Source organism: Scyliorhinus canicula, chromosome 21 (assembly GCF_902713615.1).
Source record: "Scyliorhinus canicula chromosome 21, sScyCan1.1, whole genome shotgun sequence".
NCBI lineage: Eukaryota > Metazoa > Chordata > Chondrichthyes > Carcharhiniformes > Scyliorhinidae > Scyliorhinus > Scyliorhinus canicula.
Window position 1 is genome coordinate 49,564,558 of NC_052166.1, and position 144,179 is coordinate 49,708,736.

Here is a 144,179-nt window from a genome sequence, read left to right on the forward strand (position 1 = left end):
CCCTCCCTTCTGCTCCTCTTGGTTCTCGTCCCAACGATAGTTTGCTCTTGAATCCTGTGATACTGGTGGCATGAGCTGTGTGCCCACTTTCTCCCCGACCCGTTTATTGAACCAACTAAATGAATGCACAATCTTGAAAATTCACAAAACAAGCATGCATGACGTCTACATTGTAGGATTTTATGGAACTCTCTTTCCATGCTCTGTTATTTCTAATTTTGTTTCAGGCGTTAGTCAGCTTTGTGGCTTAGAACGTGACTTGCGGAATTTGTAAAATGTCCCTTGAGTATATTAACCATTCTGGCCATGTTGGATTCCATGGGCAGAGTTTCAGCCCGCATGCTCCAATTTCCTCCCAAAGTCCAAAGATGCCCAGGTTAGGTGGTTGGCCATGTTAAATTGCCCCTTAGTGTCCAGGGATGTGCAGGTTAGGTTATGGGAATACAGGGATAAAATGAAAATCATTTAGTGTCACGAGTAGGCTTCAATGAAGTTACTGTGAGAAGCCCCTAGTCGCCACATTCCGGCGCCTGTTCGGGGAGGCTGGTACGGGAATCGAACCGTGCTGCTGGCCTGCTTGGTCTGCTTTAAAAGCTAGCGATTTAGCTCAGTGAGCTAAACCAGCCCCTAGGATAGGGTGGAGTAGAAGGTGGAGTGTAAATGGGTCGCTCATTTGAAGTGTTGGTGCAGACTCAATGGGCCAAATGGCCTCATTCTGCACTGTAGTGATTGTATGGATTCTGTGTTTGGGTCAGCTGGGGGTTTAAAGTGTTAAAAGTCTGAATCCTAATCCTAACCCATTTGCAATCTGTTCATTTCCAGTTTTAATCAAGGTGGGATGAGAGTGGGCAGTAAATACTCTCCAAGGAGGCGTGTTGACACTTTAAATATTATAAAGAGGCTCCCTGCTTAATTTAAAAAAAATAAACTTAGAGTGCCCAATTCTTTCTTTCCCAATTAAGGGGCAATTTAGTGTGGCCAATCCACCTACCCTGCACATCTTTCTTAGTTGAGGGGATGAGATTCACGCAGTCAAGGACAGTGACCCGGGGCCGAGATCGATCCTGGGTCCTCGGCGCCGTGAGGCAGCAGTGCTAACCACTGCGCCACCGTGCTACCCTTGCCTCATTTCTAACCACCATTTGCAATGTAACCCAGACCAATATGTTTCCCAGACAGAACTTCACAACTAAACTGAGGTAAGGGACTTCTGAATCAGGAGATGTGATTTTCAACTTATCCAGTGTGCTTGTCTGAACTAACTCTCCATCACTGGACACCCCCAGCCCAGGTCCAGACCATTCTGATCTCCTCCTGAGGCCTCCGGTTCCTCTCCCCTCACAAGACCTTCAATCTTCCCTCCCACAAGCCCTACACTCCCCTGCCCCAAGGCCTGCATCCTCCAACTCTCCCTGGGCTCACATATCCCTTCCCCAAGCCTTTGATTTCCAGTAATCGGCCGCTGTTCCCTCAGCTCTGCTGTGAACTTAACAACCTGAGGACCCAGTAATAAGGCCCCTTCGCCCTGAGGTTTGGGCCAGCTCCTTCCGGAATTGGACCCTACCCTCTCCCCAGGTCAAGGCCGATCTTGCAGCCTCCTCGTGACTGCTCGGTACCTGACTGGAAAGGTCTTTTAATCATACTGGCTTCCTGGTTGGAGGGGGTGGAGTGGTGGCGGTGGTGAGAGGGCGTTTGGGGGGGGGGGGGGGGGGGGGGGGGCGGGGGGGGGGGGGGGGGGGGGGCATCTCTGGTGTTTCACATGTGCTGTGACTGTGAAAGCCTGACTCCGGGTTTCCTGTGTTCCCTTATCTCCCATCCCCACTCCTGGTGAGTCAAATCAGTGAGAATATCTCCACCATGTGTCAAAAGACCAGCCAGATATTTTTACCCTGTTGTGTATCTTGCTTGGGATTATCGTTGAGTTTCCAATGCTTTGTGTGCCTGCTGAAGACACTAACAGAGGCAATAGCTCAGTCAAATCAGTTCTTACTCTTCAATTCTTAAATTCCAGAACTGCTTTCTTTCTTCCCTCCCTGGAGCTCTGAATTATACCTGGAGGCTGGAACACATTTTAAAGCCTGATTAGATATGAAAGACTGAAATAAACTGTGAAGAAAATGTCCAAGGCAGTGATACACAGAATGCAAGGGAGGAAGAACCCGCCTTCCTTTCAACAGTGACCTCAGGACTGGCTTGACGGACAGGATACATCAATGGAATTGACAGGACTGGGAAAGTGCGTCTGAGTGAGATCAGTGATGAATGCTATCAGGTCCATAGACAGAGCTGCTCCATTGTTGAGCTGGACTGAACCTTGCAATTGCTCAATATCAGAATGATTCAAAGTTTAGACACGTAGTCAGCAATAAAGGTTGATCGGAGTTTCGGTTAGCTCTTATCTAGATGGCAGGGTGCATGGCATCCATTGCAGTTGAGGTGGAAAGTTAAATGGATATCATTTGAGGTTGATTCCCCCGAGTCAGCCAAATGCTGACTTTCGGCCATCCAGCATAGTGGCTAGCACAGTTGCTTCACAGCTCCAGGGTCCCAGGTTCGATTCCCAGCTTGCATCACTGTCTGTGCGGAGTCTGCACGTTCACCCCGTGTCTACGTGGGTTTCCTCCGGGTGCTTCGGTTTCCTCCCACACGTCCTGAAAGATGTGCTGTTAGGTGAATTGGACATTCTGAATTCTCACTCTGTGTACCCGAACAGGCACCGGAATGTGGCAACTAGGAGCTTTTCACAGTAACTTCATTGCAGCGTTTATGTAAGCCGACTTGTGACAATAAAGATGATTAATTAATTAAAATTAAATAGGTAGAGTACCCGCTGTTTAAAATCCAGGATAAGGAGGTACCGTCCCTTTGCAGGAGTGGAGTGAAAATCCACTTGTGACTGGATGATGTGGACCGTGTCTATTAGACAAGAGTCAGAGATCCAGTACTTAACTGAAGAGCGCTTTGACCCAAACTAGTCAGCGTGTTCCTCCCACTTCACTGACCTTTTGTGCACTGCAAATACAGTAACAATGTAGAATTCAGGGGAAATAGGTTCTGGCAAGGGTGCACGAGGGAGAAAGAGGGAAAGACTTCTGATGTCCTGGCGAAAAAGATATGTCATGAATGTGCCTGATTGCCTTGCTGCTCCACCATTTTTGGCTAGCCATAGGGGTTGATACAGCTGGGCAGCCACATCCCTCTTTGTTGATCATCCAGATCTAGTCTGGGAGTGCTGCGAACTGCCGAGTTCCACCTTGATCCACCAGTAGCTGACATTGCTTATTTTTGATAGTTATTTCCACCACTATTCACAAGATAGATGGGGTTTGTTCAGTCAGTTATCTCAATTTACCCCCCCGCCCCCCCCCCCCCCCCCCCCCCCCCCCGCCCACCAACCATTCAAGGTATTCTTTACATGCATTTTTTTTTGGGGTGTGATTATCACCATTTATTGCCCCTCGCTAAATGCCCTTGAGCAGGCGGTGATGAGAGTTGCCTAAAACCGAGGGCAGTTAAGAATCGGCCACATTGTTTGGGTCCAGAGACCCGGGAAAGCCCCTGAAGGGCATTAGTGGAACAGATGGGTTTTTATGCCAATTCCAGTAATTTCCTGATCATTATTAATGACGGCTGGCATTTTATTCCGGTTTCATTCATTAATTGAATTTAAATTACCTCAGTTGCCATGGTGGGATTTGAAACCATGACTCTGGGACATTGTTAAGAGTAAAACGCCCAGATGACCATAGGCTGTTTTCCCCTTTGAGGGAGAGAGCTGGCTGGTGGCAATTTAACCTAGGGGTCACCATGCCTCATGCAAGGGGCAAGGTTGAGAAGGCAGAGCCTTTGTGAATAATCTCAGAGCTGGTACAGAATTAAACCTGTGCTGTTGGCCTTATTCTGAATCACAAACCAGCTGTCTAGTCAACTGAGCTAAACCAGCCCCCAGTTTCCTTAAGAGTGGGACGATGATGTTTAGCTTCACATTGTGCTTTGCCTATGTTTTTACCAGTCGGAATATCTCCTTGCTCATCTTTATAATACTGCCTGTGCTATCAGTCAACTTGGTCTTGGCACTACTGTTATATTTAAATCTTCCCTTCATCATAAGAACTGCGGCTCACTTTTATGGTCTCATTTGCATCTAATTTCTATGCATCGCATATTCATTCTTGCACAGAGTATTCCTGGTGCACTTGAGCCAGGAGGAAAATTAGGAATTCACACCATGGTGAGAACCAATAATTAGTGAGGAAGTGAAAATTCGTAAAGGTGGACTCAGCACCTATTTGTGTTACCTTAGTTTTAATTAGGTTCAAAACCTTCGGAAACTTTTAAGGCAAATCCTCGTTTGCTTAATCTTTTTCGCTGTCAAATGAAAAAAATTGATCTCAAGAGGGCTCCCCAGTAATTAGTCATAATGGAATTAAATGAAGTCCCATGCTTTCACACCTTCAATTATACAGCAGCTCTCTCAAGGCAGTAGTAGATGACAATTAGGCAACAAGTGCTTTTAGTCTATTGTCGATTTTCACATTTTCATTCTTTCATGAGATATAGTGCGCTAGCAAGACTAGCAATCGTTGCCCATCCCTTTTTTTTTCTTTTAAAAAATTAGAGTACCCAATTCATTTTTTCCAATTAATGGGGCAATTTATTGAGGCCAATCCATCTACCCTGCACATCTTTGGGTTGTGGGGGCGACACAAACACGGGGAGAATGTGCAAACTCCATATGGACCGTGCTGGGGTCGAACCTGTGACCTCAGCGCCGTGAGGCGGCAGGGCTAACCCACTGTGCCACCATGCTACCCCCGATGCCCATCCCTAATTGCCCTTCAACTGAGAGGCAGTTAAGAGTCAACCACATTGCTGTGGTTCTGAAGTCACATGTAGGCCAGGCCAGGCCAGGTAAGGGTTTCCTTCCCTAAAGGACATTAGCGAACCAGATGTTTTTTTTTTGCGACAGTCAACAATGGTTTCACGGTCATCGTTAATTAGACTCTTAGTTCCAGGTTTTTATTGAATTCAAATTTCTGCCGTGGTGGGTCCCAAGACCATCACCCTGAGTCCAGTGACAATACCACCACTCCACTGCCTTCGATTTCAGCATGGGCTGGAACTGTAAAATAAATAAAACATGGCTGACCTGAATCCGAGGTTCGCATATGGCTCCGGGTCTATCATTAGGTTAACGTTTTGCGATTTATTTCTTATTTCGGCTGTGATTTTTGATCTTGCTCCTGATATAACATGTGGTTTCAGAGTCTGGAGTTTGGTTATTTAGGCTAAGTCTAATCATAGGCCTGTTTCTGTGCTTCCCTGTTGACTGAGCTGTTGCATCTCACCCTTGGGTTTGTGCTACTTTCATTGATAATATTTTGCATGATTGATCGCTATCCATCAGATAAAAACTCAAGGTCGACACTCCGGTACATCACTGAAGGTGAGACATTGAACTGAGGTCCTGTCGCCCCCTCCTAGGTGGATGTAAAAAAACCCCAGCGAACTATTTTGAAGAAGAGGAGGGATGTTCTCCCCCTCCCCTGTCAGCATCACAAAAACAGGCTATTCGGTCATTATCACATTGCCGTTTGTGGGAGCTTACTGTGCACCCATTGGCTGCCACATTGCAACAGTGACTACACTTCAAAACGTTCTTGGCTGGTTGTAAAGCAATTTGGGATATCTAGTGGTCATGAAAGGCACTATATAAATGCAAGTTCTTACTTTTTTTCAAAAAATCCTGAGGAAATATTTACCGTTTGGATTATTTGGACTGGATAATTATATGTGTGATTTATTGGTCTGAGATTTTTTTTTGAGACTATGTCACCGATTTTCGTCATCGAGAGCTACTTCCAGATCATGGTCCAAGTTACCGACAAGCTGTCCACTAAGTGGTACAATAGCGCAGCCCAGGGTTGTGCCACCCTCAGTCTCTGTCGGAGCAGCAGCTGGTCTCCGCTGACTGGTTTTCACAGTGACAGCTGCTATTGGCCCCTCTGTGGAACTGAATATTAAACCTGCATTTCATCATTCCCTGGCACTGCTACTCAAATCAGCAAGAACCCTCGATACAATCCAGCTTTAATCCAGGGGAACTCTCAGCGCCAACAAGTGGACAGCAACAGGGCACATGTGAAACAAAATGGTGTCACACGTGGCACATTGCCTTGAGGATGTTGAAGCAGACCTAATTATTGAAGATAGCTCACATTGTTCAAAATAATTTTTTGAGAGGTACATTTGTTTCCCAGTAGGCACTTGAAAGAAATGAACTTGTTGGGGCTATGGAGATATGGCTGGGAAATGGCGCTCACTGATTGACAATGGTCCACAGCAGTGGTGGGCAACCTGCGGCCCATCTGGATTCTGAGGCATTTTGTTGACTGTTGCCCGCGCGCAGGGTTGCCAGATTCCGTTGGTTTCCATCCATGTAGCTTTTTTCCTACCGGTATGACTGAAGTGATTTGCACGTAAATTGAAGGCAAGTTTATTGAGGTGCGTGATGATTGTACCCAACATTGACTGTGAGAGCCATGCCTGCCCTCTGCGTAAATATTGTTTTTTTTAACCACTTGAAATTGATGACAGTTCTATTAATATATGAATGATGCATTTTCAATAACTTGTTATGAAATATTCAGAGCGCATTAAATATATTCAATCTTATTAAAGGGTCACGGTTAGCAAAAATGCCCAATTTCAATCCTGCGGCATGCTGAGATGAAGCAGGGATGTGCATACGGCCCACTCACCTGCCTAAGTTGCCCATCACTGCTCTGCAGAGAGGTAGCATAGCCTGGATGGGCCTAATGGCCTCCGTTTATGCCTTAATAACTCTATTGACTCTATGACATGGTACCTCGCACCCCCAGCACAGAACATGCATGGCCAGCTCTTGAAAATTCTTCCTTCAGTTGACGTGCTTAGTCGTATTTGCGCCAATGTCTGTACATGCAAAAGAACTGGTTCAGCCAGCCAAGTTTCCGCACCCAGTCTTTAATGAAGAAATCTCATGTGTCTTTCCGAATTGAATGTGATTTTCCACAGAGCGCCCTCCAAACTGGATTGGAGTACATTGAGGTGGCTCAGTTCCGTTTGGATCGGAAGAAATGCAAGAGCATGAGCAAGACTGAGTTGCTCCTCTCGTCAATGCTTTGTTTCCAATCCAGAACATGGGCTTTGTTAATTGTACCTCTGACCTCGCATTCGCCTGTCAACATTTTCCCAGATGCAGTGCAGCAACTGTGGAAGGATTCCGCTTTTCCAGGCTATGCTGTCAGTGAAGGATTGGTACCAACTCTCTGTCCACAAGCACCAACATTAAGATGGTGACTAAATTCAGTATGGCTCTGGGACTGAACAAATTCTTTGTTCGCCACAAACCACACCACCTGCTCATCAACAAACCCAAGACTCCTTTGAATGAATAGAAGTAAATACAAGTTCGAAGGAGGGATGGTGAATTTCTCTATGTGGTTAGAATCAACCAATTAATTAGCGGAAACATTGGCAATTCTTGTGATGGAGGGAGAAACTATTGATTTCAAGTCACGTTTGCAACTATCTTTGGGCAGAAGTGCTGTATGAATTGGTCCACCTCTGCCTCCTCCTGAGTCATATCAAGAATGGCTGAATGTACTGGTTACGGAGAAGGCTATGGACACCAATAACAACCCCAATATAGTACTGAAGGCTTGTCCTGCAGAACTAGCTGAACCCCGAGTCAGGTTTTTCCAGTGTAGCTACAACAAGAGCATCTATCCGTCAATGGGGAGAATTGTCCAGGTATGTCCTGCCCACAAAAAGCAGGACAAATCAATCCAGCCAATTACCATCAGTCTATTCTCAATTATAAGCAAAATGATAGAAGGTATTGTCGATAGTGTGATCAAGAAACACTTCCTCGCCAATAACCTGCTTAACAGTGCTCAGTTTGTGTGTTCTGCCAGAACTGTTTCGATGCCATCCAGATCAAAGCAGCCCCCCTGACCGTCACCCCATCCACCAACCTAACTATTCAATTCCTCCCCACAATGCCAGCAGTGTGTACCATATAAAAGATGCACTGTAGCAATTCGTCCAGCCATCTTTGACCACACCTTCGTAAACCCATGACCTTTAGCACCAAGAAGGACAAGGGCAGCACACGCAAAGGAACTCCAGAACCTGCAAATCTGCAAGTCTGACTTTCAAATATTTTTTCCAATTAAGGGGCACTTTAGCGTGGTCAATCCACTTACCCTGCACATCTTTTGGTTGTAGGGGCGAGAATGTGCAAACTCCATACGGACAGTGACCCAGGGCCGAGATCGAACCTGAGGTCTCGGTGCTGTGAGGAGGCAGTGCTAACCTATCTATTCTAATCCCATTTTCCAGTACTTGGTCTGTCAAGTCTGCCACTAAAAATATCAAATTAATATGTCCCTTTACTTTAACAGTGGCAAGTGTGATTTTCCCGTTGGGGCTGGAAGATCATGGGCAGGATTTGCAGATTGCAAACCATATTGTCGAATGCAATCCATGACCAAAACTGGGATTAGGTGTTGCGGAGAAATTTACTTCCACATGTTGTCACCCACTTAGAAGGCACGTCACCCTCGGCTACTCTTATGCACCTCCCAGTGACAAGTTACAGATGAGCACGGGCAGTTTCCTGGGAGCTGGAGGCCCTGCTCATAATGGGATATGTGGGAAAGAGGAAGGGCTACGAAACAGGGGAAGGAAGCTAATAGAACAATGTAAGAACAAACGATGGTCGGAGCTGTCTGACAATTCATTCTTCCTGATTTCACAACTCCCAAGGCTGGCATTACACAAAATCAGACATTGGAACAACTGGAACAAAAGATGCTCAAATTGAGCTCTATTGTTCACCCAATCTTCAGCTTTAGTCTCTGTACACTCCTTCTTTTAGATTTTGCTCTAATAGAATATTGCAATTGCTACATTTTAAGGCTTGTTAGCTTTTCTATTATCGAGTCTATTGTGCTGCAAGCAATGTAAAATATAACAGTACAACAATGCAGACACCAGCAATTCACATCTTCAGCCCTTGCCACAGATGCTTCAGAATTTAAATTATTTTTTTTAAATATGTCTCTCTATATATATATATATGTATATGTATATATAAACTTTCAATGCCCAAACCCAGGTTTCTAATGGGTTAGCAACTTCCAATTATTTGTCTGATAAGATGAGCCCTTGGATGCCACACAAAATGTGCATTCCTCGCCTCACCGGGAGCTGCAGAAAATAAATTCAGGGACCCGAATGGTTAAACAAGCCATAGGTTTTTAATAACATTGATCAGATGGAATGAAAAAAGCCACAATACGAGGAGACAACAGCAGCTCACAGATGCTGACATTCTATCACTGCAGACACATATTGACTTGAGGTCTGAACAAGTCACTCGCTCATCAGCGGCTGGCCTTGATTGAGTTGCCTGCAGCCAGTAAATGAGCCGTCTGCTGCAGGTGGAAATGAACTGCAATCTTTTCAGACCTCGTTGTTGGCCAAAAAAACAGAGATTTAAAACCCTGGAGGACCACGAATGAATTTACTCAGCAAGCCACAGTAACTAGCTAACCCGTCATACATCAGAGTCTGTTGGTGCAGTATGTTTAAATTGCTGTTCCTTTCTCTAGCTCGGATTTTTTGTCATTGAATAAGGGAGGCAGTATTAGAGATGTTTCAACATTCGGGAATATTGTGACGTGGTGCGGCGGGGGGTGGGGGGAGGTGGAGTGGGATTGTAACCATTTGACCTTTTGTCCTCAAAACGAGGAAAACAGTGTAAAACCATCTTGTTAGTTGGATGTGAAACAATCAGTTGGTATGTCAGCAATGCTCAAGTTCTGATCAGGGCTCGCTCAGGAAAATTTAAATCTGATCTAATTTTTTACTGTCTTGGCTGAAAATCAATACTGCTTTGCATCTACGTGCCTTTGTGTGAAGCCCCCCCCCCCCTCAAACAGATGCAACATTTCACTGACATAATAGAAAAGATCGATAAGTTGAAAGCACCCCCCCCCCCCCCCCCCCCCCCCAATCCTACCCCACTAACACTACCCCCGTCCTCTGTGCCTCAACAGCTGCAGCAAGGAACCAGGGTGCAAGCTCAACCACAAGTGGTTGATGGTAAAAGCTGCTCTCTCCCTTCTCTCACTCACTGGGCCTTAAACAGAAGATGAACTACAGATTCACACAGTTGCTTTATTCAACCCGTTCAATCCTTAACCCTGCAAAGCCACGGACCAGGTGCTGGCAAATGGGATAAAAATGAGCGACTTGTGTCTTTTTTGGTTAGCACCGGCAGCATGGGCTGAATGGCCTCTTTCTCCCTCGTAATGTTTCTATGGTTCTAGGTACGCATTTGTGATGCAAATTGACTGAGCTGAAGTGCGCGGTGATGCATTTTAGTAAGAACACGGGGCGACAACATGAAATAAGGGGTAAAATTCTAAAAGGGGTGCAGGGGCAGAGGGATATGGGTGGGCAAAGATCATTGAATGTAGCAGGACAGGTGGAGGGAGCAGTTAATAAAGTATATAGTATGCTTTATTAATAGGAGCACAGATTACAAGAGTAAGGACGTTACGCTCAACTTACACAACACAATAGTTAGACCTCAACTGGAATATTGTGTACAGTTCTGACAACCACACTATAGGAAGGATATGTACATATTAGAAAGAGTGCAGAAGAGTGAAGAATAATTCCAGGGATGGGAAATTTCAGTTCAGAGGATAGATTGGAGAGGGTTAGGGTTAGGATGGGGCTGCTCTCCTTGGAGAGAAGAGGGCTGAGAGGAGATTTGATAGAGATGTTCAAAATCATGAAGGGGCTGGGATACGTAGATAGGGGGAAGCTGTTCACCCTGGTAAAAGGACCAAGAACAAGAGGGCACAAATTTAAAGCGATTTGCAAAAGACGCAAATGTGATGTGAGTAAAAACGTGTTCACACAATGAGTCGTTCAGGTCTGGAAGTGTGGTGGAGGCAGGTTCAATCGAGGCATTTTAGAGTGCATTAGATGATGATTTGAATAGAAACAATGTGCAGGGGTAAGGGAAATGGCATTAAGCTATAGTGCTCACTTGGAGAGCCGGTGTAGATACGATGGGCCAAATGGCCTCATTCTGCACAGTAACAATTCTGTGATTCTGACTCAACACAGCTGGACAGAAATCAGTACATTTTGTATTTAGGTACCTGCACAAGGGCATGTTTTGATGTTATCAGAAGTAAAACTTCCCGTAACAGCCTCCCGAACAGGCACCGGAATGTGGCGACTAGGGGCTTTTCACAGTAACTTAATTGAAGCCAACTCGTGACAATAAGTGATTTTCATTTCATTTTCATTTCATTTCAACTTGGTTTGTAACAAGATCTCTCTCTCTCTCATGCCACACACTAAGATGTGGAGGTGAGGAGAAATTTCTTCCCTCAGAAGGCCGTTAACCTTTGGAATTATTACCTCAGGGTGCAATGGAGGCCGGGACACTGAATATATTCAAGACTGAGTTCGACAGATTTCTGATCTTCAGGGAAGTTTAGGGTTATGGGGAAGTGGGGACCAAGGTTGGGGGTGAGGGGGGCGTGAGAGTCATGGGGGAGTGGGAGCCAAAGTGGGGTTGGGGGTGGGAGTTATGGGGAGCAAAGGTGGTGTCCAAGGGGTGAGCGATGTAGGGAAGTGAGAGCCAAGGTGGCATTCGGGGAATGAGGGTTATGGAAAAGTGGGAGCCAAGGTGGGTTTCGGGGGGGGAGTGGGGGGGGGAGTTGAGAGATATGGGGAAGTAGGGGCAATGATTTGGGCGGTGGAGGTGCAGGCAGGAAAGAAGTGTTAAGAGCACGATCAGATCAGTCCTGACCGTATTAAATGGCAGAGCAGTGTCAAGGGGCTGAATGGCCTCCACCTGCTTATATTACTTCCGTGATGGACATGTTTCTTTGCTGCTTGAAGAGGCAAACTTTACTGAAAATTCAGCACAATCAAAATTTGTTGGAAAAACAAAAACTAGATGAAGAATAACCAGACCTGAATGGAATGTGAGCTATGCTCGGTTCCAGTTCTGATTCAGCCCGCTTCTGAGTGTGTGTGTGTATGCTGTGCGTGTGCGTGCTGTGTGTGTGTGTATTTGCGTGCAGTATGTGCATTTGTACTGTGTGTGTGCACCCGTGTGTGTTTGTGTGTGTGTGCTGTGTGTGCACATACTGTGTGCGTCTGTGCTTGTTTCTTCACGTGTGCTGTGTGTGTGCACATGTGCTGTGTGTGTGTCTGTGTTTTCTATGTGTATGTGGCTGTGTGAATGCATGTGTGTGATGTGTGCATGCGTGTTATCTGTGTGTGTTCAATTCACCCTATTTTCTTCTTCATTGATCCTTTATTTCTTTCTCTTTTCTTCTTTAAATAACTTTAAGCCTGTGTGGAAAAGCTAAGCACCGTGCTCTCCAGTGTGACCGCCTTCACACCTATAGTTTGAGTACGCGTAACTTTTACACAGTTAAGACTGAAACTGAGTGCACAAAAGTACACTCAGGAGTACTCATTGACTTACAAAGTGCATTTTACAATCACCAATGTAAGCTTGAAAAGAATCCACACATTACCAGCTTTAAAATAATCAATTTTACTCATTTTTTTGTCAATGTGCTGTTTCAAATTTATGAATAAATACGGTGTTACCTCTACTACTTGTCACCAACATCCATTTAATTGTTGCTGATTGCTGGAAATTGGTTGCATTGCAACTTCAAAGTTGGAGAAAGAATAGATGTTGCAAATTATATTATCACATTCCCTAGGAAACATCTCAGGGTAGCACGGTAGCATGGTGGTTAGCATAAATGCTTCACAGCTCCAGGGTCCCAGGTTCGATTCCCAGCTGGGTCACTGTCTGTGTGGAGTCTGCACGTCCTCCCCGTGTGTGCGTGGGTTTCCTCCGGGTGCTCCGGTTTCCTCCCACAGTCCAAAGATGTGCGGGTTAGGTGGATTGGCCATGCTAAATTGCCCGTAGTGTCCTAAAAAGTAAGGTTAAGGGGGGGGGGGGGGGGTTGTTGGGTTACGGGTATAGGGTGGGTTTGAGTAGGGTGATCATTGCTCGGCACAACATCGAGGGCCGAAGGGCCTGTTCTGTGCTGTACTGTTCTATGTTCTATGGTACTTCACACACATTGAACAATGTTGAAACTCAGTCGTGACTGCTGCTATGTTGACACATGTTGCAGCCATTTTGTACACAGCACGATTCCAGAAACAGCAAGCCCCCACCATTCATAGCACGATTTGCTGTTTATATAAGGACATTTGGTTGGTATAAAGAAGAAATATGGACATCTCATTCTATTACCTGAGCTCCTACACGGCTGCTTGGAGTCAGTGGACTAGTCTATATTCAAGAACTCAGTGGCCAACCTAAATGAGTACGCCACCACCATCACAGACTATCTGTAAGTGTGCAGAAGATTGCGTGACAAAGAAGGTAGCATTCCTCAGCTGGAAATCATGGTTTAACCGGGTAATTCACACCCTACTGAAGGCCAAGACTTCAAGACAGGCGACTCTGACCGATACAAGAAATTTAGATACGGCCTCCACAAAGCCATCAGGGATACCAAGAGACAATTCCAGACTAAGCTAGAGTCACAGACTAATGGCACGTACTCTCGCCGGTTGTGGCAAGGCTTAAACAACACAATGGTCTACAAAGAAAGCCAAGTAGAATATCCAGCAATAACGCACCCCTCCCCGATGAACTCAATGCATTCTATGCTCGGTTCGAGCAGGAAACCATCAAACCGTTAACAACTGCCCCAGCAGCGTCGGACGCACCCACACCTATCGTCACAGCTTCCAAAGTCAGATCGGCCTTCTTGAAAATAAACCCTTGAAAAGCAACAGATCCTAGCAGAGTCCGGGTCATACACTCAGATCCTGCGTGGACCAACTGGCAGGTGTGTTCGCGGGCATCATCAACCTTTCTCTACTTAGTTCCGAGGTTCACACCTGCTTCAAGAAGACCACCATCATACTGGAGCCAAAAAAGAACCAGGCAACGTGCCTCAACAACTACCGTCTGGTGGCCTTGACATCGATCATTATGAAGTGCTTCGAGAGGTTGGTCATGAGACACATCAACTCCATACTCCCAGAATGTCTTGATCCACTGCAATTTGCATACCGCCATACGGTCTGTCCATAACAGACGCTATCTCTCTGGCCCTGCACTTATACCTGGAGCATCCCGACAACAAGGACTGCTACATCAGACTCCTATTCATTGACTCCACCTTCAACGGCATAATCCCAGCCGAGCTCATACAAAATCTCCAAAACCAAAACATGACTCCTCCCTCTGCAACTGGATTCCTGACCCATAGACCACAATCAGTAAGGATAAACAACAACACCTCCTCCACAATAATTCTCAATACCGGGGCCCCACAAGGCTGCGTACTTAGCCCGTTCTATACTCCCTGTACACACATCGCTGTGTGGAAAATGTGGCTCCAATGCCATCTACAAGTTTGCTGATGAGATGACTGTAGTGGGTCTGATCTCAAACAACGATTAGTCAGAGTACAGGAGGGAAACAGAGAACCTAGTGGTGTGATGTAACGACAACAATCTCTCCCTCAATGTCAGAAAAGCTAAGGAGTTTGTTATTAACTTCAGGAAGCAAAGTATTGTACACATCCCTATCAGCATCAATGGTGTCGAGATGGAGATGGTTGACAGCTTCAAATTCCTAGGGGTGCACATCACCAACAATCTGTTCTGGTCCATCCACGTCGACACTACAACCAAGAAAGCACAACAGCGCCTATACTTCCTCAGGGAACTAAGGAAATTCGGCATGTCCACATTGACTCTTACCATCTTTTACAGATGCATCATAGAAAGCATCCTATCAGGCTGCATCACAGCCTGGGATGGCAAGTGCTCGGCCCAAGACCGGAAGATACTACAGAGAATCAGGGGCTGGTTTAGCTCACCAGGCTAAATCGCTGGCTTACCAAGCAGGCCAGCAGCACGGTTCGATTCCTGTACCAGCCTCCCCGGACAGGCGCCGGAATGTGGCGACTAGGGGCTTTTCACAGTAACTTCATTGAAGCCTACTCGTGACAATAAGTGATTTTCATTTTCATTTTTCATTTCAGAATCATGAACACAGCCTAATCCATCACACAAACCCATCTCCCATCCATTCTCTCTGCCTACACCTCCCGCTGCCTTGGGAAAGTGGGCAAAGACCTCTCCCATCTGGGTTATTCTCTCTTCCAACCTCTTCCATTGGGCAGGAGATGCAAAAGTCTGTGAACATGTACTATCAGGTTCAAGAACAGCTTCTTTCCCGCTGTTACCAGACTCCTGAATGACCCTCTTATGGACTGAACTGATCTCTCCACACAGTTTCTTCTCTACTGAGTAGCACTACACTCCGTATGCTTCATCCGATATCTATGTAATTACTTTGTGTATTTATCGTATGTCCTATGTTTTTCATGTATGGAACAATCTGTCTGGACTGTACGCAGAACAATTTTCACTGTACCTTGGTACACTTGACAATAAATCCTGAAAATATTCCTGAATTTAAATAAATCTGAAAAATCAAAAAACATGCAACAGAAGGAAAGTGAGACAAATCGGTGATTGTTGAGGAAGTATCTGAATTGAGGGGGGATCCAGAACACAAAAGGGTGGGATTTCAGTTGGAATCTATGTAGGACAAGTTAGAATTGGGGTCACTTGTTCAGAAAGGAGGTATGGCTGTGAAAGTCCGATTTGGTGGTTGCCTGATTAAACACACGGAGGAAAATAGAAAGCACTGAAAGTGAACAAGATAGAGGAGGCAGATGGGAATCCCATTAGAGGAATCATAGAATCGTAGAATTTACAGTCCAGGAGGCCATTCAGCCCATCACATCTGCACTGGATCTTGGAAAGAGCACCCTACTTAAGCCCATGCTTCCACCCTATCCCTGTAACCCCATCTAACCTTTTGGACACTAAGGGGCAATTTAGCATGGCCAGTCCACCTAACCTGCCCATTTTTGGACTGTGGGAGGAAACCGGAGCACCCGGAGGAAACCCACACAGACAGACAGACAGTCACCTGAGGCTGGAATTGAACCCGGGACCCTGGAGCTGTGAGTCAGCAGTGCTAGCCACTGTGCAACCGTGCTGCCCTTCGTCAACGTGGACGAGAAGTGACAAGAAATGGAACACAAACTCACTCGCAAAATTACCGCGGATGTTGGATCTCACATAAATACAGAAAAAGCTGGAAATGCTCAGCAGAGCCTGGCGGTGTTGGAGGAGAGAGAAACAAGAGTTAACAAGTCAGGATGGGTCGGCTGAAAGATCACAGACTTAAAACATTAACCTTGCCTCTGCCTCTCTCTGCCCCTCCCCTCCCCCACAGATGCGACCAGACCTGCTGAATATTCCCAGCATTTTCTGCTTTCAATCCGGATATGCAGCATCTGCAGTATTTTGCATTTGCAAATATCAGTGAAACTGGCTTTTAAAAACCATTAGCCTCTTGTGGGCTCTTTTTGAAGCTGGCTTTGTAAGTTATAAAATACATTTAAATGGTGTACTTTATGCTGACAGAAAGATGGCAGCGAGGATGAGCACTCCGATTTGGAATTCCCCCCCAATATTCCAATTATCTAAATCTAAAGCCAGAGAAAAAAAATTACTGGTGAGCTTTCAACTCATTTACAGGTAATTATTTCATACAATAGGCACTCTCATCATAGACTGTGAAGCTGATGGATTATGGCATGATGTAGAACAAAGGATTTAAGATTTATTTGTGACGATAGATCTGAAAGTTAAAAGGAATTCTAAATTTAGCACTTTACAGCCTCCTATATGACTTAATGTAGATGGCGCTGTGATCAGATATAATGTTTCTTTATGAATATACATGCCTGTATAAATGATTTGAGTGAACAAATGCTCAATGACTTATCCTCAGATCGATCTGTGTTAATTTCTCTGTGTCTTTGCTGCAGCTATAAATATATTAATATCTCACGATTCAAAAAATATATTGGCTCAGAATTTACTGGAGCAGGGCATCACCCTCCAGCTCCAAATACTTTTATGTCACAAATTACTGGAAGTGCTAGCTGCCAACAGTGAGGTGAGGGCAACGGGGTAACTGGGACCTTGGTGAACAAGGGAATCAACAGACTATTTAATTAATGAAAAATGAAATGAAAATCGCTTATTGTCACGAGTAGGCTTCAATGAAGTTACTGTGAAAAGCCCCTAGTCGCCACATTCCGGCGCCTGTCCGGAGAGGCTGGTACGGGAATCGAACCGTGCTGCTGGCCTGCTTGGTCTGCTTTGAAAGCCAGCAATTTAGCCCAGTGAGCTAAACCAGCCCCTAATTAATTAACCAATGGAATTGAAGAACAGAGAAAGACATTGAGCGACAGGGACCCTGGAGCTGTGAGGCAGGAGACAGGGTGAAATACAGACTGGTCAGATATAGGAAAAAGAGGAAAATCAAGATTGGATTGGGAAAAAATAGAGGGAGACAGACAAGATTTTTTTTTAAGTTTAAAGAAATTCCAGGAATAATTTACACCTTGTGGAAATCGGACTCTCAACTGTTCCTTTCTGGGTCTCTAAGGTGTTAGGATCGTTAACCAATCAATTAACAGACTTGTGAGAAAGGTTATAACGCATGGAATAAAATAGACACTAGAAATGTGGATACATAATTGGATAAATAATAGAAAGCAGAGAGTAATGGTAAATGGATATTTTTCGAGCTGGAGGAAGGTTTGTACACGTGTTCTCAGGGGTCAGTATTGGGACCCTTGCTTTTCCTGATATATATTAATGATCTAGATCTTGGTGTGCAGGGGACAGTTTCAAAGTTTGCGGATGATACAAAACTTGGAATATTGTAAACTGTGAAGAGGACAGGGTAGAACTTCAGAAGGACATAGACAAGTTGGTGGAGTTGGCAGACAGGTGGCGGAAGAAGTTCAATGTGGAGAAGTGTGAAGTGATGCATTTTGGTTGGGGTCAAATAAGGGGTGATATTCTAAAAGGGGTGCAGGATCAGAGTGACCTGTGCTTAGATCATTGAAGGTGGCAGGACAGGTGGAGAGAGTAATTAACAAAGCATATAGTGTTGTGGGCTTTATTACTAGGGTCATGGAGTACAAGAGCAAGAAGGTTATGCTGTATTTATACAAGACACTAGTTAAACCACAGTTGAATATTGTGTACAGTTCTGGGCGCCACACTTTAGGATGTATATGGGCTGGAGAGAGTATGGAAAAGGTTTACAGGAACGATTCCAGGGGTGAGCAACTTCAGTTATGAGGATAGATTGGAGAAATTGGGACCGTTCTCCTTGGAGAGAAGAAGGCTACGATGACATTTGATAGAGATGTTCAAAATCATGAGAGGGCAGGATAAAGTAATATGAAGAAATTGTTTCCCCTTATAAAAAGATCAAGAAGGAGAGAGCACAGATATATGGCGATTTGGAAAAGAAACAAGCGTGACGTGAGAAAATACTTTTTCACACAATGAGTGCTTGGGGTCTGGAATGCATTGCCTCCAAGTGTGGTGGAAACCGGTTCAATCAAGGCATTCAATTAGATGATTACTTGAATAGAAACAATGTGCAGTGGAACGGGGAAAAGGCAGGGGAATGGTACTTAACCACAATTTGAAGAGCTGGTGCAGACACAATGGGCCAAATGGCCCTCTGCCGTGCCACAACAATTCTGTGATTCCTTATGTCATCAAATAGCAGACATAACTTTAAGTTGAAACTCATTTCCATTTACAGGACAATTAAGAAATATCTTGATGTTTAAGATGACAACTCTAGTTTGGGTTATTTAAAAAAGGCAGCTGAAGCTCCTTCTCTGCAAGCTCCACATTAACGGAACAGGGTAAGCGCCAGAATCAGACAAGGGATGGATCTTAAAAGGAAAATCATTTGCCTATCAGTAGTGAGCTACCCAATGTAGTCAGGTGTCAGTGAGGAGGTGGAAAGACGTTGTTCACAACAAGACGCGAGGAACGTTTGAGAAGCAGACAATAAATGCTTTGTTCTATCTGATTTAACATTGTGCATCTCTGGCATTTCATAATGAAGCATGCAGGAGATAGAATGTTCAACTGAATTAGGGGTCATGACCATACAGTCAATTTCAATTTCCCCAAGTTGATGGTTTCTTGGGGAATGTGCACATGCAAAAACAAGGACTGTGTGACAATGTTGCATTATAAATTAAACTGTAACACGTGATGTTGTTCTGCGTTTTCCAATGAAGATCTCACCCCTAATCATGGGTTGCTGGTGCCTTGCTCCAGGAGCATCAGTTGATGTCTCATGGTACCAGACCACACCATTCGGCACTAAACTCCCCTCATCCGACCAGCACTGATGGATGAATACTGTAAGTTCAGACATACGATTGCATAGCTTGCTGCTGACAGAAATCATCAAAGGAAATAAGGGAACGCAAGAGAGGAGAAAGGTCAGGATTTGACAGTTATTCAACAAGTGGGCTGAATAGTGCAAATACTGCACAAGATTTGATGACAACCAGTCTGCCTGTTGGATAAATGTCATAGGCAATGAAAGCTCAGTGTGGGTCTCATTAGGGCAGATGAATAACTAGTGTGCCACACTGTAAGAATTGTACAGACTTTTTTTTAAAGTATAAATTAACCATTAGTATGCTGATTTCTCTAAGGAATCAGATTATTTTAAGTCCGCTATGTTTTTTTAAAAAAATGTTTCACTTCACAATCTGTAAGAATCAAGAATGGTACCAGCTATCAGTGATTTAGTTTTTTATTTGTTCAGGGGACGTGGGCGTTTCTGGCTGTGCCAGCAATTATTGCCCATCCCTAATTGCCCTTGAGGGGGGAGTTAAGAGTCAACCATATTGTTGTGGGTCTGGAGTCACATGTAGGCCAGACCAGGTAAGGATGACCGATTTCCTTAAAGTACATTAGTGAATAGATTTTTAAAAATGTCATTCGACATGGTCTTTAGACTTTTAATTACAGATTTTTATTGAATTCATCTGCAGTAGCGGGATTTGTACCTGGGTCCCCATAGCATTACTCTGGGTTTCTGGTTTACTAGTCCAGTGATAATACCACAATACCACCACCTTCCCACTAGCTTACTAGTGTTTTTGTAAAAGCTTTACTAGAGTAATGATTCAAAATTTCTAAACTAAAAAAATGTTTAAAACATTGCTATAATTCTGCCTCTTTCAGTATTTATTTTTCCCATTTTAATTACATTTTCTCTACCTTTTATTTTAATTTATTAGAACTTATTATTTTGTGTTTAAAACATGCCATTACCTCTCTGCCTCCACTGACTCGACTTTCTTATCTGAATTAGAACCTACAAAATCTCAGCTCTTGATTGGCTGAGAAATTGATGCACAAGCCAATTCCTTTCAGCCAAGGTGCCTTTTTCAAGTTTGATTTAATCGGAATGTACAATTTACCTAACATCACGTCTTTCGGGACTTGTGGGGGGGGGGGGGGGGGGGGGGGGGGGGGAAACCGAAACACTCAGAGGAAACCCACGCAGACAAGGGGAGAACGTGGAGACTCCGCACGGACAGTGACCCAAGCCAGGAATCGAACCTGGGACCCTGGCGCTGTAAAACAACAAAGCTAACCACTGTGCTATATCTGTGCCACCCAGTGTGGCTATTGCTGCCCACCCTTTAAAAATCCGGGACAAGGAACTTCAAACGTCCACACAAATGAGATCATCAGAGCCAACAATCCATCAGTGATCACAGGGAGATGTATGATCACAGCAACACTGTTGTAATTTCACATTTCTGAATAACTCCCATATTTCTTCAGCCTGCGACGTGCACCATTCCCTGAACCTATGCAGTCTATTCCCTGACCACAATGATTGCGCCAGTCTTTCCAAATGGTGGAATATTCTGGAGAAGCATGTGACGGCTCCTATTGCCAATTATTCTCTCCATGGCTTGGTAGGTTGCATCAGAAACCCAAAAGATCGAAAAGATTATTTTAAACAGCGCAGGGAGAGAAAGAATTGGAAAATTTTAAGGGGAACACAGATGCGCACTGATGGTAACAATGTCTTGTAGAAGGATCCCATCGGTGGTTCTCAGGCAAACTTAGCCAATCCTCCTGACAACACTGTCACATGTCCACCAAGACAACCCGTCCAAGGTTGGTTTGTGTCAAAAGCAACCTTTTAAACATTTACCAAAACTTAGCTATGAAGCTGAACATCTGGAGTTTTCCCCCATTCCATGAATATTGCAGAACACAGGCTGCCATTTTTCCTTCTGCTCAGCTGCACACACATTCCAGTGAAGTTTACTGACTGCAGCTCATCTTTTACTTCATGTTTCTGCACAGTAATCCTTTGCTGTCTGATAATAGTGCTGCCTCTGAAAGGACGTGTTTTGTTTGTGACTCACTCACTCTCAGACCAGCTGCAGAAAAGGAACATCCACTGCTTGGCGCAGTCCTTACTGCAAGGATGCTTTCTTCCCACTCCCCAAAACACAGCTGTATAGGAGTTACTCTGTGGTAAAGCCAATTCACAATATTTTTTAAAAAAAATTAATTCATTGGATGTCATTTTTTTACTAGATTATTCAGACTTTGTTATGCTGGAAGTCATCAGAAGATTCATAGAATCCCTACAGTGAAGAAGGAGGCCATTCGGCCCATCGAGTCTGCACCCACCCTCTGAAAGAGCACCCTGGCTGGGCCCACTTCCCCGCCCCATTCTGCACCCCCACCTAGCCTGCACACTAAGGGGCAATTTGGCATGGTCAATTAGACCAGTCCACTTTTAATCAAACCTCTCTCATCGTCTCCTGCAGAAGTGTAATTAAGACACCAGCCCCTGTTGTGGAGACTCTTTCTGATCTCCAGCCTCACCGCTGCTCATTCCAAGCCAAGAGCTGGTCAACACGTGGGGCAGTTTGCGAGCGCTGTTAGCCATGGCATCCACGTCCTGCAGAATGCGTGTGAGAGAGTCTTCAGGACTGTATGACATCCAGTGACAATGCCAATTAAAACTGTGAAATAAACTGAGTAGTTTCCCGCGAATTAGCCTTGTAACTCACAGCATTACATCTCGCAGCCTCTTCGTCCGCGAACTTAGGCGGTACTTTGAAACCGTTAAAAAAAAAACTTTTCCTCCCAACACTACACATCACTGTAATCCCCTCAGCGTTGAAATTTCGCTTTCATCAAGCTGTACGCGCGCGTGTGTGTGTGTGTTTTTTAGTATTTGTTTTAGTATTTTCTTTTGTCCCACCAATACAATTCTGCCCTGGAGTTAACGCGGATTTGCAGATTTCTTCCAGAAAGGAAACATTTGATTTCTTCACACGCATTGCTGCAGTTTTGTTCTGTGAGATTTTCAGGCCGGACATCCGCAGCTTTTTACTGTTTCGTGATTAAAAAAACAGCATTCTTTTTTTGTACGGAATTGGAAATTTGGTGAGAGGCGGTGTGTTAGGAGCCTGGCTGGAGTGTGTAATCACCCCTCGATCCACAAGCTCTCAGTCCCACAGTCACTGCAGCTCTCCTTCAATGAATAGAGAAATCACACACACACACACTGACCAGGAAATGGACTGTGGCTGGTGTCAGGTTTATTTCATTGCAGGCAGCTAATGTACACACACACTTGTGATGTTCGTTGGGTGTGTCGGAAAGAGCAGACCCCGACAGGCCATCACTTGGATTGAGGGGAGGGGAGGTGTTTTTGCTTTGCTGCTGGGAGGGAGGGTGGGTGGTGCCGGAGGGGCTCCGCTCAAGGCGGCATTGCACCGCCCTCGGCTGGCTGGACATTGGCAGTGATTCCAAGGGAGAGGGATGCTGACTGGTTTAGCTTGAGCGGACCTCATCTTCTCACTCGGCTGCACTCCAGGAGTCAACAAAGGGAAGAAAACGGCAAAAGGGAATCCGTGTTGACGTTTTCCCTTATTTTGAAAAATTACACCTTTCACTGCTGCGATCAGCACCCCCCCCTCCCTCCCTTTGATTGAGTTAAGAAAGGATCTAGTGAAATAAAGCAACCCTGCCTCTGAAGCTAAAAGAACAGGAATAATAAAACAAAATCAACGTTGGAGCGCATCTGCCATGGACATTTGGCACAGCATTCGCCACTGGGTTCTGTGGCACTCTCAATGGAGGTAGATTTCAGCAGAAAGTCTTGGGGTTCTTTCTCAACAAAAATAAATAAATGTGGACATCTTATAATTCATCTTGTCATCTTCATCTGTTGGCATCTCGATTACACTGGCCATCAGCAATTACTTTCTCAGGAATCCTGTCTCTGTCACTAAACAGATCATATATTTCTTGAAAGCCGTGGATTTTTAGCTGAGAAAGTCCAAAGGTTAAATTGAATGGAAATATCTGTCAACTGGTTTATGGAAGAACAAATTTAAAAAAATATATATATATATACACACTTTATATATATATATGTGTATACATACATACTTTATATATGTACATATACAAACATATGTATGTACACATGCACAAACATATATTTATATATACATACATATATATACACACAAATATATGTGCACACTATGTGCTCTCCACAAACTGTGAACAAGTGTCCACATTCTGACCATGCCAGCTGCAATGACGCGTGGCAGGACATGATAATATAGAAGGAAAAACTTGATGGAAAAGACAAATTTATCTTGCAAGTGAGAGTTGGCCAACTCGTCCAGAACAGAATTACCTGCCCATAACGTGTCAACGATGTGTTTTTTTTTTAAAAACACCCACCCACCGCCGTCCTGATCCCTGGGTGCTGATGGGGGTTTTACTTTCCAGGCTGTGGTACCCCCCAACCCACCCACACGCCACTCGTGATCTTGCCAATTTTAAACGTGCTATCAAAGGGGTTGCTATGGAATTCCTTAGCCCGGATAAATATTTTATGCAAATTAAAATTTAATTCTTTGCTTAGTTTAAGCAATTTTCCCGTAAGTGGTGTGTATGAGAGAGATTACAACATTTGCCTGTTTGTTTATAATTTAATTTTTTATGTTGTGGCTGGCACTAGAAAGACTGAACACCTGTGAGTATTTATAATGTCCCGTCTCCCTCACAGCTGCTCCTTTTCAAAACACCTCACTGGCGTAATAATTTCATAAAATTTCATGATTTACCATCTGCTAGACTGTGCTATAAGTACATGCAATAAGCGGCTATGTGGCGCCAGTCCCAGAAAGGTACAATAACTGTATATTTTAACTTAATGACTTTTTTGGGGGAGGGGGGGGGGGGGGGGGGGTATTGGTTGCAAATTTCAGTGCTCCGCGTGGCGATGTTGTTGAAGACAAGTCGATTTGGATTTCATATCAGGTACTTCCTATCCACCCCCCCCCCCTCCTCTTCACCCCTCAGCTTTCAAAAGGTTGACAGTGTCAGAATCTAGATACCAACATTGAGCAGGAAAGACAAGGTAGGAGGCACAAAAGGATTATTTTCCTTTTAGCATTTTGATGTCTGTGCATTTGGGTAATTAAAATGATTACTACAACAATTAAAGCAAGTAATTAGAAACTAATTACACCAGAATTTTTTGTGATTACAGGAGCAGATGAAAATAGTGTTCAAAATTAAATTCATTGCATATTCATGGAAATGAAATTAAATACTGCTGTGTGAATGAGATACTAGGAGCGGGGAAGGGGAAAAAATGGCAATTGGGGGATTCAGAGTACAGGCTGTTCCTAATGCACAAACCAGACATTTGGTTAAATCAGTGATAATCTTTTAATGGCTTTAAAAGGAGTAATATTTGGAAAGGAGTCAAGAACTACCAGGGTATGTGGTTTTTACACTCTGTGTGATAATGCATAGCAGCTGTAGCACAATAGAAAACAGTTAATCATTATCCACTCAAATGGATGCACAGAAGAGAGATATTTTATGCCTTTTTTGTTGCTCTTCATGCAAGAGGATAAATTAAATTAAGAATATTCTAAAGCCCTCTTTTTACTATTGAGTTCCTTCAAGCCTCTCTTATGCCATAATCATTTAATGAGATTCGGTAGATTAAATAGATTTTCTGTTAAGCCGAGCACCAGAGAGATAGCCATGTCTGGAGTGAATGGTTATTAACATTTAAATATTTCACAGAACAAAAGTCAGAATATGAATTTTTCATTGTTGCAGGGCCGGGATGGATTTCGCTCGACCTTAATGAAACCAGAAGTAATTAGAATGAGACAGGAGGAGCACTTTCACGAGAGCGCAATTAAATTGAGCGCGCAGAGTAGTTATTTATATAGGTTGGTCAATCTTCAGCTCTGGCGCTATTTTCTCAGTCTGCTTGAGCTGTAGATTATTACAAGAGATTAATAATGTAAATTTCACTGACTCTGCTGCTCCTGAAGGTTCGGCCTTCAGAAATTGATGTGACCGTAATCCATCAACTTGTTCCATACAGCCCTGTCCCTTCCCATTTCTCATCAACTCCCCCCCCCCCCCCCCCCCTTCTTAAAGCTGTCTGTTGTCAAACGCGATCCCATTTGGTGGAAATGTCCAATGTGAGCTGATTGGCGTGAAGAGACACTCGGCTTTGTATTTCCAGTCACTTGTCAATTTCAGTGTGAGCGCTGATCAGTGATGTCTGCAAATCAATTCACAGCCATTCGACATTGAGAAGAAAGTGCCTCACCTGCACAGCAGCCGCAGCCGAATGAAATCAGACTAAATAAACAAGTCTGCTGAAGCTACAAGAGGGGGGGGGGGGGGCTGTGTGCAAAACAATTAGCGCAAACATCTGCCCGAGTGCCCATGGTGTTTTTAAATATAATTAAAAAGTATTCTCCTCAATCCCACTGGATACCGTGTAATCCACCGGTAATCTGGCCACGGCAGCCAGGGTGACAAGGTTTAGAGCAGCCCAATGCTTCCAAGTAGGAAATGTGTTTCTGGAGCATGTTTCTCAAATTGTGTTCAGTCGACTCGGATTCAGGTTGAAGCACTTTACTGTACCACGAGGTGATGGTTGCAGAGCGTGTTCACTGTGCGGGGAAGTCCTGACTGAGCCCAGATGTGATGCAGGCCAGATGTTGCCATAATATCAGAACGCAGCATGAGCTCAGAAACCACCCTGTCACATCTTCGGGTCAGCTCCTGATCGGATTGCTCAGAGCTTGGGTGATTCTTTTTGGCTTTGGCGTTCAAGTGTGATTTTTCTTTTTACACCCTCTTTTTGCCTACCAGCATTTAAAAAAAATATCTGTTTCACAGCATGCAAGTTGCCAATTCCTTGGCGAGGTGCATATGGTTCAGACCCGGTACACGGGACACCGCCTGTGTCAAAATACCAGGCACTGACCGGCCAATAAACAGGCCTGACCTTCGTTAAACTCATGCTCTTGTAATAATCGCTTGCAATTAGCTTGGCCTTCTCGACCTGGTTTTCTCTGTTCATCAAACGGGGAATCAATTCCATTCAATGTGGGCACCTCTGTTTTGGGGGAACGGTTATTACATTAAATATGGTGGCTCAGAAGTAATGCATGCATTGAAAGACGCATTGTGCATTGTGCATCCAGGGATCTGTAACTGTTTGTATGAGGTCTTGAAGTTTCAATTGAAAGCAAAATGCTGCGGACGCTGGAAGTGCGAAATAAAAACAGAAAAGGCCGGATAATCTCAGCAGGTCTGGCAGCAGCTGTGGAGAGAGACACACAGTTAGCTGTCGAGTCCTTGTGAGCCCACTACAGTGCTGAAGAGGGCTAGAAATATGAGAATTTACTGGCCTTGTGCTAGTTAATGCCAAATAATGGAGGCTATAAAGGTGGGCGTGAAACTTGCAGGTATAGGCGGCGCCGCTTTTCTGATTTTTATTCATTTTTATTTTGATAGCTTCATGTTGAAACTCAGCCACATCAGCCTACAAAACCAAAGCTCACACTCCAATGCAGCACTGAGCAGAGGCACAGACTTTCAGATGAAACATTCAACTGAGGCCCCCCTCAATGTACCTGAACAGGCGCCGGTATGTGGCGACTAGGGGATTTTCACAGTAACTGCTGCAGTGTTAATGTAAGCCTACTTGTAACAATAAATATTATTATGATTATTATTACCTGCTCTGGTGGATGTAAATGATCCCATGGCAGAGAAGTCCTCCCTCATGTCCTGGTCAATACTTATTTCTCAATTAACATCACAGAAACAGATCACCTGGTTATTATCACATTGCTGTTTATGGGAGCTTACTGTGCACATATTTGGCTGCCGCCTTTTAACTGGCTGCCCTCCAACAGTTTGTTAGCATCTCATCAGCTGTAAAGCACTGAGACATCTGGTGGTCATGAAAAGTGCCATATAAATGCATGTGTTTCTTTTTTACAGGACCAGCAGAAAACAAGTGAAATTGCTTTCCAAATGGTAACATTTGTTTTCCATATAAATAATTTGCATGGTTATTTCTGTAGTAATTTCAAAGGTTACCGTGAAATACAATGTTAAAATACTGAGTAGAGGGGCAAGATATGATGCATTCATATTAATTTATCAAAAAAAGGACACATCAAGTGTATGGAGGCGTTGCTACAGATGTTAAAAGCAATTTCAAAATGTCGCCAGCAGACTCAAACCGACCGGCACATTTCAAACTTGAAAGTTTCCTGACCAAACAACAATTAAATTCTGAGTGCCTCGGCCCAATATTCATCTCAGAGCAATTAGAATTTGTGCCTTAAAAGGAACACATCCCAACCTTCACACAATGCATGGCACAAAATCTATCATCTGACTTGAGCAGCAATGTGGGAGGTCTATAAATTACAAAATTACAGAAAGCTGCCGTCTCAACAGCAATGATTACATTTCCTCACATCTTCCACAGAGAATGTTCTGAAGGCCTGTGGTTTGTTCGAAGAGTTATGGAGTCACCTCAAGAGGATGCTAAGAAGATTTATTTTGAGAGGCGTTTGGAATGACACCTGCTGGAGACTGCTGTACGACCATAGGCTGGGTTCTCATTTTGGCTGACTCCACTCACTTTAGCTGAGGCTTTTCATCAACAACATGTTTTCAAGAATAGATCTTCCCACCCGCATTTCCTGCTTAAAAGAGATGCAAGTGATCAAGAATTAAAAAGTTTAGAGAACTATTAAAATTTCAGTCAATGGCTCACATGTAGGCTTAAAAAAAAAACTGACTCCATGAATAATCTGTATTTTGGGGGTGAATACTTAATTAAGGTGCAGGTGATGGCGGGCAGGGTTTAAAATAAATGACGGCTGCCTAAATCTGATTTCAAGCATCAAGGAAATTCCAGCATTTCCAATCATTTTCTTTCACGCCCATCAACGAAAGCAATGAAGCAGCCAAGCCCTGTTAAGGACTTATATTAATGCATCTGGAAAGAAAATGCCAGTTTATCATTGCCGTGCTGAGCAGTAAAACTCACTGTTCCACGTTCCTACATAGTGAAGCATTGCTTCAGTTCATATTCTCCCCCCCCCCCCCCCCCCCCCCCTTTCCGTCACAAGGTGAAGTATGGAATTTGATTAACAGGGATTTGATTTTACAGGTTTTGAGATACAATCAGTTGGAAACATGTTGAATGGCAGCTGTGGAAATCCTGAGCCGGTGGGTTGATGTTCAGACACCGGATCGATGTTACTGAGTGTCTGGAGTGGTAATTGAGGTGCAGGGCAGCAATCTGAAAGGTTAGTTCCATGACAAAACAGGACACATACCATTTTTGGATGCACTTTGATGCATCCCTTCTCTTCAGCATTGCTATTAGGAAAGCCCCCTGGTGGTAGAGGGTCATATGACTTGGATGATATAATTTGGGAACCATAGAATGGCGGATTGAGGCCTTTCGAAACATCTTGTTCGACTAACAGGACGGTTGCTCCTTGAGCCTAGAAACATTTTTGAGATTGCTTTCGTTTTCATCAGTGTTGATAATGATGGTAATTGCTGATCATCTAGTGTAATACAGTGAGTAAATTTAAGGAGAGCATAGAACATTAAAGTTAGACAGATTTTTAATTAGTAATGGGTTGAAGGGTTATGGAGAACGGGCAGGAAGGTGGCACTGAGGCCATGATGAGATCAGCCTCTTATTGAACGTATTGATCGTATTGAACGGTGGAGCAGACTCGAGAGGCTAGATTGCTCATTCCTGCTCCTAGTTCTTATGTTCTAAGAAGGAACTATTCTGTCCATTTCCCCCTTCCAGCTCTTGGTCTGTAGCCCTGTAGGTAACAGCACCTCAAGCACAAATCTTGATTAATAAAGGGATCTGAGGGGTAGCACGGTGGTGCAGTGGTTAGCACTGCTGCCTCACGCCGCCGAAGACCCAGGTTCGATCCTGGCCCCGGGGCACTGTCCATGTGGAGTTTGCCCATATTCCTGTAACTGCGTGGGTCTCACCCCCACAACCCAAAACGATGTGCAGGGTAGGCCAATTGGCCATGCTAAATTGCCCCTTAATTGGAAAATAATAATTGGGTACTCTAAATTTATATATATAAAAATAAGATTAATAATGGGGTCAGGGGTTATGCAGAGGAGGCAGGAGATTCTGTTTGTGGGAGCTTGCTGTGTACAAATTGAGTGCAGTGGTTTCTACATTACCACAGAGCCTATACTTCAGTAGTACCGAATTGGTTATAAAGCACCACGGGACGTCCTGGAAAGCTCCATATAAGAGCAAGCCATCTTTTTTAACATTGGTTCCCGATGCCATTGTTGTTTCGGAAACTGCTTACGCTTTTCAACCTAATTCACACAAGCAGTGAACTGGATTGATCACTCAAGAGTGGATAACAAGTGGACTCTTAAGTTGTGATTGCAGAAGTGTTTTGTAACTAAAACATTCTGAAAACCAAAACACCTAATTAAAAAATCTTGCATATACCGTGTGTTTATAGGGAATCATGCCCAGAGCTTGTCCATCATACTTGAATATATTAGATTTGAAATGTCTCCGTAGATTCATTCAGATTGGCATAAATAACTTCTGTCTGTTCAGTTAGCCATGCTGATTTGCTCAGATATTTGATTGTCAACTGACAAGTTGGAAAACTATGACCAGAATTCAGTAACAGCAGCCCTGACAAAATTAACCAAAAATCTGCTTAAATATTCAAAACTCTTAATCAGGCACCAGCAATTCTTTAAAATATCAATTTATCAAAACAAAACTTTACTATGTCCTTTAAATCTTAATGTCGGTTCTCGTCCAAGTACACAACGTGAAAAGGAACATTTATTATAACTGGTGTAATTCAGAAAAAAGCACTGAACATACTCTTGATGTTAACAATTGTATGTTAGAAATGTATCTAATTGGTTTCCCTCATACAGGTTGTTGCTGAGTGCAATTGGGCTTGCGTTTTGCTGTATTCTATCATTTACATTGTGCAGCTGTGGCTTATTTGAATGTATGGTTCAATCAGTAACCGATGCCCAAAGTATAATTAATGTCACTCCATGTAGGCCCCTCTGATGTTCCAAACCTTTCTTGTAGCCTATACCTTGCATGACCAGCCTTGCTCTCAAGCATGGACAGGGATCTGAAGCTTTTTCTCCTAAGTATAATTTGATGATTGGAAATCAAGCCCAGGCAAACCATTTCCTCAAAATAACTATTATCGTAGATTTCCAGCATATAATAGTACCAATTGCGGCACCGGGGACCCGGGTTCGATCCATGTGGGTTCTCCCCGTGTCTGCCCACAACCCAAAGATGTGCAGGGTAGGTGAATTGGCCATGCTAAATTGCCCCTTAATTGGAAAAAACAAGAATTGGGTACTCTAAATTTATTTTTAAAAAGTGAATGGTATAATTTCCAAGGTGCAGTAATTTCAAATTTTATTTTCTACGTTCTCTTTCTTCCCTTCCTCAATGTGACCCACTCCCTATAATCACTCCTCCATTGTGTCTCCCTTTCGTACTCTATTCTTCTCCTGAAAAGTTGGTCTCCAGGCAATGCGCACACAATGGTACAGGAGATGAGCTAGTTATATAATAGGTGCACTAAGCAAATCTTCAACCAGGACCTTTTTATATAAAAACAGAAAATGTTGGAAATACTCAACAGGCTATGACAGCATCTGTGGAGAGAAAGAGAGTTAGGTCTGTGGTCCTTCATCAGAATTGAGAAAAGCTAGCGATGGGTGAGTGGGACAAGGACAAAAGAAGGCTTATGACAGAAGAGATGAATGACACAAGAGTTGGTCTTCCAGGGTCAGTAGTAAGAAAAGAACAAACAATATTCCTGGAGCAGGTGCTGTTGTTGACCGAAAAAAATCGAAACTAAGCAAAGAAAAGGAAAAACGGAGCAGAGGTTATGGTCTGAAATTGTTGAATTCAATGTCCAAAAGGCTGTAAAGTGCCTAATCGGAAGGTGGGGTGCTGTTTGTCAAACTTGCGCCAAGCTTCATTGGAACAGTGCAGCAGGCCAAGGACAGAGATGTCAGTGTGAGAGCAAGATGCAGATTTAAAATGGCAGGCCTACGGAAGCTTGGGGTCATGCTTATGGACGGACCTTTGATTTCTCTTTCCAAGGATTCCCTTTTTGGTAATAGATAACCAAGCCAGAGTAGAACAGCTATATTACTGTTGACAAGCTTATCCTGGAACTGGAGTGCCTGTTTATTCACAGTGACATGCACGCTCTGCTCCTTCCCTAAAAAGCTTTGTCTTTCTATTGCATGGAGGTTACACTGTGCTTGCGACAGGTGCTTTCTTTCCTCCCTTTCTAACCGGAAACTGATAGTTGGGAACAATTCATGGTTAATACAAACGACTGGTGAGAGACAGCTTCAAGGTACGCAATTTCTATCCAAGCTTTTGTTTGTCTCAATAAAATACGTGTCCTTCTTTTGGCTATGATATATTCAGAAAAATGCATTTTGTTTTAAAGCGGTAAAGATTTTCTACAGAAATAGATGTGCACACCAACTTTAATTGCACGGAGCAAGGCCCTTTGGTGCACAGGGCAGTGATAATATGGTCAACTCTACTGCTGCTGATCATTTGCCAAGAACACGAATGGACAGGGAAGATTTACCACAAACAAATTTGGCTGGTGCTTATGAATAATGTGTGCAGTTTTATAATGTGCTTGCTTCTAATGAACTGAATATATTTATTTAGACAGAAATAAAAGTCTCAGTATAATAAAATTAAATTTGATGCCGCGTCGCCCAGCCCAGTTGGCACATTAGTCCCTCTGATATCGACACTTCAAAGGTGCTCAAAGGCTCTCGACACAATAGCCTTAATTGTAATTCAAGTACTTGTGATATTTTGGTAACAATTACTATTGATTTTACAATTTGTTTACAGAGATGTTGTTTTATTACTAATATATTTAATGTACAAATCAATAGGAACACTTGTTTGGCTCACTCCCTAGAAGGTAATAAAATCAAATATCTCAAGAGTAAAATGTTATCTGATCCATAAATGGCAGCAGCAGATGCTTAATGTAATAGTTAAAGACTATGAAGCATTCTTGGCAGGGGACTATATTCACACCAGTAATGACAAAACTTACAGAATACACAGGCAGGAAAAATTTAAACTGCAATTTACAGCCTAAATTACTAAAGATTTATTTATTTGAAATGACTGCGAGCTATGAACACTGCACTCCATTTAAAAGCTCTTTATTTTGCTTAGCCCCGGGGCATTCGGCGCATCTAATCTCACCCGCAACTATAATTCTCCGTCAAATAACCCTCACTTTCCACTGATTTTTTTTTTTCTGCACAGGGTAATTTCACTTTTTTTATATTTCCCCTGGATAAACCTACAGCTTTGATTGGTAGAAAAAGTTGCAAACCAGCAAACTTTAACTGGCTGGAAATGTGCTTTCATTTGCTGTACCCTTGGCACTGGTTCCTGTGGTGAAGGCTCCCAATGATTGTTTGCTTTGTTTTTCGCCTCCATCTGTTTCCCGACGTTGTTCGAAGAACAATCAGACACTGAACCTTTCAAGAGGTGGCATTTGCCAGTTTCGCAGGGGGCGAGGGGGGGGTGGAATCAGATGAGACACATTTCGTACCTGCACATGCACCAGCCAAGACTTTAACCCTTCTCAGATTGAAGATTACCTGACCCCACCCCCAATATTAAAACTTCCTTAATTGCCCCTTCACTGCTTACCCAGTGAACTCAGTCACTTTACTTGTTTAACATATCTGTGGACCTGCTTCCTAACTGGGCACAATTGGTTCTGATAGGATTGTCATGAACCCAACATATTGGGCGGGATTCTCTGTTGCCCGACGCTGAAATTGGGAACGACGATTGGATGGAGAATAGCTCCCGACGCTGAAATCATGCCAGGTGCCAGTTTGGCACTGAATCGTGAGGCACCGCCTCCTCCAAATCAGCATCATTGTGGCGCGCGCAGTTGTGACCGCATTAGCACCTCATTATCGGGCCCAATCACGACGCTCCGACTCCGATGGGCCGAGTTCCCGATGGCACGGGCCACGTGTGGTCTCGACCGACGTGAGCCTGGCATGGCGGCCACGGGGAGACAGAGAGGGCATACAGACAGTGTCCAGCACCACCATATGTCGGGGTATTCCGCCACGCAGTCCAGCACACCCAGCGCCATCTTTCCTGGTGCGATCAGTGCGTGTGCGGGGGGTGTAGGTATATGCGCGGCTGCAGCTTGTCGGCTCTGCGCATGTCCAGCACGGATCTGGTGATTGTCCCACCCTTTGTCGGGTGGTCTGCAGGCGTTTCACACTCCACTGGTGCTGGCCCCTCACTGGTACCTTAATCGGTGCGGGTGTTGCGCCGATTTGTCCGATGTGGAACTTCACGGATCCTCCGTTGGCGTTCGCACTTGGAGCCTCAGGAATGGAGGAAACTTACACCTTGGCTCTGGAGGTTTTAAGGTATTCTTGCCGCTGACTTAAGATCCCACCACAACAGCTTAACAGTAATTGGGCGAATAGTCCAGAGAAATGTCACATTTGCTTGTAAAATTTAAAGTTGCATTTTTAAAAATTGCATTAACGTGACTGGGGCCTCGTGGTTCACAGAAGGACTGACTGAGCCACATGCATTCTCAAACCTCTGTTCAGGCAACAGGCTCAAATCATTGAACCATTATTAGCTGGTCTGATGTTACTTCTCAAATAGAGTGGAATCCATCTGATGTGAATTTTGTCCCTCTTGGGCAAAATGCTTTTGGCTCATTGAAATACAAAATACCTCACAGATGAGTTCCACAGAATGATATCCCAATTAAACCATTTTGTTGTCACAGGCCATGGCAATTTAAGGCACCGTTTGCCATCTCATTATCCTACCCCAAATTACTGTGTCAATAGGGGCCCTGTGGAAAATCAAAGGTTATTCTTCCCCATTGATGAACAGCAATATATTTTCTGTCTGTGCCCCAGGCATAGACTACACCATTGGTAATTTCTCCTATTTTCACTCACTCCTGCGTCTGAGCCACTTCAATTAAATGATATTTATGTTAATCGGAACAGTGAGAAGAACAGGACTGGAAATGGTTCTGCAGACCACATGGCCAGTCTTAGGAACTAACATCCAGCAATCGGAGGCATCCTCCAGGGGCTTTTCACGGTAACTTCACTGCAGTGTTAATGTAAGCCTACCTGTGACAATAAAGATAATTATTATTACATCTATTCGGTTCTCACTGATTCTCACTAACTCCCTCCAATCATCTCCCTGGGTAGTCACGCCTTCATCAACCATGGTGCAGGAGGGTTATTTTCACAGTAACGTCATCGCAGTCTTGATGTGAGCCTACTTTCGACCATAATAAAGATTATTATTATATAAATAGAGCGACACAGCACAGAAACTGGACTGTGCCAGTGTTTATACTACATGAGACTTCACCCATTCCATCTACCTCATCTCCAAGTGCATCAATACGACTTACCCAAATCACATCAACGTTTAACATTCTCACCTCTATCTGGGTAAAGAAATTTCTTCTGAATTCCCTATTCGATTTCTTGGTGACTATTATTGTGGCTTTATAATGATACCTTCCCCCTCCCCCCTCCATACACTTGCACATACACACACACACAAGAGGAAACATTCTCTGTCCGCTCCAACAAAAGCTTTCTGAACTTAAAAAATGTAAAGTAACTATAGAGTCGCCAGAGTCCCGGATGACCAAAAGCTGCTTCACCCTTTGAGGGGGAGAGCTGACTGGTGGTGATTTAACCTGAGGATTGCCTCACCTCATGCGAGGGGCAAGGGTGAGAAGGCGGGGCCTTCATGAATAAACTCAGCGGGTATGGGGTTTGAATCCGCGTCGCTGGCCTCGCTCTGCATCCTGAACCAGAATTTGAAATATCTCTACTGTATTAGGTTAGTCCCTGTCACTTGTTCATCCTTTTTATTCCCAAATATATACTTTCTTCATAAACTTTGTAAAATTACGTTCCATATTAGTTCAAGTTTGACATTGCACATAGTGCAATAGAGTTCAATCTCTTTTACTACAGTATGTAGCACTCCGATAGTGCAGTCAGTCAACCCAGTTAGGATTTATATTTACAATATATATTTTGTATCAAACGTGTAGCTCAAAGGGCTTTTAAAGGGGTTAAACTCTGTTAAGCTTACTACGAATGGGGGGTGGGGGGGGGGGGTGGGGGTCTTTAACGCAATGGCTTTTCTCTATTGAGCCTCTGTAAGTGGTTGCCACAAAGCTTTATTACATCCCTCAGCATGTAGCCCTGGATCTTGGAGTGTGCCAGTCTGTAAAGTGCGATTGTGGGCAGCCCCTCGCACTAGAAGACCAATAAGTTTCCAGTAAGCCCAAGAGCTTCTTTCATCGAGTTGATGATCCTCCAGCAGTTGAGCTCTTTTTCCTCCTTTCCTGATAGATGTAACCTTGTGTTTCTGCTAATCCTTTGAAACCTTTCTTGCACTCTCTCCAGTGCCTCAAGCCCTTTTATAATGTGGTAACCAAATTTGCACACAGGATTCCGGGTGTGGTCCCACCAAGCTTTGATACAGCTTATTTTATAAATTTAGAGTACCCAATTATTTTTTTTCCAATTAAGGGGCAAAATAGCGTGGTCAATCCACCTACCCTGCACATATTTCGGGTTGTGAGGGTGAAACCCACGCAGACACGGGGAGAATGTGCAAACTCCACACGGACAGTGACCCAGGGCCGGGGACGAACCTGGGACCTCGCTGCAGTGAGGCAGTAGTACTAACCACTTCGCCGCCTTGCCGCCCTTCGCTTTGATACAACTTGAGCATAGCCCTCTGACATTTCGATTCAATCTCCATGGAAATAAACCCAATGCTTGGTTTGTTTTTCTTACAGCTTGATTCACCTGCATCAGAATTTTTAATGATTTGTATTCCCAGATTTCAATGTTCAGCTACACTTAGATTCTTACCATACACCTTCTCTCTTTTTTAATAAATTTAAAGTACCCAATTATTTTTTCCAATTAAGGGGCAATTTAGCGTGGTCAATCCACCTATCCTGCACATCTTTCAGGTTGTCGGCGTGAAGCCAACGGAGACACGGGGAGAATGTGCAAACGCTTCACGCCTCACCCAGAGCCGGGATTCGAACCCGGGTCCTCAGCGCCGTAGGCAGCAATGCTAACCACTGTGCCACTGTGCTGCCCACACCATACACCTTCTCAAAGGTCATTAGGGATGGGCAATAAAGTTTGGCCAAGCCAGCACAGCTCACATCCCAAGACAAATAAATTCCCGGGTGGGATTGGAGAGGGATTGTGCAGGGCGGGAGCTGGGCATAGGGTCTCGCTGTACGCGAACGACCTGCTGTTGTACATTTCAGACCCATCGGGCAGTATTGGGGACATTATGGGTATTGTGGAGGAATTTGATCGATTCTCTGGATAGAAGTTGAACATGGGAAAGAGCGAGGTGTTCCCGATTGAGACTAGAGGGCAGGAGAAATGATTAAGGGAGCTGCCATTCATGTAGAGGGGGTGAGTTTTAGATACCTGGGCATCCTGTGGATGTTGGGCTGAGTTTACCTGCACAAGCTGAACTTGAAGCGGTTAGTGGAGCAGATGAATAGGGACTTTAAGAGGTGGGATGTGCCACCAATGTCACTGGCAGGAAGAGTGTAGGCAGTAAAAATGACGGAACTGCCAAGGTTTCTGTTTGTTTTTCAGAACCTCCCAATCTTCGTCCTGAAGGCGTTCTTTAAAAAGGTCAATGCTGGGCAGCACATTGGCGCAGTGGGTTAGCATTACGGCCTCATGGCGCGGAGGTCCCAGGTTCGATCCCGGCTCTGGGTCACTGTCCATGTGGAGTTCGCACATTCTCTCCGTGTTTGCATTGGTCTCACCCCAAAACCCGAAAATGTGCAAGCTAGGGGGATTGTCCACGCTAAATTGCTCCTTAATTGGAAAAAATGAATTGGGTCGTCTAAATTTAAAACAAGAAAGGTCAATAGGCTGGTTTGTGGATTTGTGTGGACGGGGAAGACCTCGCGAGTCGGGAGGACTTTTTTGGAGCGGGGATGGGGGGGGGGTTCTGGCATTGCCGAACATGGTGAACTACTACTGGGCAGCGAACATTGTTATGGTCAGGAAATGGGTAGTGGGGGAGGGGCGGCATGGGGGGCGGATGGAGGCGGCTTCTTGTAGGGGAACAAGCTGAAGGGCATTGTTAACAGCGCCTCTGCCATTCTTTCCGGCCAGGCGCTCTGTGAGACCAGTGGTGGTGACGGCCTTAATGGTGTGGGGCAGTGGAGGTAGCATTTGGGACTGGAGGGTGCCTCGGTGTGGATGCCGATCTGTGACAGCCATAGGTTTGCACCGGGGCACTGGATGCGAGGTTTCGGGGATTGAGCCATTCGGTGACCTGTTCACAGAGGGCAGATTCACGAAGTTGGAGGACCTAGAGGAAGAATGTGAGCTGCTCTGGTGGAACAGTTTTAGGTACTTGTAGGTCCGGGGGTTTGTGAGGTGCCGTCTTTTCCTGGGCTATTGTCCCTGGGGTTGCAGGATAAGATACCGTCGAAGGAGGAGATAGGGAGGGGAAGGTGACCGAGATCTACAAGGAGCTGATGGATTGGGAGGGGCCCCGATGGGGGATATAAAACAAAAGTGGAAGGAGGATCTGGGAGGGGCGGTGGATGTCGGGACATGGGCTCAGGCCCTGCGAAGGGTGAATGTGTCCTTGTCGTGTGTGAGGCTAAGCCTCATTCAGTTTAAGGTAATTTACAGAACAAATAGGACGGTGACATGAATGAGCAAGTTTTTTGAGGGGGCAGAGGATAGATGTGGGTGGTGTGTGGCGAGGCCCGTGAATCACGTCCACATGTTTTGGACATGTCCGAAACTAAAATGACGTTGGCAGGATTTTGCGGACGCAATGTCCGAGGTACTGGGGGGGGGGGGGGGGTAAAAGATGGCCCCAAATCCAGAGGTGGGGGATTCCAAAATGGGGAAGGCAGAATGGGCGAAGGGGGCATTAGTTGGGAGGGGATGGGTGGTGGGCGGTGGTTATTTATAATATTACATAATCTTTCTTCTGCTTTTGTTTGTTTCTGAAAATGCCAAAATAAAATATATATTTTTTAAATTCCCAAGTAATACATGAGCTTAATTTTTTAAAATCAAAATTTAACATCTCACGCTTACCTACGCTGATATTCTTTTGCCAATCGTATGTTCATTCTGCAAGTTTATTAATATTCTCTTGTAATTTGCCGAGAGGATATTTTATTTCTGGAGTAAAGAACGAATGAGTTTCCTTTCTATTTCTGATGTGTGCAGCAATTGTAATTTACATTCCAGTCAGGGTGATATATTTAGATTGAGTGGAGACCGAGAGAATGGGCAGAATGTTACCGCATTTAAATATGATGGGTGACTAAGCCACCACCCGCTCGCCCACCCCCGCGGTAACCCACAGATTTCGGTAGGTGGGGGGGCTCTGAAATAAGCATCCTACTCACTATTTTTTTAAAAAAATATTTAACGGCCAATTGAACTTGTCAACAAACCAATTGTGATGTTGTACGAAGTAAATAATGGCATGATGGGAAAACTGGTCAACTACTGGGTACAATGTAAGAAAAGCTGACTTCGCATGACCTAAAGCCTGAATAAGATCAGGGAAGGTCAAGCTGATCCGAAATGCCTGGACTCCGTAAATTCTGATAAGACTAACTCGTCATAACCCAAAGCAGTCTAAACACGACAAGATAAGGTCAGGAAGAAACAAATCTCCTAAACATTTCATCAAAGGACAAAATAATGATCTGAGTGATGGGACAGAGTCCTGAAAGGTCAGCAAGGTGACGCCTGTTTTATGATATTGCTTATGTTTGTACTTCTGATCGAATTCCTGGTCAAGCTGTAGTCACGTAATCCTGATTCTGATAATGTATAAATACTGAGCTGATTCTCTGTGAAAGCGCGGATGTAAGTAGGAATCAGCAGTGACACTCCCTGCTCTCCGACCTCAACTTTCAGCCATAAACTACAGTCTGTTTGTAAATAAAGTCTTGTTATGTTTTCTTAACGAGCATTGTTGAATCTTTCTACCACGGTCCAGAAGCAGGAAAAATATTGACTTCTACACAATTAACCTCAATATTATGCTGATGCGCCATAATACATTGGCGTGGGCGGGCGTGGGTAGGAATTTCTTTAACAGCTGGTTAAAAGGCAACAAGGATTGGGGGGTGGGTATGCCCTTTGGGGAGGAGTACCCTTTGTACCTTCCTGCCTTCCTGTATCTCTCGCCACACTCCCTAGATTGCCCAATCCATTCCTGCCCAAAACCTACCTCACTCAAGACGTCATCACTCTTCCTTGTAGGCATGCTTGCCATCCTAGCAGCACCCACTACTGGATTCTGGCACCGGTGGGACTCCTGAAGCTGGCCCAAGGGTGGAACCTCTTCCCACTGAGGGGTGTGATGTGTTGGGTATGCTGGGTCTGTGCTGACTGCGTTTACCATAGCAGTGACCGAGACAGGCTACCAACACTTGTAGAAGTACAACTCTATTTTATTGAACTATGAGCTGTTAAACATACTTGCACTGTGGGTTGACACTATGCTAAGTTGACTGGAGACCTGAGGCTAACCTGACCAGACTATACTGGTAGCACATGGTAGATGTCCGTGTTGCTGATCACGGGCTCTGGCTGTCTCAGAGGCTGCATCCCAAGAGAGCAGGAAAACTAGTGCCCTCTGGCTTTATAGTGGCCGTGTCCTGATTGGCTGCTGTGTCCTGTGTGTTGATTGGTCATTCAGTGTGTCAGTCAGTGTCTGTCTATGCACAATGAGATACTTGTGTGTATATTATGACAGGGTGGGCATTCATTAACCCTTATTTGCATTCATTTCAATCTCATTAAGAAGATTGAAGTTGAATGCAGTGGCCTCACGGAAATTACCTGATTCCCCAGCGGGAAATCACGGTGCCGTTTAGTGTTCCATTTCAAAAACGGGAACCTGGACAATGGCTATTGAGGGGACGTGGGTAGCCATCTCCATCTCCTGGCAAGCAGCTCAAGGACACGAGTGCATGGGGAGAAGGGGGAGGGGGTTGTTGGGGGATCCCTCACGGGGGGGTGGGCTTGGATGAGGGGGGCTGAAGAGTTCCAGGTCGGGGGTCACCCCTGGGCCATGGGGGTGAGAGGCTTTGTAATTGTGGGAAGCCATCTTTATTTATTGTGGAGATCCAGAACAGGAGCAACAACAGCTGTTGTCTGTCTGTCTTTCCAACACTTCAGGACAGAGCCCTGCTATGGCTTCTATCCTGAAAGTCAATTTCACTCCCTTTGACTGTGAGCAACCTCTCGCTTCACAGCTGAAGGATATTTAATAATAATAATAATAATAGCTTATTGTCACAAGTAGGCTTCAATGAAGTTACTGTGAAAAGCCCCAAGTCGCCACGTTCCAGCGCCTGTTCGGGGAGGCCAGTATGGGAATTGAACCTGGCCTTCTTCTGCATTACAAGCCAGCTGTTTAACCCACTGTGGTAAACCAGCCCCTTTCAAATGAGGAATTAGCCTTGTTGGTTGTGTTAGCACTTCACGCTCCTGAACTCTCAAGTGCCATGCCTTGAGGGTAATTAGTGCGCTGCATGCCCAAACAGTGATGCCTGAACAGTGCCTGAACTCTAGGAGCATCAGCACCGTAGACGCAGCTGCCAACAATCAAACACTCAAGATCAGGGCTTCAGCACTGAGGGTCCTTTCATGATCAAAACGTAAGTGTGTGGATGAGCAGAGGACAGCTGACCACAGTCTGCATGATGTCTGGGGTCATGGGGCTCATGATGTGATCAGGGGGTGAAGAGTAAGGTTTGCCAGCGCAACTGGCTCGCTGGATGGCAACTCTGAGAGAAGGCGGGACAGTTATGGTAAGGGTGGGAGAGGCCGAGAAGATTTGAGGGTCCCGTTGTGGACGCCCTAACTGATTATTGGCCTCCCTCCTTCTCCAGTACCTTCCAGAAAAAATTGTTTGCTGGAGTTGATCCCGTGGAGGCTGTCGTCGTATTGCTTGTGGTAGATGCCATAGAAGGCAGTAGCGATAACGCAGGCTGAAGGTGGCTTCCAGTGGCTGTGAAGGTCACTACAGCCCTAAACCTTTATGCCATTGGGTCATTCCAGGGCTCGAGCGGGTACCTGTGTGGCATATCACAGTCATCTCCCACAGGTGCTTCCGGGAGGTGACGGATGCTCTGTAAGACCGGGCATCAAACTATATCACCTTCAAGCTGGACCAGGCCCAGGCTACAGGATTTGCTGCCATCGCCGGGATGCCCCAGGTTCAAGGGGCAATCAATAGCACGCATGTCGTTCTGCAAGCACCATAAGACCGTAAGACATAGGAGCAGAATTAGGCCACTCGAGCCATCGAGTCTGCTCCGCCTTTCAATCATAGCTGATATTTTTCTCATCCCCATTCTCCTGCCTTCTCCCCATATCCCCTGACCTCCTTAATGATCAAAAATCTATCTATCTCTGTCTTGAAAACTCTCAGTGATTTGGCCTCCTTCTGCGGGAAAGAGTTCCACAGATTCACCACCGTCTGGCTGAAGGAATTCGTCCTCATCTCCACCGGGGCATCAAGAAGTGCCTGATATTAACTGGAAGGCGTTCCACTCCCTGGATGCTCAAATCGTGTGTGACCACTTCCTCAGAATCGTGCCCGCTGACCTGGGAGCGTGTGAACCACATGCTTGATGGGTCAGGGGGATCTATAGTAGATGGCATGTGTGGGCACCGCACCTGGACATGAAGGGGTTATGCTGGTGGGTGCCAGTGGGTTCTAAGTAACACACACAAAGATCAGGGCCGGGATTCTCCCCTACCCGGGGGGGCGGGGGGTCCCGGCGTAGCGGAGTGGCGCCAACCACTCTGGCGTCGGGCCTCCCCAAAGGTGCGGAATTCTTCGCATCTTTAGGGGATAGGCCCACGCCGGAGTGGTTGGCGCCACGCCGACTGGCGCCAAAGCCGGCGCCAACGGCCTTTGGCGCTATGTCGCCCGGCGTCGGGTCTGGCCGAAAGGCCTTCGCCGGTTCACGCATCCGCCGGTGCATCAGCGGCCGCTGACATCACCACCGGCGCATGTGCAGTAGGGGGGTCCCTTCCGCCTCCGCCATGGTGGAGGCCGTGGCGGCGGCGGAAGAAAAAGAGTGCCCCCACGGCACTGGCCCGCCCGCCGATCGGTGGGCCCCGATCGCGGGCCAGGCCACCGTGGGGGCACCCCCCCGGGGTCCGATCGTCCCGTGCCCCCCCCCAGTACCTCGGGGGCCCGCTCGCGCAGCCAATCCCGCCGCCACCAGAGGTGGTTGAAACCACGTTGGCGGGAGAGGCCTGTCAGCGGCGGGACTTTGGCCCATCGCGGGCCGGAGAATCGCCGCGGGGGCACGCTGATCGGCGCGGGGGGCACGCCGATCGGCGTGGCGCGATTCCCGCCCCCTCCGATTCCCGGGTGGCGGAGACTCCCGGCCATGGCGGGGGGGGGGGGGATTTACGCCAGCCCAACGGGGGGTCGGAGAATTCCTCCCCAGATGTGGGGAGTGTGCGAGGTGCCACTCATGGAGGGCTGGGGGGGGGGGGGGGGGGGAGTGTGCGAGGCGCCACTCGTGGAGGGCCGGTGGGGGGGAGGGGGGAGTGTGCAAGGTGCCACTCGTGGATTGCCGGGGGGGGGGGTGCGAGGTGCCAATCGTGGAGCGCCGGGGGAGGGGGGGGGGTGCGAGGTGCCAATCGTGGAGCGCCGGGGGAGGGGGGGGGGTGCGAGGTGCCACTCGTGGAGTGCTGGGGTGGGGGGGGGGGGGTAGCTAGGCAGTTGAGGGTTCCCCAGACTTTGACTTTTCCAATGGCATGAAACACGTGGCCTTGTTTATAATCTTCACTGTGTTGTGGTGTCTGCATCAGAAAATTGCAGCACCTCAACAACTCAGCCTGACTATCAAGGGGTTGGAGTGTGTGATTGAAAGAAATTCCACCTGGAAAAACCCTGAACTGCGGCCAATCAGGGTTCTGAGTGAGGCCCACGAAACATTTTGTTGACCGTTGTCCCATGCGCAGAGGTGCCCCATTCTGCTGGTGTCCATCCGCGTAGCCTTCTTCCTACCAGTATGACTGAAGTAATCCACACCTACAGAGAGGGCAGATGAAGTGAGGTGTGTGCTAATTTCTCACAACATTGACCGTGAGAGCCATGCGCTCCCGCTGCATCAAATCTAAATATTTCTTTAGCTTTTACCTGAGGTTGATGAGAGTTCGATTAATATATGAATGATTAAGCATTTTCTATAACTTGTTATGAAATATTTGGCGTGTATTAAAAGCAATCATTTTATTCAAGGGTCATGGTAAGTGAACAAGCCCGATTCCAATCTTGGGGCTCACTGAGATAAAGGAGGGCCAATCATGTGGCCTACTCACTAGTCCAAGTTGCCCTTCACTGATAACAACAACAATCTTTATTAGTGACACAAGTAGACTTACATTAACACCGCAATGAGAAGTTACTGTGAAAATCCCCTAGTTGCCACACTCCGGCGACTGTTTGGGTACACAGAGGGAGAATTCAGAATGTCCAATTCACCGAACAGCACGTCTTTCTAGACTTGTGGGAGCAAACCGGAGCACCCGGAGGAAACCCACACGGATATGGGGAGAACGTAGACTCCGCACAGATAGTGACCCAAGCCGGGGATCGACCCCGGGTCCCTGCCGCTGTGAAGCATCAGTGCTAACCACTGTGCTAACGTGCCGTCCAGAGACCCAAACTGAAATCTTGCGAAACATCAAGCAGGTCCCTGATTAGTAGCTATTTATCCAGGAGTTTTAGACTTGACTTTCCTGCCTCTATGGTTTAAAATTCATTTCAAGCCATTTACTTAATAGTCAAAGTTTTAATCTGCTTATGCCATGAAGTGTTAGTGTTTAAAAAAAAAAGATGAAGAATACTCGACATGAAATGAAGAACGGTAATATTTTCCAGGCTTTAGTTTGGTGATTGGATTAATAAATTCTGTTTTAATGTCTGCCCAGTTTGGAATGAAACCTGAAATCCCAGTGAAGTCAGAGAAGGGCGGGATTCTCAGCCGCCGTGATTTTCCGTTTTACCGGCGCACGGGGGTTTCCCGACAGCGCGGGCTGCCCCATAATGGGAAACCCCAATAGTCGGCCGGCGTAATGGAGAATCCCGCCGGTGGGTTGGGGCAGAAATGTGGCGCGGCGGGGCGGAGAATCCAGCCCACTGTTTCCAATATTTTGGACAATTCCCCATTCATTTTTTTTTCTTATAAATTTAGCGTACCCAATTATTTTTCCCAATTAAGGGGCAATTTAGCGTAGCCAATCCACCTAGCCTGCACATCTTTTGGGTTGTGGGGGCGAAACCCACGCAGACACGGGGAGAATGTGCCAACTCCACACGGACAGTGACCCAGAGCTGGGACTCGAACCCGGGTCCTCAGCGCCGTAGGCAACAATGCTAACCACTGTGCCACCGTGCTGCCCGCATTCCCCATTCATTACAGTGAGACTGACATTGGGGTAGATGGTGGCATGAGCGACACAAGTGTCTTTCTCTGCATTGGAATCTTTATTGTGCAGTTCAGGCACCGAGCAGTATTTAATTTCGGTGCCTGGGCTCTTTCAGTCAGCCAGCACAGGAGCGATGGGCTGAATGGCCTCCTCTGTGCTGCATGATTTCATAACTTTACAGTATATGTAATGTTGTCTTTGGAACGGGTCTTGCAAGATAGCTGACCTCGGACCAAATATGATCTGATAAAGGAAGCCTGGAAACATATCAGTGGGACTGAAACCAGGGAGAAAACAGGCATTTGGAATGAAAAGCAACATTTGCTTCTTTTAATTTTTCTGAAGGATGTTGCCAGTAAAAGTCTCTCTCGTGCCAACTGTTTGATTTTATTTATTTCCATAATGACCAGCGTCAGCAAACTTTGGCTTGGGGCGGGGGGGGGGGGGGTGTGGTTACATGATGCGGGAGCTGTGGCGCTTACGCAAGTTCCGACTCTGCTCATCTTTTAATCCGTCTTTTTATCCTCGTGCACGTTCTTGGTGTACATAACATGTCCCGAAAATGGTTTGTCAATTTCTCCGCATGGTGGAGCCGGGTTAGACTGTTTAAATCCTCGCTTGTTCGTGGCAGCTGGAAGGAGTCGGGTGGGGTCCTGCCTTTAGTGTTGCAGTTGCTTATGAATGGGCTCCCGCCCTGATGGTGCGGTCTGCATCGACGGATGATGCGGGAACAAAATGTCATATCTCCAAATTTGCAGATGCCAAGGGTGATCTGTGAGGAGGATGCAGAGATCCTTCAGTGTGATTTGGACAAGTTGGGTTAGTGGGCAAATGAATGGCAGTTGCAATATAATTTGAATAAATGTGAGGTTATCCACTTTGGTAGCAAAATCAAGAAGGCATAAATTAGGACAGGGGAACGTGCAACAAGACCTAGGTGTCCTCATACACCAATCACTGACGGTGCAGCAGGCGGTAAAGAAGGCAAATGGTATGTTGGCCTTCATTGCGAGAGGATTTGAGTACAGGAGCAGGAATGTCTTGCTGCAATTCTACTGGGCCTTGGTGAGGACGTACCTGGAATATTGTGTGCAGTTGTGGTCTCCTTATCTGAGGAAGGATATTCTAGCTATAGAAGGAGTGCAGCGAAGGTTTATGAGACTGATTCATGGGATGGTAGCACTGAGGTACGAGGAGAGATTGAATTGGTTATGATTGTATTCGCCAGATTTCAGAAGTATGAGGGAGGGATCTCACAGAAACCTATAAAATTCTTACAGGACTTGACAGGGATGATGCAGGAAGGATGTTCCCAATGGGGGGGTGTGTCCAGAACCAGGGGTCACAGTCTGAGGATACGGGGTAGACCATTTAGGACAGAGATGAGGAGGAATTTCTTCACCCAGAGAGTGGTGAGCCTGTTAAATTCATTATCACAGGAAGTAGTTGAGTCTAAAACATTGCACGGTTTCAAGAAGCAGTTAGATATAGCACTGAAGGCAAAGGGGACCAAAGGATATGAGGGAATGCGGGATTCGGCTATTGAATTGGGTGATCAAACATAATGAATGGCGGAGCGGGCTTGAAGGGCCAAATGGCCTCCTCCTGCTCCTGTTTATTCGATGCTATTTTTTCTGTTTCTATGATGGCTGTCGGTCGAGATGCTGTTCTGGCTGAAGATCCCGGCTCTCAGGTACAGGCTGTCAAGGCCCAATCCCAGAATGGCGGGGTGCAATTGCGGAGGCAATGGAGATGCAAGAGGAACTTCTTGTATCAGAGAAATTCAATGGAGCCCATTTAATCCTGTCTTCAAGGCCTGGGGTTAGGACCACAGAAATGATAAAGCACAGAATGGGGCCATCCATACCATCTTGTCCAGGCCGCTCCAAAGGTTGGTGTGGCCTTCTGACCCCCGGCTCTGTGTTGTTGTCCTATTCGAGATGTTGGTCATGAGGGGTTGGGGGTGCCCAAGTCGGTCAAGTTATCCCCCCCCACTGGCCGAGGTCTAGGTTGTTGACCGCCTGAGTTATGGTGAGATGGCATGGTGGAAGTAATGGTGTCTCGTGCTTCGATCGTTGGAATCCTTGCGAGATCCTGAGGAGTGTTCATTGTTACTGATCCTGCCTCTTCCAAGATCTTGGCTTTCTTCATGTGCCTCATGTCTGAGGGCAGACTTGTATTTCTGTACCATGGTGATTATCCTGGACTTTGCTCCCTGTTGATCATACTGTTGTCAGCTTGCTGTTTCCTTTTACAGCGAAATAAACAATGTCGGTCTGATGGCCTGTGCTGTTGATTATCCTAATTTAACTAGTTTCTATCATGTTGAGCCAAATGTTGAATGCAGAATCTGTGCACAGTCTTTATCCTAAATGTATTTGGGCTTTATATTGTCTGACAGTCCCTGTGGGGAAGGGAGGAGTGAAGCTTCTTGTTGTCTCCCCCCCCCCCCCCCCCCCCCCCCCCCGCCTTATTGCTTAGAAGGAGGAAAATGAGGGGAGGCTGACAGAGGTGGGGGGGGGGGGGGGTGTGGAGAGTTGAAGCTGGCAGGGTTAGATTGTCCTCACTGGGATCGAGGAAGCCCCCCCCCCCCCCATCCCCCCACCCCCAGTTAGAGCTAGTCAGTTTGGGTTTTTTTCTCTTCTTTTAATTTGGGTCAGAGGCTTTTGCAAAGTGTAATGTGTAATTTTCCCCTTAGCTCTGGGGTTCTCAGGTTTTTGATTCCTCTGTTACGTTTCTTTGAAGCTATGCGTATGATGTAACTCTGTGCTGTTGACTGTATCCTGCTCTGGTGCAGACGGATCTTGTATCCATGAAGGGACCATGTTAGGGATATTGTCCCCAACTCACCCAGTCTTATTTGTTCTCGTCTTTGCAATGACTCCTGTTATATGTTGTACCTGTTTTGCATTGATACCTATGGCTCTTTTCTCTTTCTTCTTTTGTTTGGATGCAATAATTGTTAGAACTTGAAAACTTCAATAAAATACATTTAAAAAAAGAAATTTTGGTTTGATTGAAAACTGTCCAAAGGCCAAAAAGACAATTCTGATAATGGCACGCGATTGAAGCTACTGGTTAAAGCTGGTTGGTCTATAACAACCTCCTGTGAGTCCCGACCTGTGGTGGATAACCAGATTTGCCAGATTAAAAAATATATTTTCTGGGTACGACAGCTTGGTTACGTGAAAACCAAGATTATAAGCACGTCGTTTCTTTAGCTTTTAATATTTTTCAGCTGTTGTATGACGGTGTTCGACCGCAATGCAAAAAAAAAATGCAAAAACAAATTAGAATCAAAACCTACATTGTAAACCACAGCAACAACCTTTTTATTCACTGTCACAGTCTGCAAACCACTGAACCTGAGGCTAGGTTAATTGGCTGAATTTTCTTTCACAATAGCATTCAGATTTCAGAATTATTTCTTTTAAAGCCTCCCACCAAGGATGTTTGCATTTCAAAAGGTATTAAAACCATTGTCCTGTGTCTGAAAGAATACAGCTACTTTTCAAAAGCAGCTATAGTGTTCCAATGTGATCTGCATTCTATTTATGATTTAAATCTGGAAAAGATAGGAAATGGCAACTGTTGGGAACACTCCATTTATTTGGCCATTTTTAACCCCCTGAGTCCCAGTTAAAAACAAAACAGTTTCAAAAGAAGCCCGGAATAGCAGGGGCCATGCATATGATAGATGCTGCAGCTAAGTGTGATATTTGCATTGAATTCTTAAAGGCAATTTGACTGAAGAGACATCGGTGAGTCTCTCATTGTTCATTCTTTCACATACTCTGGGAGTTATTTCTGAGCTAGTTATTTTTAAAAACTTTTTCTGGGTTACAAAGCCAGAGCTCAGAGTGTGGACAGGGGCGAACCCCTAATCCAGCTCCTTGCCTGCGCCAGAAACCAATTCAAATTCAAATTCAAATTGAATCCAATTCATGGTCCCCACAAGAGAGACATACCAGATCTGAGCCAAAAGGCAGAGCAGACACTACACTTGATCTTGGCCAAAAGGCCGAGAAACGATTCTGAGCTAGTTATACGATGGGAAATGTACATTATTTTCCATCTACAAAGAGAATGACCTAAAATACATTCCATAAAGTTGGATTGATGAAAGATAAAATTGGAAGGATTTAGCATCGATTACCTTGTATGTAAATAAAAGTCACACCGTTAACCATCCGCGTGCCAAACAGACCTGTTACCCAACAGATTTAAAAAGCAGAAAATGCTACAATTGTGTCAAGTCTCAAAAAATGTTTAAAATATGCAACACTCGCAGAAATAAAGAGCAGATTTGAATTCTTAGAATGAATAATCATTGCAGTTTTGTTTGGAATTTTTGAAGTTTTGGTCTGAAAACTGATGATCTCCATTCGCAGAAGAGAAAAGAATTAATCTTGTGTTGGTGCACTGTTCATGTTTCAACAGGAAGTGAGGGGTTGCAACATGAAGGACATTCCTCAGGGCCCATGTCTCCAATACAGGGGTATGCAGAAAACTAACATTACCACTCAATTAATGCCCCAAGGCAGATCCCCCATTAGTATTCCCATTTGTGAGTTCAGTTCATAAGACTAATGGAGTCGCTACCTGGGGACATTAATTGTGAGTGACACCATTGCTGGCTCCTTGTAAACTCTCACTAATATTGCTGTGCGGCAAAGACAGAAAAGACTATGAAGATTATAAAGAAAGCTGCAAAGCTGCCAATATCTCGCCTTTATTTGACAGCTATCTGCACGTTGAGTTAAAAGGCTCACAATAAAGCAGGAGCCTCAAACTCATCGGCACGGTGTGTTTCTCGGAGTGCATTACTTCCCAAGACTTTTTAAAAAGCTCAAAATTACCTTTTAAATCCATTTAAGCTTTTTAGGTGCTTGGAATCTGTCACGCACATCAGATGTGGTTACGTGTGTTTAGCGATTTGAATAAAATACATGTTGTACTCGATGGAGTTACACATAATGCATTTTTGTGAAGAGAGAACTCAGGGGATGCAATGACTTACCTATAGGTGCACTTAGCAGGTTTGGAGTCCATCTGCAAATGGACATATCATTTAGTTGACAAGTCAGATTGCTTAAATACACCATTTAGTATTGGGTAATGGCACGCCTAAATCCTGGGGCATTCTTTAATTTTATCAGCCACTGCTTAAGTTGCCAGGTGTCACCCACCTCCTTCAGCAGGGTGAATTATGGGGTGTTTTATTTCAACAAGGTGATGAAAACAGATTAAATTATCATCAGAGTGACATTGGAAAGTCAGTTGCCAAGCGCACACTTCACAGACAAGATCCAGTGTAAATTTCTGTTTCTGTTTTAGCCTTTATATCAAGTCCCAGATTAATGCTGTTTTGCTGTAATAGAAACTAAATGAAACCATGAATAGGATATATGAATGTGTTCTTAACAAATCAGAGCAAACAGTCCACGTTTGACAGGCTGAGAGCCACTTGCAACATTTTTTAAAATCACTTTACATTTATATTACAGGCCCCTGTGTGAACATCAAAGGACAGGTTGCAGTGACAGTACAATCAGATAATTGCACCACCTTATCAGCAACTATCAGGACAACAACAATAACAACGGAATAATGATGTATATTAGCCATGATCTGTGGGAAGAAGTGATATAAATAACAGATATTACCATTACATATCATCTTAAAAAAATCATCACTCTGTATAGCGGAAGACGGGCCATTTCATTTCAACGCATAAGACATGCCAGCGAGGAAAGTCTAACCATCTAAACTATTTGATAAATAGAGGATTTTATTTCATTCTAGGAAAAAAAGGAGAAAGAAAATATTGCACGCTATAAATTTTTATGGCCTAAATTTTCTGGTGCGCGCTGAAGAAAACTGCATTGATATATGGTCAGTGAAATATTTTTTGGTCTTCAGGGCTACTGGTATAGACTTAAGGGCAAACAGTAAATGGTTTAATGGACTCTCACATCAACACATTAAAACCAAACTGCAGCTCTCTTATGCCATAGCTCTTGTGTCAAATACAAGCTGAAATTAAACAAAATAAAAAAAAAAATCATATTAAAAAATTATTAGCTTCTACAAGCCATTAGTCTACATCGTGCCTGTCATATTGTGATGGATTTCTCATTTAGTTAAATGAGAGGTTCTAACAACAGTGATAGAAACCTATAGATTAAAAAACATGGAAAATATTTAACCCCCAGGAAGCCCCAGACTGACACTACGCCAGATAAAAGGCCCGTGCTCAGTGTGGAAGGTTGGATCTGTATATATTTTTTCAAATATCCAAAACCAAAAGTTAAATCTTTGACAGTTGTGCAAATGTAATAGGATTTCCACATGGAAGATAAATAGCAACTAAATAGGAACAATTCAAAGGGATTGTTTGACTGCTTTGAGCCCAATGTCCATCTGATTGTAACCTGTCTTCTGCAAAGGCATTTTAGCTAAATCCAGTCAGTGATGGAGCTGTGGTACAAAATGTTAACTCTTTGGGGGGCCCAACTATAAATCTAATTCCAGGTACGCCTGATGCAAATAGCAGCCAAAACTCCCATAATGCTTTAAAAATGCTGTTTGGATTTTTTTGGCGTATACAGTGATAGCTGAACGATTCTTAAAACAATAATACAAATTATGATGGACAGATATGCTGTAATATACGTGGTCAAGAGTGCAGACTGGATGTGCTGTGTTTGTTCCGGACCTTAAACACTCTGTTGTGTGTGTGGATTGCTGAAAGGCTATCGGCAGTTTTACTATGTCTGAATTCTTTTTTCCTCACAATCTGTAACAAATCTTAATGGTCTGGATGACGAGCCTATAAAACAGACTCTAAAACCAAAGGCAGAGAAAGAAAAGGTAGCAGATAGTTATCTGTTAATTGTGTAACAGCAGTGCAGGACTAAAGTGTATTTATACTGCTTCATTTCAGCTGCCCGAGTCCTCAGCGGTGGCCTGACCCAACACTGGAAATGCTGCCGAGTGTGGCTCACTGGCAGGGTGAGCTTTGATCCACCTCATTTAGAGTCAGGGTAGTCCTTTTGAGTGAATGGTGGCAGCAGGAGTATCTACCTCTGGAAGAGTGGCATTCAAACCAATCATTGCAAACTAAAGTGGATCCAACCACTGCCCATTGGCACCCTCTCTCCTGGTGACGGCTGCTGTGATATTTCTAACCAGTTCCCTCAGATACCAGTCCATGTAGTTGTTGGGATGTAAGAACAGGATCTCGTTGTAGAAGGGTCCACCTGATACTCAGAAGCCCTAAAACAAGTTTGCTTCACTCCCAAGAGGCTTATGACACAGAGTCGCTGTCGTTCTCAGATAGCACCATAGGTCAGCACCAAAGGGTAAGGATTAAAAGGATATAACCATATTGTGTTAAAGAAGTCTTTTAGAGTACCTAATTACTTATTTCCAATTAAGGAGCAATTTAGCGTGGCCAATCCACCTACCCTATCGTTGGGATGTGGGGGTGAGACCCATGCAGACACGGGGAGAATGTGCAAATTCCACACAGTCAATGACCCAGGGCCGGGATCAAACCCGGGTCCTTGGTGCCATGAAGGAGCAGTGTTAACCACGGCGCCACCGTACCGCCGTAGAAGTCTTGTGTTGTAAGGTATGCCTGTTCTTTGTTTGTATTTGGCATTTGAGAGAATGTTTGGAGATCCGCTTGCAAAACATTGGGCCCAGCTGGTTGAAACAGTGCAGCATACAAAATCACATTGTTTCCAGCACAGTTTACTGAAGCTTTTTCCCGTGACACATTCTCAGGGAAACAGTGCATTGGGCAGACCTGGCTCTAATTGAGTGCTGCCTACTTGGCCTTCTCTTGGGACGTGGTGTGATTACGGAAGCCTCTGAAAATTCTTCTTTCTTCTTGTGGTAAAGGCTCCATGAGTGAAGTATAGGAATCAATCAATCTCCAGGCCTGAGATAACTAACGGGTGGTTTGCAGAATCACTTCTTAGTTGGAAGGGTAAATGGATCTTTTGCTCTGGCGACATCTGTAGAGAGAGAAGAACAGAGTTATCCTTTCCAGTTGTCTCAGAGTTGAAGAGAGGGAGAAACGAGTTGGATTATATACCGTACAAGAGGTTGTAGAACAACTGGAACAGAGCAGAAGGTCAGTGATTAGTGGCAACTAGGTGAGATTGTAACAAAGATGTAGCAAAACGTAAGAACAAGACTGGTGGGGATTTGGATTGGGACAAAAACTGTTTGGGATATATTTTTAAAAGGGTTAAAATGGAGGAGAATGGTCACAGACTAACGTTATTGAGCTCAATGTTGAGTCCCAAGGGCTATAACGTACCTAATCAGAAGATGAAATGCTGTTTCTCCAGTTTGTGTTGGGCTTCACTGGAGCAGTGCAGCAGGCCAAGGACAGACATGTGGGCATGAGAGCGAGAGTTAAAATGGCACACGGCAGGAAGGTAGTGGTCATGCTTGTGGGCTGAGCGAGGGTGTTCCACAAAGTGGTCACCCAGTCTTCATTTTTTTCTCCCCAATGTAGAGGAGACCACACTGGGAACACGGAATACTGTCGACCAAATTGAAGGAGGTGCAAGTGAAATGATGCTTCATTTGAATGGGGTGCTTGGAGCCTTGGAGGGTGCAGAGGTAGAGGGGCAGATTTTGCATGTTCTGCAATTGCAAGAGATGGTGCTGGGGGAAAGGGATCGGGAGTTGGGCGTGATGGAGGACATGGAGGGAGTGGTCCTTACAGAATACTGACAGGGAGTTTTGTGGTGGCATCATCATGGAGGTGGCGAAAAAGTGGGATGTTGATCCTTTGAGAGGAGGTTGGTATGGTGGAAAGTGAGGACAAGGGAGACCCGATCCTCATTCTGGGAGGGAGACGAAAGGGTGAGGGAAGAGGAATGAAATGGGTTAAACCCGATGGAATGGAAGGGGGGGGGAGGTGAGGGGAGAGGGGGGGGGGCGATGGAGGAACCTTGGTTAAGGAAAAAGGCAAAGTCGCCATAGCCCAGATGACCATAGGCTGCTTTCCCCTTCAAGGGGGAGAGCTGACTGGTGGTGATTTAACCTGAGGATCACCACACCTCAGGCGAGGGGTAAGGTTGAGATGACGGAGCCTTCATGAATAACCTCAGCCGGTACGGGGATTGAACCCACGCTGTTGGCGTTGCTCTGCATTACATACCAGCTATCTAGCCAAGTGAACCAACACCCTCCCACTGTAAGGAAAAAGCACCATTTTTGAAAGTGGCACCATCAGAACAGATGCGAGGGAGTCAGAAAAACTGCAAGAATAGGAGGAAGTCCTTACAAGAAATAGGGGGCGGGATTCTCCGAACCCGCGCTGGGTCGGAGAATCGTCGCGGGAAGCGTGAATCACGTGACACTGCTGGTCCGCCGATTCTCTGGTGACTGGAGAATAGGCGCCATTGGCGTGGCGCGGCACCGGTCGGGGGACGCTCAATGCGGCCCCCGCCCGCGTGTTGGACCAAGTGCCCGCCAAGTTAGGCTGAGTCCTCGTTGTTCTCGTATGGTGCTACCCGGTTGGACGCGGCATTCATGCTGCGGGGCGGCGTCCTGGTGGGGGCGGAGAGGGGATCCGACCCCGGGGGGACCTCCATGGTGGCATGGCCTGCGATCGGGGCCTACCAATCAGTGGGCGGGCTTATCCCGGTGGGGGTCTATGTTCCTCCGCACCGGACCCCTGTTGATCTCTGCCATGTTGCATTGGGCCGGCGCAGAGACAGCAACCCACACACATGTCCGAACTCGCTCCAGCCGTGGCACGCATCCACGAACTCACGCCGGCCATGGCGCGCCTGCGTGGACCCGCGGTGCCCGTGCTGACGCCTGTATCGGAGGTTGGAGGCTCTCCAGTGCCGTGCTGGCCCCCTATCGCTGATCCTAGGACCCAGATGACGCTGTTGTAAAATGCTCCTCCGTTTATTACGGCGTCAACACTTAGCCCAAGGATCAGAGAATCCCGCCCAGGGTATGAGAAGCTATATGTAATATCTGATGTGTTCCCTCACCATGTGTATTGCTCAAATGAAACCAAAGGAATATTGAAAAGTATTAGTTAATACATATTAGAGTGATAAAGAGATAAAATATGATTTGAAAATTAAAGTTTTATCATTAACGAGCGTCCCCTGACAACATCATCATTATTTTTGAAACCACTCATTGTTTATGAGAGTTTTCCCTGGTTAAATTAGAATTTGTCTGATCTGGGCTCAAAAACCACTCCAAAAAATTAGGGGAAAATAATTATCTTTCTGAAAAGGGGATGCCTTTCAAAAGGAAGAGATTGCTTATCGAATGGTATTTGAGCACCGACAAAAGTAGCAAAGCAGGCATGTGGAGGACAAAAAAACCCAGCAAAAATATAGATAGGGAAAGGTACCAAGTGCAATTACCAAAGCTGATTTATGGGCCTGAAGCCCAAACCTGTCCATCATTGAGATCAAAGCAATCTGCAATTATTACACAATACTGTATAACCATTCGTCAACTACTCCAAATTGCTTTGTTCTATTTATTATGGCCCTAATGTTCAAAACGCATGAATAGTTAAGGCACTGTTCCCAAGTTCTCAAGGCTGTGTTGACATGCACATTTTGCCTTGACACTAAACTAGGTGTGTCCGTTCAGAGTTATCCCCAAACTGACTCTCGAACAAAAGTGATCAAGTCCCCTGTTAGAGGACAATCCTGCACTTTTCTTGCATCATCATGCAGAGCCAAACCTTTTGCGCACTTTATTAATACATCTCGACTCGCTGTAAATATTCTCTCCTCCCCAGTTCCTGAACACTCAACCGCTGGAAGAGGCTTCAGCCCCTGGGACGGCGCAGCACTTTCCCAAGGAAGTCTGTGACGGTTCCACCCAGGTAGGAGTCAAGTAATGTAAATGTGGTTCTGCCTGGCTGGAACCGCACCCACAGCCAGCATTCGCAGACCAATAGCTACACTGCAAACATACTTTTAGAAAAACAACCAAATGATTTTATAACAAAGGATTAGTTTTGTTTTCAGACTGGAAGTAATTCTTTATAAATTGGTAATCCATCTTGTAGCTCAGGTGTGTAGCTGGTTCTCCACCTGAGTGATTAGCGGCGGGTACTGTGACTGTCGCATTTTATCCCAATGGATTTACCTTGTCCCCATGGGAAAATAGCATTTGGGATTTAGTAGCTAACCTGGAGGAGGGGGTGGCGGGATGAGCAATGGAATTTCCACTTGATCCCGATTTTGTTTATTTCTTCAATCAGTACTGCGAAAGAAGGTCAAATGTATTGCTATTGTCTTGCCAATTCACTTTTATTACAATAATTTCGTTTTGATGTTACATCTTCATTGAGAAAGAGACCAATCTTATGTTTACAAGGCCATTAGAATGGGGAAGTAAGACTAAAATATATTATGAGCCTTTATCAGTCAGTTACAGTTTCTCTTCTGCGCTAAATCTAATGTTGTTTGGAATTCAGCTGAAGAATGCAGGCACTACAATCAGTGTTTTTTACTCCAGTAAAAGCTTTGCCTAGCCAGAGTAAGCTAGTCAGGTCTGTCAAACGCAAGTTAGCGGATCCAAATATTTTAATAAATATTCCTGCTGAAATGCTTAATGAAATGCCCAGTAAAGGTATGTCATGTACATAACTTTAAACATGAACTGAGGGCAGCACGGTGGTGCAGTGGTTAACACTGCTGCCTCACGGCGCCGAGGTCCCAGGTTCGATCCCGGCTCTGGGTCACTGTCTGTGTGGACTTTGCACATTCTCCCTCTGTTTGCGTGGGTATCGCCCCCACAACTCAAAAATGTGCAGTGTAGCTGGATTGGCTACGATAAATTGCCCCATAATTGGAAAAAATGAATTGGGTACTAGAAATTTATAAAACAAAAACATGAACTGTGTTTGTTGGAATGTAGGAAATAGGAGCAGGGGTAGGCCATTCGGCCCCTTAAGCCAGCTCCACTATTCAATCTTCTATCTCAGTTCTATTGTCCTGCACTAACCCTTTTTACATCTTTGCTATCTAGAAATCTTATTGATCTCTGTCTTGAACATGCTCACTGACTGATCCTCCACAGCCCTCTGAGGTAGAGAATTCCAAAGATTTCCCACCCTCGGAGTATAGAAATTCCTCCTTGTCCCAGCTACCTCTGGGACTCGGTCTACTGGTTCTAGACTCCCAGCAAGTGGAAACATCCTTCCTGCATCTACCCTGCCCTGCCTTGAAAGAATTTTGAAAATTGAAATGAGTTGCCTCTCATTCTTCTATAATCCAGAGAACACAGGCCCAGTCTCGTCAATCTCTCCACACAGGACACCCCCCCCCCTCCCCCCATCCTAAGGATCAGTCTGGTGAACCTTGTTGCACACCCTCTATGGCAAGTACACTCTTCCTTAGATAAAGTGTGGAAAAGAACCTCTTCCTCACCGGGCCTCACCAAGATGAGTTAATCAAGAGACTTACAAACTATTCCTTTCTTTGTAACTTGTAAAAGTGCAGTATCCTCTTTAACGGTATTTTCATTGAGTGTGTGTGTGTGTGTGTGAGTGATTGATGTGGTGTTAGATTTTCGAGGTGAATACTTTTTAAAAATACCCAATTATTTTGTTTCCCAATTAAGGGACGATTTAGCGTAACCTACCCTGCACATCTCTTCAGTTGTGGGGGTGAGACCCACGCAGACACGGGGAGAATGTGCAAACTCCACACAGACCGTGGCCCAGGGTCAGGATTGAACCCGGGTCCTCGACGCCATGAGGCAGCAGTGCTAACTACTACGGTACCATGCTGCTCCTTTCAGGGTGGATATGTGTATAGATAATCGTCTTTATTTAAACTCATGAAACACTTGCTGCTGAATCAATCACACACTTGGGGGTTAATAAACACCCACAACTTTTTCAAAAATGCACGATTACGGATAGATAGGAAACTGACGCTGCAGTCTTCCCTCATCCTGTCTGTAACAATTAGCCACATCTCTGCCTCCTCTGGAATGGACAGCTCCATCATTCTCCTTGTTGGGCTCCAGCGGTCTGCCCTTTACAACTTGTCCAGAATTCTGCCTGCACTCTGTTCTGCTAAGTCTTCTTCCTCTTTACCCTCTGCCTTGACTAACTTTGGTTCTATATTTGTGATGCATCAACTTTGAAGCCATTGTCCTAATCTTCAACTCTATCTGGTAAATTCATCCCTCCCTACTTCTGTAAATTTATATTCCTATTGACACCTTCCACTCTTCAAATTGCAACCTCCTTTATGTTGCTCCTTCTCTTCACTTTGAGCTGTGTGACCTCCATCCATTTTCATCCTACATTCCTTCCTAAGCCTCTTACATTTTCTAACTCTCTTGCCCCATCAAATCCCAAATCTTTGAGCTGGTTTGCAGTCATTGCTCCCAATCCTTCCTCTATTTCTCCGCATTGCTTTCTTTCTGCCTTCTTGAAATGTTTATGGACATTTTACTATGTCGAATTGGTTATACGAAATGTGAGACTTTCTTTAAAGATATTGCAACAGTTATTTTATTTTTGAAGTAACACTGTCGAGATGTTTTCGGACTATTTTGTCAAAAATTAATTTCACAATTCATAGTGCACATGTATTCAAAACCAACAAGATATTTACACCTACATTCTTTCTACTTGCCAGACTGCCCCAAGATTCCTTTAACTTTGCAAACGGCATTCCACAGGTGAGTGCATGTAAGGAGTCTACGGTAGCACAGTGGTTAGCACTGTTGTTTCACAGCGCCAGGGTCCCAGGTTCAATTCCCGGCTTGGGTCACTGTCTGTGCAGAGTCTGCACGTTCTCCCTGTGTCTGCGTGGGTTTCCTCGGGTGCTTCGATTTCCTCCCACAAGTCCCGAAAGACGTGCTTGTTAGGTGAATTGGACATTCTGAATTCTCCCTCTGTGTACCTGAACAGGTGCCACAATATGCCAACTAGGGGTTTTTCACAATAACTTCATTGCAGTGTTAATGTCAGCCTACTTGTGACAATAAAGATTATTATTATTAAGATGGAGTCCCATTTTCAGTATTTTCTTTAATTATTGAACCTTGGGCTTGTGATTCATTTGGCTACATTTTCAGTCAACTTTTTTCTGATTTCTCTTTTTTTTGAGAACAAACATCAAGATTTTTAATTGGGGATTGGTGGTGGTGCTTGGTGTGGATCAGGCTGAGATGAGTCAACTACACGAGCTGAATAAGAGTGGGATGGTGTGATTTGGTGAGTTATTATTTCAATTGCATCTGTTAATTCGGCCCCTTGGCAGTGTCAGGATCAGTGAAGGATCAGGATTCCCCTAAAGAAAATCATCAGCAATTAGCATAAACAAGAACTTTCACCATTGAAAGAAATCGCAACAGAAATATGCGGGACAAAGGAAAACTATGTTAAAGTTAGCTAAAAACAGAAAACACTGGAAACACTCAGCAGACCGTCCGCTGACAGGTCTGGACCAGAATCGTTGTCTCTCTTCTCTCTCCACAGATGCTGCCAGACCTGCTGAGTATTTCCAGCACTTCCTGCTTCAAGTTCAGATTTCAAGCAACCGCTGTCATAAAATTAACTATATATATATAAAATTGTCTACATATATGTTTCTGGAACCCACCTCTTCATTGACCTGAGGAAGGAGCAGTGCTCCAAAAGCCAGTGATTTGAAACAAACCTGTTGGATTTTAACATGGTGTTGTAGGACTTCTTACTATAAAATTAACGCTGATTCGTGGCAATGTTTTGAAGTGCTTAGGAAGCTCTCTGATGGGGTAGGACTGGTCCGCTGAAGGTTATTAAAAAATAAATATTTTTATTGGTTTTTCTGTTACATATTTGAGTTCGAACGTTAAATATACAAGTGTCCAGGTCTCTTGATCTTCCCATTTAATACTGACAGGACGGGCCACCCCCACAATTGACCAGCAGAGAATAGGGATTCTGGCTGGTACCTCCCATTTGTTTGAACCGGATCAAAATCCCCAATCCCAGAGGGAAAGGAATATTTTGAACCTGGGATGTGACCATCAATTCACAAGACACGTGGTTGGAAGTGAACAGTGGTTTTAATAGTCTTACAACAGAGCCTGCCTGCGACGATATGAACTGGCAGGCAGGCTCACGACTGCAAAGCTTTATACTTCCGGTTAGTGGGAGGAGCCATGGGCGGAACCAAGGGTGGAGCCCAGTACAAACTCCTCTACTCCCCCTATGGGCAGAGCCGCGCAACTGCTCATATACCGAGTTTACAAGAACACAACACATACAATATAACAGTGTGAATTACTAGATTGTGATTCACCACAACCTGCACCTCCTCCCAACAACAATAACAACAAAAAGTGTCCTTGTGATGGGTAATTATTTGGAGCAGGTTTCTTTTTACCCCAGGGGAGGGGGGGGGGGGGGGGAGCTTTCTGAAAGACATTGCTTTCTAATCCTCAAATCATTGGGAAGTGAGTACCCCGGGTGCAGACTGTAAATCAACTGGATTGAACGCCACATATTTTCTGTCACAAACGCGCGTTTATCGATTGATGTGGCTGTTGATTGAAGTCTGGCCTGGGAAGTTGCTATTTAAATCGCGCCACTTGCTTATTCAGTTTTTGCACGGAGTGCCGGGGACGGTAATGATTTCTTTATAATTAAATTACGCCGTGGCAGAGAGCCCCGTTACCAGCAGGCCTGCGGGAGGGGAGGGGTTAATGCACTGACTGCAGTAACAGCCATGCATTATTTACACCCAGCCTAATGAATAAAACATTTAAGTAGTTGCCTAATAAATTTTCGAACACAAAGCAAACCCAGGTATGATTTAAATATATGTCTGTGATGAATATTGCTTGAATTACGGCTGGGGCAAAACCTGCCTTTTGCTAAGACGCCATCTCAAACAAAGAAGTATCTGTTGACTTGGAGAGAAGGGGGGGGGGGGGGCGGATGCACACACAGGACAAAAAAAAGAGGTGGTGTGTGTGTGCGTGGAGGGGGTGGGGGGGAATTGCGAGGCTGTCAATTTTCTAACATCGCTATCAGAAAAATTACATTTCAGACAGGCGAGTGACTAATCAACGCAACAGAAACGCTGCTGCAATAAATTACTCTGCAGTGAAATAAACCACACAAACAGACTGATGATAATAAATGTAAATTATTTCTCTGAAGAAATGTTCTTGGTACATGAGTAATAAGAACCATCAGGAAGGAGTCTTCCTTAACATTAATTACAGAAAATGACAAGTGAGCTGACAACTGCAAAGTCTCATTATCTAGAAACATATTCACAACTTCGCAATTTGCCCGAGATGGACTTGAGCTAAATTAATCTCCGCTCTTTGCATGAAGCTGTTCTAATTTTCATGTTATTAACAGGTTTGCAGTATCACTCAACGCTGTCACTCTAATCAGGTTTCAGCGTGTTCTCAAACCGTGTGTCATTTAAGAGGATAAGCCCTCATAATGTGTTCTCTTTCATGTAAAGAATTCTACATCGTATCTATAATAAGCTTCTTTAATCATCTTCCAGCTCTCAACTTTGGCACTGCTGGTGTGTGTGTGTGTGTGTGTGTGTTTGGAACAATCATGAAAGGACTTTGAAGTTTACAAAAGTGTAAAAAGGCCCTCTGTTTCTTGTTCCCCGGGAACAGATATGTTTGTCAGGGAGAGCATTGCCTTTCTAACTCCAGTTTGACAAAATGTCATATCTCTCAGGTTTTTGTTTCCCAAAAAAAAAATCACTTGCCTGGTAATCAGCGCCAAAGTTTATTAATGGATGATCAGCTATTTATTTTACTAACAATGAGCTGGTTGTGGGAGCTTTTATTGCCGTGTTAAACATATTCCTGTTTGGTTTAATTGTAATGAATCTACTTTTTCACCCAGGCAAGCAGAACACCACTCCATTGTACGGCAGCTGGAGTCTGCCCGATTGTCATCAGTAAAACAGGCATATTCTCAAACCAAAACCTTTCTGTCTGACTAATATCTGTTGGTACAAATGTACACAACGCCGCACTCCAAGTAATCATCTGATTATAAACAAGGCAGTGGAGTTGCAGCAGCTCCGTTTGGACGTGGTGAACACACTAAATGAATTGGATGGGCTGACTATGGATGTGTCAGAGAATCATAGAACTCCTACAGTGCAGAAGGAGGCCATTTGGCCCATCGAGTCTGAACCGATCCTTCAAGAGGGAGCACCCTACCTCGGTACAATGCCCCTGATGTACCATCAATTGAACGCGAGACGAGTTGCTCAACAGAAGTATGGCTTTAGTCTACTAGATGTTAGCCCTGCGGTCGATTACAGTAGAAGGACGACTGCCGGGAGTACTGGGTATTTATACCCCGCCCTGGTGGCAGGGTTAACTCAGCCTCTCGACCAATCGGGGAGCCATCACATGACTGGTCTCAACCAACCAGTCGAGAGGCACATGACCGACCAGGGCCAATGGTAAGCCGGTGTTCTGCACCAATGGCCGGCAGCTATGCTAATCATACCACCACATTCACCCCTTGCGGAGAAAGAAGCCGGGGGGGGGGGGGGTCAACGAGAGCTGGGGGGGGGGGAGAACTGGTGGTATGAGTAGTAAGGAGAGAAGGGAAAAAAATGTATCCTTGGCTTCCCACTGGCCCAGACATTTAGCAACAGTACATAGTGTCCATACACGGTCCATGGTGGTGCTGAAGTTAAATGGATTCGATCAGCCTTTTCGTTGCCCGTGACGTCCTGGCAGACCGCCGCAGTGGAGTTGGTGACGTTGGTTCAGCCGATGGTGGTGGTTCAGCTGATGCCCTGGACTCCGGGAGCGATGGTCCTTGAACTGTCTCTGTACCCCGGGCTGCTGGTGGAGACGCCATGGATGGGGGAGGGGTGGCCTGGGTGGGGCGCTGGGGGAAAAGGGACGGGGGGGAGGGTCTGTGGTGAAGGGGGGGGAGGGCCGCACGCCGGCGGGTGCCAGGTCCCGGAGGGAGACCGTGTCCTGCCGACCGTCAGGGTACTCCACGTACGCATACTGCGGGTTAGCATGGAGTAACTGGACTTGTTCCACCAACGGGTCGGACTTGTGCACCCGCACATGCTGCCGGAGCAAGATGGGTCCGGGGGCGGCCAGCCACGTCGGGAGAGGGGATCTGGAGGACGACTTCCTGGGGAAAACCAGAAGACGTTCATGAGGTGTCTGATTAGTTGTGGTACAGAGGAGGGAGCGGATAGAATGTAGGGTATCGGGGATAACCTCGTGCCATCGGGAAATAGGGAGATCTCTGGACCGGAGGGCCAGTAGGATGGTCTTCCAGATGGTACCATTCTCCCGCTCGACCTATCCGTTACCCCGGGGGTTATAGCTGGTCGTCCCGCTAGAGGCAATGCCCCTGCTGAGCAGGAATTGACGCAGCTCGTCGCTCATAAAGGAGGACCACCGATCGCTGTGTATGTAAGCGGGGTAGCCGAACAGGGAGAAGATGGAGAGGAGGGCCTTAATGATGGTCGATGTGGTCATGTCGGGGCAGGGAATAGCGAAGGGGAAGCGGGAGTATTCATCGATCACCGTCAGGAAGTAAATGTTGCGGCTGCTAGAGGGAAGGGGCCCCTTGAAGTCTATGCTGAGACATTCGAAGGTGTGGGATGCTTTGATCAGATGCGCGCGCTCGGGGCAGTAGAAGTGCGGTTTGCACTCTGCGCAGATGTGGCAGTCACGGGTTACTGTCCTGACTTCCTGGATGGAGTAGGGCAGGTTGCAGGTCTTTATGAAATGATAGAAACGGGTCACCCCTGGATGGCAGAGGTCCGCGTGGAGGGAGCGGAGGCGGTCTATCTGCGCGCTGGTGCAGGTACCGCGAGACAGGGCATCAGGAGGCTCATTGAGCTTCCCAGGACGATACAAGATATCGTAGTTGTACGTGGACAACTCGATCCGCCACCGCAAGATCTTGTCGTTCTTAATCTTGCCCCTCTGTGCATTATCGAACATGAAGGCTACTGACCGTTAGTCTGTGAGGAGGGTAAACTTTCTGCCGGCCAAATAGTGCCTCCAATGTCGCACAGCTTCGACTATGGCCTGGGCTTCCTTTTCCACTGAGGCGTGGTGGAGTTCGGAAGCCTGGAGTGTTCTGGAGACGAAGGCCACGGGTCTGCCCGCTTGGTTCAGGGTGGCCGCCAGAGCTACTTCTGATGCGTCGCTCTCAACCTGGAAGCGGAGGGACTCGTCGATGGCGCGCATCGTGGCCTTTGCGATGTCCGCTTTGATGCGGCTAAAGGCCTGGCAGGCCTCTGATGATGGCGGGAAGGTCGTGGACTGAATGAGGGGATGGGCCTTGTCGGCGTAATTGGGAACCCATTGGGCGTAGTAAGCGAAGAAACCCAGGCAGCGTTTAAGGGTTTTGAGGGTATTGGGGAGAGGGAGTTCCATCAGGGGGCGCATGCGTTCGGGGTCGGGGCCTATCACTCTATTACGCACTACGTAGCCGAGGATGGCTAGACGGTCGGTGCTAAACACGCACTTATCCTTATTGTAAGTTAGGTTAAGGAGTTTTGCGGTTTGGAGGAATTTTCGGAGGTTGGTGTCATGGTCCTGCTGGTCGTGGCCGCAGATGGTGACATTATCAAGATATGGGAAGGTAGCCCGTAAACTGTACTTGTCGACCATTCGGTCCATCTCCTGTTGGAAGACCGAGACCCCATTTGTGACACCGAATGGAACCCTGAGGAAGTGGTAGAGGCGCCCATCTGCCTCGAACGCGGTGTACTTGCGGTCACTCGCGCGGATGGGGAGCTGGTGATAAGCGGACTTGAGGTCCACCGTGGAGAAGGCTTTGTATTTCGCAATCTCGTTTACCATGGCTGAAATACGCGGGAGAGGATACGCATCCAGTTGCGTAAACCGGTTGATGGTCTGGCTGTAGTCGATGACCATCCGGTTTTTCTCCCCAGTCCGGACCACCAGCACTTGGGCTCGCCAGGGACTGTTGCTGCCCTCGATGACCCCTTCTTTCAGCAACCTATGGACCTCGGACTTGATGAAGGTCCGGTCCTGGGCGCTGTACCGTCTGCTCCGGGTCGCGACGGGTTTGCAATCGGGGGTGAGATTAGCAAACAAGGAGGGGGGGTCCACTTTGAGGGACGCGAGGCTGCAGACAGTGAGGGGGGGTATAGGGCCGCCGAATTGGAAGGTCAAGCTCTGCAGGTTGGACTGGAATTCCAGTCCTAGGAGTGCCGGTACGCAAAGGTCGGGGAGGATAAGGAGTTTATAATTTTTAAAAACCTCCCCCTGGACCGTGAGGTACGCGATGCAGCAGCCGGTGATGCGGACGGAGTGCGAACCTGAGGCTAACCCGATTTTGTGTTTTACAGGGTGGACAGGGAGCGCGCAGCGTCTTACCGTGTCAGGGTATACGAAGCTTTCCGTGCTCCCGGAGTCCAGCAGGCAGCCCGTCTCGTGCTCGTCGAGGTGGATTTGCGACGTCGTCTTGGCGAACGTGCGTGGACGTGACTGGTCGGGCTGAATGGCCGCTAGCCGTGGAGAAGATCCATAGTCGTCGTTGTCGGCCGAGTGGGTGCTGTCAGGACCTTGTGTGCCAGTCCAGGATGGCGGCGGCCAGGACCCGCACGTGGCGTCCGGGGCCCAAGATGGCGGCACCCGCAGGGCCCTCGTGGTTGCTGGGGGAGGGGTTAGCGGTGCCGGCGGGCCGATCGGAGCGGCTGAGAGCGGGGGCAGAGAGGCGCGCAGGCTGGGCGCAGGGGTCCGAGGGTGGGGGGGGGGGGAGATTGGCGCGGTGCGCTGGAAGGGCCCAGAGGAGGAGATCCCCGGTCTCTGCGCGGCACAGCAGCGACTGATTTGGCCTGGCAGACCGACGGAAAATGGCCCTTCTTCCCGCAGCTCTTACAAAGGGCGGAACGGGCCGGGCAGCGCGGGCGAGGGTGTTTGGCGAACCCACAGAAATAGCAGCGGGGCCCCACGGATGTGTCGGGGCATCCCGCGGCGCAGGCCTGAGGGGGGTCGGGAGCAGCGGATGGCGGTGGGGAAGTGTGACAGGAGGCCCAGGGCCCTGGGGACATAGGCGCGGGCATTTAAGTCGGCGACCTCCAGGGAGGTGGAGAGAGTCCGTGCCTCAGTTAGGCTGACGTCGTCTTTTTCCAGCATCCGCTGGCGGATAGCGGCGGACTGCATCCCAGCGACGTAAGCATCTCTGATTAAAAGTTCCATGTGCTCAGTGGCTGAAACTTGGAGGCAGGCGCAATTTCTCCCCAGGACAGCGAGGGCCCGGTAAAAATCATCTAAGGACACACCGGGGAATTGTTGTCTGGTAGCCAGCAGATGTCGGGCGAACACTCGGTTTACTGGCTTAAGAAATTGTCCTTTTAGCTTATCCATGGCCATGTCGTATTCCTTTTCTTCCCCTATCATCGCGTAGGCCGCCATGCCCACGCTGGAATGGAGAATATGAAGCTTCTGTGCCATGGTGGGGGGGCTGCTTGCGGTCGCCAGATAGCTATCGAAACACGCCAGCCAATGCTTGAAGATTTCCGATGCGTTCGGAGTTTGTGGGTTGATGCGGAGGCATTCAGGCTTGATCCGGAGCTCCATCTTCAAATTTCTAGTAGATTAAATTGATGTACCATCAATTGAACGCGAGACGAGTTGCTGAACAAAGGTATGGCTTTAATCTACTAGATGTTAGCCCTGCGGTCGATTACAGTAAAAAGACGACCGCCGGGAGTACTGGGTATTTATACCCCACCCTGGAGGCGGGTTAACTCAGCCTCTCGACCAATCGGGTAGCCGTCACATGACTGGTCTCAACCAACCGGTCGAGAGGCACATGACCGACCAGGGCCAATGGTAAGCCGCTATTCTGCACCAATGGCAGGCAGCTATGCTAATCATACCACCACAGCCCCCCATCATCCTAACCTACCTGTACATCCCTGGACACAATGGGGCAATTTAGCTTGGCCAATCCATCTAATCTGCACATCTTTGGACACTAATTTATAATGGTCAGTGTGGTAGTCGGTATTAGGGGTATTACGGTACCCAGGTTGATGCTGTAAGACCACTGGTGTGGGAGGTCCCTGAGACAGCAATATCATTGGTGAAGCCTGCCTGCTGGTTCCGCCCAGTAAGACGGAGTATAAGAGCCTGTGTCTCCCTAGCAGCTGCATTCTTACCTGCGCTGCTGGGGGAAATATCTCGTCCAATAAAGCCTTCAATTGCCATCCAATCTCGCTTCTGGAGTAATTGATCGAGCATCAGTCAGTCCTAACCTGCACATCCAGGACTGTGGGGGGAAACCAGAGCACCCGGAGGAAACCCCACGCAGACAAGGGGATAAAGTGCAAACACAGAGTGTCATCCAAGGCTGGAATAAAAAAATAAAATAAAATAAAAATAACTAAAATAATCACTTATTGTCACAAGTAGGCTTCAATGAAATTACTGTGAAAAGCCCCGAGTCACCACATTCCGGCGCCTGTTCGGGGAGGCTGGAACGGGAATCAAACCCCGCTCCCTGATTACAAGGGGCTGTTAGTGGAGACAAGGGGATTAAATTGTGTGTTCTTCCAGTTGAGAAAGAGTTTTGTCCAAAACATCATCATGTCATTCATATTTTAGACCATCCAAACAGAAATGTTTTGCTGCAAATGGATGCAAGATTTACTTCAGGCTGACTTGCGAACTTGCTTCGCTTCTTCGGCGAGAGCCAGCAATTTTCCCACGAATTCAGTGCCAATGGTTTTGTGCTCAGCCACAAAAGGAGTGGTGCTTGCTGCAGGGTGTGACCGTGAGCCGCCTTCCCACCCCCCAAACACTTTCCAAAGCAAATAGAAGTAACCTACTCAAAAATTCAGGGGACATCTTTTAAAAAAAATCTTTACTGTCACAAGTAGGTTTACATTAACACTGCAATGAAGTTACTGTGAAAATTGCTTCGTCGTCACATTCCAGTACCTGTACAGAGAAAGAATTCAAAATGTCCAAATTACCTAAAAACACGTCTTTCGGGACTTGTGGGAGGAAACCGGAGCACCCGGAGGAAACCCACACAGAAACTAGGAGAACGTGCAGACTCTGCACAGACAGTAACCCAAGCCAGGAATCGAATCTGGGGCCCTGGCGCTGTGAAGCCACAGTGCTACCCACTGTGCTACTGTGCTGCCCCACACCATCCAATGTACAGTGTCTTTCAGCGTTGGGAAATGTAACTGTCAGGGTAAGGTTGTGGAGTACCAAAGCTGCACACACTGTTGTCATGACACAATTACTAACTAACATTGACAGTTATATCTACAAAATGCTGCCTCCCTAGCAGGTAATTGGACCAATTTATTTCAATATGTCCACTAAATAAGTGACAAATATTGGAAGATTTTTTTCTATTTGCTGAATACCAGCTCCTTTCTATACAGTGGGTCACTCTGCTCCTGACCTCATGACATCCTTCATTCAAACATGGACAAAAGAGCTGAACTCCAGACTTGCAATAAGAGTGACTTCCATTGATATTGAGGCAACATTTGACCGTGTATGGCATCAAGGAGCCCTAGCAAAACTGGAGTCAATCGAAATCAGGGGGGAAACTCTCCGTTGGTTGGAGTCATACCTGGCACAAAGGAAGATGGTTGTGGTTGTTGGAGGGCAATAATCTCAGTCCTAGGACATCACTGTAGGAGGTCCTCAGGGTAGTGTCCTAGGCCCAATCACCTTCAGCCCTTTTTATCAATAACCTTCCTTCCAACAAAAAGTCAGATGTGGGGATGTTCACTGGTGATTGCACAATGTTGAGCATCATTTATGACTCCATGGATACTGAAGCAGTCCATGTGCAAATGCGGCCAGACCTGGACAATACCCAGGCTTGAGATGACAAGTGTCAAGTAATATTCATGCCACACAGGTGCCAGGCAATGACCAATCTCCAACAAGAGAAAATCAAACCATTACCATTTGATATTCAACGGCATTACCATCATTGAATCCCAACATCCTGGGTAGTTACTATTGACCAGAAACTGAACTGGACTAGCCTTATAAATACTGTGGTTACAAAAGCAGGTCAAAGGCTAGGAATCCTGTTGCGAGTAACTCACCTCCTGACTCCATTTCCTACAAGGCTCAAGTTAGGCAAATAATTGAATCCTCCCCATTTGCCTGGATGAGGGCAGCTCCAACAACACTCCAGAAGTTCAACACCATCCAGGCCAAAGCAGCCCGTTTGAATGGCACCCGTTCCACAAACATTCACTCCCTCCACAGTAACAGCAGGTGTACCACCTATAAGATGCACTGCAGTAACGCACCAAGGATCCTGAGGCAGCAGCTTCCAAACCCATGACTACTACCATCTAGAAGGACAAGAGCAGCAGATACCTGGGAACCCCATCACCTGGAAGTTCCCCTCCAAGTCCCCAAGTCACTCACCATCCTTTACTGTCGCTGGAACTCCCCCTCCCACAGAGGGGGTACCGACACTACCGCAGCGATTCAAGAAGGCAGCTCACCCCCACCTTCTCAAGGGCAATTGGAAATGGGCAACAAATGCTGGCAAATGTGGAAGCCCACATTCCGTAAAAATGAATAAAAAAGAACAGGGAAAAGCTGATGATTAAGAAACAAAAGTCAGAAGTATTTAAATAAGCAAAATACTGTGGCTGCCGAGTTTGAAACAAGAACAGAGGATGCAGGAAAAAAATGTTGCCAGACCTGCTGCGTTTTCCCGGCATACTCTGTTCAAAAGCATCTCAGTTGTTCAACAGAGAAACCAGATTCATACCTTGGCAAGCCAAAACCTAAGGACTGTGCGCCTTATTCTGGGGGAGAAATAGTGTTACCTCAACATTGTTACTTTTCACTTGGATTAAAATGCATTTCCAGAGTAAACGGCTGACGATATAGAAGGTTGTGAGATCAGCAATTTCTAATGTACCCTGCACTTGTACATAAACGGTGCAACTTGCGCTGGGAATCAAAGCAATTTCCGGGATTGTTTTTTGTCTTTGTTCGATGTTCGGCAGCAGATGAGGTCGTACCTAGAGGAGTGGAAAAGAGTGAATCAAGAAGAGTTTGGGTTTGGAGGGAGTTGGAGGAGGAGGGAGGTCGCCTCGGACTCTGGAAGAGGATACGGCTTCGCTGGAGAGGACTAAGGCCAATTGGGAGCTGGGGGTGGTGCTGGAGGAGGGGTTGCGGTGTGAGGTGTTGCGGAGGATTAACGCCTTGACCTCGTGTGCGAGACTGGAGTTAATACAGTTAAAGGTGGTGCACAGGGCCCACCTGCCGAGGTCAAGGAAGAGCTGGTTGTTCGAGAGAATGGAGGATACTTGCAAGAGGTGTGGGAGGGCCGGCCAACCATGTACATATGTTCTAGTCCTGCCTGAAGTTGGAGAAATTTTGGAGGTCTTTTCCAGCACCAGGCTGGTGATCTTGCACTTGAACTTGGCCCCTGGGGGTCACATTTGGGGGTGTCAGACCTGCTGGAGCTGCAGACTGGGGCGGGGTCAGATATTTTAGCCTTCGCCTCGCTGACTGCTGGCAGGCGGTTCCTGTTGGGGTTGATGTTAGCTTCTCCGCCCTGTGCCACAAGTGTGGCTGGGGGGACCTGATGGAATTCCTGCACCTTGAGAATGTGAAGTTCACCTTGAGGAGGCCAATTGAGGGGCTCCATAGAGATGGGGGTCTGTTTATTCTTTGCTTTGAAGAGTTGGTTGCTGTTAGCTGCAAACGGGGGGCGGGGAGGGGAGATTCGGGGGTAGGGACGGGGGTGTTATTCTAAGAGTCTAGGTGGGCTGGCTGGTAGAGTGGAGGGGGAGTTCTTTTGTTATTCTTGATGTTTTGTTTTATCTATAAAATGTTAAAAACTGAGTAAAAATATTTTCAAGAAGTAAGTAGAGTTTGGGTTAATATGACGCGGGTTCGATCTCGGCCCCCGGTCACTGTCCGTGGTGAGTTTGCGCATTCTCTCCGTGTCTGCGTGGGTCTCACTCCCACAACCCTAAAAAGATGTGCAGGGTAGGTGCATTGGCCACGCTAAATTGCCTCTTAAATGGAAAAAAAAAAGAATTGGGTACTCTAAATTTATTTAAAAAAAGGAATTGTTCAGTGAGTTTGGGTTGTCCAAGTGCATGTGTGTAGACGCCTATGAATAGTTATATGCCAACACGTGTTGCCCATTTTTTCAGTGCAATTCACCCAAAATTGGACAACCTCATGCAAAAGATTATGGAATTCCAAGCACAAATTATGCCAAATGTAAGTCAAGTGCTGAGATCTTTTGGGCTGGCTCAAAAAAAGTTAAGCAAGATTGCAACTTTCCATTTGTAGGCTCCTGTGAAGGTGTAAAATTAAGCTGGTTTCAAGACCAACAAAGCCAATGGACTCATTGTAAAAGCATTTATTTTTTAATTAAGGAGCTGACTTCTCCTCACCAAGGTAACGAGCAAATGGCTCTGTACTTTAAAAAAAAGTCATTCTGTTTTTTAATACCAGGTGAATCACAGGTGAAGGCTTCGACACTAAAAATGCTTCATTTATGTGATAAGCCCATTTTCAGTTGTATCAATAAAACTAAGCCAAGTTATTACTCTTAAATATATCAAGTAATATTTTAAATGCATGTAAAAATAGTTCTAAAAGGCTGCTCGAATGTGAACATCGGTTAAAAGGCGATTTTTATTTCTGATGATTTGCAAATGAAGTTTGAGAGGCAAATTGTGCACAGAGCCCATTCCTGTGGAAAGTTTGGATAGGCTGGAGGAGACCTAATTGTAGTGTCCAGAATTCTGAGGGGCCTCGATAGAGTGGATCGGCAGGCCCTATACTCCTTGGTTGAGTCTATATAATCTGTGGCGTAGATTTAGGGTAAGAGTTAGGAGCGGACCCAAAGGAGAATTTCTTTCCAACCTGGAGGTGGTGGACATGTGAAAGTTACTGTCTGAAAGAGTGGTAGAGGCAGAGACCTTTTTTAAAAATGTATTCATGGGACATGGGTGTCCCTGGCTGGGCCAGCATTTATTGCCCATCCATGAGGGTATTTAAGAGTCAGCCAAATTGCTGTGGATCTGGAGTCACATGTAGGCCAGACCGGGTAAGGATGACACATTTCTTTCCCTAAAGAACATTTATGAACCAGATGGGGTTTTTTTGACAATCGACAATGGTTTCATGGTTAACTTTAGACTTTTAATGACAGATTTTGTTTATTGAATTCAAATTTGAAGCCAGGTCCCCAGACCATTACTATGGGTTTCTGGATCACTAGTCCAGGTGACAATACAACAACTGCCTCCCCTCATAGCATTTAAAAAAACGCTTGAAGGGCTATAACCTACAAGGTTATGGACTGAGATCTGGAAAGTTGCTTTAAGCTGGATGGCAATTTGTTGGTCAGTATAGGGAAGGTTGGGCTGAATGGCCTTCTTCCATACTGTACATTTTGATGATTTCCATGATTCTGCAAACTCATGCAATTTGTACCTGGATTGCTGATTGAATCCAAAGCAAAATTCTTGTCCACAATATACCCATGATTTGAAAAGCAATTTATATACAACTTTCTTTTCCCCCTACATCATTTATTTACTTTCTTTCTTTCTTTCTTTCTTTCCCTCTTTCTCTCTCTATTTCTTTCCCTCTTTCTCTCTCTCTTTCTCTCTCCCTTTTTCTTTCTCTCTTTCTTTCTCTTTTTCTTTCTCTCTCTCATTCTCTCTCTCGCCCTTTCTCTCTCCCTTTTTCTTTCTCTCTTTCTTTCTCACTTTCTTTCTCTCTCTTTCTCTCTCTCTTTCTCTCTCTCTCTTTCTCTCTCCCTTTTTCCTTCTTTCTTTCTCTCTTTCTTTCTTTCTGGGGGCTTTTCGCAGTAACTTCATTGCAGTGTTTATGTATGCCTACTTGTGACAATGAAGATTATTATTATTGAAAATTCTTTATTTCTTTCATTCTTTCTTTCTCTCTCTCTTTGTCTCTTTCCCTCTTTCTCTATTTCTTTCTCACTTTCTTTCTCTCTCTATTTCTCTCTCTCTTTCACTTTCTCTCTCCCTTTTTCTTTCTCTCTTTCTTTCTCTCTCTCTTTCTCTCTCTCTCTTTATGTCTCTCTTTCTTTCTGGGTAACTTTTCACAGTAACTTCATTGCAGTGTTTATGTATGCCTACTTGTGACAATAAAGATTATTATTATTATTATTGAAGATTCTTTCTCTCTCTCTTTCTCTCTCTCTCTCTCCTGTTGTATTCAATTCTGACAATAAGATCAGTAGGACGAGACTCTTCCAGCCATATGTTTTTTTCCATTACTGACATTGCCTTGCTGTGCTGAGCAGAATGAAATGTAATTGAAATGATGGAAACCAAATGACTAATCTTTTTGTTTCCTCATCCCTCCACAGCTAGATGAGGATACCCTGCCAGCGCACAGTACTCGACCCACTGCTTTGGCAAAGTATGCACGTGGTCCCAACCAGGCACTGAGAAATATTCTGACATACTGACGTGATAATCACATCCGTGAGCTACTGCCCAGTTCTGCTGTGCCCCCTTTTGTTGAAAGGGGCTTCTTGCACTTCTTGTTTTACCCTGGGCTCTTGTGTGACTTTTATCAGGTGGCAGTGTCCCTTTAAGAGCATGTGGAAACTTTTTTTATATATCACATTGGATTACGTTGTGCTTCAGCTCCACATGAATGATGTGACAAGACTCAGGGGCTGAAATGTAATTGTGCTGTTCCAGACAGATCTCCTCATCTTCGATTAAGATGTTATTCCCACATACACATATGTGAAGCCAGCGAATGCAGCAAACTTATTACAGTTCAAATAACACATTGAATTAGTAATTGTACCTATTATCATTCTGATTTATGAGGTGTTGGGTCTTGCACCACCCGAGAGAAAATGTACATACAAATAGGGCGACAGGTGGCTGTGAGCACGCTCTTGGTGAGGTGTGCGCATGTGGAAATGGACACGTGCTGCCTGGCGGGATATTACTGGCAATGACAAGAAGCTGCAAAACACCAACTTAATATTCTTGTCATGGGCGGCACGGTAGCAGGTTGGTTAGCACTGTTGCTTCGCAGCTCCAGAGTCCGAGGTTCGATTCCAGTCTTGGGTCACTGTCTGTGCGGAGTCTGCACGTTCTCAACGTGCCTGCGTAGGTTTCCTCCGGGTGCTACGGTTTCCTCCCACAAGTCCCAAAAGACATGCTGTTAGGTGAATTGGACATTCTGAATTCTCCCTTGGTGTACCTGAACAGGCGCCGGAATGTGGCGACTAGGGGCTTTTCACAGTAACTTCATTGCAGTGTTAACGTAAGCCTACTTGTGACAATAGAGATTATTATTATTATCGTTCCTGGTGTTCAAAAACAAGAGCCCATATCCATGGTTTTTGGGGGTTATTACTCTTTCAATAGCTACAGTTTTACCTTGGTTGGCTTAGGGTGGGGTCAAATGCAGTTAAATGAAAAAATCAACTTTCGTTCAACGACCAGTGTATGTGTGGGTGTACCCAATTGGGTGGTAATTTGAAAGATGGCCCCCATTAAATATACGCAAATGTTGCCATGAATCAACAATTATATATTTTTCACTTTGTGAAAGGTATCATTTCCCTCAAAGTGTTCAGTTCATTTGGGCCGGGGTTGTGATGGCATTGAAAGGCTAAAGCTAATGCAATAATAATGGGCCCGTGCTTTGGCTAGGATCTACAGCAATCAGCCTGAGAAACGGCTTGCTGAGACAGCCAAAGAAATAATCTGAAAAAGCTTTGCCTTTCAGTAAATCACATTCTATTTTAAATGAGTTTTTTTTTTCAGGGGCCTCGATGTATAAAGACAAAAATCCATAACGGAATGAAAGCGTGCGGTACCCTGCTGCTTGAACTCCGCAATTATTATATCTTTGTCTTACTTTCTTAAATTTTAAAAAATTGTATTGCAGTCAAGCGCTGAGCGATGAGGCTCACCTCTGATTCAACCTCGGCATGGAGCCAGAACTGGCTGGTTGATTTAAAATTTATGAAATTGACCCAAAACATGAAACCAAGGCAAAACTGCACTGGTGGAGAACACGTGGCAATGTGTCAAGAGCGGCTTTAAAAAATACATAACTTTCAGGATTATATTTGTGTAAAACACACAGGCACACAGATGGGATTTTGACTTTAAGCAACGTGTAACACAGAGGACAGCGAATCAGAGCCCCAGGTTTCACCTCGCCCGATTTCAGGCTGCGATTGGTGCCCAAAGTCCAAGAAACCCACAAGCGCTGCTGCACATTCCACCCATTCCGTCTGCCAAAGCACAGTGAAGCCGGCCTTCCGTGAGATGTGCTACCACCCCTTAATTCTGTTTGACTGCTTGAGCAAGGTGCAATTCCATGTTCTCAGATGAGGCGTTAAACTATGGTCCAATCTGTCTGTGCAGGAGGGTGTGATGGCACTGTTTGAAAATAAGTAGGGAGTTCTCTCCGAAACCTGGAACAACATTCCTCCCACAATTAATACCACCAGCAACAGATTCATTCTTCCCCTCTGCTGCCTCAGGCCTGTCCAGACTTGATGTAAAGTCACGTCAGCGAGGTTTGAAAATTTAACGAGGGGGGAATGATTTGGCTGGTGGGGTGGGGAGGGGGGGGGGGGGGGCATTGATCATATAAAAATATATTAAAATGAGGTTCATGCCCTTTGTGTTTTCCTAATTCTCGTGCTATTCCTGATCCTGTGGATGCTGAGCGTGGGCTCAAAATCGCCCACACTTTGTGTAATATGAAGTATTCTTGTAATATGAAGAATTCTTGTTCAGGTGCTCCTGAAACATTATTCCAAAACCAACCTGGCCCTTCGACAACAGATCTAATGCGTCTTGTCTTTTTAGCATCCACTTATATTCAAGTGAACACCTACATGCAAGCCTTTGGTGCTTGAAAAGAGCTGTGCAATAGGCTGATGAATGACTCACTGGTAAACACATCATTAATATCTGATACTGGGCCAGACAGACCAGCGAGCTTCCAGGTTCTGCCGAAAGGTCACCGACCTGAAACGTTAACTCTGTCTCTCTCTCCACAGATGCTGCCTGCTCTGCTGAGTACTTGCAGCATTTCCTGTTTTCGTTCCAAGCTTAAATCCTGGCTATGCTGAGTTAGTTATCCCAGCTGTGGCAAAATACTGCTGTGCAATTGGCTTCAGCACTCCTGATCGAGTGAGGGGAACATTTGACCCAAGATCCTGATGTTCCTAATGTGCACTGCTGGAAAGCATTTGTGTAGACGGAGGATAAGTAGAGAATCGGGCTTGCCTGTCATTTTCCACCCCCTCCTGCAGTGCATTAGCCTGTTTGTACTTGGCTAGTGTCCCATAGGAAGTGCGGTCAATTGTGGAACCGCAGCTGAGTCCCTTGCTGCCTTCCAAAGAGGACAGAATCGAAAACCCGGAACGAAAACAGCTTTGTAATATTCAATTGAGTCACATGGACTCTTAGGATATGTAGGAGATGGATGCCGGGAGCGGTGGGGGTTGGGAGAGGGTGTGGAGGGGATGTGGTGTGCAGTCCACATGTCCTTTCGCAGGAAATACCTCTTTTTAGTGATGTTCACCAGAGCCCTCTGTGAAATATGGATCTTTCTTACTTGTAAAAAAAATTGTTGTAACTCACTATCACTTGTGTGATACAATTACACCTTCATCATGTGCTGTGACCCTGTTGTGGTGGTGAGGCTCCCATGCTCCAGGGATCCTGGGAACTATCATAACAGGGGTGTTGGCCCTTGGCAGGTTTAACCATGCTGGGTAGGTTGTAGATGAGGGATCAAATTCATTCAGCACCTGGTCCTCCAGGTTGGGAGACTGGGCGTGGGGTCAACAACTCCACCCCATAAAACAACATCAAGTTACAGAAGCTAAATTTCACATCACCATCCAGGGACCCAGTACTGAACTCCACGTCGGCAATATGACTGCTTCAGGTGAATGCTCAGCCGGGGAAGTCAGGATTTTGATGAGGAGTTTTCTGGGGTCCCAAACAACAGTCCACCTTGCAGCATGGAACCATGTAGGAAACATCAAAACAGCGCAAGTTACCAGAGACGTGCAGAGATACCACTTGTACATTCTTGGTTTCACTGAGTGTAGATAAGGCAAGGTGTCAAGCAACAGCTCAACCATCCTTTTCTCAGGTACAGACAACACACATGCCAGTGGTGTAGCCTTCATAGTGAGCAAAGACAAGGCCAAGTCTCTCACAGAATGAAAATTCATCAGTGAAAGGTTAATCAAAGCAAGGTTCGACTCCAAATGCTGCAAACTCGCCATCCTGAAGCTCAGAGCACTTCCCAACATGGCAGAGGAGGATAATGATGCCACGTATAAGCAACTAAAATAAGCAGCACCCAGGATCTCACAGCATGACATGTCATTTTTTAAATTTAAAGTGCTCAATTCATTTTTGTCCCAATTAAGGGGCAATTTAGCTGGGCCAGTATGCCTACCCTGCAGGTCTTTGTGTTGTGGGGATGAGACCCAGGCAGACACGGGGAGAATGTGCGAACTCAGCACAAACAGTGGGCCGGAGCCGGGATAGAACCCGGGTCCTCGGTGCCGTGAGACGGCAGTGCTACTGCGCCACCTTTCAGCCCCGGCATGACATGCCCTTGATTGTGGCAGTCATAAATAGAAATGTTGGAGTGGATAACACTGGCTGTGAAAGAGCTATGGGGTGTCATGGCTGTGGGAACATCAACAACAATGGAGTAAGGCTCGTCGACTTCTGCCTAAAGAATAACACCGGCATCAGCAACACAATTTTCCCTCACAAAGACATTCATAAGTTGACATGGAGATCTCCAGATGGTCACACTGCCAACCAGATTGACCACATCATCCTCAACAGCAAATGAAGGATGGCTCCACAAGATTTCAAGGTCCATCATGGGGGAGATGTCAATAGTGACCACTGTTGGGCAGCATGTGGCACAGTGTTAGCACTGCAGCCTCACGGCGCTGAGGACCCGGGTTCGAATCCCGGCCCTGGGTCACTGTCCGTGTGGAGTTTGCACATTCTCCCCGTGCCTGCGTGGGTTGCAACCCCACAACCCAAAGATGTGCTGGTTAGGTGGATTGGCCATGCTAAATTGCCCCTTAATTGGAAAAAAAATAATTGGGTACTCTAAATTTATTTTTAAAAATAGTAACCACTGTCTGATCAAACTGAAGTTGCAGGGCTACCTGTACCAAATACCAATGGCGACAAATCTTCGACACTGCCAAGCTTGGATCTCCCGATGGGAAGAAGGATTTGATCACCAAGCTCAGGAGTCACTTTAGCATACTTGCAGGTGAAGAAGACCAAGACACAGTTGAAAAGAAGTAGGATAACATCAAAGAAGCATACACTGAAGCAGCTAAGAAGACCATTGGAGAGGCAAAAGAAGTACAATTTCACGGGTTGGCGCAACATCGAGGGCCGAAGGGCCCGTACTGCGCTGTAATGTTCTATGTTCTATGTTCTAAGGGGTGGTTAACAACAGACATGGAAAAAGCTTGAAGAAAGAAGACTTAAGGAAAAGCTGCTGAACGTTAAGTCACCCAGGCTGACTGAAGAACAATATAAGACCAAAGACAAAGACGTAAAGAGAACTAAGAGAGCCTTTGTTGAGGAATTGGTGAGAGAGGCAGAATAGACTGAAGATGAAGAAAGAGGAGAACTGAACATGGTATAGAAGGTCATTAAACATCTCTGTGGACAAAACACTAATCATGCCGTGCCAATCAAGGATAAACAAGGAAGTGTGATGACAACAAAGAGAGAGCAATTTGTAAATGGATAGAAGAGGTTCTTAACTGACCTGGGCCGGATGATCTGGCTAATTCACCAGCATCCCCCATTGAAGTTGAATTGTGTGCAGCCATCAAAACCATTACAAAATGGCAACGTCCCTGGAATTGACTCTCTGCAGGCGCAGCTGTTGAAAGCTGGGGCGGGATTCTCCCCTACCCGGCGTGACGGGGGGTCCTGGCGTAGGGGAGTTGCGCCAACCACTCCGGGGTCGGGCCTCCCCAAAGGTGGGGAATTCTCCCCACCTTTGGGGGCTAGCCCCGCGCCGGAGCGGTTGGCACCAGAAGACTGGCACAAAAAACCGGCGCCGCCGGCAGCGGGGCTGGCCGAAAGGCTTTCGCCGGTCGGCACATGCGTGATGTGGGTTTCTTTTCCGCTTCAGCCATGGCGGAGGCCGTGGCGGCCGCGGAGGAGAAAGAGTGCACGCAGGGCACTGGCCCGGAGTCTGAGTGGGGGGCACCGATCACGGGCCAGGCCACCGTGGGGGCACCCCCTCCAGGACCCCGGGGGCCCGCTCGCGCCACCGATCCCGCCGCCACCAGAGGTGGTTCAAACCTCGGCGGCGGGAGAGGCCTCCCAGCGGCGGGACTTCGGCCCATCCGGGCCGGAGAATCACTGCAGGGGCCTCGCCGATTGGAGTGGTGAGATTCCTGCAGGCGCCACTTCCCGGGTGGCGGAGAATCTCTGCCACAGCAGGGGCAGGATTTTCGGCGGCCCCAGGCGATTCTCCGATCCTGCTGGGGGTCGGAGAATTTCGCCTCAGATGTGAACATGGCTGCCAGGGTGCTCACTGATCTCTCCTGCAAGATCTGGGAAAATGAAGTCATACAAGGAGCAAGTTCAGAATAATGTGGATAAGTGAGAAATTATTCATTTGGGTAAAAAAAAAGCAGAATTACCATTAAATTAAATCTTTCCTAGTGCAGAATCAGTTTGGTAAATCTTCATTGCATTCCCTCCGATAGCAAGTATATTCTTTCTTGGGTAAGGAGGCTAAAACTGCACATAATGCTCCAGATATGGTCTCACCATGGCTCGTACAGCTGCAGTAAGACATGCTTGCTCCTATACTGAAGTCCCCTTGCAAAGAGGACCAACATAACGTTGGCCGTCTTAAGCTGTTTACTACACCTTCATGCTTAATTTCAGTGACTGGCATACAAGAACACCAACATTCCTCAAACTGCCAAGGTACTTGTTATGTAGAATCATAGAATTTTCAGTGCAGAAGGAGGCCATTCGGTCCACTGAGTCTACACCAGCCCTTGGAAAGAGCACTGGACTTAAACCCAGGCTTCCACCCTTTCCCCATAACCCAGTAACCCCACCTAACCTTTTGGACACTCAGGGGAAATTTAGCATGGCCAATCCACCTATCCTGCACATCTTTAGACTGTGGGAGGGAACCTGAGCACCCGGAGGAAACCCACGCAGACACGGGGAGAAAGTGCAAACTCCGCACAATCACCCGAGGCCGGAATTGAACCTGGGACCTTAGAGTTGTGAGGCAGCAGTGCTAACCACCGTGCCACCGTGCCGCACTTTCTGGATTCTAATGGTGTCAAGGGGTATGAGAAGAAAGCTGGAGTATGGCATTGCAATAGAGAATCAGCCATGATCATATTGAATGGCGGAGCAGTCTACTCCGACTCCTATTTCCTATGTTTCTGTGTGCCTTCCTGGTGTGGAGCTTTAGTCTGATTCTGGCTCAATGGCAAAGATCCTACCAACTGCGGAATAAGATCTCCTACACAAACCCATACACAGCATATCTCAGGACACAGGGTCTAGTTCGCTGGAGACACATGTTAATTGGACCTCAGTTGGGGGTTAAAGAGGAACCATTTTTTGGAGGGGGGGGGGTTGTCGGTTCTGAGAGAGCGTTGTGCCTGTTCGCTGTTTCAAATGGGCCCTGTGGCCTGGAGTTTACTTTCTTCAGCCTTCGCACTTAGTCCCTGTTTGGTGTTTAACGGATTGCCATCCAGAGACTAGTTTGAAAGATTGCAAATGGCATCCGCTCCTTCAACTGGCGCCCTTGCAGCAACCCATGACCATTGCAGGAGGTGCCCTGGTTCTGCTTCCAGTAATAGCTCATGTGGCAGCTATGAGCATATTGGAGGATGACCAAAGTCTAAAGCGGGCCAATGGTGGATCAGTTTTTTCTTAGGGAAAACTCAGGACCATCCAATAATGCTAACCTTGTCCGAGACCTCTGAGAGTGGCAAGATGAACAACATGCCTGTGAATCCAGCATACCTTCATCTTAATGATTTGGCTTCTGAAGATGTTAGGAATTTCAGGCATTCCAAAATATTAATCATTAAAAAAATGAATGCTTTAATTTCCAATCATGCTTTTTTAAACAAACGATTCCTTGTTTTTTTTCCATGTAATTGGTGGGGATTGTTATAAAGTGTATGTCCATTTGGTATTCTTGAACATCTAATAAATGAAATACTTGAGCAGCCTGAAAAACAAACTAGGGATTCACCTGTGCTCACTAATAGGGGTGTTTCTCTGTCAATAAAAGCTTGTAAGTGCAGAAGGACATGACTCCAGTCCTCACTTTCATAACCTGAACCTATAGGTGCAGCTAGAACTTCCACTCTTGCTGAATAATTCCCCAAAAGTAAGCCTACTCTGTCTACTGGTAACCTTTTAACCACACCAACAACTGGACCTGATTGTAAAACACACTCCAATTGTACTTTATACAATGGAACTGGGATATAATCTCCATTTATCCCATTCACTAACACCTTGCTTTCATTGAACTCTCCAGAGGAAAAACCAAATCCCTCTCCAGTAAGATCTTTTGCATAGTACCTGGTGTCCCTTGAAATAGTTATTGGTTTGGCTACATCATTTGAAAAAAAATGGGGTGATCTTCCCCTTAAACAAAAACCCTGAATATCTGTTTTCTACCTCATTCACCACACTTGCCCCCACAACAGTGTTTCTCTCAGGTCCCCCATTTCTAGTTAGAGCTACAGTCTGTCCTGTAGTATTCTCCACTTTTGCTCCCTTTTCAAAATCATCCTTATGAACCCCAACTAGTCCCATGGGCTTTCTTCACAACTTCCAACATGCTGAACAAACACGTTCCACTTTATTGTAATGGTAACACTTAGGCTTTCGAGTCTCACCTCCCCCTTCAGTACCTTCCTTCCTGGCCTGAGGAAGGGATCTCTGCGCATTCCCAGATATCCATTCCTTATCTTGGCTACCTGCCTTCCTTTCACTCTCCCACTTACTATCTTTTTCAAAATTATGGGGTGACAGTACCAAGGTTTAACTTTATGGACCAGCTCCTAATCGGGAGCCATTATTGCTGCTTGACTAACGGTTATAACCCTTTGGTCTCCAACATGGATTCTTAGCACAGAGGGTATGGAATTCTTACATTTTTCTAAGTGAATGATTTCAACTTAATTCAACTTAAGTCTGTCCCAGCTGGTTCCTTAATTTTGAAATATGCCTCTGGAACTAATTAATATGAACATAGAATCATCGCTTTTTTAACCTCGTTGTAATCTTTGGACACCCCATCTGACAAGGAAACATAACCTTCCTGTATCCACCCTGTTAGCTTACTTTGCATGTGTAATGTTCACTTTTCCTTTGGCCACTCCATTTGGATTGCTATTTTCTCAAATGCCATGAAGAATGCCTCTACTTCCTTTTCCTCAAATTTTGGTTGGGCCTGTATAAACCTGAGCATATCTCCACTGGGTTCAGTTTGAGGGTTAAGCCCCCCCCCCCCCCCATAGCTCCTAGTAGCACCCTATTAAATTTCAGCGCTTTAAGCTAGAACCTCCTCTCTTTTGCTTTTTCCTCTCTCTTCAATTCCAACTTTCTCATTTCAATTTCCATTTGAAAAGCTCTATCATTTTCTTTTTGATTCATCTCCATTTTACATTTTCTCTCTCATTCTTGAGCTGCAACTAAATTCTCTTCAACTCGATTTCCCCACCAAAAAATGCCTCTGTTTCTACACTACTTGGACTACTTGCTCGTGGGCTCTCTCCCACCCACCCCTCCCCCCATAACCCCTCCTGCACAAACCTGGATATAAATGGGAAATTTGGCATGGCCAATCCACCTAACTTGTACATCTTTGTACTGTGGGATAAAACTGGAGAACCCGGACGAAACGCACGCAAACACGAGGAGAACATGCAAATTCCACACAGATTGTCACCCAGGGCCGGAATTGAAACTGGGACCCTAGCGCTAGTGATGCAGCAGTGCGAACCACTGTGCCATCATGTCGATGTACCACCTTACTGCCTAGGCTCCGGGGTGGTGGTGGTGGAGGGGGGGGGGGGGGGGGGAGGGGGTTGGTGTTGACCAATATTTTTTTTTTATAAATTTAGATTACCCAATTATTTTTTCCAATTAAGGGGCAATTTAGCGTGGCCAATCCACCTACTCTGCACATTTTTTTTGGGTTGTGGGGGCGAAACCCATGCAGACACGGGGAGAATGTGCAAACTCCACACGGACAGTGACCCAGAGCTGGGATCGAACCTGGGACCTCAGCGCCGTGAGGCGGTTGTGCTAACCACTAGGCCACCGTGCTGCCCGTGTTGACCAATATGACCAACCTCAACCCATCATGTCCGACATCCGGTCCAGGGCAACCCAGGACCACAGTGATTGGCTAGCCAGGCCTCGAAGACAGGATTAGTTGCACCCTGTCGAATTTCTCTGATATAAAAACCTCCTTGTACACTCCATTACTTCCACAAAAGCACCCCGCAACTTTTGGAATTGGACCTTGAATAACTGTAGCTCAGAGCCAAGATTTTAAGCCAGAACAGCATCTTCATTGGCAGCTGTCATCCATTGATCCACCGCACCATCAGGGCGGGAGCCCATTCAAATGCAACTGCACCATTAAAGACAGGAACCCACCCCGACTCCTTCCAGCCGCCACAAACAGGCGAGGATTTAAACATTCTAACTCGGCCCCATCATGCAGAGACTCTGACCAACAATTCTCGCGACATAGAAACCATGAAAACCAAGAAAAGACAAAAAAAGGAATGTGCACAAGGATTAAAAAGACGGATTAAAAGATGAGCAGAACTGGATCTCGCAAAATGCAGCCGCTCCTGCGCTCACAGACATAATTTTAATATCAAATTGTGACTTAGTTCCAGATGTCTTCCTTGCCTCATCAGCAATAGTAAAACTATTATATTGACGCTGGGTTCAGTGAAACTTTTCTCATTTACATATTTCTTTTTCCAATCAATGAATATTGTTTTTTGTCCAGTCGAGTATGAAATGAACTATTGGAACATTTTTTGTTGGAATACAACTAACTACTCTTTCAAAATCTTCATAGTCCCTGTTTATTGATCATTTAAGATTGCGTAAAAGTGCCTCTTCTGAGCAAAGATTTTCATTTGCTGCAACATTCATCACAGAGCATTTGATTATGGAAATCTAAGTCGGAGCAGTTTTACACAGAGAACAGGTCTCCCAGGGCCTTGCTGCTGTGTAGTTTGTGTGATGGTGTTTTGCTTCTAATCCAGGCTGTTGGTTCTAAATAGACAAAACCAGGTAATTATTAACAATTTGTAAATTCCTACAGTCAACCAAAGGATGGTTGGAACCATTTGTAAATTTCATACTGGAGATTTTTTCTCTTCTTTTTTTTTCTTTTTATTTGATTTGAATTGATTTTTTTTAATTTTTAGAAATTTAGATTACCCAATTATTTTTTCCAATTAAGGGGCAATTTTAGCGTTGCCAATCCACCTACTCTGCACATTTTTGGGTTGTGGGGGTGAAACCCACGCAGACACGGGGAGAATGTGCAAACTCCACACGGACAGTGACCCAGAACCGGGATCGAACCTGGGACCTCAGCGCCGTGAGGCAGCTGTGCTAACCACTAGGGAGTTTTTTTCTCTTCAATATTGTATCGTATTTACTGCACGCTAATATATGGAATATTGTGTGACTGCACACTAATTGCAGGATATTAATGAATATATGTTATATGTTGTGATATGTGACCATATTATACAGCATTCGCCAAAGTATAGCTCATGACAGGTCAGATGATGCATTGTTTTCTTAGCGATAGAGCATCAAGTGGGCAGTATGGTGGCGCAGTGGTTAGCACTGCTGCCTCATGGGGCCGATGTCCCAGGTTCGATGCCGGGTCCAGGTCACTGTCCGTGTGGAGTTTGCACATTCTCCCCGTGTCCACAACCCAAAGATGTGCAGGGTAGGTGGATAGGCCACGCTAAATTGCCCCTTAATGGGAAAAATGAATTGGGTACTCTAAATTTATTTTTAAAAAAAGGGTTAGAGCATCACATCACGTATTGTGAAATACGTTATTCTGAGAAAGTCAACCTGTGGCTCTTTTGAGATTGATTTTAATCGTTGATCAGTTAATATGGCCTGAAGTTAAACAGACCTTTTTTGGTACGTGACAGTCAAAGAATCATAGAAATGTCCATTACGGAAGTAAAGGATTCAGCCCATGGTGCCTGTGAAGTCCAGAAAAGAACAACCCAGCTGTTATAAGGTATACGAGAGCCACAAGACTGGGCCAATTAGGCTCCCCGCGACTCTCGAGGAATACGAGCTACCTTGCTGAGGGGCGGAGCACCCTCATTTATCAGGAACAAACCTGGACATAGAAACTCCGGCCTGGGTGTGGGTCGGTCATGGGGGTGTATAGTTTTGTTGTGCATTCAATAAACCTTTGTTTCATTTACAGTCCCATGTGGTCACTTCCTTGGATCCAACACTGACACCGAGGGCCAAGTGGAGTTGCAGACGGCGCTATTTCTGCAATACTCGGCCGCCTCTCTGAAGGCCTCTGGAAGTTGCTTCATCGGCCGCTGACATGCCACACTTTGGGAAGCTTGAGGCGTTCAACCATCAGTTGCAGTATATAATAATAACAATCTTTATTAGTGTCACAAGGAGGCTTACATTAACACTGTAATGAAGTTACTGTGAAAATCCCCTAGTCGCCACATTCCGGCGCATGTTCGGGTACACAGAGGGAGAATTCAGAATGTCCAATTCACCTAACAAGCACGTCTTTTGGGTCTTGTGGGAGGAAACCGGAGGAAACCCACACAGACACGGGGAGAATGTGCAGAGGCTGGAAAGGACTCCTCCCCTAGGGGCTTTTCACAGTAACGTCATTTGAAGCCTACTTGTGACAATAAGCGATTTTCATTTCATTTTTCATTTAATTTAATTTTCATCCGGATGACACAGACCATGGTTATCACAGGCCATGTGGTCAATGTGGCTGGAGAGAGCAGCGTTCGCAGGATGGCCCGTTCACCTGTCATCCCACCAGGCCTGGCCGCCCTGGTCCCGCACCTTCTTTGCCAGCAACTGAACTGTGTTTCCTCAGCCAAAATTACGCCCATGAGGATCATGGTTCATGTCAACAGTTATCCGATCCAGATGGAAATGGATATGGGTGTCGCTGTCTTGGTTGAGAATAAGGGCACTTTCGACAGGGGTTCAGCCGCTATCCTTGCAGGACACTGAGGCCTAGTTGGCCATTTACAACGGGGAGCCACTGGCAATTGTTGGAACTACGCTGGTCCCGGTTGTCTATGGGCAGCAATCTGTTTGCCTACCCCTTGTCATGGTATGGGACAATGGCGGCAGTTTGCTTGGCCGAGATTGGCAACAGGTTTCGGATAATGGGACTGCTTTCACCAGCATGGAGTTCAGGACATTCATGCAGATGAATGGGATTCGCCACGCGCGCACCATGCCATATCACACCGCATCCAACAGTTTGGTTGAGTGAGCAGTCCAAACATTTATGTGTGGGATGTGCAAACAGGCGATGGTGTCCCTCGACATTAGTTTGACGCGTTCTTTCTTCAGTTACTACACCACGCCTCACGGTACCACTGATGTGACGCGGGCGGAGCTACTTATGGGTGTCGACTCGGGACTCACCTCAGCCTCGTGCTACGTGATATAGGCGGGAAGACCCACCGCGGACAAGACCAGGTAGAGCATGGTCCTGGCAGACGTGCACACCACAGCGTTTCGCATCGGGGGACACAATCTATGTACAAAACTTTAGAGATGGGGGTACTTTAGACTTTAGACATGGATCCGGGGTACCGTTGCCCAACAGACCGGGCAGGTATTGTATGGGGTTCATGTCCGGGATCGCGAGTCCAACAGGCACCTTGTCCATCTCCGCAGCTGAGCATCCGTATTGAGCGACACTCTTATGGAGGACCCAGCGCAGCCCTTGGGCACGCCACCGCCATCACCCCCATCACACCCTCCACAACCCCATGAGGCTTTCGACACCGAGATGCTGGATGCTGATTCATAGATTCATAGAATTTACAGTGCAGAAGGAGGCCATTCGGCCCATCGAGTCTGCACTGGCTCTTACAAAGAGCACCCTACTCAAACCCACTTCTCCACCCTATCCCCGTAACCCAGTAACCCCCACTTAACCTTTTTGGACACTATGGACTTAGCATGGCCAATCCATCTAACCTGCACATTTTTGGACTGTGGGAGGAAACCAGAGCACCCAGAGGAAACCCACGCAGACACGGGGAGAACGTGCAGACTCCGCACAGACAGCGGCCCAAGATGACTCCGACTCCGAGAAAGAGATACCAACACCGGATGATGGGGTTGAGCAGCCGCTGGAGGTGGTGCTACTGAGGCACTCAACCCAAAAGCGTCAGTCCCCTGACCATTACACGCCCCCTGACCCCACCCCGGTGATGCCCCAATGGCAACGTCAAGCTAAAACGTAAAGAGATCCTCTTTGTCCGTGCCTTTTTCGCCGGACACATGTTCAGGCATGGGCGGGGGTGTTATAACCTATACAAGAACCAAGGAACCAGACCAATTAGGCTCCCCATGAATCTCGATGTGGAGATGCCGGCGTTGGACTGGGGTGAGCACAGTAAGAAGTCTTACAACACCAGGTTAAAATCCAACATACCTCTTCATTCACCTGAGGAAGGAGCAGTGCTCCTAAAGCTAGTGTTTGAAACAAACATGTTGGACTTTAACCCGGTGTTGTAAGACTTCTTACCATGAATCTCGAGGAATACAAGCTGCCCCGCTGAGGGGCGGAGCTCCCTCATTAACCGGGAAGAAACCTGGACATAGAAACCCCGGCCCGGGTGTGGGTCGGTCGCAGGAGTCCCTTCAAGGAGTGGCGCTATATCGTTTTGTTCTACATTCAATAAACCTTTGTTTCCTTTACAGTCCCATGTGGTCGCTTCCTTGGATCCAACACCAGCCTCATCCCACTTTTCAGATCTTGGCATTGCTTTGTAATTGACGAGTGTGTTGCCAATTGCTTTTTAAAATGTGATAAGCATTTGTACTGGCACCACCCATTCAGGCAGTGAATTCCGGGCCCCCTCCCTGCCACCCTCAAGATGAAAGAAATTCACCTCAACTGCGCTTTAACCCTTCCACCAAGTCCTTTATAACTATTCCCTCTGGATATACTCCTTCCTATCTGAACATGATTTATACGCCACAACGAAATCTCCCCTCAGGCCCCTCTGTTCCAAAGAATGAAATGAAACCCCGGCCTATCTAATCTTTCCTCATAACTTTATTTTAAAATTTAGAGCACCCAATCATTTTTTTCCAATTAAGGGGCAATTTAGCATGTTCAATCCACCGACCTTGCACAACTTTGGATTGTGGGAGCGAAACCCACGCAAACAGAGTTGCGTCTTTCCTATATTATTTTTGGAGCAGCACGGTAGCATTGTGGTTGGCACGATTGCTTCACAGCTCCAGGGTCCCAGGTTCGATTCCGGCTTGGGTCACTGTCTGTGCGGAGTCTGCACATCCTCCCCGTGTGTGCGTGGGTTTCCTCCGGCTGCTCCGGTTTCCTCCCACAGTCCAAAGATGTGCAAGTTAGGTGGATTGGACATGATAAATTGCCCTTAGTGTTGGGTGGGGTTACTGGGTTATGGGGATAGGGTAGAGGTGTTAACCTTGGGTGCGGTGCTCTTTCCGGGAGCCGGTGCAGACTCGATGGGCCAAATGGCCTCCTTCTGCACTGTAAATTCTATGTAAATCTATGTAATAAACAGGGGAGAATGTGCAAACTCCACACGGACAGTGACCCAGAGCCGGGATCGAACCCGTGACCGTGGCGCTGTGAGACTGCAGTGCTAACACACTGCACCACCGTACTGCCCTATCGTTCCTCATAACTTAATGACAGCTTCCTCGTCCAGTGCAATCACATCTTTGCTACGGTGCAGTCTCCAGAACTGTTGCCATTTTCCCCGACTGTGGAGAAATTGGAGTGGTTGGCTTGGTCAGCATTTATTGTCCATCCCTAAATGGCCTTGAGAAGGTGGTGGTGAGCTGCCTTCTTGAAGCGCTGGAGTCCATGTGGAGTAGGTACGGCCACTGTGCTATTAGGGAGGGAGTTCCAGGGTTTTGACCCAGTGACTGAAGGAACGGCCGATATTCTGCCAAGTCAGTGACTTGGAAGGGAACCTCCAGGTGGCGATTTTCCCGTGCAACTCTTGGCCTGGTCCTTCCAGGTGGTAGAGGTCATGTGTTTGGAAGGTGCTGTTGAAGGAGCCTTGGTGAGTTGCTGCTTCGTGCCTCAGGGATTGCTTTTCTGTTTTTAAATTGGGGAAAACTGAATCTTCATTAAAAACAAAATAAAGCACAGGTTCACTATCTTTGTCTCTATCTCTTACTGTGTTAATCTCTCTGAAGTTAAAAAATAAGCATTTGAAAATAGCTTTCTCGTTAAATTTGACTTGTTCAGGCCGAGAGGGTCTTGAGGTGTCATTTTGAGTGATTTCTTCTGCTCCCTTTCAGCTTCTATTATTGGTAAATGCTCCTCAGTGCTCATTGTCACAGAGTTCTCATTTGTCACTGTTGCCTAAATGTACAATTTGAATGAAACAATTGAAAACGTAACCACGGAAACTTCCATACTTTAATGCCTGATGTGCGATGAACAAAATGCATGCTAAATGTACCATTTTATAACAGCATTTCTTCATCTTTCTGCATGGGGCTGACATTTAAAGCATCATGGAAATATATGGAAAAATGTTATGTCTGCATGGACTTCAACTATATGTTCCTCTACCCGCAGTTATAATGGAAATGACCAGTGTCAGTGTGTCATCCCGAAGTTCCACCTTTCTGCCAGGGTTGGTGCTGTGATGTCTCAGTTCTGCATCTCCCATGTCCCTCAGTTGGTTAGTGCAGAGAACCTCCCACCCTGCTGCCAACTCCAAGGTGAGCAAATCTGGGGGGGGGGGGGGGGGGGGGGGGGGGGGGGAACGGTTGGGGGGGGGGGAGGAGAAATAAGGGGCATTTCACCACAGGAGTGAACTGGACCAGAGGAGGGGGGTGAGGAGGGGGCAGCGACGATGACGAGGCCGGAGTGGTTGTGGGGCGAGACTACAGACATGGGACAGGTGCAACCCGCACAGCATCAACTGGGTTGAGGCGTGTTGCGCAGATAAAAGATCCGTCTCGACATTGTCCAAGTAAAATTCAAGACTTAGAGTCCCTGAGGGGTACTGCACATACTACTCCCAGATGCTCCTTGCTGTTACCCAACACGCAAACGCAATCACACACCTCTACTCAATTCCCTCCCCGGACAAACACACTCAGAATCCTCTCTCCCCAACACCACCACCACCCCTTTCACTTAGAATCTCTTCTCCCCAGACCCCTGTTGCGGTAAAAACGACTACTCTAGAGTCTATGAGATTCAAGCTAGCATTTGCAAGGGAGAGCGAGAACCTCAGCCCACCCAAGGAACATCTCTCCAAGCTAAAGGGTTCACAGTACATGTCCATTGTTCTTATCTTCCTACTTTTCATTATAATGGTCAACGGGCTAAACAGCAGGCTTGCAATGCAGAACAAGGCCAGCAGCACGGGTTCAATTCCCGTACCGGCCTCCCCGAAAAGGCGCCGGAATGTGGTGATTAGGGGCTTTGCACAGTAACTTCATTGAAGCCTACTTGTGACAATAAGCGATTATTATTAGGGGCTTTTCACAGTAACCTCATTGCAGTGTTAATGTAAGCCTACTTGTGAAAATAAAGATTATTTATTTATTTATTTATAATGTTTCTGATTCACTGCTTAATTAACCGTACTGTTCCATCAGCAGATGTTCCCATTTATCTCAACCCTCAGCCTTGAGTATGAGCTCCTTATCTCCTCCTTCTTCCTAGTTAATAATCTGTTCATACAGGCTGTTTGAGGCAGTGATTTCTAACTACGAAGCTAATATCCCACCAGTCACTTTGGTCAAATATTCCATCATGTCTTAATGCCGACACCTGGTGAATATTCCATTGGGGGTGGGGGGCAGGTCTGGAGAGAGTGCTTGCTAACGTCATGCTAATGTATTAAAATGAAGATCTCAGGGTCCCACGGTGTGATGCCCACCGTTCCAATGCTGCCGACCTCACCTCCGAGGTAAGTGCTCAAATATGATTCTACAGGGTCTTCACTGCTCAGGGTGCACCAGAGAGGACGTGGGGGTCACAGATAAATTCAACTTGAGGCCTGGGCTGGGATTCAGTCACTCATCCCATGGGGAGGGGTCTCTAGCAGGCCTTTCCTTCCATTCACCTCAGGGTGTTCCCTGCTTTAAGGGGTATGGAGGCTGGCATGCTGGCATCGCTTCCTGTGTCCTCCTTGCTGGACCTGTGCCAAATCACCACTGAGGGAGTGCTCATCTTCAGAGGCAGACGTACACTTTTGGGGGGCCCACGCTTTTCTTCTTTCGGGGGCCCCTACGCATGCTCCGCCCCCTGGTGATGTGACGGCCCACCCCCAATAATGTCAAGCCCCACCCCAATGATGCCATGCTCCACCTTCAATCATGTGAATGCACTCCTGACCCCGCCCACTCTCAGCTCCCACAATGCAAGGCCTAATCACTGCTTAAACCGCTGTAGTGCTCTTTAACTTACAACAACAACCAGTGTAACAGCTGTGCAATTGATAAACTGAAATGCACAATGTTTAAGGCACAGAAATCCGTAATGTTAACTGCTTTGTTGCTCGTTAACTTGTGGCAACAACAAGACTGTACTGTAATTGATCAATTGAAATGCACAATATGCAAGCCACAGAAACTCAAAATCACTGCTTAACTGCTTTAATGCTCTTTAGCATATGACAACAACAGGCCTGTACTGTAATTGATAAATTGAAATCCGAGCCTAACTGTTGTCAGCATGGCAGTAGAGATGGCCAACATTCAAATCTGTGTGTCTTGAGGTAAGCAAACATGAACTGACTGATGAGCGATAGGATGGAGGAATCAGCCAATGATATGAGTGCAGCACAGCAGAGGCCAGTGCGAGACAGAAAACGTCCGGTGCAAGAGCAAATACCCCAGTGAAGTGGAGTGTCTGGTCCAAGTCTAATATTAATGGCTTTGCTGGTAGCTGTCTGGCAGGATTCTGTTCTTTGACCACAAGAGAAGAGGCTTTCTGAAGGCCAATAAAGAGAGATGGGGAATGGTGAATACTCACCAGTTAGAACTGTCTACATGTGGCAACCAATCCTCCCCTGTATTGAGAAGAGTGAAAAAGTATCTGCGAAGTACGATGAGTCAGGAACATTTGACAAGTTCAGCAATACCGACAATTGAAAATGCATCCTTACAAGGTTTTACCAACGATAATATTATTGATGATTTTTTGAAGGAAAAGTGCAGGGAAAAGGTTGCCGTGGATTGCAAACAACTGATAAAGCAAGATTTCGCATTTTGTCAGGTAATGTTAACTGCAATGTTTTTGCCAAATCTAACAGTCTGTTTTTAGTCTCTGTCCGTAAGGTACTGCGTGTGACCGTCACCACCCCAAAAAACCTCAGAGTCTCTGAAAGAGCCATTGTCCACAACACATTCCTACTTAAACTAGAATACCACACCTGAAAAGCAACCACAATATGCTCACCCCTCACTGTCTTTAAGTTCACTAAGCCAATCTAATAGATAGACTTTTATCCCACTCGAGCCCCCAATTTGTTATGGGCCAGGGTTTAGAGAATCCCAAAGTGTATCATGCAGAGACCTTTTTGTTCAATGAGACTGCTAATCGAGAAGGATTTCAGTCGGAGGAAGATGAACGCAAAAAATGGACTATATTATTTTATCTGTTTGTGTGTGTTGTTTTGTGAAACAAGAAAGTATATTTACTGTGTGCATTTCTTAAAGGATAGTGAGAAGGTGAAAAATGAAACCACCTTGAAGTTGATGGTTTATTTTTTTTTCTTGTGGGGAGGTGTCATGAGAATGTCACTTTAAGAAATGTTTGTCTGCTCATGTTACTGCAGTGATATCAATGTGTGAGTGGAGCTGAGCTCTGGCTCTGCTTTTTAGTTTCACTTTGAGAAAAGCTTGGGTGTGGCTGTGTTTTTTTGGTTTTGTTTCAGTGTTGGAGCTGAAGCCAGATAAAGTAGGCATACTGCTGTTCTCTCTGCCATGAAAAGACTATCTCTTGATCATTTGGTGAATTCAGAATTTTAAATGTTCTCAGTAGTGAATGCAAACCTGATGTGCTTCTGTTAAAAGGTGTTTATTTTGTCTTCTGGATGTTGTTTGGGAAGTTGTTAAGGATTACTTAGTGTTGTATTCTTTGGGGGTTGTATTTGAATTGATGGTTGCTAAGATGTTCACTGTATGTGTTTAAAAGGTTAATTTGAGTTCATAGGATAAACATTATTTTGCTTTAAAAAATACTTTTCCATTTCTGCTGTACCACACCTGTAGAGTGGGCCGTGTGCTCCCCATACCACAATCTATTAAAAGTTGTGGGTCAGGTGAACTCCATGATACACTTTGGGGTTCTCTAAACCCTGGCCCATAACAAATTGGCACAATTGACATGTCTGTGATGGGTGAAGCAGCATCTCAGACTGATGACTGCCTGTTATGACAACTGATAATAGTGTGAAGCCTGCAATTAGCACATCAAGTACAATCCTAAAGGACACCCTCAATCTTCCATCGCATAACCCTACACACTAATTCATGACAGAAAAACGTCTAAGGCAAGTGCCATTGATGTAAATAGAGCTTAACCCCTTGGTCCTCAGGGTGCTGCCTGACTGTGGGGTTCTACTCACAGTTCAGTTGTGCTTCTCCAAGTGAGAAGGTCTTCATTCCTCATGAGGTAGGGTTGCAACCCATTCCTGAGACCCCCCCACTCGGGGGGCTCCTCTAATGGAATTCCACTCAAGAATCTCAAGTTTCCCAAAGTTCTGGCCCCCCTGTATTCACCTCCTCCCACCCACTTTCCAGCTCTCATGAAGTACGGGCACTCCCTCAGCAATGATTTGGGCAGAAGTCCAGCATGGAAGACACAGGAAGCGATGCCGGCATGCCAGCCTCCAGGCCCCATAAAGCAAGGGGCGCCCCAAAATGAATGAAAAGTAAGGCCTGCTAGCGACACCCCGGAGACTGAGCGACAGAACCCTATCCCGGGGCCCGAGTTGAACCTATCTGTGTCCCCCATCTGGTGCACCCTGAGCAGTGAAGACCCTGGGGAGTCACCTCCGAAATCCCCCCATTGGAGGTGAGGCCGCCAGGTTCACTTTTCTGTAGACCAGTTGCAAATTATGTTGGCGTGATGTCTCGCCAGCACCTGGTGAATATTCCGTGAGGGAGAAAGGTCTAGAGAGAGTGTTTGCATTAAAATGAGGCTCCCAGGATCCCGCTGCGTGATTCTCATTACTCCACCCACGGGGGGAGGGGAGGGGGCTACAATCGCCAATCCCAATAACACCGGAGAGAATCGCGTTTTTTTCGATTCTCACGTGGGCGGAAAGGGATACCTCAAAATCACCTCCATTATCTGGTATGAGAGTCGTCCCCGCTGCTACCTTTTGTCCCACACTGAAATCAATGAATGTTGCTGAATGGAATGTTGTTCCATGTTGATTTGCAACCACTTCTGAGATCTATGATGTCTAAAGTAATTATATTTTCGTTCTTTTCTTGTTTGGAGTAATGGCCAGTTTGCGATAAATAGAATAAGGGTTTAGAATCCTGACAATGTGTGGCCTGTGCAGAGAGCAAGCCTTTATCAAAATGCTGGGTGTTTACTGTTGGATTAGAACAAAGAACAAGAAAATTACAGCACAGGAACAGGCCCTTCGGCCCTCCCAGCCTGCGCCGATCCAGATCGTTTATCTAAACCTGTCGCCTATTTTCCAAGGATAAAGAACCAAGATTATGATGATCACGTTAAATTAGGTTGTGCCTCTATTAACTCAGGCAAATAGGCTTGCAAATCTTCATTTCTAGTTTGTAATAAAATCCTTTGGGGTAATACTGTTACGATGTTGCATGCCATTACAACCTTCCCAGAGCTCTGCACGCTCTGGCCGCACCTTCAACAGCCTAGGATCTAGCAATTCCTTCCTTAATCCTCTCACTATTTCCACCTCTCTCGTCTTTAAAGCCCTCCCTTAAACCCCACCTCTGACTAAGTACTTGTTCACCTGTCCTAATATTTCCTGATGTTGCTTTCTGTCTGATTCTCTCCGATATACTCCTCTGAAGTGCCTGGGGGCATTTCACTGTGTGAAAGGTGCAATAAAAAGCAAGTTGTTGTTTCAATCTTAAAGGGCTAGTCAGGAACTGTCACAATGCTATCACATATGTCAGGTTGATCTTTAATGAGCGCATATCCCTTTAATGTCTTAAGCATGTGCATTTCCCTGAAATTTCAATGTTAAAGACATTGATTAGGGCAGAGTTCCCTTGTGTCTTGTCACTCGCCTGTCAGTGCTACAGGAACCCCTGAATTCAAAAGAACGAGTGTATTCTGAGCCAAGACTGCAATTATCTTCCTCTGTCCTCTTCAGAAATCAGAATTTGATAGCAGCAACTTCTAAACCTTTCGATTCTGTTGTGCACAGATCTACTCCATGTGATCCCACAAACCTGAGGGGTTTAATACAATCAGAAACATAGTTAATGTTTCCCCAAACATCGTAGGTCAGGCAAGGCGCCAACGGTGTTGCTAATAGTTACCTTCAGTGCATATGCCTGAGGAAATGGGAAGATCAGCCTCTGATCACTGTCCAGTGGCTGAGCGTATTGCATGAGCAAATGTTAGGTGAAGACAGGATGAGGCTTTGTTGTGGTGCCCCTGCAGTCAAATAGTTTATTGACATTCACCAACAAGGCTCACATCTGAATGTGTTGGATCAGAAGTAGGCCATTCAGCCCCTTAGGCAGCACGGTAGCATAGTGGTTAGCACTGTTGCTTCACAGCACCAGGTTTGATTCCCGGCTTGGGTCACTGTCTGTGTGGAGTCTGCACGTTCTCCCCGTGTCTGCGTGGGTTTCCTCCGGGTGCTCCAGTGTCCTCCCACATGTCCCGAAAGACGTGCTTGTTGGGTGAATTGGACATTCTGAATTCTCTCTCGGTGTACCCGAACAGGCACCGGAATGTAGCGACCAGGGGATTTTCACAGTAACTTCATTGCAGTAGTAATGTAAGCCTACTTGTGACAATAAGAAAGATTATAAGATTATTATTATAAGATTGAACCTTCTGCATCATTCCGTTAGATCAGGGCTGACCTTTACCTCAATTCGATTTGGAGCATCATTGCTCCAGATGCTCGATGCCAATACCGAACTCGAACGGATCGATCTCGGGGTAAAGGAAAAATGCTGCAGGTGCTGGAAAACTGAAATAAAAGCAGAAAATGCTGGAAACCCTCAGAGAATCTGGCAGAGACAGAGCTGACGAGCACACAGACTGGAAACAAACTCTGGCCGCGATTCTCCGCTCCGGCGACAGAGTGCGGGCGGCAGTGGGAAAACGGGCTAATTTTACCTCGCTGCCGGTGCCCGTTCCGAGGCGGCATTCTCCGGCCTACAAGGGGGCTAGCAGGGGCGTGGCGGGAAGCGTGGGGGCGTGGCCTCGGAGTGGCGTCGGATACCTGGTGCCACGTAAATGACGCGGCGCCGTGGCGCACAACAGGTGACGCAAGGGCACAGGCCGCCGACGGGGGAACCATGGCGCCACGCCGGGCAGCGCCCAGGTTCATACACCATGACCTGGAGACGCTGCTGGACGCCCTCGAGGAGAGGAGGGGACGTCTGTGCACCGGACCCGGCCGGAGGGTACCCAGGCAATGTGGCCCGACGTCTGTGGAGGGAGGTGGGTGCGGCAGTGAGTGCCATCGCGGTGACACCCAGGACTGGCGAGCAGTGCCGCAAAAAGCTCCACGACCTACCTGCGGGCAGCCAGGGTGAGTACCCAGCAATGTGCCCATGGCACCAACCCCACTACCGCCCACATGTGTGACAACCACCCCCTCCCCAGGGGGATGGTACAACCACAGCCGTGACCCACCTGGCTGCAGCCACCCATAGAAGCCGCATTGGCCCTACGCACCCATGCCAACATAGACCCAACTGTGGACTCCCTAACAATGCTGTAATTCCCCCCCACCCCCCGCCCCCCCAGGAAAAGTGCGCCAGTAACCAACGGGAGCGAGCCCGAACCGGAGGGGGTGAACCTGACTTGCGCCAGCTCATCGTGCCCGAGCAGAGGGCACTGGGCATAGCCGGTGCACCTGAGGACCGGGAGATTGCCCATGCCGAGATCGGGGGCATGCCACCAAGTGAGATCCCCCCCCTGCCTGGCTCTCTTCCCCTCAGCCCTCCGCCCCTCTCCCCTCAGCCCTCCCCCCCTCAGCCCTCCCCCTTAGCCCTCCCCCCTCAGCCCTCTCCCCTCAGCCCTCCCCCCCCAGCCCTCCCCCCTCAGCCCTCCCCCCTCACCCTCTCCCCTCAGCCCTCTCCCCTCAGCCCTCCCCCTCTCCCCTCATCCCTCTCCCCTCAGCCCTCCCCCCTCAGCCTTCCCCCCTCAGCCCTCTCCCATCAGCGCTCTCCCCTCACCCTCTCCCCTCAGCCCTCTCCCCTCAGCCCTCCCCCCCTCAGCCCTCCCCCCTCAGCCCTCTCCCATCAGTGCTCTCCCCTCAGCCCTCCCCCCCTCAGCCTTCCCCCCTCAGCCCTCTCCCATCAGCGCTCTCCCCTCACCCTCTCCCCTCAGCCCTCCCCCCTCAGCCCTCCCCCCTCAGCCCTCTCCCATCAGTGCTCTCCCCTCAGCCCTCCCCCCCTCAGCCCTCCCTCCTCAGCCTGGCGCCATTTGCGCGGCTGCTTTCAATGGGGCGGGGGAATCGTGTCGGGGCGGCGTGGCGCGATTCTCCCACCCGGTGGGGGTTCGGAGAATCCTGCTATCTGTTTTCTCCACGGACACTGCCAGATCCGCTGAGATTTTCCAGCATTTCTGATTTCATCAATCTCAGTCCCAATAGCTCCAAATGCCTACAGGTTTTTGCAATCAGAGAGTTCCACATTTCTACACCCCCCCCCCCCCCCCCCCCCCCCCGTGGTGTTGGAAGCTTGCTCCCTAGTTTCTTTCTAAATGGCTGGATCATATCACCTTCTTTTAGATTTCTCCCACCAGACAAAATCAATTCTCTGTATCTATCCCACTGGATTCTTTTAATCAGGTCACCCCTCAATCTTCTATGCAGACTGACTGCATTACTGAACGTGCACCACAGTGAATCACACAGACATTCTCCTGTCAAACTTACTTTGCTGACAAAACACCAGGTCAGAATAGTCCTTTTTAAAATTTCTTCATGGGGCCTGGGTCGCAGGCTGTGCCAGCATTTATTGCCCATCCCTAATTACCCTTGAGGGGGTCAGTTAAGAGTCAACCACATTGCTGTGGGTCTGAGTCACATGTAGGCCAGACCAGGTAAGGACAGCAGATTTCCTTCCCTAAAGGACAAGATGGGATTTTTTTTTTTTAACGACAATCGAGAATTCATGGTCATCATTCAGCTTTTAAATCCAGATTTTTATTGAATTCCAATTTCACCATCTGCAATGGCGGTGCAAAGCATTCTTAAAAAAAATAAAGATGGGACTTTAGTTTGGAGGTACGCTACCGCTCTCTCGCCCGGTCCCAAGCAGTGATTATACTTGTTAATTTAGTGGCTTGGTGATTAATCCCCTGTCATTGATAACCTTTGAACTATGTTGCTATTTCAGCCCTTTCATTGACCTGTTCTGCTCGAATAATTGATACTATCTGCGATCTGTTGGTTTACCATAGTGTACAATGGAGCTTCTGTCACGACTAAGTGGCAATAAAATTTTAATGTACAACAACGATGAAAGAACTGGAAATTATTTATTTATTTGTGCTGACTTTTTGGTCAAGTTGAACATATTAACTTTCAGGGGACAGATTAATTAGAGGGGACAACCCCCACCCTAATGTGGCGGGCCCGTAGGCCTCTGTGTCCCAAAACCACATAATTTAAATCTACAGAAATGAACTAACTCTCCAAATCATCCATTGTAATTTAAAGTGGGTGTTACAAAATCATCTTAAAGAGCTGAACTTGATGTTTGGCTCTTGGGTTTCCGAAAAACTCCGCTTAGGTACAGACTGAGGTGCCTGAACATTGGAGGGTGTGGGCCCAGTTTCCAGGCCTCAAAAAAACCACCTAAGCGTCCAGGAGGCAGAGGGGTGGATTGCAAATTGTGACATGCCACTGATGCCAACTACTGCAGCATGGAAAGAGTCTGCTGCATATGTTAAGAGTGACTGTCCACTGGCCACTGAGATTCTCTATGTGAAGAGCAATAATGCATTTTCCCCCTATTGAAACGGGATGAAATAACACGAGTATTCACCCATATCGAAGGATTCCCCAAGGCCCAGGGGGCCATAGGCTGCATGCACATTTCCTCATCATGCCAGTCCATGGCCAGTTTTCCAGAAACAGTCTGGACCTATTCGTCCTCTGTCAATCATCTGTGCCATCTTTATTCCAATCAGGCCATTGGGTTATTAGCCGGCTACGGGAGAGCAAGAGCTATCTAACCCCTTTGGACTTGTGTGTCCAACAGATCGATGTGATGCATTTAGTCTGTGGGAGAAGAGAGTTGGCATGTATTCTGTCTTGGTGTGCTAGTTTACTTCTCATTTTAGGGCGACACGGTAGCACAGTGGTTAACACTGTAACGGAGTCTGCAGGTTCTCCCCGTGTCTGCGTGGGTTTCCTCCGGGTGCTCCAGTTTCCTCCCACAAGTCCCGAAAGACGTGCTGTTAGGTAATTTGGACATTCTGAATTCTCCCTCTGTGTACCCGAACAGGCGCCACAGTACGGTGACTAGGGGATTTTCACAGTAACTTCATTGCAGTGTTAATGTCAGCCCACTTGTGACAATAATAAAGATTATTATTATTATTCAGTCCATATTGCTGACACACCACGCCCACAAATTCGAGGCAGGGGAAAAGGCTGAACAGTTTCCATCATCACTGCCTCAGACATATTCACAGCATCTCTTAGCAGGATAAGGTCACCAACTTGGAGACACTGGAGTGTGTGAATTCCATCAGCATACGCTCATTGCTAAACCAACCTTTGTGTTGGCATAGTCACATTTATCAGATGGGTGACAGCTGGATACCAAACGTCTTTCTGCATGATGAACAGGCCATGTGGTCATAACTTCCTGGGCATCCATACCTCTGCTACAAGAGCACCTGTAAGAGAGACATGAAGATGGCGGACATTGACTTTTAAAAAATAAATTTAGAGTACCCAATTCTTTTTTTCCAATGAAGGGGCAATTTAGCGTGGCCAATCCACCTACCCTGCACATCTTTGGGTTGTGGGGGTGAGACCCACGCAAACACTGGGAGAATGTGCAAACTCCACACGAACAGTGACCCAGAGCCGGGATCGAACCCGGGTCAGATGGCAAACATTGACAGTGACAATCGGGAATCAATCACTGATGGTCACGACCATGGAGACCAACGATCTGGAAGGGCATTGGAAGAGGCCAGCTGGCCAGGAAGAGGGCAGAGAGAAATCAGAAGCCAGGGAAACCGCCACCTTCTGTGCCCAGTGTCTTCTGCTGCAGCAAATATGAATGCCTTGCCAAAGTGTACCCCCTCAGGCACACAGCACAATGCTTAGCAGAGTTGATCATGTCGAAACCAACATCTTACATGAAAGGAGGTTACCACCAATTAGAATCACACATAGAGTTACAGAGCTGGTCTACAACAAGAGCCAAACAAGAAATGTAATCACACAGATTGTCAAGGAACATGTCCTTCAGCTGCACTGGGAATCATGAGTGCAAATCAATGATTCAAATTTTATGTACAGGAGTAATGGAAGTAATAATTCATTTTCTGTTTGATTCACTTCTCTTTGCAAGGCCCACAGAAAGGTGCAGTTGATTGAAGCGAAGACCAGCAGGTGTATTGTACAGGTGATGTCAACAAAACGTATAATGCACCCATTGCAATTATAGGAAAGATGCCTTTCGGAGGGTGGTGGTTAGCTGACTTCTTGAACCTATGCAGTCCTTGAGGTGTAGGTACACCAACAGTGGTGTTAGGGAGGGAGTTCCAGGATTTTGACGCAGCAACAGTGAAGGAACGGCGATATAGTTACAAGTTGGGGTGGTGAGTGGCTCGGAGGGGAACCTCCAGGCGTTGGGGTTCCCAGGTATCTGCTGCTCTTGTCCTTCTAGATGGTAGTGGTCATGGGTTTGGAAGGTGCTGCCTAAGGAATCTTTGCGAGTTTCTGCAGTGCATCTTGCAGATGGTACGCACTGCTGCCATTGTCTGTCAGTGGTGAAGGGTTTGCATGTTTGTGGAAGGGGGAGTAATCAAATGGGCTGCTTTGTCCTGGATGGTGTTGAGCTTCTTGTGTGTTGTTGGAGCTTCACTCATCCAGGTAAGTGGAGAGTATTCCATTATACTCCTGACTTGTAGATGGTGGACAGGATTTGGGGGGTTAGGAGGTGAGTTATTCGCCGTAGGATATCTAGCCTTTGACCTGCCCCGGTAGTCACTGTATTAATATGGCTAGTCCAGTTCAAAGTCCGATCTTGTTAGAAACAGGAGTAATTTATCTACTGTCAGAAACTGGAGTAATATAGCCACTGTCAGAAACTGGAGTAAATACCCACTGACAGAAACTGGAGTAATATATCCACTGTCAGAAACTGGAGTAATATACCCACTGTCAGAAACTGGAGTAATATAGCCCCTGTCAGAAACTGGAGTAATATATCCACTGTCAGAAACTGGAGTAATATACCCACTGTCAGAAACTGGAGTAATATACCCACTGACAGAAACTGGAGTAATATAGCCCCTGTCAGAAACTGGAGTAATATACTCACTGTCAGAAACTGGAGTAATATACCGACTGTCAGAAACTGGAGTAATATCCTCACTGTCAGAAACTGGAGTAATATACCCACTGTCAGAAACTGGAGTAATATAGCAACTGTCAGAAACTGGAGTAATATAGCAACTGTCAGAAACTGGAGTAATATACTCACTGTCAAAAACTGGAGTAATATACCCACTGTCAAAAACTGGAGTAATATAGCCCCTGACAGAAACTGGAGTAATATACCCACTCTCAGAAACTGGAGTAATATACTCACTGTCAGAAACTGGAGTAATATAGCCACTGTCAGAAACTGGAGTAATATACCTACTGTCAGAAACTGGAGTAATATACCCACTGTCAGAAACTGGAGTAATATACTCACTGTCAGAAACTGGAGTAATATAGCCACTGTCAGAAACTGGAGTAATATACCTACTGTCAGAAACTGGAGTAATATACCCACTGTCAGAGACAGGAGTAATATATCCACTGTCAGAAACTGGAGTGATATAGCCACTGTAAGAAACTGGAGTAATATACCCACTGTCAGAAACTGGAGTGATATACCGACTGTCAGAAACTGGAGTAGTATAGCCACTGTCAGGAATTGGAGTAATATACCCACTGTCAGAAACTGGAGTAAATACCCACTGTCAGAAACTGGAGTAATATAGCCACTGTCAGAAACTGGAGTAATATAGCCACTGTCAGAAACTGGAGTAAATACCCACTGTCAGAAACTGGAGTGAATACCCACTGTCTGAGACAGAAGTAATATATCCACTGATGGAAACAGGAGTAATGTATCCACTGACAGAGACAGGTGTACTATAGCCACTGTCAGAAACTGGAGTACTATAGCCACTGTCAGAAACTGGAGTAATATACCCAGTGTCAGAAACTGGAGTAACATAGCCACTGTCAGAAACTGGAGTAATATACTCACTGTCAGAAACTGGAGTAATATATCCACTGTCAGAAACTGGAGTAATATAGCAACTGTCAGAAATTGGAGTAATATATCCACTGTCAGAAACTGGAGTAATTTATCCACTGTCAGAAACTGGAGTAATATAGACACTGTCAGAAACTGGAGTAGTATAGCCACTGTCAGAAACTGGAGTAATATACCCACTGTCGGAAACTGGAGTAATATAGCCACTGTCAGAAACTGGAGTAATATACCCACTGTCAAAAACTGGAGTAATTTAGCCACTGTCAGAAACTGGAGTAATATACCCACTGTCAGAAACTGGAGTAATATACCCACTGTCAGAAACGGGAGTAATATATCCACTGTCAGAAACTGGAGTAATATACCCACTGTCAAAAACTGGAGTAATTTAGCCACTGTCAGAAACTGGAGTAAATACCCACTGTCTGAGACAGAAGTAATATATCCACTGATGGAAACAGGAGTAATGTATCCACTGACAGAGACAGGAGTAATATAGCAACTGTCAGAAACTGGAGTAATATACCCAGTGTCAGAAACTGGAGTAATATAGCCACTGTCAGAAACTGGAGTAATATACTCACTGTCAGAAACTGGAGTAATATATCCACTGTCAGAAACTGGAGTAATATAGCAACTGTCAGAAATTGGAGTAATATACCCACTGTCAGAAACTGGAGTAATTTATCCACTGTCAGAAACTGGAGTAATATAGACACTGTCAGAAACTGGAGTAGTATAGCCACTGTCAGAAACTGGAGTAATATACCCACTGTCGGAAACTGGAGTAATATAGCCACTGTCAGAAACTGGAGTAATATACCCACTGTCAAAAACGGCAGTAATATACCAACTGTCAGAAACGGGAGTAATATATCCACTGTCAGAAACTGGAGTAATATACCCACTGTCAAAAACTGGAGTAATATAGCCACTGTCAGAAACTGGAGTAAATACCCACTGTCAGAAACTGGAGTAAATACCCACTGTCTGAGACAGAAGTAATATATCCACTGATGGAAACAGGAGTAATGTATCCACTGACAGAGACAGGAGTAATATAGCAACTGTCAAAAACTGGAGTAATATACCCAGTGTCAGAAACTGGAGTAATATAGCCACTGTCAGAAACTGGAGTAATATACTCACTGTCAGAAACTGGAGTAATATATCCACTGTCAGAAACTGGAGTAATATAGCAACTGTCAGAAATTGGAGTAATATACCCACTGTCAGAAACTGGAGTAATTTATCCACTGTCACAAACTGGAGTAATATAGACACTGTCAGAAACTGGAGTAGTATAGCCACTGTCAGAAACTGGAGTAATATACCCACTGTCGGAAACTGGAGTAATATAGCCACTGTCAGAAACGGGAGTAATATATCCACTGTCAGAAACTGGAGTAATATACCCACTGTCAGAAACTGGAGTAATGTACCCACCGACAGAAACTGGAGTAATATAGCCACTGTCAGAAACTGGAGTAATGTACCCACCGACAGAAACTGGAGTAATATAGCCACTGTCAGAAACTGGAGTATTATAGCCACTGTCAGAAACTGGAGTAGTATATCCACTGTCAGAAACTGGAGTAATATAGCCACTGTCAGAAACTGGAGTAATATACCCACCGACAGAAACTGGAGTAATATAGCCACTGTCAGAAACTGGAGTAATATAGCAACTGTCAGAAATTGGAGTAATATAGACACTGTCAGAAACTGGAGTAATATTGCCACTGTCAGAAACTGGAGTAATATACCCACTGTCGGAAACTGGAGTAATATAGCCACTGTCAGAAACTGGAGTAATATACCCACTGTCAAAAACTGGAGTAATATACCCACTGTCAGAAACGGGAGTAATATATCCACTGTCAGAAACTGGAGTAATATACCCACTGTCAGAAACTGGAGTAATGTACCCACCGACAGAAACTGGAGTAATATAGCCACTGTCAGAAACTGGAGTAATGTACCCACCGACAGAAACTGGAGTAATATAGCCACTGTCAGAAACTGGAGTATTATAGCCACTGTCAGAAACTGGAGTAGTATATCCACTGACAGAAACTGGAATAATATAGCCACTGTCAGAAACTGGAGTAATGTACCCACCGACAGAAACTGGAGTAATATAGCCACTGTCAGAAACTGGAGTAATATAGCAACTGTCAGAAATTGGAGTAATATACCCACTGTCAAAAACTGGAGTAATATTGCCACTGTCAGAAACTGGAGTAATATACCCACCGACAGAAACTGGAGTAATATAGCCACTGTCAGAAACTGGAGTAATATAGCCACTGTCAGAAACTGGAGTAATATACCCACTGTCAGAAACGGGAGTAATATAGCCACTGTCGGAAACTGGAGTAATATACCCACTGTCAGAAACTGGAGTAATATACCCACCGACAGAAACTGGAGTAATATAGCCACTGTCAGAAACTGGAGTAATATACCCACCGACAGAAGCTGGAGTAATATAGCCACTGTCAGAAACTGGAGTAATATAGCCACTGTCAGAAACTGGAGTAATATAGCCCCTGTCAGAAACTGGAGTAATATACCCACTGTCGGAAGCTGGAGTAATATAGCCACTGTCAGAAACTGGAGTAATATACCCACTGTCGGAAACTGGAGTAATATAGCCACTGTCAGAAACTGGTGTGATATACCCACTGTCAGAAACGGGAGTAATATATCCACTGTGAGAAACTGGAGTAATATACCCATTGTCAGATACTGGAGTAATGTACCCACCGACAGAAACTGGAGTAACATAGCCACTGTCAGAAACTGGAGTAATGTACCCACCGACAGAAACGGGAGTAATATAGCCACTGTCAGAAACTGGAGTATTATAGCCACTGTCAGAAACTGGAGTAGTATATCCACTGTCAGAAACTGGAGTAATATAGCCACTGTCAGAAACTGGAGTAATATACCCACCGACAGAAACTGGAGTAATATAGCCACTGTCAGAAACTGGAGTAATATAGCCACTGTCAGAAACTGGAGTAATATACCCACCGACAGAAAATGGAGTAATATACTCACTGTCAGAAACTGGAATAATATACTCACTGTCAGAAACTGGAGTAATATACCCACTGTCAAAAACTGGAGTAATTTATCCACTGTCAGAAACTGGAGTAATATACCGACTGTCAGAAACTGGAGTAATATACCCACCGACAGAAACTGGAGTAATATAGCCACTGTCAGAAACTGGAGTAATATACCCACCGACAGAAGCTGGAGTAATATAGCCACTGTCAGAAACTGGAGTAATATACCCACTGTCAGAAACGGGAGTAATATAGCCACTGTCGGAAACTGGAGTAATATACCCACTGTCAGAAACTGGAGTAATATACCCACCGACAGAAACTGGAGTAATATAGCCACTGTCAGAAACTGGAGTAATATACCCACCGACAGAAGCTGGAGTAATATAGCCACTGTCAGAAACTGGAGTAATATAGCCACTGTCAGAAACTGGAGTAATATAGCCCCTGTCAGAAACTGGAGTAATATACCCACTGTCGGAAGCTGGAGTAATATAGCCACTGTCAGAAACTGGAGTAATATACCCACTGTCGGAAACTGGAGTAATATAGCCACTGTCAGAAACTGGTGTGATATACCCACTGTCAGAAACGGGAGTAATATATCCACTGTGAGAAACTGGAGTAATATACCCATTGTCAGATACTGGAGTAATGTACCCACCGACAGAAACTGGAGTAATATAGCCACTGTCAGAAACTGGAGTAATGTACCCACCGACAGAAACGGGAGTAATATAGCCACTGTCAGAAACTGGAGTATTATAGCCACTGTCAGAAACTGGAGTAGTATATCCACTGTCAGAAACTGGAGTAATATAGCCACTGTCAGAAACTGGAGTAATATACCCACCGACAGAAACTGGAGTAATATAGCCACTGTCAGAAACTGGAGTAATATAGCCACTGTCAGAAACTGGAGTAATATACCCACCGACAGAAAATGGAGTAATATACTCACTGTCAGAAACTGGAATAATATACTCACTGTCAGAAACTGGAGTAATATACCCACTGTCAAAAACTGGAGTAATTTATCCACTGTCAGAAACTGGAGTAATATAGCCACTGTCAGAAACTGGAGTAATATACCCACTGTCAAAAACTGGAGTAATATACCCACTGTCAGAAAAGGGAGTAATATATCCACTGTCAGAAACTGGAGTAATATAGCCACTGTCAGAAACTGGAGTAATATAGCCACCGACAGAAACTGGAGTAATATAGCCACTGTCAGAAACTGGAGTAATATAGCCACTGTCGGAAACTGGAGTAATATACCCACCGACAGAAAATGGAGTAATATATCCACTGTCAGAAACTGGAGTAATATACCCACTGTCAGAAACTGGAGTAATATACCCACTGTCGGAAGCTGGAGTAATATACCCACTGTCAGAAACTGGAGTAATATACCCACTGTCAAAAACTGGAGTAATATAGCCCCTGTCAGAAACTGGAGTAATATACCCACAGTCGGAAGCTGGAGTAATATAGCCACTGTCAGAAACTGGAGTAATATACCCACTGTAGGAATCTGGAGTAATATAGCCACTGTCAGAAACTGGAGTGATATACCCACTGTGAGAAACGGGAGTAATATATCCACCGACAGAAACTGGAGTAATATAGCCACTGTCAGAAACTGGAGTAATATACCCACCGACAGAAAATGGAGTAATATACTCACTGTCAGAAATTGGAGTAATATATCCACTGTCAGAAACTGGAGTAAAATAGCCACTGTCAGAAACTGGAGTAATATACCCACCGACAGAAAATGGAGTAATATACTCACTGTCAGAAATTGGTGTAATATACCCACTGTCAGAAACTGGAGTAATATACCCACTGTCAGAAACTGGAGTAATATAGCCCCTGTCAGAAACTGGAGTAATATAGCCACTGTCAGAAATTTGAGTAATATACCCACTGGGTGTAGAGGGTTTGTTATTTTTTGTACATGACGTGAGTGAGGAACAAATGGAACCAAGTGATAACATTTTAAAAATCGCCGAGGTCCCAGGTTCAATCCCGGCTCTGGGTCACTGTCCGTGTGGAGTTTGCACATTCTCCCTGTGCTTGCATGGGTTTCGCCCCCACAACCCAAAGATGTGCAGGTTCGGTGGATTGGCCACGCTAAATTGCCCCTTAATTGGAAAACATGAATTGGATACTCTAAATTTATTTTTAAAATAAATAAAAAAGAAAAGGAAAAGAAAAATGGGGACTGCCAAACTGGCTCTTGCTTTAGCCCAAGGTTATTTGGAAGTAGACAATATAACCTTAGCAAATTTGAGATGTGTACCTAAAGCTAAATTGATGGAATTAGCAATTAACTTGTAGTTAGGATTATCTGCAGGGGCTCAGAAAGCTGAAGTACTTGTAAGTATAGCAACCCATTTAAAAACACAAGCAGTGTCAGACAGACTACATTCTGCCAGAAATAGGGGAATTGAATCAGCTCAAATTCAATTACAAAAATAAATAGGAATAAGAACTTAGAAATGCTAGAAAACAAGAACGAGAAGGCTGCAGAAATGCAACAAAGACAGAACACGAGAGCTCTGGAAATGCGCAACACAGCAGCGGCAGAAAGAGGAAAGGATAAAGAGAATATCAAACTAAAATGCAATGAATTGCAGCCGGAACAACAGAGCTGGATGAGGAAGAAAGCGATTCTCGGCAGTGTAGAGAAGTTTAGATTTGTACTGGCACTTCCAAAATTTGATGAAAGGGACGCCGATGTGTTTTTTAACGCCTTTGAGAACGCAGCTAAACAGATGACATGTCAGGTGTTGGCTGGTGTAGACCTGAGAGATGAACAGACACTTCCAACACTGATGAAGGTTCAACTCAATTTTATTAACTAACTTCCAACTAACTAAGACACGATGACTGTGGGTCTAAATGATGCTAACTTAAACGAGAGACCTAAGCCTTGTCCGAATCAGTTGATTCTCTCAGCACGTGGTGTGAGTCTGTGCTGGGCTGGATGAGTTCTTGTTACACTGAGAGGCAGCACCCAGAATGAGCGGGAACCATGGTGCCCTCTGCCTTTACAGTGAGTGTATTCTAACTGGTGATTGGCTGCAGTGTTTGTACATGTTGATTGGTCCCTGTGTGTGTCCATCAGTGTGTGTCTGCACCATGATATACTGGTGTATATTATGACATCCCCCTTTTATAAAAACATTTTGATATAGGCATGTGATAATAAATAGTGTGGGTGTGTGGAGAATGTACCTAGCTACGTGTGAGGTGCGAAGACATATGTACAAAACTATATACAGGGAACAAGACTATTTACAGAGGAAGGTGCCTGGTGCAGATGACTACCATGAACTGGAACAACCAACGAATCTATTTACAAATCACTGGAGAACGAATACAACAAGGAAGAATATAAGAAAAAAAAATTTCAGAAAGTCCACATATGTACAGAGTTCATAAGTTCAGTTTCTGAGATGGGTGGCGAACTCTGGTTGACCGCCTCAAGGGTGGGGCAATGGCTGGCGCCTCAGGAGCCGGGAGGGCTGCAGCACTGTCAGGGGCAGGCAGAGTGACCGGAAGCGCCACACAGTCCACGGCGGGATCAGTAGCGGAGCTGGTCGGAGGATCCCGTGACGACCCTGGAACCAGGCGAAGAGCACGCCTGTTGCGGCGTCGAATGGATCCATCCGGTAAGCGGACCAGGAAGAAGCGGGGGGCCACCTGCCTTAGAACAACAGCAGGCGCAGACCAGCCACCATCCGGGAGGTGGATCCGAACCTTGTCGCATGGATGGATGTCGGGAAGGTCAGCAGCCCGTGAATCGTAGGAAGTTTTCTGCTGTAGTTGAGACGTGTGCATGTGGTGGAGCACGGGGACATAATCGAGGTTGGGAGTGAGAATCGATGGCACCATCGTCCTGAGGGTGCGGTTCATTAGCAGCTGAGCAGGCGACAGGCCGGTGGAGAGCGGGGCGGAGCGATAGGCGAGCAGAGCAAGATGGAAATCTGAGCCGGCGTCGCCGGCCTTGCTGAGCAGCCGCTTAACGATGTGGACCCCGTTTTCCGCCTTCCCATTGGATTGGGGGTATAGGGGACTGGACGTAACGTGCTCGAAGTTGTAGTGTCGGGCGAAGCCGGCCCATTCCTGGCTCGCGGAACAGGGGCCATTGTCTGACATAACCATCAGCGGAATGCCATGGCGGGCAAACGTCTCCTTACAAGCCCTGATCACAGCCGAGGATGTGAGATCGTGCAACCTGATGACCTCCGGGTAACTGGAGAAGTAGCCGATGATGATGACGTAGTCCCTGCCCAATGCGTGGAACAAGTCGATGCCCACTTTGGTCCAAGGCGATGTGACGAGGTCATGGGGCATCAGGGTCTCCCATGGTTGGGCGGGCTGGAAACGCTGGCAGGTAGAGCAGTTGAGCACCACATTGGCGATGTCATCATTGATGCCCGGCCAGTAGACGGCTTCTCTGGCCCTGCAGCGGCACTTCTCGACTCCTAAGTGGCCTTCATGGAGTTGCTCCAACATTAGCTGGCGCATGCTTTGTGGGACGATGATGCGATCCAATTTCAGGAGCACCCCGTCGACAACCGCCAGGTCATCGCGGACGTTGTAAAATTGGGGGCATTGGCCCTTGAGCCACCCGTCTGACATTAGACACATCACCCGCTGCAGAAGTGGATCAGCCGCTGTCTCATGGCATCAGTCGTGCATCCGAAGCTGGAAAATGGGAGGCTGCAAACTGAACTTGAGCACCTATTTGGCAAATGAAGTTGTCATGATCACACGGAGTTGTGATCGACCTTGAGAGGGCATTGGCAACGGCAAGGTCCTTGCCAGGAGTATAGATCAGTTGAAAGACGTACCTGCGCAGCTTGAGTAGGATACGCTGGAGGCGAGGCGTCATGTCATTCAAGTCCTTTTTGATAATATTTACAACCGGGCGGTGGTCGGTTTCAACTGTGAACTGCGGAAGTCCATAGACGTAGTTGTGGAACTTCACGACTCCAGTGAGAAGGCCGAGACACTCTTCCTCAATTTGCGCATAGCGCTGCTCTGTGGGAGCCATCGTCCGTGCCGCATACGCAACGGGGGCCCATGACGAGGCCTCGTCTCGTTGCAGGAGCACGGCACCAATGCCTGACTGACTGGCATCAGTAGAGATTTTGGTCTCTTTGGCCGGGTCGAAAAAGGCCAACACTGGGGCTGTGGAAAGCTTGGCCTTCAGCTCCTGCCATTCACGCTCGTGAGCGGGGAGCCATCGGAAATCTGTGGTTTTGCGAATCAGGTCTCTGAGGGCCGTGGTGTGTAAGGCGATATTCGGGATGAACTTCCTGAGGAAATTTACCATTCCCAGGAACCGGAGGACCGCTTTCTTGTCCTCGGGCGTCTTCATGGACGTGATTGCTGCAATCTTGTCCTTGTCTGGACGCACCCCCTGGTGGGAGATGTGATCCCCCAGAATCTTGATACTCGACTGGCCGAAGGAGCATTTGGCCCTATTGAGGCGGAGGCCGTGTTCGTGGATGCACCTGAAAACGTGCTTAAGGGCAATGTGTTCCTGTGGGGTTGTTGACCAGATAATAATGTCGTCGACATATACCCGGACGCCGTCAATCCCCTCCATCATCTGCTCCATGATCCGATGGAAAACTTTGGACGCAGAGATGATGCCGAATGGCATCCGGTTGTAGCAGAACCTGCCAAAGGGTGTGTTGAATGTACACAGCTTCCTGCTTGACTCATCTAGTTGGATCTGCCAGAAACCCTTCGAGGCATCCAGTTTTGAGAAGAGTTTGTCATGGGCCATCTCGGACGTGAGTTCCTCACGTTTTGGAATCAGGTAGTGCTCCTGCATGATATTCTGATTCAGATCTTTAGGATCAATACAGATCCGCAGCTCGCCGGACGGTTTCTTGACGCAGACCATGGAGGTTACCCCGTCTGTGGGTTCCGTGACCCTAGAGATGACTCCTTGGTCCTGGAGGTCCTGGAGTTGTTGCTTGAGGCGGTCCTTGAGGGGCGCTGGGACTCTGCGAGGTGCGTGAACGACAGGCGTGGCGTTGGGCTTGACTAAGATTTTGTACGTGTAGGGGAGCGTGCCCATGCCTTCGCAAACATCATGGTATTGCTGGATGATGGAGTCGAGTTCCCCCCTGAAGTGTGTGTCAGAGGATGCAGACACATCGCTTGAAGAGAGAGAGTGTACTCTCTGCACTAAGTGGAGCAGCTTGCATGTCTGGGCACCAAGCAAGGAGGCTTTTGAGGCAGCAACAATCTCGAACGGGAGAATGGCTGTGTGCGCACAATGCGTCACCTCAAGGCGGCAGGAGCAGCTGGCGGCGATGGCATTGCCATTGTAGTCCAGCAATTTACACGCAGATGGCAGGACAGCAGGCTGTACGCAGAGCTTGCGAAAATCAGACGACGCGATGAGATTGGCTGAAGCGCCAGTGTCCAAGCGGAACCTGACAGGGGAGCGGTTGACCGTAAGGGTGGCACACCACTCATCATCCTGGTCGACGCTGTGGAAGTGGACGGGTTTGGTGCCATGCTTTGGGGACATCCTGTTCGTAGTAACAACGCCGATTTGGAATGGGACCTGTGGGTCATTGCAGGCACAGTCGGAAGCAAGATCTGGAGTAGGTTCATTGATGGCAGGCTGGATAGCCTTGACGTCTCTGTGGGGCTGGGTGGACCTCCTAAAAACAGCAGGCAGGGAAGATCTTCACATTGTAGCGTAGTGGCCTCGTTTGCCACACTGCAGGCAACGTCGGGACTTCGCGGGACATTGCCGCTTTAAGTGGGCGGAGCCGTAGTTGCCGCACGCCGGAGCCTCGGGACGTTTGTTGCGCCACCGCGCATGCGTGGGGCGATCCAGCGAGGCGTGCACCTGCGCGAAGCAGTCTGTGACATCAGCACGCTCGCTGCGTGTAAGCGTGGGACTCCGCGAAAAGTGCGCAAGATGGCCGCCATCGTTCAGATCCAGAGCCTGAAAAGATTTAATCATTTGGACCCGTTCTGCCTCGCAAGGGGCTTGCCGCGCCGTTTCAGCAGCCTGGATGCAGGAGTAGCGCGTGGAGGCAAGTTCATAAAATACACAGGTCTCAATGGCCGTAGAGAGGGTGAGCTGCTTTACTTTTAGTAGCTGCTGGCGCAGTGGCTCAGATTGAACACCAAAAACAATCTGGTCATGGAGCATGGAGTCCGAGGTGGGCCCGTAGTTGCAGGACTGCGCAAGGACGCGGAGGTGGGTAATAAAGTACTGGAAAGGCTCGTCCTTACCCTGAATTTGCTGCTGAAACATGTATCTCTCGAAGCTCTCGTTGACCTCGACCTCACAGTGGCTGTCGAACTTTAGAATGACGGTCTTGAACTTCGATTTGTCCTCCCCCTCAGCGAAGGTGAACGAGTTGAAAATGTGCAGAGCGTGGTCACCGGCTGTGGAGAGCAAGAGAGCAATCGTATTATTTTCGGTAGTATGTCTTTAAATTCTCCCAATTGGATCTGAACGATGGCGGCCATTTCACGAACTTTTCGCGGAGTCCCACGCTTGCTGACATCAAGGACTGCTTCGCGCAGGTGCACGCCTCGCTGGATCGCCCCGCGCATGCGCGGTGGTGCGACAAACGACCCAAGGCTCCGGCATGCGGCAACTGCGGCTCCACCCCGGCTGTGGAGAGGAAGAGTGCATGCGAGGCAGCTTCCAGGTCCCTGGCCTCGAGGTACAGCTGGAAACGCTGTTTGAAAAGTTTCCAGTTCGAGCCCAGATTCCCGGCAATGCTGAGAGGCTGCGGCGGGCGAATGGAGTCCGTTCTGTAGGATGGCGCGAGACTGGTGGAAGGCAGATCACCGAAAGGTAGGTCTCAGAAGTGCGAGCATCCCTCAACTCCTGGTACCATGAGGTGTTGGCTGGTGTAGACTTGAGAGATGAACAGACACTTCCAACACTGATGAAGGTTCAACTCAATTTTATTAACTAACTTCTAACTAACTAACACGCGATGACTGTGGGTCTAAATGATGCTAACTTAAACTAGAGACCTAAGCCTTGTCCGAACCAGTTGATTCTCTCAGCACGTGTTGTAAGTCTGTGCTGGGCTGGATGAGTTCTTGTTACACTCAGAGGCAGCACCCAGAATGAGCGGGAACCGTGGTGCCCTCTGCCTTTATAGTGTGTGTATTCTAACTGGTGATTGGCTGCGGTGTTTGTACATGTTGATTGGTCCCTGTGTGTGTCCATCAATGTATGTCTGCACTTGTAGGTAGGGCTAGTGAAGTCTCTGCATTTTTGTCAGAGGAAAGATCTGTGGAATATGAGATAGTGAAGAGAGCTATTCTAAATGTTTCTGTGCTCGTACCGGAGGCTTACAGACAAAAGGTTGGAATATAAGAAAACGGTCTGAACAGACATATATTCAATTTGAAAGGGTTAAACAAAGCAATTTTGGTAGGAGGGTGAGGTGATTAAAAGTAGAAGAAACCTATGAGGCCCTGAGAAAAGTAATTCTATTGGGAGAATTTAAAGACATGCTACCGAAAATGATAAGGTCTCATGTTGAGGAACAAAGGGTTAAAACTGCAAGGCATGCAGCAGAGCTTGCTGATGATTATTGGTTAGTTCAGAGGTCAAAGCCTTTCTTTCAACACTCTATTAAATTAGAGAAAGATAGAAAATGGGAAGGTGCGAGAAAGGACAGTCAAGCAAGAGAGGGAGAGGTTGAAAATTCAGAAGAGACTTATCGGGGCTGGATTCTCCGCAGGCCCCCCCCCCCCCCCCCCCCCCCCCCCGCCGAAATCACGTTCGGTGCAGGGGTGGAGAATCCACTTTCACACCAAAATCGGGCCCGCCGCCAGTCTGGCGATTCTCCGGGACTCGGGAATCGGAGTACGCCGAGCGGCTGGGGGTCCTCTCCCGACCGACCGAATTCCCGACGGCGTTGAACCTATTACCGGTCAGGATGCTGGTGTGGTGTCTGTGAACTCAGTCCACAGCTGCCCTGGTGGGGGACGGAGGGATCGGACACCGTGGAGAGCCTTGTAGCCGGCCGGGGATTAGATCCGCGCAGTCAGATGATCACGCGGAGTGAGTGACCACGGGGAGGGGGGGGGACCTCCACCATGGCCTGGCCTGCGATCGGGCCTACCGATCGGCGGGCCAGCCTCTCCTGGGGCCACTTGGCCCATCCCGGGTGGAGAATCAGTGGTGGGGTCACGTAGAGGGGCTCCCAACCGGCGCCGCGCAGACTGCGCCGGCGCCAGCGGCGCCGATTTTCCGGGCGCCGGAGTATCGGCCGACCGCCGTCGAGGCAGCATCGCCCGAATCTCACCCGGCCCAGCGATTCTCAGCGTGGGCTGAGAGAATCATGCCCAGGGATCCCCCCTCTCATCCACTGTGTTGAGAAGCCTAGTCAGGTCAGCATCCCCAAAGGAAGGAGCAGGCCCCCACGCTGCCATCCTCTACTGGGAGTGCGTGAAGCGGGAACATTTATAAGCAGCTCCCCCTTGCGAGCGGCGAGCTGCTGAGGTGCGAGTTGGGTAAATCTGAAGGCGGATACAAGATCCATCTGTACCAGAGCAGAATACAGTCAACAGCACAGAGTTACATCGTACACATAGCTTCAAAGAAAAGTAACAGAGGAATCAAAAACCCAAGAACCCCAGAGCTAAGGGGGAATTACACTGGTAGCTTCAACGTAAAAGGCCCAAGGTTAAGAAGGACATCATCAGATCCCGGACGGAATGGGGAACCTCGTACCAGAGAAAGAGTGGCCGTCAGGAAACCCTACCCCCCAAAGTGGGTGCGCCCTTGAAGGGAGAGCCAGCCCACCTCCGCTCAGCACCAGGGAACCCAACCCGACAACCAGGACCACTCAGGAAAAAGTGGAAGGGCTACCTAGGAGAAAACACATGGAAGCTGTGAAACCACATTAAAAGAAAAAAGCAAGAAAAAAACCCCAAAATTGGTTAGCTCTAACTGGGGAGGACCTCCCTCGATCACAACGAGGACAAGCTAACCTTACCAACTCCAACCTTTCACCCTTCACCCCCCCCCCCCCCCGCTCCGCTAATCTTACTATTAATTTAGTAATTAAATTGTGCATTCAACATTCAGCTTAACATGCTATAAACTTGTCAAATCAGGTTACTCAACAACACAGGTGAGCACACCAACATTATTTACTTTCCCGTAAATGGTAACAATTGACAAAATCAAGCAGACAACAACATTACAGACAGGGAGCAAAGTCCAGGATAATAACGGAGATACAGAAATGCAACGCAGTCCACAGGATAAAGACTTCTACACACGCACACGAAGACAGCCAAGATAAAGTATGAGGCAGGATCAGGATCAATTAGCACTCTTCAGAATCTCACAAGGACTACAGTAATTGAAGCACGATGCATCATTCCACCACGCTTCACCAGATCCCAGGCAGTTAACAACCTAGACCGACCCGACCAACTCAGCCACCCCCAACCCCTCATGACTAACATCCGGAACAGTACAACAAAGGACCAGTGGTCTGACGACCACAACTAAACCAGGTCATGAAGACAGGATTAAAGGTGCTCCATCAGATTTCTCTAATACGAGACACTCCTTGTGCGCCTCCACTGCCTACATAAAACAGCCTGCTGCAGCTCTCGGAAATTAGGCCCTTGTATCGCAGCCATCACCCGTCGATGCACACCATACAGTCAGGGCGAAGACCTGCTCAAAAGCAACTGCAATACTAAAGACAAGGACTCACCCTGATTCATTCCATCCGCTGTGAACAAGCAAGGATTTAAACATTCTAACTCAGCTCTATCATACAGAGACACCGACCAACATTTCTCGGGACATTGTGTAAACCCTGTAAACCAACAAAATACAAAAAGGAATGTTCACGAGGATAAAAATCCAGATGAAAAGATTCACAGAGCCGGAGCTCACCAAAGCGCGCCGCTCCTATGCTCACACCTTGACCCCCCCCCCCCCTCCCTCCCCAGACCAGTGGCGGACTGGCCAGGGTGTCAGCTTGCCCGATGGCAAGTGGGCCCCTGATGAAGTGGGCCCCCTATATCAAATAAAAATGCAATAAAGAAACAAACACAGACAACTGTTTTAGTAATAAATAGGGATAAGAAAAAAAAGAGAACAGGACACAAATAAGCAGTGCATGAAAAGGAACGAAGCAGGGGAGGTAGTGGAAGGATGTGGAATAGGGGGGCCCGGGTCGGGCATAATTAAGGAAATTCCATGTTTTCAGCAAGAGTGTGTGAACTTAAAGATAAAGTTACAATTCGTGATTTCAGATGGTCGGCAACTTCAAAGGATATCAAGCAGTAGTCTTGGTTCAGCCGGAGCATCGGTCCGGGGCCCGGAGAGCCAAGAAGGGGCCCGTGAATCTCTGAAGGGCCCTTAAAAATTATAATTAATTAGATAAATAAATCTCCAACTTCTTTCCTGAGATTTGTATTCTAACTTAATAAAATATAATTGTTATTAAAAAGAGCAAGACCAAATAAAAATGCAATAAAGAAACAAACAAATAATCACTCAGTGTATGAAGGAACGAAGTAGTGTTAAACGGATGTGAAAAGGAGTGGGACGGGGGGTGGGGCTGGTTCACCCGGGTCGGACATAGTTGGAAATCCACGTTTTCAGCAAGAGTGTGTGAAGTTAAAGATAAAGCTACAGTTCATGATTTGAGATGGTCGGCAACGTGAAAGGATATCAAGCAGTACATAGGGTCGTGAGGTCACCGAAAAGGAGAAGCGGTACCTTTGACCGTGAATCATGAGGTCAAAGATATTGAAGTGATAAGCCATGATCGGTAAACTCAAAGGGTTGCGACTTGTAACACTACACTGGTATCAAACTGGACATGTTAACTTTGGTCGTGGGACCATTCTTAATGTCTTACTATAGTCGGACCAAACTTCTAAGTTTCAACAGTTGTCTCAGTTGCTTGCTGGTGTGAACACTGGACAGTGGATTGTCTCCTCTTCTGAAGCTGCATAGGCCACAGTAGTATTGCCTAATGAACATAGCCTATTGAAGTGTAAGTAAGTTATTTTAGATTTTTTATCAAGTAGGGGTTTATCTGGCGTTCCTTCAAGTTATTCTTGCAATCATCAATATTCATTTTTCCCAACGTGGGCTATTTTTTATTAAGTTTTTATTTCAGGAATATTACCCCTGCCAGCATGGAAAAGAAAAAGCATAAATCTGGGTCACTAAAACGCAAAGAACAAAAAGAAGCAGAAAGGAAGGAATCAGCCAAGCGATGCAGGCCTATTACAGAGTTTATAATACCACAAGCACAATCCACATCAATATCCAGTTCTGCAACAAATAATCAAGAAGCAAGAAACAATGCTCATGGTGATGATGCAATGACATGCGAGTTACAAGAACAGAGAAGAGCTACTTTGAATGTAGAGACAAATACAAGTGCATCCATTACTAATCAACCCAGGCCCAATATTTCTTCTGGCTTCCTTGTACCAGTATCTGTACTGCCTGTAGTTGCAACATCTGAACACATAGCTTCAACTAGTGACAGGGAATCAGATATTCCTTCAAGCATAAATGACTTGGTTTCTGAAGCACATCCTGTAAATGAACCTACGCAAGAAAATGAAAGATCAATTACTGGAATCTTCCAATATCCATCACGAGCAAAGCTGAAACAGTTTTTTGCTGAACATCCACTTCAGCCATTTGATGATCTGCCATTTGATGCTCGTTTGTATGAGAGGAAAATTATGAATGACTCAGTCCCAAGAAAATGGCTAACATATAACAAAGAAAATAGATGCTTATATTGTTCATACTGCTTAGCCTTTGAGTTTCCCAACACTTGTAATCCAACACCCTTCGTACGTGGCTTTAGTGACTACAGGCGTATTAGCCAGAGCTTGACTTTACATGAATCGACAACAACACATGTCAGAAATGCTCAGCAATATATCAGTGTGGTTAATGATGGCACCTTAGATAAATTTTTTGCAGCATCACTAATTAAAAGGAAAGAAGAAGTAATGAAGCAGAGAAGTATTGTCATGAGGATTATAGACATCATAAAGATGTTAGGCAAGCAAGAACTTCCTTTTCGAGGTCACAGAAATGAGTCGGCCTACACTCTAGATAATGAGGTTCTGAATCATGGCAATTTTTTAGCTACAGTGCAGTTGATGGCAAAATATGACCCCATTATGGCAGCTCACATTTCTGCAGTGCAAAAAAAGTCTAAACAAAGAATCAAATGATTAGAGCAACAAGGAAAGGCTCAAAGTAAAGGACGTGGTGGACTTGTTACATACCTGAGTAAAACAACTATAAACATGTTAATCAAAATTATGAAGAATATGATACAAGAAAGAATTAGTCATGAAGTTTCTCAAGTAAAATATTATTCTATTCAGGTTGATTCAACACAAGATAATTCATCGATCGATCAGTTTAGCATTATTATTCGGTATGTGCTTAAAGGTATTATCTGTGAGCGACTTCTTTCAGTTGTGCCAAGTAATGATGGTACAGGACAGGGACTTTTTGATCTATTGATTGAAACATTACAGCATCTTAAAATTGACCCCCAAAAATGTTTATCTGATAACACAGATGGCGCTGTAAGCTACCATGGCCAGTATAATGGTTTACAAAGTAAAATTGCTGATGTGGCTGATCAACATGTTCATATATGGTGCTATGCCCATGTCTTGAATTTGGTGATAACTGAAACAACAAAATGTTGTGTGCCTGCAGTTTCTTTTTTCAATTTGCTCCAGAATATAGCAACTTTTGTGAAAGCATCGTACAAGAGAATGGCTGTATGGATAGAAGTTGTTGGAAAACATCTAGGACAAGAAAAAATGAAACGATTAAAGCTAATTGGTGAGACCAGATGGTCAGGAAAATCCAATGCAGCAACAACTATATTTGCACGTTTTGATGATGCCGCTGCCAGTACTTTCGTAAATCTATTGACATGCTTATCAATGATACAAGGTTCAGAAAGGTTTGATGCAAAAACAAAACATGAAGCAAATGTTTTACTTCAAAGTCTTCTAAAGTTTGAAACCATATTGACAGCATTTACTTACTTGTATATATTTGAAACTACAACCCCGTTATCAAGTTATCTACAGACAAGTGGTTTAGATATGTTTACTGCATGGAGTTTGGTAGATTCAGCTACAACAAAGTTGAAGGAACAGACAAGAACATTTGTTAACGTTCACAGCAAGGCTTTGGAATTTGTAAATAAATGTAATGACAGGATTTCACAGATGAATATGGATGAAAATCAAACATTGGAAATTGATGCGTTGGAAACAGCATTGCCAGTTAAGAGGCAGAGGAAGAAGAAAAGAATGGCAGATGAGCTTATTGGTGATGAAGGAAATTCCTCAGATTCTCTAGCTGATTTTCGAGTAAATGTGTTTCACATAATAATGGATCGCATTGTCCAGTCACTAGAATCACGCTTTGTGCAACACAAACAGTTGTATAAAGATCCTGCTTGGACCCAGCAAAGTTTAAAACTATTGCAGAGAAGGGCCTTGAAGATGAAGCATTTGAAGGTATTATTAAGCTGTTTCCACAAATCAGCAAAGATCAAGTAATACTGGAATTGTTTTCTTTTGCTTCAAACTTTGATGTAATAAAGCTATTGCTTAATGATGGTGAGAATATGGATTCCAGTTGCAACAATTGTAAAATTTGCAGCACTTGCCCATCGTGTGTACTAAAAATTCTGGCATCCAACAGACTTCATGACAAGGCATATGATAACCTTTATGAACTTTATAAAGTCATCTGCACACTATCAGTTACTCAAGTCCAATGTGAGAGGACATTTTCAAAGCTAAAGATCATAAAGACAAGGTTAAGAAATTCACTGTCTGGGGAGAATTTGGAATCATACATGTTGCTATCCATTGATAAGGAATTGTTAGATGAATTGGATGCAGAAGCAATTGTTGGCAGATTCACACAATCATCAAACGAACACAAACGATTGCTCTTAATATAGTGGACTGCATGCAATGCTCTATTATGCTTTTGAACTATCTGTTAATGTGTAAATTGTGCAGTAAACTATTTAAAAATATCAACCAATTACTTAAAATTTAAAAAATAAATAAAAAATTTAATTATAACATTCTGTATTTACATTTGGTATCTCCTGCCAGTAATATGTACAGTACATGTACACTGTAATTACTAAGAAATACACATTTTTTCCACAAAAATTTTAATTGTACCCTTTTTTCCATATGTATTTTTTGAAAATTTTATTTATTCGTTATGAAAATTAAATGATAGCATTGTAGTTGTGGGTGGGCCCCCTTTGTCTCCTGGCAACCAATATTTTTAGACCCAGTCCGCCACTGCCCCAGACGGTTCATTTTTAAAAGGAAAATAGAATAATATTCCCACTTTCAGAAACAGGAGTAATATATCCACGGACAGAGACAAGAGTAATATGCCCATTGTTGGGAACGTGGGAGGTTAATGAGATTAACAGCAAATTTCAGATGAAAATAAAATGCCTGCTATCTAGGGTTTATAATGTGATACGATTTCCGAGTAACAAGATAAGCAGGAGTTTGGAGACAAGGAGGTACAAATGGCCATATCAGAAACATTGTTTACCAGAGATCACTGGGGCTATACAAAAAATAACTTATGAAGCCAAGGACTTTGAGAGAGGTAGACAGCAGAATCCACAGAGGGGAATATCAAAGAGACTTAACAGTATAACTGTACGCACCCTCATTGGAGAAGGGAAGGTTCTCCATCCAGCAGTCAGAAATTAAGGTTCTATCTCCAGCAAACATGTAGAGCCACTGCAGATTGCATATATTCTCCTCCAAAAGACGCAGTTTTGTGACTTTGTTGAACCAGGAAGAGACGTTTTCCCAGACGTGATAACCGCTTATGTGGTAACTATTAACTGCATTTGACCTATATGGTTAAGAAAATTGGACGGTGCTTGGAAAAAAAGGGGGCGGGATTCTGTGAAAATGGGGCTTTGTCTGCACGCCAGAGGGAAAACTGGTGCCAACAGCTCCGGCGTCAACGGCCCCCCAAGGTGAGGAATTCTCACCTTTTCGGAGGCTAGGTGGACGGTGGAGGGGTTGGCGCAGCTCCAGCCGGTGCCGAAGGGCCAGCACAGGTTTGCGTATGCGCGTAACGGACGCCGTGATCTCGTGCATGGGCGGACTGGCCGCCGTATTTCCACGCATGCGCCGGCCCCCGGGCAATATGGCGGAGCCCTTTGGGGGCCCGGCGCGGAGGAAAAGAAGGCCCCCACAGAACCAGCCCGCCCTAAGATCGAGGGCCAGGCCACTGTGCGTCCCCCGCCCCCGCGGGGTCGGATCCCCCCATACCCCTCCCCCCAAGGACTGCCTCCGCATACTCACCTACCAGGTCCCGCCGTGCGTGAGGTGAGTAATTCACGCCGGCGGCACTGGCCAAAAATGGACGGCCGCTCGGCCCATTGGGGCCGGAGAATTGCTGGTGGGGGGGGGGGGGGGCGCTATCAACGGACCCCGACCGGCGTGGTGGGAACCCCAGGCAGAAACTGGAGTAATATACCCACTGACAGAGACAGGAATAATATACCCACTGACAGAGACAGGAGTAATATACGCACTGACAGAGACAGGAGTAATATACCCACTGACAGAGACAGGAGTAATATACGCACTGACATAAACTGGAGCAATATACCCACTGACAGAGACAAGAGTTATATACCCACTGACAGAGACAGGAGTAATATACCCACTGACAGAGACAGGAGTTATATACCCACTGACAGAGACAGGAGTAATGTACCCACTGACAGAGACAGGAGTAATATACCCACTGACAGAGACAGGAGTAATATACCCACTGACAGAGACAGGAGTAATATACCCACTGACAGAGAAAGGAGTATTATACCCACTGTCAGAGACAGGAGTAATATACTCACTGACAGAGACAGGAGTAATATACCAACTGACAGTAGTACTGACCCTCCCACAGTGCAGCGCTCCCTCAGTACTGACCCTCCCACAGTGCGGTGCTCCCTCAGTACTGACCCTCTGACAGTGCGGCACTCCCTCAGTACTGACCCTCAGACAGTGCGGCAGAAACTGGAATAATATATCCACTGACAGAGACAGGAGTAATATACCCACTGACAGAGACAGGAGTAATATACCCACTGACAGAAACTGGAGTAATATACCCACTGACAGAGACTGGAGTAATATACCCACTGACAGAAACAGGACTAATATACCCACTGACAGAGACATGAGTAATACATCCACTGACAGAGACAGGAATAATATACCCACTGACAGAGACAGGAGTAATATACCCACTGTCAGAGACAGGAGTAATATACCCACTGACAGAGACAGGAGTAATATACCCACTCACAGAGACAGGAGTAATATATCCTCAGTACTGACCCTCTGACAGTGCGGCACTCCCTCAGTACTGACCCTCAGACAGTGCGGCAGAAACTGGAATAATATATCCACTGACAGAGACAGGAGTAATATACCCACTGACAGAGACAGGAGTAATATACCCACTGACAGAAACAGGACTAATATACCCACTGACAGAGACAGGAGTAATATACCCACTGACAGAGACAGGAGTAATATACCCACTGACAGAGACATGAGTAATACATCCACAGACAGAGACAGGAATAATACACCCACTGTCAGAGACAGGAGTAATATACCCACTGACAGAGACAGGAGTAATATACCCACTCACAGAGACAGGAGTAATATATCCACTGACAGAGACAGGAGTAATATACCCACTGAAAGAGACAGGAGTAATATACCCACTGACAGAGACAGGAGTATTATACCCACTGACAGAGACAGGAGTAATATACCCACTGACAGAGACAGGAGTAATATACCCACTGATAGAGACAGGAGTAATATACCCACTGACAGAGACAGGAGTAATATACCCACTGACAGAGACAGGAGTAATATACCCACTGACAGAGACAGGAGTAATATGCCCACTGACAGACACAGGAGTAATATACTCACTGACAGAGACAGGAGTAATATACCCACTGTCAGAAACGGGAGTAATGTACCCACTGTCAGAAACTGGAGTAATGTACCCACTGACAGAGACAGGAGTAATATACCCACTGACAGAGACAGGAGTAATATATCCACTGACAGAGACAGGAGTAATATACCCACTGACAGAGACAGGAGTAATATACCCACTGACAGAGACAGGAGTAATATACCCACTCACAGAGACAGGAGTAATATACCCACTGACAGAGACAGGAGTAATATATCCACTGACAGAGACAGGAGTAATATACCCACTGACAGAGACGGGAGTAATGTACCCACTGTCAGAAACGGGAGTAATATACCCACTGACAGAAACTGGAATAATATATCCACTGACAGAGACAGGAGTAATATACCCACTGACAGAGACAGGAGTAATATACCCACTGACAGAGACAGGAGTAATATATCCACTGACAGAGACAGGAGTAATATATCCACTGACAGAGACAGGAGTAATATACCCACTGACAGAGGCTGGAGTAATATACCCACTGACAGAGACAGGAGTAATATACCCACTGACAGAGACAGGAGTAATATACCCACTGACAGAGACAGGAGTAATATACCCACTGACAGAGACAGGAGTAATATACCCACTGACAGAGACAGGAGTAATATACCCACTGACAGAGACAGGAGTAATATACTCACTGACAGAGACAGGAGTAATATACCCACTGACAGAGACAGGAGTAATATACCCACTGTCAGAAACGGGAGTAATATACCCACTGACAGAGACAGGAGTAATATACCCACTGACAGAGACAGGAGTAATATACCCACTGACAGAGACAGGAGTAATATATCCACTGACAGAGACAGGAGTAATATACCCACTGACAGAGACAGGAGTAATATACCCACTGACAGAGACAGGAGTAATATATCCACTGACAGAGACAGGAATAATACACCCACTGTCAGACAGGAGTAATATACCCACTGACAGAAACAGGAGTAATATACCCACTGACAGAGACAGGAGTAATATACCCACTGACAGAGACAGGAGTAATATACCCACTGACAGAGACAGGAGTAATATACCCACTGACAGAGACAGGAGTAATATACCCACTGACAGAGACAGGAGTAATACATCCACTGACAGAGACAGGAATAATACACCCACTGTCTGAGACAGGAGTAATATACCCACTGACAGAGACCGGAGTAATATACCCACTCACAGAGACAGGAGTAATATATCCACTGACAGAGACAGGAGTAATATACCCACTGACAGAGACAGGAGTAATATACCTACTGACAGAGACAGGAGTAATATACCCACTGACAGAGACAGGAGTAATATACCCACTGACAGAGACAGGAGTAATATACCCACTGACAGAGACAGGAGTAATATACCCACTGACAGATACAGGAGTAATATACCCACTGACAGAGACAGGAGTAATATACCCACTGACAGAGACAGGAGTAATATACCCACTGACAGAGACAGGAGTAATATACCCACTGACAGAAACGGGAGTAATATAGCTACTGTCAGAAACTGGAGTAATATACCCACTGACAGAGACAGGAGTAATATACCCACTGATAGAGACAGGAGTAATATACCCACTGACAGAGACAGGAGTAATATACCCACTGACAGAGACAGGAGTGATATATCCACTGATGGAAACTGGAGTAATATAGCCACTGTGAGAAACTGGAGTAATATAGCCCCTGTCAGAAACTGGAGTAATATAGCCACTGTCAGAAACTGGAGTAATATAGCCACTGTCAGAAACTGGAGTAATATATCCACTGTCAGAAACTGGAGTAATATACCCACTGTCAGAAACTGGAGTAATATATCCACTGTCAGAGACAGGGGTAATATATCCACTGTCAGAAACTGGAGTAATATATCCACTGTCAGAGACAGGGGTAATATATCCACTGTCAGAAACTGGAGTAATATATCCACTGTCAGAGACAGGAGTAATATAGCCCGTGTCAGAAACGGGAGTAATATACCCACTGACAGAAACTGGAGTAATATATCCACTGATGGAATCTGGAGTAATATAGCCACTGTCAGAAACTGGAGTAATATAGCCCATGTCAGAAACTGGAGTAATATAGCCACTGTCAGAAACTGGAGTAATATATCCACTGTCAGAAACTGGAGTAATATACCCACTGTCAGAAACTGGAGTAATATATCCACTGTCAGAGACAGGAGTAATATATCCACTGTCAGAAACTGGAGTGATATAGCCACTGTCAGAGACAGGAGTAATATATCAACTGTCAGAGACAGGAGTAATATAGCCCGTGTCAGAAACGGGAGTAATATACCCACTGTCAGAAATGGGAGTAATATACCCACTGTCAGAAACTGGAGTAATATACCCACTGTCAGAAACGGGAGTAATATATCCACAGACAGTAATCAAAGTGATAGGCCCTTGATCCTGGGTGGGGCCCAAAGGACCACCCAGGCACCTGAAGTACAAAATCAAGTTTAACAGTTATTTTGAACCCTCGGCCTTCCTTGTGAATTGACCTTCTTGTGTAGGGTGAGGAGATTTTGTCCGAAACAGCAATTTTTATTATTGTTGTTCAGATGCCCTTTAAGAGGATTGGAAGAGTAGGAATCTGAGAATGCTATGTTGCAGTTTATGTCATAGCCGTATGGTGCTTGAAAGCGAAATAAATGGTTCCCATATTAGAAAAAGGAAAGGAAGTGTTGTACTGTACACAGAGCAGTATATCATTCCAAACTATCTCAAACTCATTTAATCGAAGGAGAGAACAGTGCTCCTGACATGACTTTCCCAGATATCAATTTTAGTTTTAAAGTGTTTATTCTGTACCATGGAGGAAAGTTCCATAAGGGCATCTCTGGACAAATATTTAATTAATCTTTGGAACAAATGCCTTGACTTTTACTTTTATATCTTGAAACAAGTTTTCAGAATGCTACCAGATATGGTTAAAAGTAAAGGTCGAGGTACATGTTAACACTAAAATCTCATTTGGCTCTTGGTTCCCGAAGGCCTTTTTACCATACAATAGCTCAAATGTAATGCTAAAGGTCATTCAGTAATGTGCAGACACACTGTAAACCAAAGACAGTTGTGCAAAGACAATCACAACCTACTCTGATCAACATTGCTCTCATTCTCGGTTACAGACCACATCCCTACTCTTGCATGGATTAAATAACAAAAACAAGCTTCGTTCAAACAAAACCTGTGGAATAGAATATTACTTAATTTTCTCACAATTTTATTTATTTTGTGGATTGTGAACGCTGCCCTCTTCTGCTGATTTTCTTCTCTTTCAGCCAAAGGGAAAGGATAGTAATAATAATCTTTATTAGTGTCACACTGCAATTAAGTTACTGTGAAAAGCCCTTAGTCGCCACATTCCGGCGCCTGTTCGGGTACGCTGAGGGAGAATTCCGAATGTCCAATTCATCGAACGAGCACGTCTTTTGGCACTTGTGGGAGGAAACCTGAGCTCCCGGAGGAAACCCATTGGCAGGTGGCGGGCATGGAGAATCCTGCTGCCATCCAGGAAAATGGGGCTTGCGGACCGGAGAATCCCGCACCCTGGGCTGGATTCTCTGCACCCTGACACCGAAATCGCAGCCGGCGCCGGGGCGGAGAATCCATTTTGCCGCACAAAATCGTGACCGGCGGCGGTTCCCCGATTCTCTGGGCCCCGAAAAGCCGCCGCGCTGCGTATTGCCTACCTGCGGCCATTGCTGGAGGCCCGCCCCGCCATTCCCACCCCCGACCAGCCGGAGTCCCGATGACTTGGATCTAATGTGGTCCTGCTGATCAGGATAGTAGCGTGGCGGCTGTGGACTCAGTAGGGGCAGGCTGATCGGAGGGCGGGGAGGGAGCTGATACGGCACCGGAATAATTTTGGGCGGACGGTCCGGGCACACTATTTGGAAGTTCCAACTTCGCGGTCTGAGTCTGCCATGGAGCACGAGCGGCCACTGGAGGCCGCCGCCATGCGCGATGGCGCGGGAACATAGTCCCAAAAACAGAGAATCCAGCCCCCTGTGTGTGGATGTGACCAAGATGCAATGTGGAGATGAGGAAGAGGAGGGGACCAAAGATGGATCTTGAACAAACTCCTGAGATGATGAAGGCAGACTGGAAGATCAGTCAGAATGAGAGTTGCCCAGGTTATGCTCCAAGAGCTCACAGTGCAATGAAGTAAAGGCAGTCCCATTGAGCTGCGCAATGGAGAAAAGGTTTTGGTGTAGGATAGGGTAGCCAAATGTGTCAGAGCTGAGGGGAGGTTGAGGCAGACAAGAAGAGACATGGCCATGCTCATAGAGGATGTTATTTGTGCCATTGCTGAGGGTATTTCGGTGCTATACGAGATGTAGATACATGGGGTGGGATTTTGTAATCCTGAGGCTAAGTGTTGACGCCATTGGAAATGCCGTCGTGTTTCCCGACGGCGTCAACACAGCCTCAGGGTCAGCAATTCTGGCCCCTACAGGTGGACAGCACAGCACTGCAGCGGACCACGCCACCCCAGCTGCTGATCCTGTCGTGAACTGGGTGCCACTGGATCCACGCACGTGCAGTGCCACCAGCGCCAATGCGCACATGCGTAGTGGCACCGATGCCAATGGGCGCATGCGCAGTGGCTCCCATCAATGCGCCGGCCCCGACGCAACATGGCAAGGGTTACAGGGGCCGGGGCGGAAGAATAGAGGCCTCCAGCCAGAGAGGCCAGCCCGCCGATTGGTGGGCCCCCATCACAGGCTAGGCAAGATCAGAGGTCCCCCCTGGGGTTGGACCCCCCTCCCTCCCCCCCCCCCCCAGGCCACCCCCGGACCCTTCAACGGCGAAGTCCCGCCGGCTGAGAGCAGGTGTGGACGGCGCCGGCGGGACTCGGGTTTTTTACGATGGCCGCTCGGCACATCCCAGGCTGAGAATCAGCGGGGGGCCCTGTAGAGCGGCCCCTGACCAGCACCGCGCCAACCACGCCACCGCCAATGGCGTCGATTCTCTGCTCTGCGGGTTGCAGGGATTCTCCGGCCTGGCCCTGGGCTGAGAGAATCCCGCCCAAGATTGGAGAGATTCAAAAGAGAGTTTCAGGAGAAACGGGAACAGGTTTTGGAGGCAAAAACATGTTCCTAGATTTTGGATCAGAGGGAAGTTTAGGAATAGGGTGGTAGTTTGCAAGGATATGGGAGTCAATGGTGTTTGTTCTTAAGGAAGTATTGAAGCTGGTATCGGAAGAAAAGGAACCAATCAAACTCATTAACCTATCCGAATGAATTATCTGGCTTTGCGTTCAGTTTAATATCATGGGCATTTCTCAAACTATTGTAATTGGTGTAAATTTAGAAATTAGACACATGTTATGGATGTGATAGAGTACAGAAGCAGGGATGTGTTTTCAGTATAGAAGCAGGGATGTGTTGCTGCAATTGTACAGGGCCTTGGTGAGGCCATACGGGAGTATTAGAACATAGAACAGTACAGCACAGAACAGGCCCTTCGGCCCTCGATGTTGTGCCGAGCAATGATCACCCTACTCAAACCCACGTATCCACCCTATACCCGTAACCCAACAACCCCCCCTTAACCTTACATTTTAGGACACTACGGGCAATTTAGCATGGCCAATCCACCTAACCCGCACATCTTTGGATTGTGGGAGGAAACCAGAGCACCCGGAGGAAACCCACGCACACACGGGGAGGACGTGCAGACTCCGCACAGACAGTGACCCAGCCGGGAATCGAACCTGGGACCCTGGAGCTGTGAAGCATTTATGCTAACCACCATGCTACCGTGCTGCCCTTGTGTGCAGTTTTGGTCTCCTTTGAGGAAGGATGTTCTTGCTCTCAAGGGAGTGCAACAAAGGTTTACCAGACTGATTCCAGGGATGGCGGGATTGTCATATGAGGAGAGATTGACTAGGTTGGGATTATTCTCGCTGGAGTTCAGAAGAATGAGGGGGGAATCTCATAGAGACTTATAAAATTCTAACAGGACTAGACAGGGTAGATGCAGGGAAGATGTTACCAATGATGGGTGTGTCTAGAACCAGGGGCCACAGTCTGAGGATTCAGGGTAAACCATTTCGGACAGAGATAAGGAGACATTTCTTCACGCAAAGAGTGGTGAGCCTGTGGAATTCATTACCACAGGAAGTAGTTGATGCTAAAACATTGAATATATTCAAGAGGCAGCTGGATATAGCACTTGAGGAGAATGGGATCAAAGGCTATGGAGAGAAAGCAGGATTAGGCTATTGAATTGGATGATCAGCCATGATCGTGATGAGTGGCGGAGCAGGCTCGAAGGGCCAAAAGGCCTCCTCCTGCTCCTATCGTCTATGTATCTATGTGATTAATTATTTAGCCATGCCATGAGCTGCCCAGGTTTGTATACTGGTGTCATTTACTAAGATGATGCCAACAAAATTATATTGTGTTGTGATAAGGGATTTAAAGCAGCAGTTATAAGACAATGCAGATGGTCCCTGTGAAGTCTCCTATGTGTGTCTGAAAGATCCACATAGTATGAGGTGAAGGGCAATGAACTTTCACTGGTAGCGATCCAGCTGGCTGTACTTACAGGCCTTGCTGGGCTAGTACAGTGTCATGCTGACATGTCCAGGTAGTTGACTCTGTTGCTGGAGGAGGTATTCTATATATTTTGTGCAGCAACAATGCCTTATGTGTTCTTGGTCTTCCCCGCGTTCCTGCTCGGTCACTGTGAAATATCCTACAATGGCTTTTCTGTCCTCTGTAATGCTCACTCCTCCCAAGGATGTTCCACAGTTTGAAATATTTGCCTCGGCTGCACTCACTAACAGCATGCCTGACCCAGAGCAAAATACTCCGTTTCTGATTTGACCCCAGACCTGTGGAGTGCTCCAGGGGTTCATCAGTAATGAGCTAAAAGTTCCTTCGGCCAGTTAAATTAGCCTTTTTTTCTATTTCTCCTGTTCTCTGGCATTTTTTTTTGTTGGAAGGCTATATTGCTTGGAGCTGTACTGAACACTGACAAACCATTGAGCAATGCTTTCCCCCAGCACTGCTGCACTCTTTACCACATCTCCTGCTTCACTAATATCACTGCGTACAGGACCTTAGCCTGAGAATGCAGATGTGTCTGATCATCATCGCATCAAGCGCCCGCTAGGTCCTGTGGCACAGTGGTAGCATCCCTTCCCCTGGAGCACTAGTTCCACGTTCAAGCCCAACGCCAGGACTTGTTGGCCTTGGAAGGGGTATTCATAACGTGGTTCAGTGGGCTGATAATCAGCTTGGGGATTTTTCCACCATTTACCCCACTATTTCCAAAGGGAGAAAAGTCTGTGTGGGTGAAGATGCATTAATCTCGGAAACTGATATCTCAATAGGGAAGAACACATTCAACCACGAGGATGTTCAAGGGTGAACCCTTCCAAGATTGCTCTCAGAGTGGGTAAGGACTGGGGGGGCAGTGTCATACCTGGTGGCACAGTGGTTAGCACTGCTGCCTCTAGCAGCAGGGACCTCGGTTCAATTCCAGCTTTGGGCGACGCTATATGGAGTTTGCACTTTCTCCCCGTTCTGCGTGGGTTTCCTCCCACAGTTCAAAGGTATGCAAGTTAGGTGAGGCGGGGGGGAGGGTTCTTTGGGGGGGGGGGGGGGGGGTTGGTGCAGACTCTGTGGGCCGAATGTCCTCTTTCTGCACTGCAGGAATTCAAGTTGCTGAAAAAAGTAATAAGATGGTGGGGGAGAAAAAAAATCTAAAAATAAAACTGTAACTTCACTTTGATAGGGAAATAAGGAGATTATTTCCGACCGGCGGAAGGGTCAGTAGCCAAATGGAGTGGGGAGAGAGGGGTGAACAGAGATTTTTGTAATCATGGAGATTGTTATGATCTAGAAGACGGTGCCTGAACTGGAGATGGAAGCACCCTGAATAATGACATTCAAAAGGAAGCTGAATATGTCCTTAGAAAGGAAGACAATTTGATGTGAGGTAAGGGCAAGGAATGGGACAAACCTGGGACCTCGGCGCTGTGAGGTGGCAGGGCTAACCCACTGCGCCACCGTGCTGCCCTGGGAGTGGGACAAACATGACAGCTTTTTCAAAGTACCAGTACAGACTCGACGGGCCGAATTGCCTCTTACTGAGCTGTCAGGTTCCTTGAACAGAAAGGGGGCTATTTTTATGCTGGCTGCAAGTCTGTAACACAGCAAACTTTTGCAAACCTCTCATGGTTAACAGGGTCCTGTATTTTCATTACAATCTTCATTGGCTGCATTGACTTCCGAGTAACTAACTGGGGGCTGGGGTTAGCGATCGGTACACTTCACCAGTGCCACCCAGCTTCGCCTACACGGGGCTGTCGATGCACAGCATTAACACCCACTGCCAACAAAAGCCAGGGGAGCCCCAGAAATCGCAATCCAGCCACCGCAGCAAGCTCTGCAAGGCCACACCGTCAAACTTTAGCTGGCTGCTCGGAAGCAATGGAAAGTTAGGAACCCTCGTGTTTTTCGCGCGGATTGTGCCAAGCCTGGGCCTGAGGCCAGAACGAACTCTACAGTGACCCCTCGGTATCCATTGATCCTCTTGCTCCTTGTGCACAATGTTAGCCAACCGCCTGGCTTGCAGCTCGGATGACTGAATTGAGCGCTGTTGTTCCTCGGGGTGATTTGGCTGTGGTGTCTGTGCTGGGCTATCATTGCACAGCCTGGGCAACTAATAATGCACAAACAGCATGGTAGAACCACAAGAGTGACAGGGGAGAAGTGAACATGGATCCTTTAGTGCCAGATGTTAATATGACAGTCACTGCCTGATTTAGATATATAATTTCAAAGGGAGACGTGCTCAATGTAGGATATTAAAAAACGAACAATTTGCTTTCTATCCATTACTCACCAACTAGTGTGCCCAGATTTTCGGTGTAATGTCAAACACTCCACATACTGAACACTAAGAGTAAGGGTAATCACACCCCCCCCCCCCCCCCCCCCCACCCAGTTGCAATGGTTAGAAATTGCAATGGGTTCTGTCAAATAATAATCTAGAATTTACTAACTTTAGGAACCATTTGAGTTATTTGCGTTGTGAGATGTGCAACAGGACTTGTCTTCAGCAAGAGATTCCTGAAGTTTGATTTGTGTATCAGCTTCCATCTGGGGGACTGCTCCAAGGGCTATTTTGGTTTTCGTTATGTGTAAAAGAAGAACCTTGTAATAATGAGGAAATACCCCCTCTTTGTGCTTTGCGCTGCACTGGACTCACTCAGACTAACAGGAAACACGTGGTTCCTCCTGATCTTGACTGGCTGCTGATGTTGTACAACTCTAGCGCAGCTCTGGTGTGATGGGAGTATGCAGGGAGCTCTGAGCGCACTGTAGATATGCATAAGGTCGATCAGCCTCATACATCAATCGAGCCGCTTGTCACTCTATTAAGATACGCCAAGTTGACCACACACCGATATGTGCAATTCAACCAATCTGTGCACTCTACACAATTGCTTCATGGCCAATGCAGCCCCAGTACTGGGGTCTCACTGCCTGAACCTGGACCATGTAGGGAGGTAGGTGGAGATCATTGGGAGGATATCACCGAGATGTTATTGGTAACCAATGCATTCTTGCCCACCTGGGAAATCCTTGTGTGTCCCCCACCCCATTTTAATATATGTTCACACCAATTAAACCCTGTGCTGTGATAATGGCAGTGGGATCCCGTTCGAAGAGGGGCCTCCCTTAGTTACTGATATTTCAGCCCATTGGTGTCAGTCAGGTCGCCACAAATCAGGTGCATAATTGGCTGAAATTAGATTCAGGTTGTCCTGTTTCACAGTTCGATCAGCATTTCCCTTTAAATTACTGGTCAGTGGTGAGGATCCCAGCCGATTGCCTCCTCCACCAGATCAGTTAACTATCAAAAAAGGCCACCCCCCGAGGGCTTCCTGTCTCAACAGCCTGCCTGTTAATGCTACCTCCCAGGGCAGCACGGTGGCACAGTGGTTCGCATTGCTGCCTCAGAGGGCCGAGGTCCCAGGTTCGATCCCGGCTCTGGGTTACTGTCCGTGTGGAGTTTGCACATTCTCCCCGTGTTTGTGCGGGTTTCACCCCCACAACCCAAAGATATGCAGGTTAGGTGGATTGGCCACACTAAATTGCCCCTTAATTGGAAAAATGAAGTGGGTACTCTAAATTTTTTTTTAAATGCTACCTCTCAACTGACACTGGGTTCATTTTAGCAGCACTGGACATTGTCCAGCATTTGATGATTCGGGACAAAACAGACACACTCTGGAGTTTGAAGCACGCACAGTCACAGTAGTGTACATTTTTCTGGAGCAGCCAGTGTGGAAACTGCAGCTCGAGGGGGTATTTATTTACTTGTTCATGGGACATGGGCGTCACTGGCTGGGCTGCATTTACTGGCCATCCCTGAGTGTATTTAAGAAAACACTACATAGCTGTGTAGTCGCATGTAGGCCAGACCAGGTAAGGACGATGGATTTCCTTCCCTAAAGGTTTGTACGCCAATGGTTCCATGGCCATCATTAGATTTTTAATTCCAGATTTTTAAAATTGAATTCAGATTTCACCATCTGCCCTGGTGGGATTTGAACCCAGGTCCCCAGAGCTTGACTCTGGGTCCCTGGATTACTACTCCAGCAACAATACCGCTACACCATTGCCTCCCCTGTGCGTGTATATATATATATATATATAGCCTTTTACAGTGAGTGGAATACTTGTTGAAGTGCAATCACTGTTGTAATGTAGGAAATGCAACAGCCAATTTGCACACAGTGAGCTCCCATACACGTCAATGTAAAACTGACCAGATAATTTGTTGGTTATTGTGATAAATATCAGGACACCGGGGATAACTCCCCAGCTCTTCTTCAAAATGGTGCTATGGGATCTTTTACAGAGGCGTCAATTCTAACAACTGAATAATATTTCAAGCGCTTTGGATCAGTAAAGTTAATGCTACAATGGACCATTTTGATGCCATCATTGCAGCAAATTCAAGGATCAAAGAGCACAACTGAAACTCCAGTGGACTACAAAAAAATAAAAGTTCCCCTTGGGCAGCAAGTAGAGGAATACATAGATGGAAATAAGTGTCACATTATGGTGATCAATTGGTGCTTATTTTTGTTTACACTTTAAGGCATTGCAAACTATTGGCTGGTTGATATATGCCAATGACAGTCACCAAGTCAATGAAGCACGGATTTGTGACAGGGTGAGTAGTTTCTGAAATGCTATATGTATTATAAATGACACTGGCTTTATTTAATGAGATGTATTACTTGTATCACTTCAGTACATGCAGAATACTTTAATTTTTACATGAATAGGCAAGAAGATCCAGCTTCTACAACGTAAAGGAAAATGGATTGTTGAAATCTCTGGTAATGTTTGTTATGTGTATGTGTTTTAACTATATATAAAAGAATTGCATTCTTATAACGCCTCTCACAATCACCAGATGTCTTCAACGAGTGCGTGGTGGCACAGTGCTTAGCACCGCTGCCTCTCAGTACCGAGGACTCTGGTTCAATTCCGGCCTTGTGTGACTGTGTGGAGTTTGTATGCTCTCCCCATGTCTGTGTGGGTTTCCTCCGATGTCTCCAGTTTCCTCCCACAGTTCAAAGATGCGCAGGTTAGGTGAATTGGCCATGATCAATGCGCGGGGTTACAGAGGTAGGGCAGAGGAGTGGGCCTAAGTAGAGTGCTCTTTTGGAGGGTCGATGCAGATTCGACCGGCTAAATGGTCTCCTTCTGCACTGTAGAGATCTATGGATTCTGTACGACCACACGACGGGCTGTCTTGAAGTGCTTTCCCACCAATGGTGAACTTTTAAACTAGAGTCAGTGTTGCAATGTAGGAAATGGAGCAGTCAATTTGCACATAGCAAGCTCCCACAAAGAGCAATGGCAAAATAATATTTTTGCAATGTTGATTGAGGAATAAATATCGGTCAGGACATTGGGGAAAAGTCCCCTTCTCAATTTAAAAAGATTGCTGTGGGCAGTTGGGACCTCGGTTTCAACATTGCACCCAAAAGGCGTGATTTTCTAGCTGTACCCATTGGCAAGTGGAGCATCCAGTCCCGTCCCTGGCGGTGGAGAGTGTGAACAACAAGAACCCCATTGACAGCAGCGGGACAAAGTTCCTGCCACTGGTGGGAAATCTCCACCACTGCAAAACATGCTGTGGGGACCACCTCCTACCCACCCCCTACCCACCATCCCCTACCCGCGATCTCTGTCAGTGCAGCGTGGCCTCTCTAAGACAGAGGAGCGTCAGTCTTAATATTTGTGCTCAAGTGCTGGAGTGGGATTTAAACCTCATGACAAAGAGAGCCATCGACAGAGCCGCTGCTGACATGGTTTGCACCTTGCATTTTTCCGAGGTGGTTTTGCTTGTTGGAGTATGCTGACTCAATCTCCCAGAAAGTAGGTGAGGTCCATTGTCCTTTAAGGTTGAGTTGAAATGGTTCAGATGAGCGGAAGATTGCGTGCTTCTGTCAGTTCACTGCCAATAAGGAGAGCTTCCTCTTGTGGGCATTCTTTGAACAAGCAGGTTGAAAATGCTGCCTTGTTCACCCACAAGCAAAGAAATTAGGTCATTTTGAAGTAACCTCTGTTTAGCTGCCTCAGAGCATCAATATATTCAACCGTGTGCCTCATTGGAGGAAGGAGAAGAGGCATTTTGCCACCATTTCACTCTAATGACTAAAGCCGAAATACAAAACCATGATAAAGGCGGGCTAAAGTGCTGGTGAACAGCTACATTTGAGTTTGCTCACTCTCTTTAAGTCACCAGCTGTCTGGTGTACCTGCCCTGGTGCAGCTGAGGTAACCGGTCATGAGAAACACAAGGTTCTGATTGCCTGAACGCCCACATTTCCATCAGCTCAACTTAACACTTGATACAAACCCGAAACGAACATGCGGAAAATGTGAATTAAAGTTGGTCCACAGTGTTTCTCCGCGAAGGTAAGTTGTACTCAAATCAAGTTATTTTAAGGTGATTTACCTCAAACACATTGAACATTGATGTATGAAAGGGTGGGTTTGTTGCAACAATATTTGCAAATTTAATCTTAAAACTTTGCAATATTTTAAATAGTACCGAATATGCTGGTTGTCGAAACAAACTTTTCTGGGCCAGGGTTGCATATTTGGATCCCCCCCCCCCAAAAAAAAAAATTCTAATAGGGTTACAATGTGTATTTATAGATCCAACATTCCATAATTTATTTTGAAAAATCGCCAATATTTATAATGTTTGAAATACACTTCCTGTGGCCACAACACAAAAGGAATTGGTGCATTAAGGGGTAAGGTAATATTAGAAGTTGGCTCTGAACAGGTTAATTAAAGCAATTGCACCATTCCTGATGGAACATAAAGAAGGCTGTCTCTTGCTGAGAGCAGGGTATAAGCAGATCAATCTGACGCAGTTTCTGCTTCGAGTACACAGGGAGAAAACCAATAACAGATTTATGTGAACCAGTTTAAAAAGCCTAGTGTGAATAGCACCTAAATTAAATTAGGAAAGCAACAGCATTAGAAAGGCTCCTGTTGTCTCTTAGTTATATGGCCATTGGATTAAGGATGCTTTAAGCACACTGTGTAAGATGTGATTTTATTAGGTTGCTCAGATGCATGAGGCTGACATGTTTATTGTGCAAGGCTCTGGCAATGATGTTCCAAACTGCAAGTGCTCACTTGATATTACGAGTGCAGCCTCTACTGTTATTAAGAGGATTTGAAAAAATCAATTGCTAACAGTAGCAGCATAGTTAAACTATTTTTCACTTATTTTGCTCTAAACTACTAAATGTGCAGTGTGCCATATTTGCAATAATGCCTCATCGCTATTATTTCTTTTGTAAAATTCAGCGTAACTTTGTGATAGATTTGTATTCGGCTTTTCCCAATAATCGAGCGATGGCCACATCTCCTCGTCCATTTCAGTATATCTTGTTTAAAGTGCCTGCTTCTAACACTGTCAAATTATCAGTGGGGCACTGCAGTAAAACTGAACAACGGCAAACACAGAATGGGTCACAATTCATAAGATATACAGTTATACCAGGTGTGGGGGCTGCAAACAACGCAATAAAGTTTTGTTACTCAACATATGTCGGATAACAAAAATTGATTCCACATTCGGAGCTGTCTGCAGTGATGATGATACTAAGTTATGCCACAATAACTGCTCCCACAATCACTCTTTTTGATGTCACAATAATCTCTGCAGTATCGCTGCGACTACCTTGTGACATCATGGATCAGTTTAACTGCCCTTAGGTTTTTTTTTAACTGTTTCCAGGCTTTTGAGGTTCCAAGCTTTCCAAATAAAACTAGTTGGCTTTCACACTCCTTCCTTGGATCCAGCGAGGCAGGAGTAGAGTTTTTAACCCATTTTACCAGACAATGCTTGAAGATCCATCTGTTGTCCTTATGCAATTCCCATTGAGTGCTCAGTGGCAAGGAGATGGTATGCAGCTGGATCAGATAATACGCCGGGGGCAGGTATTTGCAGCCTGTTTCTGTACTGCACACCGACTTTTACCTGCCTCCACAACTATATCTGTGCTGTCCTTCACGTCGCATTCCTATGTGTCTGTGATGTATTTTCTGCTTGTGCTTCTTGTCCCCTCCGTCTGGATTCATTCCTCTATCTGTAAAGATCCAGCATTCAGCCTGGCAACATTTCCATTAATGCATATGTTAAATGTACGTTTAACTTCAGATGTCAGTTCAATTCCTTTTTTTTTTCGATACCTCGCAATAGAAAAATTAGAAATTGATGATCATTTCTCTGCCACTGTCAGGGCTGTTCCATCAGTGCTAATTGACCTTCTGTGCGTTCAGTCTTTGCATTTGTATCACCCGCCGGGGAAAGATTTTAAACTTAAAAAGTTGTCCTGTGCCCTCATACAGCTTGGCGGCTGATCAATTACATATGTGACCCTGGATGCAAAAACTGAAGGAGCAAATTTCTGTTTCCAGGCGAAGATTGGGCCAGCCTGCAGTCACATTTGTGAGAGCATTTGAATCTTGTCCTGTCTTTATTGGATTGGATTTGTTTATTGTCACGTGTTCTGCGGTACAGTGAAAAGTATTTTTCTGCAAGCAGCTCAACAGATCATTCAGTACATGGAAGAAAAGGGAATTAAACAAAATTCAAGAAAATACATGAGAATACATAATAGGGCAACACAAGATATACAATGTAACTACATAAGCATTGGCATCGGTTGAAGCATACAGGGTGTAGTGTTAATGAGGTCAGTCAATAAGAGGGGAACACGACTCCCTGCCATGCCAAATGGCATCGATGCATTGAAGGGAAAGCTCGATAATTACAAGAGAAAGAAAGGAATAGAAGGCTAATCTGAAAAAGGTTAGGTTAGATGATGTGCGGTGGAACCAACATTAACCAGTTGGGCAGAATGGCTCATTTTTTGTGCTGTGAAATCTATGCATTGCTAATGGGTTTGGTAGCCTGACAACTCGGGCACCTTTGAATCATACATGGGAAGCAAGTTGGCAGCGAGCTCTTCTTAGTGATAAACAATGTCCTGTAGTGCTGGGCTGAAGCCAGCCCAGTGATGTCCCAACTTCAACCTAGGGTTCATGAGAGCTTAGCAGCCTGCAAGCCCCATTGCTGAGCAATGGCTGCATCAGTTCTGGCTGAAGAATAATGACTGAAGATGTAAATTGGTCAGTGAGAGCAGAATAAAGGAAGGATTGCTTGTTTAACAATCACTTGCAACTCATGTTTAACGGCCAGCCTTGCCTACAAGATTCCTCATTTGCTACCTTTTTGTTCGTTTCTCGCTTTTTGTCGTCCTTTTTTTCAAAAACTATTCACCTCTTCATTTTCCTTCCTAATTCAGAAAGACAAAATTTCCTTGGGCAGTTCTGTTGTCAGTTACGGCCCACACAGCCGCCCTAAGCTGGGGTGAAGTAGGAACCTATATAAAGGTGCCATGCCATTAATTCGAATGCGATCAGTTTGCATAATTGAATTAACTTGAACTGGCTCATTTCCAGTCACTTGACATTTGTACTTTATCTTAAGGCTCATTTGTAAGGCTCACTGACCAAGCCTCTGAAACTTGATGTTGTGAATTTCAGTGTTTCAGTCTGTGATAACCTGTGAAATAAGTAACAAGAATGCTTATTTTCTCACTCTTTTTAGATCCTCTCCCCACTCTTAGTACTCCTTTGGCACCAAGAGTGTTACTCTCATCAGGTTCCCGTCAGCAACAATTCAAGTTCCCAAATTGGTCCTCATTATATTCCTTCTTTCTCCTCGCGTCCCCCTTCTCTCTCTCCCCCCCCCCCCCCCCCCCAAGTGCTGATGGATACCTGGATCTTAACAAATGGTACAAATCCTTACCCTGCGATCTCACGGTGCTGCCTGAAGAAGCCTGTCTTCGATGTGGGTCTTTAAATCATATTTAATGGTTTAAGATCTGACTTGGCAACTTTGTGTCATTAACCTTTGGTTTTAGTGCCAAGCATTAGCATTTTTTTTTGTTGTGTGCAAATCTGTCTGTGGTCACCAGCGGGTTCCACATTAATTCAAAGTTCCGGAAGAGTATTTCAATATTCCGCCAGGCTTTTTCGAGAGTGATGCTGTCGCTAAGTCAGGGGTTTTACTGTGTCAGTGACAGAGAGATGGGACCGGGCACAAGGGAGTCATTTACCACTTCATACCACTAAACATTGACCTTGTTCAACATTACTTGCAATATGGAGCTATTTGGTACTTTAAGCACTTTGATTTCTCTGTGCTGTTGAACTTTAACTGCCAGTTTGGCAGCTGCTGCCTGTTCAACCGAAAGGGCAGAATCTTTAAGACCCATGCTGCCCATTTAGTCCAATGTAATGCAGACTTTTATGCAGAAATAGGGAGCTAATTCTTGACAATGCATCAGTTTACAGATACTAATCTGACTAGCATCATTGCAAATATTTGACCTACCATTTTGTTTGCCAAATGGAGTCAAGTGAGCTTGGACATCCCGGGCTGGATTCTCCGTTATTGGGACTGTGTCCCCACGCCGGCGTCAAAACGGTGTAGTTTCACTGCAGAAACACTGGCATGAAGGGAACACGGATTCCCAGCCCTGCAGGGGCCCGGCGTAGATCTAGCAGCTATTGCTGCAGATACGGGCCCCGCAATTCCGAGTCGGAGGCCGCGCATGCGCATGGCGGCGGCCTCCAGCAGCAGCGCCGTGCTCCATGGCGGACTTGGACCGCGGAGCTGGACCCAAAAAAGAAAGGCCCCCGTTCGGCCGCACGCCCGACCATCAACGCCCGCACAAACATTCCCCAGCCACCTACAAGGCCCCCCTCTGGCCTCCGATCAGTCCGCCCCCGATCAGGGCGACTGTGGACTGAGTCTGCAGCCGCTGCCAAGTATCCCGACCGGCTGGACCACATTTGATCCACGCTATCAGGGCCTCAGCTGGTTGGGGGTGGAGAATGGCGGGCGGGCCTCCAGCAATGACCGCAGGTAGATCCCATATGGGGCGGGTTACTCCCCGAGCATGCCGCTTTTCTGGGCCTGCAGAATCGGGGAACCGGCGCCTGTCCTGATTCCTTGCGGGAAAATGGATTCTCCGCGCCGGCCGCGATTTCGGTGTCGGGTGCAGAGAATCCAGCCCCCCATCTCTAATCCCTTGCCAGAGCCCATTGCTACATTATTCCATTATTTCAGGTACAGGACAGCAATTTTCCAGATCACGTTTTGTGTCCCTTCCTCCTTTTCTGCAAGTTCCCGACACGTGTGGAGTGAATGGTGAGAAATTAACTCTACGTGTAACAGGAAGAGATTCGTCGTCTCAGTCACTTGTGAGCTCCGGCCACCGCTGATTTAACCAAGAGTTGCCTGGGGCTGGACTTTACAGTTTTGGACGGGGTAAGGGAGGCAGAACAGAGAGTGCGCGGCCCGCTCGTCCTACCCTCCACCATTCCAGCACTTTCAACCAAGAGTTGGCCAGCCAATAATAATAATCTTCACTAGTGTCACAAGTAGGCTTACATTAACACTGCAATGAAGTTACGGTGAAAATTCCCTAGTCGCCACATTCCGGCGCATCGGGTACACAGAGGGAGAATTCAGAATGTCCAATTCACCTAACAAGCACGTCTTGTGGGAGGAAACAGGAGCACCCGGAGGAAACCCAGGCAGACGCGGGGAGAAGAAGGGCACAGATAGCGACCCAAGCCGGGAATCGAGCCCGGCTCCCTGGCGCTGTGAAGCAACAGTGCTAACCCCTGTGCCACCGATTAGCATTGTGAATGGGGGCTCACAATTGGGCATCCAGGAAAGGGCATCTGGAGGGGAGTGGGGTTAGACTGTGAAGCTGAAAGTCTCCCTTCCACCCCCCCCCCTCTCTTCTTCACCTCTGTGCCCACCTATAAAAACTAAACAAATAAACATCTTCCACAGTCAAACGCTGCGGGCGATGGGGGGCCCAATTACTGCCGTAAAACCCAACCCAAAAACTCCCAACGCCATCACCCTTGTGAACGCAAGTCTCAGAAATATCTGCCTCAGCTTCCAGCGCCCACGTGTATGATGGACCCTGAGGAGTGGGTGGGGCTGGGAGGGGACGGCAGCTCTGCAAACGGTGTCCCTCCGCCTGGCGGGAGTTCAGCAGCACAGTGGCTTCGGCCATTCAGTTGGCGCCCAAAGTGATTGCAATTTAGCTTTGTGGATATTCTCAGCCAGTGTGGCGCGGCGTGCATTTTTTTCCCCCAGAATTAAAATATTACAGTGATACAAATCGGCAATGGCAGCTGCTCGGAGAGGTTTTTAATTGAATGATTATTGTATTAAGTGGCTGTTTTTTAATGGAACAAGTGTCTTCAGAATCCGAATTCTGCACGAATTTAGACGTTTTCAGCATCAGACACTTCACACAATTGGGGGGGGGGGGGACTCGTACATTCTAGGGGCCAGGGTGTATTTACTTTCATAAAATCATTCATAAAACAATGATCTGAACCTAGTTTCATTTGGATTTTTCTTTCAAAGAATGTGGACCCCCCCCCCCCCCCCCACCCAGCACACATGTAGCATGAGAAAGGGTTAATCCAGCAGTGCTGGTAATGATCAGGGGCAACCTGAGAAATAAACATCCAACATATTAATCTTGAGGTACATGTGAATTCGGATATCTGAGTGAATACCTTACCGAGGGGATATGCATTTTGCATTCACTACTGTGGAAAAAAACATTAACTACTGACAATATTATTACCTTCCCCCGACTCCCAGGTCAGACAAGAACCATCTCACTGTGTTTTATTTAATCATAAATCCCTGCTCCGTAAAATGAGAAACAAGAGCGATCACTCTTTCGAGCTCCTTCCGCATGTCTCCCTCAGTTCACCTTCCTGACAGATATGAGCTCGTACATCGCTGCCTGGGTCATGAGCCGTCACTGAATGGGTCCAGAGACTTGAACGCTTCGCTGAAGAGAAAAACCTGCAAGAAATTAAATTCTTCACTTGGATGGTTAGGGTGACTTGCTTGCTCTGTCGGCTTGTTCTTCATTATTTTTCGGCTGATAACTGACTTGCGAGGATGTCTTGTCTGTTTAATGCCATCGTGGCTGGTTCATGGGAGGAACACGCTGTCAGTCTCTTTTTTTTCCTCTCTCTCTCTTGTACATATATAAACCCACTGAATTTTACACTGCAAATTAATTATATCAGAGGGAGCTGAAACAGAAATATTCTAAGTATGCCCCCTTTCAGCAATTCTGGTAG

General features: G+C 46.2%; 1 pseudogene; it reads right to left on the reverse strand.

Annotated features, from left to right (window-relative positions):
* Positions 1-48,933: 48,933 nt before the first annotated feature.
* On the reverse strand, positions 48,934-49,141 carry LOC119955968 (annotated as a pseudogene).
* Positions 49,142-144,179: the final 95,038 nt, after the last annotated feature.